Raw genomic sequence first — 126282 nt, forward strand, 5'->3', positions numbered from 1 at the left:
ACAGTCTGAGTCTGTCCAGTGCTCTAAAAGGATCACTTGTTTGTTGCCTTTGAGCATGACTCCTGTTAATACCAGCCACTTAAGCACTCGCCACTTCTTTGCAAAGTCGCCTAAAATTCCAATATTAAAAACACAGCCCATTCACAGTTCAAGAACGCTCTTGGAGTCAAGTTTCCACTGAATACAAGAATTGCCTTCCTCAATATACAAAAACAGCAGCTATGTTGTTAAAAGCCAAATACACACCTTTTTTCATGCTGTCCGGATTAATGCTGTTTGTTAATTTTGTTAAAATGCAGTCAATAGAACCATTGTTTTGCTCACATGGCAAAAATACTTTCCGAGATTCAGAACTGGGACCCAACAGTGATCCTAAAGTATTTACTTCTTACTGACTGTTTTTCTTATCTCTTATCTCTTATCTGGTTTCTGTTTTCTTATCCAGCTTCTTTGTTGTCTAAGTTCCAATGCATCATCTTTACTCATGTTTTATGGACTAATGATGATGATGCTGTTTGCATTAATGTACTGTTTTACATTAAAGTACTGAAGTTTACTGATTCACTTACTCATTCTTGGCTCATTCAATGTTACACTGGTTGAAGATCATTTGACTTGATTTGATAAAATTTGAAGAATTTTTATTAAGCACATTATGGTAAGATTATTTTCAGTATTATAATTCAAAATCCAGGTTTGGAAAGCAAATCCTGGAAACTTACCCAAAACATTCTCCAGCATAATGTGATAAAACTGCAGGTTATTAGGAAAGAAGAATCACAGTGGTGTTTGGACAGGAGGCCCATTGCTCTTTAAAGAGATTTTAGACTAACTCACTAACTCACTGCAAGTAAGAAATACTAAAAAATAACCAATTGGTGTCTGAAGGTCAAGCCAAATTATCAATGTTGTCAAATTTCCTTTTTTATTTTGTTAATTCATTATTCCACAATTGATCAAATATTAATAATACACCCATAGAAAAGTATCACCCTTAAAGGTTCTTCTGATGTCAACCTGAAGGAACCCTTAAAGGTTTTCTGTAGAACCCTACAACATTTTTTCTCTTTCAGACAGAGTTCAAAAGAGAATGGGTGCATAGTGTATTAATGACATACATGTATATTATTTTGATTATTGTGATGTAACGCTATCTTATCCTGGTTATATTCCTGCTCCCGGGATAGATCCACTGTGATCCTGACCAGGATAAATCAGTTACTGAAGATGAATCAACGAATTACTGCCAATTAAATCCCTATCTTTTATACAACTTGAACAACAATCCAAGCAACCAAATTCTTATTCTCTAATTTTTGGTGAGGGACAGATAAGAATTTATAGTCCCACCTGTATTCAAAAGTTCAGCTGAATTCTTTTAAGATCCTATTAAAAGACTGTTTGATAGCAATGTCCTTGTGGCAACCAGTTCTGCAGAAGGCAATTCTTATTCACTCAATCTTACAAGTACATATTCCTCTGGAGATGCCTTGTTATCTAGAACCAGTCTAAAGTCAGACTAAATGCACCTATCTGAACAGTAGCATTGACCATTACTGCTTCTGCTAATATTTGGATAACAGCTTCTTGAAAAACTTGCACACATAATAGTATGCTCTAAAAAGCTTCCAAATATTCAGATAAGGCCAGAGTACTCTGTACTAAATGGAAGCAGTGGCACATGTCATTTTTGTGAACACCTCTTCAGTTTAGTTGTTACACAGCTTGCCAAGAGTAAATCATCCTCATGTCTGCACTTGGGAATGGTGCCAGCAAGGAACTTTGTGTCACTGTTCTACTTCACATTAATTAATTCACATTATTTTAGGAATAACTGTAATCACCACTTTCCAATTTGGAAAAAAACCAAAAAACACTGACAATCTCAGATTGTGAATTTCAAATCAGAATATTGGATGCTTTTTGACACCTCCAATACTTCCAAGGAAAGAAGATCTTCCAAAGAAGTCTTAACCAGAAACTTTAGTTTATATTTTAATCTAGTATGAATTACAACAGATAAATTATAACACCTATTTAACATTCACACAGTTGTGTCTTAATGCTTTAGACTAAAAGCCATTTTTATGAATGCAGCATTAGAGTAGGAACGTGCTGTACTTTGGTCCCATTAGGGTTCCTTGTCTTTTTTACTTGCAGAACTCACAGTCCCCATATATTAATATTTTTCTCATATAACCCTGGTATATTCCAGCCATGTAGAATGATGTAGTATGATTAGGTTTGAGTGCTTATGCAGCAAGGTCAGTGCTTTGTGCGAGTGATTTTGCAGCCTGACCTGAGAGAGCAAGGCTCAAAATGTTCCCACCACACTGGGGTGGAAGTGTCACTGTCAAACATAAAAACACATCCTGACTGGCACATCTCCCTCTGTCCTCTGCAGAGCAAAGGACATGGTTCTCTGAAGTGGGAACATCCAATGAGGAGAGTTATGTAAAGGACTGAAATATTAATCTGTCCACATGAATTCATTACCATCACCTGAGAGAGCAACGGACTCTGGAATTTAGGTCAGCCTTGGCATCTTGACTACAGTCACAAGATTGCGGAAATCTTCCTTCTTTTGTAAAGAATGAAGTCTGACTGTTAGACACTATTGCATTATTCTATGAAACATAGTTGTAATTACTTTTGAAAGCATTTTAGAATTTTTTGAAAGCACAATGATGTAATCAGTGACATGAATGCATGAATCAGTGCCACAGTAGGATTATTTAGATCTGTGCTACAAGTATAGGATAAAGAGTAAAACACAGAAGTTCTGCTAAATACAAGCAGCACACAAGAGCCAATTACTGTGGGAGAGAATAAAGACTGTGACATCACCCCACGGTGCTAAAATTCAAAGAACAAATCCTGCCTCATTTATCAACTTTTTTCCCCAAGGCATGACTATGACCTGGGTGAGACATAAATCAGAATAAAGCTAAAGCCCAGAAACTATCACACATGTTAATTCCTACCACTTCTATGTGGACTTCATGACTTTAGTGATGGTGTAGGAAAATAGCAGTAGTTCGTAATCGTGGTCATTTGTGAATGACAATGAGGAAGTGAGATTTTGAGTTTTCAGAGCCATTGTTTTTGATGCTCGACAAATCCATACATCTTTATATATTTGGTTAAAATAAAATAAAAAATCTCCTGGAGTATTGTTTTTACTTATAATTCAGTGATAATGAAGATAAAAATAATAACACCAACTTTACAGATAAAACATATTAGGCAGGCGTTTTTTATTTATCACTGGTCAGAGATTGATTCAGACATCTCTAATAGATGTAAGGAATAAAACACAATGGGAATTGTTGTGGGATGTCCGCAAAACAAGTTAGTCTGTGTTATCACTAACATTCTAGCAGTTATAAGCAGTAACTTCATCACCAGCCTCTCTGTTATTTCCCTTTCTTGAAGTTGTTAAGAAATAAACTTTGCCAGCTTACTAAGAAATCAGAAAGTCCTCCTTCTGACTCACCTATGGTGAAAATCTGGTTGTTGCAAAGCACTGACATTGTAGACTACTTCCATAAATGTTAAATACAGAAAGCTTAACAACAATTTTTGTTATACAACACATTTAATTCATTTATTATTTAAACATTTTTTAAATTAAACTACTCAACCAGGCTATCCATCTGAGGATGGCAAACACTGGTATGAATCGATTTAATCCCTTAGAGCTTGTATAGTTCACAAAAGGTGCATGGCATAAATGTGGTGCCTTGATCGGTCAGGATCTCTTTTGGAATCCCAACTCGGGAGATCAGTTTGAAGAGTGCCTCTGCAACTCTGCAGGCTAAGAGGTTGTGAATAAGTATGGCTTCAGGGTATGACATTGTGTAATCCACAAGGACCAACACAAAGCGATGCCCTTATTCAGACCATTCCAATGGCCCGATGAGGTCCATTCCAATTCTTTCGAAGGGGACTTCGATTAATGGAAGGGGGTGCAATGGAGCTTTTTGGGTGGCTGGTGGATTTACCAACTGACATTTGTGACATGCTGCACACCACCTGAGAACATCATTGCAAATGCCCAGCCAATAGAAGTGGGCCATGAAACAGTTCAGTGTTTTGTTCTGACCTAATTGCCCCACCATCGGATTATGATGAGCCGCCTGGAATAACATTTCCTGATGGCTCTTTGGGACCAATAACTGGGTTGTTTGTTTGAGTGTCCTGCATCACTCAGTATCTTTAATTATCGCAAAATAGGTGGAAGGAGAGCACAACATTGACCTGAACCTGCTGACCATCAATTACTTTCACTTGGTTGAAGGTGTGCCTAAAGGTTTCATCTCATGTCTGCTCCAAACGGAAATCCTCAAGGGAAATTTCCCTGCAGGGCCTTCCCCACCCTCTATGTCTTCCTGAGAGGGAGCTGACCTCAATGAACCAGGCAATGCCAACGCAGGACACATCCCACACCATGCTACACTGCTACAGGACCCATCCACACACATTCCCCTCAACAATGTCTGAAATGCCGGCCTATTCAGATATTGAACCCATTCCGCCGTTCCCTTTGGTAGTCAGGAGACGAACTGCTCCAGCACCACTAGGTTGACTATGTCTCCAGCACCATGCTCCCCTGCCAGCAGCCATCTTGAGCAGGTGCCTCAGAGCTGCTGGGCAAATGCAAATGGGCACCCTAGCTCATTGAGTGTCAGCGATCGGAATCATTTACAGTGCTGTTCTGTTCTGGTAAACCAAATCAAGGGATTCCAAAAGCTCTATCCCATTCCCATTTTAGGAAAGCCCTTTGAATGAATAATCCTTGATTGTGTAGGACCATTACCAAAAACAAAATCTGGACATGAGTATCTGTTGACCTTGATGTGTGCTGCTAATCATTTCCCTGAAGCAGTGCAGTTGCATATAATTAGTTCAAAAGCCATAACACTGGTAAAGTTTGCTCATAGGCCTGCCAAACGTTATCCAAACTGATCAAGGCATTAACTTTACTTCTAAGGGCTTTTGCCAGGTGTTGCACAAGTTCTCAGTGAAGCATCAAGTGTCCAGTGCTTGTCATCCAGAGAGTGATTTGGAACAGTTTCAGCAAACATTAAAATTCATGCTGAGCAAGTACTGACTTGACACTGTTCATGAATGGGATGAATGCATTCCTTGCATTTTGTTTGGTATCTGTGAAATCTGTAGTACTTCAGCTTGAGTCTCTAGTTTTGGGTTTGGCAGCTGGTATACGGGGAGGTTGGGGAAACATCCTTGTTTATGTTGCAGCCTATAGTACCTAGACAGGCTGTAACAACTGTTCACTATTGAGCCTGCTATTTTAGCTGGATCTGTTAACATGGCAAGTGATACTGGAGTTGGTTTCTTCAGACTGTTCTCTGTTTTAACTCTAAACTTCCACATCCCCCACTTAAGACAGCTGTAGTAACCTGTAGTTACATACTGCTGCATGTTGGAGTGGTTTCCCCAACATAAGGTCTGCTGCTTTCAGTTTAACACACTTGCTTTTTTGCAGTCAGTTTCTGTCTCAGTGTCAGTGCCCTGGCTCATGTTTTAAACAACTGTTATCAGATTGTAAATTTTAATGTATAAATTTTAGTGTTGAAAAAGGCTCTGTTTTAGAGTCAATGCATTTTTCACCATAAACATGGTATTTGCTTCCACTGCTATGCTGATGTGCAGCTGTTTCAGCAAAGCCAGATGACAGATACCAGCTTAATTAAGATGAGAGAATGTGTAAAGGACATCATTCTACTTAATTCTGACACGTCTTCCACTAGAGCCATTGGCAGGTGGAAGTAAGCGTTCTGATTATGTAGTAACTCTTGATGGTCTTTCAGTTACATTATGTGCAGCATTGAAAGACCTTGGTGAGACTTGCACCATTTCTCATTTGATGCTCATGTAAATATTTATAAATATTTCATAATATATTAATTTGATAGCCTTTTTAGAAACATCGCTAATCTAAGAAATAGAATAAATGATGCAGAAAAATTTTCATGCTTTTCATGCTTCCAGTTTAGAGTATTGTAACACTGCTGTCTGGATGCTCCAGTAGGTCTATAAGCTCCAGTTAGCCAGTACGTGCTATGGGTGTAAATCACAAGTTTCATGATGGTATGATCTAATATTAATGCTTTTAGCCAACAATTCGATATTTACTGATACCTCAATGACTGCCATAATGTGATTTCAATTCAATTGATTCATGGGCCTGCGATTGATATTAAACAACGTGTCTATTTCACACAATCAGTAACATTTCTATTAATTCATAGATGCAACCAAAATATATTTAGAAAAAAATATTGAGCTTTTTTCACTATGAAATGCTACATATTTCACTGCAAATAAGGACCAGTGATGAACATTTGCTTTGACATTTTCATACTCAACAAAACAAAGTTTTAAAAAATCTTTCGTACAGCATGCTTAAAGTATTTTTCTGTAGAATTTCACTTAAATGTTTAGTGCTTCAGTAACAACATACTTTTTAATATTAACAAATAATGAACTTATATTATAACTTAGTATTAACCAAGGTTACCACTGTAAAAGTGCAAATCATCCAGTATAGTCCTCTTCTTGCATCAAGACTGTCTACTGTGATATCCACAACAGAATAAGACACTTCAGATATTTAAAATAAGCAAAAGGGAAACAATTCTACATATTCACATGGAATACCACACAAGTAAAACACTCATCATCAATAGTTTGATGAATGGCTTGTGGAATGAGGTAAAAAGTGACAATTTCTTATCTCAACAACAGTCTTTCTCTGGTCTTCTTTGAGAGGTTTTTCTTCAGACATGTTCAGGAGACTTTTAAAAACTACAATATACACACCTTCTTCAGTGGTAGCAATAGTAAATACATTATTCATAGATAGTGTTTGAATGCATTTACAAAGCTACAAAAATTAACTTACCTTCTGGTCCATCAGGTCTGCAGCCTACTGTATGAGACTATGGAAAGTTGCATTTCTCTCCTCCTCACTTATAAAAGGCAGCTTTTTGAATCTTGGATCCAAGGCAGACACCTTATGCAGGACTTGCTGCACATCCCCATAACGCTTGTCAAGCTCCCTTATCATAGTCAGCTTCATCTCTTTAATCAAATCAGAATCTTCCTCTCCAGCATAAAAATGCTTCAAATATTTAGCCTGAAGTGGTGCAATAACTCACTGAAGTAGGCTGCTCTCCCTCACACATGATAGTGGTGGCAGTTTTCATGGGTCTGAGTAGTTTAACCATTTCTTCAGCTGTAATGATATCGTTTTCATTGAGTGTGTTCACGTCACCCTTTCTTATCTTTTTGTCCAGGAGTGAAGCACACACTGCAGCAATTGTAATGTATCTGTGGATGTGCAGCTCACCGAGTTTGGATGCTTGGCCCCTGAAAATGCTGCTTGCAGATTCAATTATTATTATTATTATTATTATTATTATTATTATTATTATTTCAACGGCTGTGAAGCCGGGGAAAAAATGGCTGTAGCCACTGGGTTGTGCGAGATCAGATTAACCCTATAAAATCTTGCAAATGTGCAGATTGATGCCCATGACGCAGCTGCACAAATATCTGAAAGAGGGACCCCTCGTAGGGCTGCCCATGAAGTAGACACACTCCTGGTTGAGTGACCTCGAACCTGAGGAGGGATCTGGAGGCCCCTGCCCTTATAGGCCTCCAGATAGCAATAGCCTCTACAATCCAACAGCCTCTACAATCCATTTTGACAGTTGCTGCTTGGACAAAGCGTGACCTCGCCTATGCCCCATATGGCAGACAAACAGTGAATCTGAGTGCCAGAATTCCGCAGTCATTTGGATATAACACTTTAGTGCTCACACTGGGCACAACAGACTCACACTCAACCCCTGCTCATTCTCCTGATTTGGGGGCTCAAAAGCTGACAGACTGAGGGGCTGGTTCGTATAAGACGAAGAAAAGGTCTTTGGGAGAAATGAAGGGTTCGGCCATAAGGTTACCCCTGTGTTCCCAGAACTCTAGTGTAGGCACTCTCGGCTTACTGATAAGGCATGCAACTCACCTACTCATCTGGCTGATGCCATGGCTAAGAGGAAAGCTGTTTTCATAGACAGCCACTTCAATAAAGACCTCTCTAGAGGTTCAAATGGAGGCTAACACAGTGCCTCTAATATGAGACACAAGTCCCAAGAGGATACTGGGTTTCACCGAGGAGGTCTCAGATGTTGAGCACCTTTAAGGAAGCGGGTCACAAGGGTGTGGGACCCAATCATCACGCTATCTACTCTATTATGCATGGCTGAGATGGCAGCTATGTATACCTTGATGGTCGAGGCTGCAAGGCCCCCATCAAGACGGGACTGGAGAAAGCTGAGGATAACTGGTATGGGACAGCATGTTGGTTCCTGATTTTGTGCCTGGCACCACTCAGAAAAGAGCTTCCATCTGTTAGCGTACAATGCATTGGTGGAAGGTGCACGGGAGTTGTGGATGGTCTGAACAACTGCTGGATCGCACAGCCTTAGTAATGGTTCTGGCCCTTCAAGGCCAGATCCCAAGGCCAGACCCAAAGTTGCAGCCGGGATGGGTTCGAGTGCCAGATTCGACCCTCCAGCTGTGATAGGAGACCACCTTGTGATTGCCCCTGAGGATCCCGTCTAGGGAGGGAAGCATCAAAAGTAGTGGAGGGAAAGCATACAGCAGTCAATTTGTCCATGCCTGGGGCAGCACATCTTGGCCTAAGGGGCTTGTTGGTTCCCCCCGTGAAAACCAAAGGGGACAGTGTGTCATTGGCAGTGAGGTGAAAAGGTCCACCTCTGCTCTGCCATATCTGCAAATCGCTTGCACTAATTTGGGGTGCAGCTTCCCTTTGCCAGGGTGGGGGCTGGCCAGCCTAAGGGAACCCCCTCAGTGAAATATGCTCTCCTCCTCCATGGGCGTAGGCACCTTAGGCAACTGGCAGTGACTCTGACAAGCTTGTGCCGGTGTTGAATGAGATGAAAGTCGAGGCTGTTCAGCCAGATCTGGAGAGGCCGTAATGATAAAAGGCTCAAAGGGTCCACCGATGAGGCTGCTGTGAGAATACAGAGCAGTCTCAGAAATGCTTTGAGGACCAGAGCCCTGCCTGAAGTGACTGATGAGCTGGAGGATGTTGTTTGCTCGCCGTTGAGAGGGGGTAGCCATCATCAACCGTGAGTCCGACTGGATACCAATGGAGGCCCTCTTCTTCAGGAGAGCCCAGACCTCCTGGCATAGGGCCAGAGCCTTGTTTGGGTCCTTGACTAAGGTCATTTTGACTCCCTGGAACCTCTGCGGTCAGCGTCTGAATTGAATGTTGTAGCCCTGCGACAGGGTAGATACAACTAGGGGTCTGACGTAAGCGTTTCCCAGCATCTGAGCCACTGGCAGGTGAAGCACCCGACCGCAGGAGTGGTACAGTCATTGTCTACTCCTTCGCCCCTTATTATATCTGGAGGGGTGACGGCCTGAAGTCTGGCCTCGCTGTGCCAAGCGAGGGGGCTGGGTGGGGGTTGGCTGACGAAACCTTTCTGAGCATTGTGCTTTCGGCTGGGTATGCAGCTGTGGTATGTACTGAGCCGTATTTGTTGCCCTAGAGGGTTTCTGTCTAGCGGGGTGTTCGCGACGCCGACTAGCAAACTGTAGTCTGGCCTGTGTAACCTGTATGCTATGCTCCAGGGCTTGCTGTGCAGCCGGACCGAACACTTCCCCAGGAATAACCGGGACAGAGCGGAAGGCTCTCCTGCAGGGCTCCAAAAGTGGAGATTGGGCCAGCCATATTTGGCGTCGGGTGAGGGTTAACAAAGACATTAGCCTCCCCAACTCCCTGGTCATATAGGCGAATGCCTGCAAAGAGGCGTCACTCAGGCTCTGGGCAGAAGGGTCAACCTCTGAAGCCTGCAATGTCTGGGGCAGGGCCAGCATAAGGTGTGACATGGAATTCCCAATACATCCCATATGTGCTGCTGTGTCATAGCTTCTCACAATGAATTCATCTTTCAACCGGCACTGTGGCCGGGGGCAGCGTGCATTGGGCGGAAGTGCTTCATCAGGTGATAGCACAAGGGCGGCAGTAGCCGGCTCTATATTGGGCATGCAGTCAAGGCCATGGTCGGATGCATCCTGCATATTAGCTAGTGCTCTACAGTCTGTCGTTAGATGAGAGAAGCGTCTGGGGTCTGCCCAGCACCTCTGCAGCTCCTCGATATATGGAGCTGAGGGTGGGATACAGAGAGCTGCGGACTGAGAGGTCTTCCTGAAAAAGGCACTCTGAGGAATAACCTGGACAGGTGTTGCATCTAACCCTAGACGTCCAAGGCCTTTTTTTTTACCACAACCCTGACTGATACCCTTCAGTGTACTGTGGCTCGTTCCCTGTGAATTGGGATGAGATGAATGGAAGTCCTCACCTGCTCCCTCCTTGTCATAACCTCCCCCAATAACTAGGCTCTCTGAAGCCCTAGTGGAGAGTGCATCCTCCTCCTGGGTCTCAAAGGCTGGTGACATTATTGGAGGCAGCACCCTGGGGGAAGACTGCGTTGCAGCTGCAGCAGGACCAGTAGCAGGCTGTGCACTGGGTGGTTGTAGATTAAGGAGGAGAGACTTAAACTTTGCAAACTCAGAAGCCAAGCTGTCTACCTTTTGGGCTAGGGGATCTACCTTTCTGCGTTTCCCCTGACCAGGGCCCCCCTGCAAATCAGTCTTACGGCGCTTATGAGAGCTGGGAGACATGGTCTGTGTAGGATGTGGTTGAGTGCCCAACCTGCCCTCTAGCTGGGCCAGCCTGGATGCCTGTGCTGCTAAGCTCATGGAGCTGCAGTTCATGCATGCCATCTCCGTCAATCCTCCTCTTAAGTGGTCAGCCCCCAGGCAGGAGGGACATCTCTCATGGCCATCGTCTAGCTCCAGAGAGGCCAGGCAATCAATACATGTCATAAACATGGGTACCAGCAGTAATTACTATCCACGTGGCTTTCTGCGTGTGACCACTTTGCCAGGTGGTAATTAAGTACGAAGAGAGAAATATCTACACTTTTCTGTATCTCTGCAAATAATTAAAGAAGTCCACAAACCAAATCACGGGGACGAAAAACAATCACCCGTTTTGATCACTGCCCTTGAGGGTGTAGCCTCTCCTACCACAGTGAGTAAATTATGAGAATTAAACAATAGCAATATTGTGAAATGATCCCTCTATGATAATTATGCACTGCGATGCGATATGGTGAAGTTAAGAGCGGACACGCTCACACTGTGGCCAATAATTAAATTCAGGAATTAAATAACTGGGACGAAAGCAGTCACCCATTTCAATCAACCCCAATCAGGGGCGTTGTGTAGCATGTCCTATGGACAATGGGCCAATTATAAGAATTAAACAAAATATTATTGGGGAATGATCCCTCTATGAGCCCTATGCACTGTGATGCAATATGGTGCAGTTAAGAGCGAACACGATCACACTATAGCAAATAATTAACTAAATTCAGGAACTAAATCACGGGGATGAAAACAATCACCAATTTCAATCAACCCCAATTAGGGGCGTTGTGTGAATCAATCATGAATAGATATGTCATAGATGTCTATACTTATATATGACAAAATATTAAACTAAAATGCATTATAAAATTTGAACGGACCCTAAACCATAAACACTGAAAGAGAGAGAGGCCAACAAACAGTCAAAAACATGCAGCGATTAAAGCTATGAGCCCTAAGATTTAGTGGTTGATTAAATGCTCTTAGACTTTGTGGTGCAGCAAGGGAACTCTGGATAGGAGACAGGCCAGGATTGATTCAAATTAACTGGCCTGCATTTTCTGATTGAAACAGAGAAGGGTAACAAGTAAAAGAAAAAAAGGGCACATACGTCACAATGATGTCACTTGCTGTCTGTACTGTGAGCTTTTAATCTCAGAGTAAAACTGGCAATGCAGTCTCTAACCCTGTTAAGGACCCACAGTCAGGTGATACCTGGCATGGTTTCATTAAGATATTACAGTGAATTAATTATTTAACAACTGTTGTGATCCCAAATACCAGAGATGTTAAATCTGATGAATATCTTGGAATCCAATAAAAAGTGAGATATGCATGAGCGACTTCTTTTGTGGCTCCTTTCTATACGATTGATTTGCAAACTATAGGAAAGGAAGCAAGACAGCCTAGAAGATTCCCTGAATCTTAACCCAGGATGATTTGCAAAGTTTAATTTCTTTAATGCTTCCCCTGCTTTACTACTTTTCAGCAAGCATCCTGCTGAAGATGCTGAACATCAATAAGTGAAACCTGCAGTTTAACAGGAAAACACCATGAAAGGAGTGATCTCATTCTACCAGTGACACACATTAGGAGTGAGCATTTGAGTTCATTATGCATCTGAAAACACAACCAATATTATGTAAGGTATAAAACATGACAAGACATTCTGTTTACGAAAATAATGATGGGGTAGTGGGATACAGCTCAATGGGAAGTGTAGAGCTACAGTTGCAATCAAAATTATTCAACCCCCATTGCAAATCAGGTTTATTGTCAAAATTGACAGACTTTCAGCTGTTTTCAATGAACAAATCAAACAAAAACAACTGAAATAGTTCAACACAATGAATGCTTAAAGTGGTTTCTCCAAATTCAACTGAAAATGCAACTTATAATGACCTCCACTTTCAAAAATATTTAATACCCCTTAATAGAATCCCTCACAACAGCACAAATATGCAAAACTGTTGTTGTCTCAAGCACGCTTCATGCAACTAATCAAGGGCTTCATTACTAGCACCAAGTGTGCTTGAGCTGGAACACAAAATACCTGAACTGGCTAGGGGTAGAAAACATATGAAATGCCTGGATGGGGCAGAAAAAGGAAGCTATAACAGCTGCAAGCAGATTTCTGAGAAGGCAGGTTGTGAAAAACCCTCAAGTGACTGAAAAAGACCTGCAGCAAGACTTGGTGGCAACAGGCACTGAGGTTTCAGTGACCACAGTATGGTGCGTACTAAAAGCAGAAAGTTTCCATGCCAGACCTCCAAGACGTACACCAGTACTGACCCAAAAGCACAAGAAAAGTTGGCTCAAAATCATATAAATAAGCCACAGAAGTTTTGGCATTTCTGTTCTGTGGAGTGATGGAACAAAACTGGAATGAATGAATGAATGAATGCCTTTTATTGTCACTATACACATGTACAATGAAATTAAGAGCCACTCCTTTTTGTTCTGTGCCAACTTGTACATAAAATAAACAAGATAGAATAAAATAAAATAAAATAAATAAATATAACAACACGAAATAAGTAAATAATAAATAAATAAACAGTACCGGGGGGTACTATAAAATGCACAGTTCTGAGACACTATATACCTATACTGTGAAATCAGTACATGTATGTGTTTAGAATGGTTATAGCTTTTGGGAAAAAACTATTCTTAAATCTATTAGTCCTTGTTTTGATGCACCTGTAACGTCTCCCTGAGGGCAACAGATTAAACAGATCAGAGCCAGGGTGAGAGCTGTCCTTAATGATGGTTTTTCCTCTGCTGAGGCAACGGGAGGTGTAAATATCCATCAGGGAGGGGAGAGGGCAGCCAATGATCTTCTGTGCTGCTCTTATTACTCTCTGAAGCCTCTCTCTGTCTGCCGTGGTGCAGCTGCCGTACCACACCGTGATACAGTATGTCAGCAGGCTCTCGACGGACGAGCGGTAGAAGGTCAGCAGCAGATTGGGGTCCAGATTGTACTTCCTGAGAACCCTCAGGAAGTGTAGCCGTTTTTGAGCCTTCTTAATAACCGCTGTGATGTTGTCTGTCCAGGAGATGTCAGCAGAGATAAGGACGCCAAGAAACCGGAAGGTGTGGACCCTCTCCACACACTCACCATTGATGAAAAGGGGGGCTAGCTCAGTGTTGTGCTTCCTGAAGTCTACAATGATCTCCTTGGTTTTCTTAGTTTTTAGACCCAGATTGTTCTCTGAACACCAGGCTGCCAAGTTCAGGACCTCCTCTCTGTAGGCTACCTCATCTCCCTTTGAGATGAGTCCGACCACTGTGGTGTCGTCAGCAAACTTGACGATAAGATTATTATTGTGGACCGGACTACAGTCGTACGTGTAGAGACAGTACAGGAGGGGGCTCAGCACACAGCCCTGTGGAGAACCGGTGCTCAACGTGCGAGTGGAGGAGAGGTGGGGTCCGAGTCTCACTGTCCGAGACTGGTTAGTGAGAAAGTCCTTTATCCAGGCACATGTGAGGGGGGGAGGCCAAGAGTGACCAATTTGGTGATGAGAATATCCGGAATGATTGTATTAAAAGCCGAACTGTAATCCACAAAAAGCATCCGGACGTAGCTCTGTTGCTGCTCTAGATGTCTCAACACGGAGTGGAGAGCTATGGCGATAGCATCCTCTGTGAATCTGTTTGCACAATATGCAAACTGGTGAGGATCGAAGTCTGGGGGGAGGTAGTTCTTGATGTGCTGAAGAACCAATCTCTCAAAGCACTTCATGATAACTGGAGTGAGGGCCACAGGACGATAATCATTTAGGCTAGTGGTGGGAGACTTCTTTGGCACTGGAATGATTGTGGCTGATTTTAGGCAGGGCGGGATGACTGCCTGGGCCAGGGAGAGATTGAAGATTCTGGTAAAGATGTGGGCAAGCTGGTGGGCACACAATCTGTACTCTGTCTGGGCCAGCAGCCTTCCTGGGGTTCACTGCCAGAAACATCCGTCTAACATCGTGTTCCCTCACAGTAAGTAGAGTGGTGCAGGAACCAGGAGGGGATGGAAGCAGGGCTGGACTGGTGCGGAGGGACAGATGAGGGTGGAGGCAAGGCTGGAGCAGATGAGTGCTGTTGTTGTGATGTTTCAAAGTGAGCAAAGAAGCAATTTAGCTCTTCTGCCAGCATCGCACTCAGGTCTCCTGTTGTCACATCGCGGCCTCTGTAGTTTGTGATGTCTTGTATGCCCTGCCATTTATTTTTACTGGACAGGTGGGACTCTATTCTCCTCTTATGGTCCGCCTTAGCTTCCTTAATTCCACCTTTCAGGTTGGCACGAGCGGCTCTATACAGAGCTCTATTACCAGACCTGAAGGCAGCGTCACAGGCTCTGAGGAGTGTGCAGACCTGGTTGGTCATCCAAGGTTTCTGGTTTGGGAAAACCTGAATGTTTTTGTCCACAGTCACATTTCCGATACAGAACTTGATATAGTCCAGTACCGTAGCTCCTGATGTTCAAATAAATCCCAGTTTGTCTGTTCGAAGCAGTCCTGTAGTTTGGTGAATGCATCGTCAGGCCAGGTGGTAACAGTCTTTATAATGGTCGTGACACTGCGTCTGAGGGGGTTGTAGGCAGGGGAGAGCAGGAGGGAGAGATGGTCTGATTGGCCGAGGTGGTGGAGAGGTATGGCTCTATACGCATGCTTAATGTTGGAGTAAACATGATCCAGAGTGTTCGCCCTGCTAGTAAAACACTTAACTTGTTGATAAAATTTCAGGAGAACAGTATTCAAGTTCGCCTTATTAAAATCTCCTGCGATTATGTGAACACCGTCGGGGTAAGCCCGCTGCTGTTCGTTTATGGTGTTCAAAAGGAGAGAGAGCGCCGTGTTCACATTGGCGTCGGGTGGAATATACACGGCCGTGATAATCACTACTGTTAGCTCTCTCGGTAGAAAAAAGGGCTGACATCTTACAGACATGTACTTGAGGTCAGGGGAACAATGTTTATCTATCATTGTTCTGTTATTACACCAGTTCTCATGCACATACATACAGAGCCCCCCCCCGACCCGACAACAATCCACGGAGAGCCCGGCAATCTCGCTATGTCGTCTGGGATGTTGTGCGTGTGATGAAAGACTCTCGAAATAGGTATCTGGTGTTGGTCCCCAATATCCATAAGGTTCTGGCTTGTATAGCGAATGTTTGCAGAACCGATAATACACAAACAAGTAATAAAGAAATAATACAAAAACAACAAAAAAGAGCACTGAAAAGGAGAGCCGTGAGCCGCTGCGACTGTGCACGCCGCCATTTTTGAACTGTTTGAACTGTTCAGCATGATGAATCAGTGGTATGTCTGTAGAAAGAAGAATGAAGAAAGAACACTCAGTCTACTGTCAAACATGGTGGTGGCTGCTGTGCATCCTCTGGCACTGGAAACCTGCAGTATGTGGAAGGCAAGATGGATTCATTGAAGTATCAGGAAATCCTTGGAGAAAACGTTTGGGTTACGCATGTAACCCTGTTCCCTAAGAAGGGAACGAGACATTACGTTAGCTGAATGCTGTGGGAAGTGCCCTCGCGCGTGACCGGTAACTGAAGATTGTGTAACATCACACAATCCTATGCCTATTTATAGGCCTGCCGTGATCAGGTGACATGGCAATCAAGCACGTCGTGTGATATAAAAACAACACCTCTGAACCGCGCCATCAGCCTCTATTATCTGAAGCGAAGACGCAATTCACAGGCATGCCCCAGTAGGACAAAGCTACACAATGTCTCGTTCCCAACTTCACGTTGCGTTAGCTAAACACTGTGGGAATGAGAATACCCACTCCATCATACTGAGGGTACGGCCTGTTCAAAAAGACCTGAGCCCGAGGGTCACTGCAACATACTCGAGCCTGGGCCAGAATGTATATCCAGGCTGTAAAATTGAATGAATGTGTGCAGCATAGACCACCCCGCCACAGCACACACATCCTGTAAGGATACCCCTTTGGACAAAGCCTTCGAGGAGGCGACCCCCTTAGTGTAAGGAGCCCTTATGCCCAGAGGCTTAGCGAGACTGTGCTCCTCATAAGCGATAGAAATAGCTTCCACTACCCAATTAGAGATGTGTTGTTTGAACACAGCATCACCTCTGCTGTCGCCACCAAAGCTGACCAGCAGCTGCTCTGACTTAAGCCACTGGCTGGAGCGGTGGACGTAAGTATAGAGAGCCCTTATTGGACACAGTTGGTGCAATTTCTCTTGTTCTGGTATGAGGAACAGAGGAGGGCAGAAAGCCTGCAACACTACTGGCTGGGCAACAGATGTAGGCACTTTAGGAATATAATCCGGCCTAGTATACAGGAAGGCCATGGCTAATCCAGGGGTAAAGGCAAGGCAGGAAGGGGCAACAAAGAGCTTGTAGATCTCCTACTTGCATGAGAGATGTCAGGGCCAGCAGAAGAGCTACCTTAGAGTCAGAAGCTTCTCAGAGGCTGACACTAAGGGCTCAAATGCGGAACCTGACAGACCTTCCAGGACCACAGAAAGGTCCCAGGAAGGTATGCATGGTCTGCAGATGTGCATCAGCTGCCTGACACCACGCATATCCCTCGAAGTTAGAGGATGTTGCCCCACAGAGTCTCCATCAACAGGGGAATGGCTGGCCAAAATACCGGCCATGTAGACCCTGATTGTAGGAGGAGCCAACCCCGCTGAGAAACGTCCTTGTATGAACTCCAGGACTGTAGATATTGCACAGTTCACTGGGTCTAGCTGACATTTCTCATACGACAAGACAAAAAGTTGCCACTTGAGCGCATACAATTTCATCGTGGATGGTGTTCTAGCATTCTACATGGTCTCTACAACCTCAGTTGTGAGACCAGAATCTATGAGCTGGTGCCCCTCAGGGGCCAGACCCACAATTTCCAAAGTTCTGACGGAGGGTGATAAATCAGCCCTCCGGCTTAAGACAGTAGTTCCCTGCGGATGGGAATCTCCGGAGGAGTGCCTGGGATATTGTCTCTGAGAACCATATTCGAGCTGGCTAATAAGGTGCTACTAGCAGCAGACGTAGACCGTCTTGGCAAACTCTCGCTAGAACTTGTGGGAGCAGAGTGATTGGGGGAAAAGCATATAGATGTGACCTCAGCCACATGTGCACCTTGGCGTCCAGCCCTAATGGTGCGGGAGGAGTGAGGGCGAACCACAGTGGGCAGTTTGTTGTCTCCTCAGAGGCAAACACATCCACTCCCGCTTGGCCAAACCTCAGTCCATATGGACTCCATCACTTGTGGATAGAGCCACCAATCCCTGGGCCTCAGCCCTTGCCTTAACAGGATGTCTGCTCCCACATTCCAGTTGTGCAGAATGTACATTGCACTCACTGACAAAACTTTCCCTCTGCCCAGAGAAGAATTAGTTTTGCCTGCCTGAACAGGGGGCACGAACATAATCCTCCCTGGTGGTCGATATATGAGACTCCCAGTTGAGGAAGAAAGAATTACAGAGCTAGAAATATGGCCCACATTTCTAGGCAATTTATATGCCACTCCAGATTAGGGCCGCTCCAGAAACCGTGAGCTGGACAGCCTTCTAAGAGCTGTCCCCAGCCCGTGAGGTGGAGTCTGTCATTACCATCTTGCTAAGGAGATACCCCTAGAGTGTGACCCAAGGCTAGAAACCGGGAACACTTCCCTATTCTCAGAGCACGTAGGCTTCGGTTCATGACACTGATTACTCTCAGAGGTTTTGTTCTCGGACGAAACCCCCAACTTCTCAGCCACCATTGAAATGGTCTCCTGTGCAATAGGCCCAGTGGTATGACGTTGGCTGCCCATAAGCTCCAATAGTCTCCCATAGAGACTGGAGGGGATGCCAAGATCCAGCTTTATCTTGCTCAATGTTGATAGGATTGACCCTATGCATGTTGGGGATAGAAACACCCTCATCATAGTAGAAGCCTTATAAACCCTATAAAAGTTGTCCACTCCACTGGAGAAAGCATAATTTTCTGAGGTTCAACCTGAGCCCCAAGCTGTTCATGTGGGCAAGAACAACATCTCAATGTTGAACCGCCAGTTACCTGGATAGTGCTAGAATTAACCAGTCATCCAGGTAGTTTAGTACACGGATGCCCTGGAGTCACAATGGAGCCAGAATGACATCCATGCACCTTGTGATGGTGCGAGGGGATAAAGCTAGCCCAAAGGAAAGTACCCGATCTTGGTATGTGTTGCCTCCAACAAAAACCCCAGGAACCTCCTGTGACTTTTTGTGATATTTCTATGTGGAAATATGCACCTTTTAGATCTATCGTCACAAACCAGTCCTCAAACTGAATCTGTGGAATGATAAGTTTGGGCATCAGCATCTTGAACCTGTATGTCCAAAGAGTACTGTTCATATGACACAGATCTAAAATTGGCTACATACTCCTCTATTTTTTGCGGACCAGGACATAATGGCTGTAAAAACCTCCCTCCCTCAGGGAACGGGGTACATGTTCTATGGCCCCTTTGTCCAAGAGGGATCTTACTTCCTATGCTAACATTGGGCTCTGGTCTGTGCTGACTATTGTGGTAAGCACACCTCTGAACTGGGGGGTTCAAGCTCTGAACTGGACCCGGTAACCCTTTTCTATGGTAGACAGAACCCATGGAGACACATTTGGCAGTAGTTTCCAAGCTGCCAGATGGTCTTTTAGCGACAACTTTTCCACATTCTATTGGAAGGAAAGCAGCAGATTTTCGTTGCCCTGTGACAGCTCGCTGACCAGAGAATACTGAAAACTTGGGACAACCTTGGCTAGGGGAGGCCCTACAGGAGCCCTGGGGGATTTTGTCTGCTTGGCCTTAATGACCATTCTTAGATCAGGCCTAGTAGCAGGCCGCGACCATGGCCGCTTGGTTCCCCTGGCTGTCTGTGGGGGTTGGCGGGCTGCTGTACTCGCCTTCTGCACCTCCCTCGCACTAGCGCTGGCCCGGGCTCCACTCATGGATGCCCAGGTGAACTCGACACAACAGGGAAGGAACTGGCTGAATGCCGATGTATGTCGAGCTCAATCAGCAGGTCTGCTTGGTAGGCCTGCAACACTGCCATTGTCTGCAGTGACCCACAAGCAAGACCCACTACTACATAGTCCTTGCCCACCAATGCCATGGTGGCCTTACATGGCTTGGATGGCAAAGCCAGCCCCCCTAAATTACCTGCCGTCAACGGAGAGAGGTAGCTTGCAAGCATCTCCTCCACCTTCAGCATAGCTAAATAGCCATGCCGTTCGTTCCCCACGATGGCCAAATAATCTGACATCGCGGGGTTATAAATATGGCTTATGCATGGTTTTCCCCAGAAGCCTGAAATTTTGTCATACACTTATGGAAAAAAGGTGCAGTTTTCTGCAGTGTGTGGGATTTATTTGACTGGGGAGAAAAAAAGCTCAGCCAGCCTTAGTAATCACTTCAAGGAGCTCTTTATATGCTGATATCAGTTTTTAGCAGACCCTTCTGGCTCCTCTGAGTCAGATAGGAATTATTATTTTTTTATTTTTGTGTGTGTGTGGATTTTTTTGGGCTTTCCATAGCAGAAGAAGGAGTCGCAATGCGAGCCCCAAAATCTAGCAGAGAGCCGGACCCGGAAGACAGAGCAAGAGACAGAACAGCACACATCTCCAGCTCCTCTTCGAGATCCATACAAGATCCCCCAGACCTGAGACAGCTAGCTGCCTCAGCAGTGGCTGGCCCAGATCCGAGAAGCTCTGAAACCCAACTCGCTTCGGCTTCCGAAAAGAGAGTGAGTCACAAGCAGAGCTGCCTAATGTAAAGCATTCACAATGCGCACAGTCAGACCTCTCGAGGGCTGCCGCGTCATGCTTTACTCCTAGACACTTCACACAGAAAGTGTGCCATCCTCCCCATGATAAAATGGGAGCAAGCCGTAATACATTTCCTGAATTCTCTCACTCATACTTTTCTCTCTCGCTCATTCTTTTTTTTTCTTCTCTTTTTTTTTAAAGGGATAGAAAAGTCCAGAGATTTTGAGAAAAGATAGACAGGAAATGAAGAGCCATTTGTTTTCATTACACAAATGACTGACATGCAGTCTTGCTGAAGATAATAAGGCTGACGGCGTGGTTCACAGGTGCCGTTTATATATCACGTCACCTGATAATTTCCACATCACCTGATCACGGCAGGCCTATAACTAGGCATGACGTTACACAAGCTTCAGATACCAGTCACGTGTGAGGGCACTTTCCACAGTGTTCAGCTAATGCAACGTGAAGTTCCCTTTGAAAGGGAACATTATGCCATCTGTGAGGAAGCTGAAGCTTGGGTGTCATTGGACCTTCCAACAGGACAATGATCCCAAGCATACCTCAAATTCCACCAAGGCTTGGTTGCAGAAGTCCTGGAAGATTCTCCAGAGCCATCACAGTCACCTGACTTGAACCCCAAAGAAAATCTCTGGTGGGATTTGAAGAACATAGTTGCAGCATGCAAACCAAAGAATATTACTGAACTGGAGACCATTGCTCATGAGGTATGGGCTAAGATTCCTCAGGAAAGCTGCCAGAACCTGGTGTCTGGCTGTGCAACTTGTTTGCAGCAGGTCATAATAGTAAAATTGTGCTCTGCTAAGTACTAAAGATGCTTGCGATGAAGGGGTTGAATAATTTTGAAACTGGAGAAGTCATTAAAAGTTGCGTTTTCAGTTGAATTTGGGGAAACCACTTGAAGTATTTCAGTTGGTTTTGTTTGATTTGTTCATTGCAAACAGCTGAAAGTCTGTACATTCTGACAAGAAACCTGATTTGCAGTGGGGGTTGAATAATTTTGACTGCAACTGTATGTGGTAGAAATATGTACTGAGGACTGAGCAAAAGAAGTAAAACATATCTACCTTTTCCTATGCCTGAAAATTCTGGGCTAGTTTCAAGAATTTTTGTTCTGTTTTTGAGTTGCAGCTGGGTATGGGAATTTTGCTGACACCTGGCAACCCCGCCCACAAGCTTTGGTAAGCTGTCCTTCAAAGCTCCACATAAAAGTAAAAATCTTGCAACTTTTTTTTGTAATAAATTTATATATCTCTAAGTATTTGTGTTTGTATTCATTTATGATGCATTATCTTGTCAATCTGGTTAAAGATGCCTTTCATCACTAATTCTGTTTACTCTGAATATTTGGTGATGCCAAATAGCTTGAGAAACATCCCACTGATCTTTCAGTCCTTCATTTACAATGACTTGAAATATATGTAGGACAATTTTTCATCACTGTGAAATTCGGGTTCGAGGAAAATGAGGAATCAGGAGGCAGGCTTGGCACAACTCAAACAGCCCTTAATTCTCCTTTTAATACTTTTCTTAGTGCTTCTCAGCTCTTCCTACCATTGAGTGATCCACAAATTGTCATCCTTCATGCTTCACTCAAGTGGGGAATGATCCAAACAGAGAATGAAGGCCTGTCCCAAGTATCAGAGGGTGAGGACTTCTCACTCAGCCAAGCACTCTTTCCCATTTCTGTTGTACCTGCTGTTCCACACCAAAAGCTTGAGGCTGATGTACAGCACTAGGTATCCCCCCATTTTAGTTCAGACAGATCATAAGAATTTTCAGTATTTAAAGAATGTTAAATGTCTTACCCCTCATCAAACCAGTTGCTTTGATGGGGTTTAAAAAAAACTATTTTAACTTTTACCAATTTTATTTTACTTTATTTAGGTTAAAAAAAACAAACAAACAAAAGAAAACTATTGTAGCTATTTTAATTTCTTCATCACATATACAGTTGAGACTAAAAGTTTAGATATGCCTAGGCTATACATATTCTGGTCACACATATCATATTACCATATTGGCAAGTCAATTAGGGCATATACATCTGAGGTCATTTTAAACAAATCAATTAGAGATTTATTTTTGCTTTAATTCACTACATCAGAATTCCAGTGGGTCAGAAGTTTACATACACCAATTTGACAGTCTCTTTAAAATGAATGAAATCTGTTTGAAAGATTCCAGAAATTGATGCAATGACTTTTAGAAGTTTATGATATGTAAATTGTCATTATTAGTAGTTAATTGAGAGTGCACCTGTGACTTTATTCAAGCACCTACCCTTAGGGCCAGTACCGTTTGCCCTTGATACCATGGGAAAATCCAAGCAACTCAGCCAATACGTCACTAAAAGTCTGGATCCTCCTTTGGAACAATTTCTGAACAATTGAAGGTATCATGAGCATCTGAACAAAGTAAAAAAATCTTGGGACCAAACAGACACTGCATCATTTAGGAAGAGGCACAAATTAACCCCCAGGGATCAACAAACTTTGGTCTGAAAGCATGGGGTGGCAGTATCATGTTTTATGTGGGTGTGTTGTGCTGGAAAAGGGACTCTTGCACTTCAGAAAACAGATGGTATCTACAATCTAGATTATCTACAAACTAGATTATCTACAACACCTCAAGATATCACCATTAATGCAGAAATTTAAATCTTGGTCACAAATGGGCCTTCTAACAGTAATTAACGTAATGGAGGTTAGAACGGATGCAAGTACAAATAAGAGCTTTTAATAAAGAGCGGCAGGCAGACACATCCAAATCATGAGATAATAGCATGGTCAAAAACAGGCAATAGGTCAGGTGATCTGCAAACAGGCATAAACTAGGCAAGGCAAGAAACGAGAATCAGAAACAAGATCAATGAACATGAAACAAAATGAGGAACATTGTACAAACGTTTGGTATGGTGATAACACTCAATACTTCACAAAGTCATTGTGTTCAAACAGTCTCTTTATATTGTGATTGTGAGTGCTGTGAATTTGATGCAGGTGTGCAGGATTAGAATGAATGTGAGTGTTCTGGGAATTGCTGTCCATGGTGGCCATGTTTGTAGGCCGCAGTGGAGGATGGGAAATGGAGTCACTGGTTCGCTGTGATATGACGAGGACAAAGATCCTAAGCATACAACCAAAGTTGGATTAAAAAACAAAATGGATTAAGGACAACAAAGTGAATGTACTGGAGTGGCCAGACAATGTTTGTTTGTAAAACACCCAGCTGAACATTGTACTTTCATATTTAGATGAAATCTATTCACACATTGTACACCTATACCAACATAATAGATCAGGCTGGTTCTTCAAATCTGGCCCACGGGGTCCACAGTCCTGCAGGGTTTACCTCCAATCTGAAACTCACAATTTTTACAGCAGAATGTTACTATAGAGGACTTGTGTCTGGCAAAATTTCAGGTTCATATCTTGTCCCCCACCAGAGATATTCAACCCAAAAGTGAGGGACATCTCAAAAAAAAAAAATTTAAATTCCATTTTCTTGCCCCCATAAAAAAGAGAAGTCTCAAACTGAAATGTTCTGCACGCACACTATACTTACCTAGGTAACCCCTAAAAAATAAGACTGAGACTCGAACCCTTCCTATTGTAAACTGACCCTGAAAGTGGAACTGTGAGCAATCTTGAACATTACATTTGGACATGAGTTCTAAGTCTAAGGAACATGGATGTACAAAATGCAAAATGTTTATATAAGTATATGTACCTTGTAATGTGCTCTAGAGATCTGTTTTGTTCCAAGGAGCTAGGACCTGAGCCGAGATATTGAGGTTTGTGTAAATAGCTGTATAACCAAAATTTGTTGTGTGCCATGATACAAAGATGGCCATTGTAGTTAAACCAAGTAATATATATATTTTTTTAAACGGTTGGTTTTGCAATGACAATACATAGACTTAGTCATTAAAAAAAAAAGGAAAATTAAAAAGCACAGAGCAACCTGCATTAGACCGCTTGACCGCTTGACTCTCATAACACCACTGTTGTGCACAATCAGAACTTGTTGGTTAACAGTGAGATGTTTTTTCTTTATATGGGTGACCTGAGCTTGATGAAGAATGTGTCTCATGGACTCCAGTATGATTTTATCTGAAGCAAATTCTGGAGGGGTGAGTTCCTCTTGTTGAGCTCTGGTGATCTCTGATTTCCCATAAGATGGGGACCATGATGCAACTGGGCAGAAAAATGTCTTGTTCTGTGTCAGATTTAAGGTTTAACTTAAGTAAATTTGAGTAAATCGTGTGGGGAAAAAAAGGGGTTGTTAAGCTTGTCCTAAAAATCAGGAATGGGTGTTCAACTCTCTCTAAATAGTGTCTCCATTCCTCCAGGTTGGCTTTTATAGCTAACAGCTCTCTATTCGAGAAATTTGTATTTTACTTCTGAGTAGTTTCGTTTACATGAGTAGAATGATACATTTTTGGTGGATTTCCATGATGAGAGACAATCGCTCCAATTCCACTCTCTGAAGTGCCTACCTCCACAATGAATGGGAATTTCAGAATTTTGGAGGATCATTCTTTAAGCATTTAAAAGGCCTGATATGCTGCATCTTCCTAAAATAGATTTTTTGGCTTTTGAGCAGTGATGTGAGAGGCCCCGTATGAATTTTCAAAAGAAATAGGAGAAGGCCAATTTTTTTTTACAAATCTTTCACAGTTCTTTGGGGCCATAACTGATTCCACCTTTTTTATTCATTTTACTGGCTTGAGTGTTGAGGACGTAATCTAGAAAGGCTATCACGGGTTGATGGAATTCACAGTTAAAAAGTTATGTACAGGTGATTTTCCAAGAGACAACCATCCTGAAAGTACCATTGTGACTAGTTGTATGTGTTTTTGTTTATTGGCTGAGAAAATGAAGAAGTGACACTGTAAACTATAAGAAAATTTTTCAGGAAATCTGAATCAGAGGGAGTAAGTATCCATGTGTAGAGGCACTTTAACACAAACTCCAAACATACAAAAAGCACAATCCAGATCAAAGTTTGCAACTAGGCAGTGGTCAAAACACATGAAATCACAATGCATTCAGAGAGGAGGATAATCCAAAGAACAAGGCAACAAAATGGGCCAGGTGTGAAACACAACATAAATGATTAGGAGAATAAGTTACTCAGAACTCAAAAGATCAGAACTTGCACAACCATAATGTTTGGCAAGACATCACACTCAGTAGACGTTTTTGCATGTTTATGATTAGAGAGTCAGAGAATGAACCAGAAGTGGAATGGCAAAAGCTAGCAGGGAGGGGAAGTGTCATTGATTGGCATTACCAGGGAACACTGGTCTAACTTTTGGATTCAGAGATGGAGAGGACAGCTATAAAACAGTGCAGATTGGGAGGCTGCTAATGGCATCCTCAACCCTGGACTCATCAGAGATCATTTTCCTACTAGCCTATTTCCTGTCCTAATGTTCAAACTCTTGGACTATTCAGGGCAGGGGCTGTTACTGTCACAACCATTTCACCCTCCAGGAACTGCAACTCCCAGAATCCCCAGTCAACATCCACTCCCCCATATCGACTTTCGTACAATTACAACCACTGTAGCTTGCCAGCAGTCTTACCTGTTGTTCATTTAATTTGTCCAGCATATATAATATATACACGTCTATTTCTTCAGTTGCCTGTTAAGACTTTTATTGCCATCATTATAAGGTTATTTGTTATTTGTATCCCTGTGAATGATCCTCGCTGTCATTAATTGAATCTTGATTCCTTGTTTTGCTCTTTTTTTTTGCCTAGCTACATTGCTCATTGTATAGTTTTTTACCCAGTTGCCTGTTTTTTGGATATTGCTTACTAATTTTGGATTGTTTGTCTAGTGGATTTTTTTTTTTTAGGTAAATATAGTATTTAATTTGTGTTCATGAAAGCTTATGTTTGATTCCAGATTTTTCACTGCCACCAAGAAATATTATTGGAAAGCGCCAGGAAAATCAACTTCAGGCAGGTATCACACCACTTTGTCATTTATTATTTTCCAATAATCGCATACTGATGTGCTTTATGTGCTTTATTCCATACTACATAAATTCTATACCACATACATTTGTATCTGTTTATAGTGTTTAATGTTGTGGACTGTATACATTTCTCATTACCACATTTGTTATATTATTATTGTTATGTAACAGTTATTTACTCACCAGCCTCTCTTCTTTTTCTCTCTCTTGAAATTTAATTAATAAGACAAAAAAAAAAATATCCAGCTTGTATTTTTTACTGACAAACCCAAAACGTGCAAAGTCCTCGGCCCTGAAAACTTCCCCAATGTAGAAAACTTGATGAAAAGCTTTACCTCAAAGGGCTGTTGTGGACGTTCTTACAGAAAGCTTCACTACAGCAATGGTTATGTGGGATTCTTTTTGTTCAATAATAACACTTCTTAAAAAATATTATTTGTTGGATGTAATTTATGTAAATGTCTGACATATAAGCACCCTGGAGTTAATTATTATCATAGAACAATAACATATCAGAACAAGCACATTCGTATCTGCCTGTGATTTGCCATTCAGCTGGCAATACTGTCAGAGATGTGCTGTTATACAGAAATAATCAACACCTTTTGGCCAGATTTGAGAATTTTCTTTAATATGAATTTGAAATAATGTGAGCATTAAGTATTGGAATTTTCCATTGCTTTGGACTTTTTTCTTTGCCGTTGTTTAGATTAGGTTTTTTTAATTTATTTTTATTTTTTAATTTATCACAGATTTCTAAGTAATATATTTATTTTATTACTTTGTATGAGGGCAAAAGAACTACAGGAGGACAAGGAAACGCGTAAATAATAGAATGATAAGACTCAAGCTATTAAGCTGTGTGAAAACAACTCCTGTAGAAATGAAGGCTCTTGTGTGTGTTGTAAGGTACTTCTTTTGGTCATATGTACAGTGTCTTTTAGTAATGTATATATAGTTGAATGTACTGTATTTACATGCATAACTCTGATCTGCACTTTAATTATACACTTGTTTTACTCATCCAAACCAAAGAAGATAAAATGAAACGTGAGTGAAAGCAAAATAGGGAGATTAAGAATTGAAAGAACTAAATTGGCTCCCTACAGTTTTTCCCGCTTTACCCCCTTGCAATTGTTTCCTATTGATATTCAATGGAAGTGATGTCGGATGTTTGCAAGGAGACCCTCTGAATCTGTGAAGCCAAAACAGCTGAAAAGAAGAATAAATGGAGGAAGTGCAAGCAGTACAAACTCTTGCTGATATTCAGTGTAAAATGCAAATAATTTTACAGAGCTTTAAATATTAAACTGAAAAGCCCCGAAATGTATGTATATTGTTCAGTGCGGCATTCATTCCTTTAACCGTTGGGTTTTTTTTCTTGTAAAGCACTCGATTGTGAATTGTAAGTGTTCATATATTAGATTATTATACTAATGGATTTTCACTAGCCAAAGTTAAATAGAACGAATGATTGTATAAAACCGTGAACGTGGATTAGCCTTACCGTATGTACTGGTCGATTGTGTTATAGCCTACACAATATTTCTAATGCAGCTCTAAGTGGTGAATCAAACGAGTCAAACCTTATTTGATTCACTTAAACGGGTAATTGGAAAGAATCAAATAGGTAGCGTGAGCTGCACAGCCATTTATTAAAACTACTAATTTATAGTTCTGTTAAGGTTAGGTTCAACGAGCGACACTCCACAGTGGACCACGGCTTTTTGTACGACTTCATTTGTATAACAAAATCGTTCAAATTCTGCTGGTTGGTTTTGTTTGTTATGTGTGTAATCACCAGGGGGCGCTCGGCGCGCTTTTTGTCCCCCGCAGAAACGCACAGAGGTGGAAATCAGCGGAGCGGTCATAGGCCACCCGTGACTCCCGCTTTAACTTCAAGCGCCGTTAACTTAAAGATCTCTTCATTATTTCCTGTCCTCTGAGCAGCCAGCTCATGTGAGAGGCTCGAACATTAGTAGCCTACACCTTGGGCCCAAGCCAAATCCTTGACCCTCACTGAAATCAACCTTAATTACGATTAGCATGATGTTTTTCTTTCAAGTTCTACATCCTCCTCTTAAGGCTGTTTTACTATAGCTGGCGCCGAGCTTTGCTTTCCGTGATTTCATGGGCTACGTATTACACGCTGAAGAAATGGGCACATTTCCTGTAAAATGTATAGGGTTCTGAAAAGAAGCCATGAAAGGGAAATGATTTTGATACCTCCTCTACATTGATTGATTATTAGTCATGCCCGCACTTTAATGGGCTCCATTCAATTGGGAAGGTGGAGCACTTGGATGAATTAACATACCCCCCCTCCAATCTGTGCTGAAGTGTCTTTGAAAGGGGCAAGGAAAAGGGGGGTCGTGGCTTAACATTATAAAGGAAAAAAAATAAGACAGCATCGCTTTCTCGCTGTTTGAATCCGCTGTCTTGACAAGCTTTTGTTAGACTAAAAAATACATAACGCAGAAGGAGAAGAGGATCTAGACGAGCTGTTTCTGAATAGCATTTGGGGTTTTTTTGTTTGTTGGTTTTTGTTTTTGTTTTTTTTACCAATTCTTTTAAATAAAAAACAAACAAACAAAAAAATAGGTATATATAAATACCTATATAGGCTACAGTTTATTCGTTCCACGTGAAAATGAAACTTTTGCCTTTTTGTACTTGGTTGCCGTGCCTCTTGGTGTTCAGCTTGTGTCTGGGCTGCGAGTGCGGCGCTCTGAGGCGGACGGGCTGGTCTAAGAGAGACTTGGTGCGCGCGAGGGAGGCTGGCGGAGTCTCGCCCGGAGCGTGCGGCACGCGGCTGCCGCGGGGCAAGCGCTCTGTATCCGGACCGGAGCGACGGGCGGGCCGCCTGCACGCGCGTTTCAGTCAGCCGGGAGACAGTGCGAGCACAGCGCTCGGCCGCAACAGTGTTTACTTCAGCGGCAGAGATCAACTGCGGCTTAAACCAAGCGTTGAGGTTCCGCGCGGTAATTTCACCCTGGAGATGTGGATAAAACCTGAGGGTGGTCAACGCTCTCCAAGTGTGATCGCAGGTTTGCTTGGGTTTACTGCTCCTTCCACATTCCGATGTAATCCTGATATATACTGACTGCATTGTGCACTTGCAACTTGCAAGCTGTTGTTTGTTGGTAGTAACATGTAGCTAAATAAATATAAATGTAATTGTAGGCTACAAGCAATTACCGCCCATTATTATTATTTATCTTTACTAGTTATCAAGCAACATGGGCACGTAGCTTTGAAATACTGCCTTATGTACATTTGCATATTTATATATTTGCGTATTTTACGGAGCATATGAATTTAGCCTATGTGCATTTTTCTGTTACATTATTTGCACCACGTGAAGAAAACAAAACAGAACAAAAACAAACAACTCGTGGCGTTTGACAGGTTATCACTTACGGATTCTGTGGCTCTTTTATTAATTCTAAGCTGTGATTTGTTTTCTTTCTCATCTAAATGTCTGCCTATTTCTATTTTTACGGTTTGCGCAAGTTCAAGCTGTTATTCCCCAGTGCGGTAACCCGCAAATGCCCCGAAACAACATCACCACCACATTCACGACGATAACTTTCTCCTCAATTCATCTTCTTAATTAAATGAATCAGACCTTTAGTTAAGACTTCATGTGAAGATCAAAATGCCCGATTAGTAGTGAGATATATATAGGGAATGGCGTTTTATTTGCGCTAGTTAGTGAAATGTTCATGAATACTTCAGGCTTTAAATGGGACAGCCTAATTTTTAAGTACCTTTATATTTATAGACGACAGCTGAAGACGTAGACACAGTGCGTCGAAGTGTCCCTTGCCAAAATTCCGCTAAAATCGCAGCTCGTCTTTTTTGAATCTGTATGGAAGACGTCATCGCTTTAAAGCGTAATATGGCCCCGCCCCTTATATAATGAGCTGTAGGCTGGCCTCCAGTTCTGATCGGCATAAAAACAAACAGCATTTTTAGTTTACATCAACTCTTCGTTCAGATATTAATTATCTTAATCAAGTTACTTTCGCTAAACTCATTAAATACTCCACACATTCAACAAATGGAGGCGCTTATTTATTTTTTGGACTAGTATTAAAATAAATGATTGGCATGGCGATATTAAAAATGAAGGCTTTTTACAAATTCTACCACATAGCCTTCATGAAGTAATACGATGTTTTAGTCCGGGTGCCGCATTAATTATAATTAATTAATTAATTAATTAATTAATTTTTAATGTAAACGTGACTAGTCTATTTATTTTCTATTTGTCAAGAATTCATTTGATTATTATCTTCATTTTTTTCTTGTTATCTAATAGCAAGAGTGAGGTTAACTGGTTGTGCGTGCAGGTTTTGCCTAATTTTCCCTATTATGAGAGAATTTATATTAGACTTCATTACTGCTTAATCCAAAATTTTGTAGTGAGCAATTACTTATTTAAACATATTATTACACCGATTCTAATTAGAACAGAAATGAAAAACAGCTAAAATACAAAACTCACTGATTCAGATTTGGCATCTCTTAAACAGCTTAATCAGCATTGCATGATTTGTCATTCAAAATATTTCGTACATAAAAAGGATAAAATGTATTTATTAAATATTTGCACACCAGACCAATGTTTTAAATGTACAGTGAATCATTGTAGACAGTCCTAGCAAACCTAACATAAAAGAACAGTTTAAGAAGCATGAAAGGAGTAGAGGGTTAATATTTATTATTATTATTATTATTATTATTATTATTATTATTATTATTATTATTATTTAACCAATTTAAACAAAGTATATCATTCTTTTTATTTTGTTTTAAACAATAACATTGTTGTGATGCATCAGGTGGAGATGGGGAGACATTTAAAATTGTGAATGAATATTTGCTTTTTCATTTTAGCAGATGTCAAGAAAAAAAACAAATATATGCCCCAACAGAACCAAATCCAAACAAACTGTCTTAATACTGTAAATAATTTATTATTCAGTTATTTATCTTTAAACCTATTATGCAGCACATACTCTGAAATTAATCAGAAATATATGTAGTTAGGAGATTGAGGAATGTATGTCTGGGGATTTAAGGGGTTAATTTGTTTAACCTCATCTCATTATAGATGCAGCCATAAATTTCACATTACACATTCTCATATTTTCCCTTCCTGTGCTGTGAAGTAAGCCAGTAATTTACAGCTTGACAGAGACACATTGTTTGCAAATTACAGTCTTTTATGAAGGCATGGTTTTAAAGTGGCACTCTTTATGGCTTAAGCTGTAAAATTAGTGCCTTGTCCATCCTTTTGTCAAGTGTTTTTTATTGCTTTAGATTAAGATCTTCATGACAAAAGCCATCAAATGAAGCCAGTGAATCAGATCCCATATACTAGAAGTACACATAGAGATGAAAGCAGCAAATTGTGCCCTATCTTTAAAAATGTAGCATAAATAGTACACTAGAACCTCTTGCCTATTCAACTAATCATTTCAGGGGTCACATAAGATCACAGAGGCAGCCATATCATAAAACATTTTGATGTAATTGTCATAATTTGGTTATTCTAAAGTATACAAAGCAGCACAGAGAGCTCTGATATCTTCAGATATCACATGGTTCTAAAGTGTATATAACAACATACCAACACAACAATATAACAATACTGAATAAGTTCTGGACACTTTCAGAATCTTTATGCTTTAATACATAATACTGAAAGCAGAGAGAATTAATCTTTTTTTTTTTTTTTTTTTAAATAATGAGTTTAAGGGGGCATTGTGGCTTAGTCATTAGCATGTTTGCCTTGCACCTCCGGGTTTGGGAGTTCAGATCCCACTTCCACTCTGTGTGCACAAAGTTTGCATGTTCTCCCCATGCTTTGGGCGTTTCTGCCCCCAGCCAAAAGACATACATTGTAGGTGGATTGGTATATCCAAATTGTCCATAGTGTGTGTGCAGTTGTGCCTTGCAATGGGTTGTCACCCAATTCATGGTGTCCCCTGCTTTGTGCCCTGAGTTCCCTGGGATAGACTCCAGGCTCCCCTGCGACCCTGTGTAGGATAAGCTGTATGGAAAATGGATGGATGGTTAATGTGTTTAAAGATTTTCACTAAGCATATGATTTAATATTATAATAAGTTATGAGTCTTAAAAAACACACACATCCAGCATGGAAGCCCAGGTGTAAGACTTATTCTATGTCAGAAATGCTTGTGCCTGTCGTTTGGCAATACAAACTGTGTTGTGCTCTGTCCATGGTGCTGACATGCAATACACTTCAAATAAACACATTAGTGAATCTAAGATGGATCATATTTTAGCTTCATACTGTGTCATTTAAGTGAAATGTTGACCTTAATCTCTGTGAACATCACATTGCATACCATCATTATCAAAAGAAAAGAAAATGTATTTCTCTCTGCATTGTTTTTGTCCATCTGCGCTCCATTCTTTTTGCCTCCACTGACACCCTTACACGGGTTGGCGTAATTTTTACCTGTTTGTTATTTGCCACTTAGTGGTCTCATTCCAGGATTTTGCAGATTGTAATTTCCTCACTTTTATGGCACAATTTATTTTTATAGTAGCTGGCAGTGCTTTTGCGGGCACAGAGGAGCATTAAGGAGGCTGCAGGCTCTTGTGTGCCCATTTCTGCCCCAAATCTGGGGCTTCTCTCTTAATGTGTATAATCTTTTTGTAATGCTAGTTGTCAGAATGAAAAAAAAAGGAAATCTCATTAAAGTGAGCAATGCGTCAACTAGTTCAAGCTGTTTGAGGAAAACTTGGCATGTTGAGGGGATGCACATACATTTCCTCATCTTATTCTAATAGTGGCAAAAGCTAGTTTTGCTCTGTGTAAGCATGTGTGCATGCACACACTCAACAATGCACACTAACACTAGCATGCAAAAGCTGACATTTTTCCCTCCTACCCTGGTAACACTTTACAGCTTATTTGGCCTACAGGTTTTTTTTACCAATTACTTCTAGCAAACATACTTCTCACAGCTATGTGAGAAGAGGAAACATTCCTCACACAGTGAGAAGCAGCAGGCTGTGTACACAGCACTAGACTGTGGGTCATAAAGCCACCCATCCCTCTTTTTGACTCCAGTGAATCTCCCTGAACTGCAACTGTGTCACACACCAGCACCCCGAATCTTAGAGGGCTGTATTATTAATCTGTTTCAGAGTACCAGTGGGAAGTAGTAGTAGAAATTAGTTTGATCGTAACATTGCCATAGAGAGCACATTTCTTAAACATGCTCTAAATAACAGTTATTATCTTATCCTCATTAATTATCAATTATATTATTTATTATATGCACCTTGGCCCATAATTTAAATTTACATTCACTTTTATTATTTTTTAACAGATGTTATTAAACATTTTTTTTTAAACCAAAAGGTTTACGTTTGCATGTGCAGAACTGATATGTCATTTGACTTTTAAATGACTTTTTTTTTGCAATTGCAATTTGTTTAGTCCAATCTAATTGTTTATATTTTTTCATGTGGAAATCCCCAAACAGTTGCAGATTTTAACATTTAACATGTAGTTAAGTTAATTCTTACTGATATTCTTTTAGTTTTACTGCTGCTTTATTTACTTTCACTTTTTTCCGTGAAAGAAACATTCTCACTAGATGTAAGAATATGTTGCCTTCTTGAGACTAACACACATTTTCCAAATGAAACAGGAAAAGAGGGTTTCTCTTATCATAATAAGGTCTTTACTGAAAAAGGACCATTTTTTATTTCAAACCAGTCCAACTGCTGAGGCATATTTCAAGAAAATAGACTGAAAGTTCATGTAACCTTTGGTCTGTTGATACAAGACCACAGTGTTGGAGTCTGATTGCTAGCAGATGCCTCGCTGTAGGCTTACAGTACTTGGACTACACTGTTTTAAAAAGTTCAATCATGGGAACTGCATGGTGTTCCTCACTTTGCTGCACTGGCACACATGCAGTCTCACATTGTTCTTCACAGGACATAGTAAACCAGAAATAGTAAGAGTGGAAATAACAGTTCATGTTTTTAAGATCATTTGTCTGTTTAATATGGTAAGTAAAAATCCCATTTGTTGGGCAAGGAAATTGATAGTTTATGTATGTTTATTGCACATACTGCATGTTTATACCATACATTCTTAGAAAAAAAGGTTAAATATAGAGCCCTTGCAGTTCTTTAGTTTGTTCCTTTGTGGGAAGACTTAAAGGTTCTATATCCATCTCCAAAATGAATTCCAAGTAGGACCTTAGTGGCAAACTTCTAACAATTTAAACAGCCCCTTTTCTAAGGGCATTTAAATCAAAATGTGCTATTAAATCTGTATAGCCATGACCTATGGGTGACTAGGACTGAGTATAGCTAACTTATTATAGTATAGTATAACTTATTCTTCTTCCATTTAGGACTCTATGACAAATGCTTCTATGCATCCTGTGATCGAGGCTGGTTACTAGGCATCAGACCAGTGAGTGATCAAGGGAACAGGGACCCTCGTTTCTTCTTCTCCCTCAAAACAGACCGAGCGCACAAGGTTACCACAATCACTTCCAATGCTCCCTACTCCCCCAACCACTGGCACCATCTGGCTGTCACCTATAATGGCCTCCATATGAAACTCTACCTGAATGGGGCTCAAGTGGCTGTAAGCCGAGAGCAATCCGGTGAGGTCTTTAGCCCCCTTACCAAAAAGTGCAAGGTGCTAATGATAGGTGGCAATGCTCTCAACCACAACTACAGAGGGACACTGGAGCACCTGAGCCTATGGAAAGAAGCTCTGGCCCAGCACAAGATTATCCAGTACATACAGAGCCCTCAACATGAGTACCATGATGACCTTTCCCAACTGGTCATTTACGAGAACTTTGAAAATGCATCTTGGAAGTGGATGACAGTGAAAGACGGGAGCTTTCCCCAGATGGGGATTTCTGACCGCACATTGACGGCTGATCTTGGTGGCTCTGTGGAAACGGCACTGGTTCCTCCACCATGTGGACAGACAATCTGTGACAATGTGGAGGTAGTGACAAACTACAACCACTTATGGACATTCCGCAAGCCTAAGACGGTACGCTACCGATTGGTGAATGTGTATGATGATGATGGTCACTGGCCAACAGTTACAGAGCACCAGATCAACCTCCAGCACCAGCATCTAAACAAAGCTTTCCGCATCTACAACATCACCTGGGAGCGCACCGTCCACAATGTCTACAACTCCTCCTTACGCAACCGCCTGGTCCTGGCTAACTGTGACATCAGCAAAGTGGGCGACGAGGAGTGTGACCCAGAATGCAACCACACACTAACTGGTTTTGATGCTGGCTACTGCAGAAGGCAAACCATAAGCTGTCCTGAGCACAAAATAGGGAACAAAGTTTGTGATCCTGAGTGTAACTGGGATAATTTCAACTATGACCAGGGTGACTGCTGTGACCCCAACATCACTGATGTCACGAAAACCTGCTTTAATCCTGCATCACTCTACAGGTAAGCTTGAGGTTTTTTTGATATTTCTACAGTTAATTATAATTCTGCAAATTGGCATGATGTATGTATTTGGGAACACAAAGTATGAGTACAATTTTAAATATCCAAAACATTTCTGTTTTGGAGTTAAGCAGAGAGTAAAACATTGGATGTGTATAGTGTCGGTCCCTGCCATGTATTTTGGTGTTAACTACCAGTATATTGAATACCAGAATATTTCACTGGTCCTCTGTGACCCTCTGTGTCATTCAAAGCTAAGCAGCCAGCCCCTTTTTGCTTTGCTGTTAAAAGAAAGTAGTTCTGCTGATTGGTTGGGAAGAAAGGAGATGTTCTGCCTTTTATTGGAGCTTTGTAAAAGTGGACTTATAGGGAGTAAGTGCAAATGGAAACTTTGTCTCTCACTAGGAGCCAGTTACAATTCAGAGTAGGAACTTGTACAGTATTACTTACATTAGTTGAAGCTCTTCTGAGAATACCATTCAAGAACATTTCAAAGAAATGCTGAGATTTGATTCTAATGGAGTAAAATTAAGCTAAGGGGAAATATTTATGGAGAATGAAGGCTTCTTCAGTTTACAAAAGGTGGATTGAAAAAACCCACATATTTACACGAATGTTATTTGTGGTTTTGTTGATATTTTCTTAATAATCATGGTTATATGCATGTTTGCTTGTGACTGTTGGTGATTTATTTGTATTTTTTCCCCAAATATTTCAGTATGCTACTGGTTGTAAATTACATAACTCTGTTTGCTCTGTTGTGTCATCTTCATGCACAAGGTTATTACATGGCTCTGAGTGTGTGTATGTGTGTGTGTGTGTGTGTGTGTGTGTGTGTGTGTGTGTGTGTGTGTGCGCGCGTGCGTGCATGCATGTGTGTGAGTGAGTGTGTTTGTGTGAGGCGATTAAAGCATGTGAGTCAACCAAAAAGAAAAGAGCTCTCCAACTTGTTGCTTGTTTTGATTTGATTATGGTATGTCTGGAGTACATTGCTGAGGGCTGCATAACAAAATGATTTGACATTCCTTTCTGATTGTTGAAGAATGCATGAACAGAAGGTTGTGCAAGAATAGAATAATGGACTTGAATTCTGTTGTATATCTGTTTACCTTACACCAGTGTTTTGTCTGTGTGACATGTCTGTGTGTGTGTGTGTGTGTGTGTGTGTGCGCGTGCCTATATGTGTGTCTATACATATATACTGAATTTGTTTTTATAGTTTTACATTTGAGATTCACTGATTAGGAAATGATACGACCAGATTTTAGAATTTAGTCTTATAATGGATATATATATAGCATCTTACTGAAGCATTTATGAAGTCACTTATACCATGTGAGAAAGACACTACTTCCCAGAGTGTTGTGTATTTGTCTTTGCACCTCAGAATTCAGCTGGAGGTCCCTGAGACTTGTGCTTTCCATCATTAACTTGATGTCAGTGGACCCCAAACTTTACAAGTTGTGTCTGAAGTGGAACCACATTCCTTGTAAACCAGGGTCTCTACATGGTTTTGGCTTGATTGAGGATTTTGAGAGAGACAAACTCACTTTAAAGAGTCTGATGGGCTCATAAAAGCACCTGTTGCCAGAAGTGAGATGAATTGGAGAGGATCTGCTTACACTTTCTCCCCACAAATAAATACAAACACTCACAGTCACAAGCATGCAGGTGTATGAATGTGCATGTAGCCTGCATTGTTTAGAAGTGTGGTGAGGATAGCTGATCCCTGGGGACAGCAGGATTTCCTCTTGTTAAATAGCAATAATTAAATAGGCCTTTAGCATGCCGAGTGAGCCGAGTTGATTTATTTGTCTGAGATGTTTGAGGAGCTCCTTTCATGCAGAACTAAAGAGGGAGAGTAGGGGAGGGGAACTCTTTCATGCCGTGGCCACACTATACACACAATACTGAACATTCATCACTCCTGTATGAATTCACAGTATTATTATGCACTTCTGTAGCTAGCTTGCTTACATTATGTTGAAATGAATATTTATAATAATTTTAAACTTTCACATCCAGGATTTTCCCACTCACATGCTGTTTGATGTTGACTTTATAGTTGACCATAAATCTGTGTGAATTACAGTATGAGTGCTCTCCTGTTGCCTATTCCTTTATTACATTTATGGTCTGCTGTCATGTAATAATGTTATTTCTGTAGAGGTCACCTACAAATTCTCTCTGCACTCCCAAAATCTTGTGTACATGATTGACAGCATCTCAGATGTGTATGGGACTGATAAAAGGAACAATGAAGGTGCTATGAAAATGACCTCAGCCCAGTGTGAAACAATGTCAACCCACCTCAGGCAGCTGCACACAAAGCCCTATGTGCTACTTTTGTTCATACAGGCGTTTTTATAGACTTTATTGAATAATACATGGGTGTCAATGGACGGAGCTGTAATCATGCATTTAATACACATTAAATATAAATGCTTCAAGATAGCAGGCTGAGAACATGGAATGAATGCAGCTTGACAGAACGTTTTAGCCCAGTGACTCTTTTCTAATGGCAATGGAACAAGCGTTAAATTAAAGGAATAATTCAGCTCTTTTTCAACCTTTCAATCATTATTGACCACATCAGTAGTGTAGAATTATGACAGATAATTTTGATACATTTATCCTGTACTGGAATCTGTATTGGAAGTTTAAGGGTCATTGTTAAATTTTATCAGTACATTTTTCAAATATGCAACAATATAACAATTACTATCTAGAGGTTTTAGTATGACATTATTCTTAAGTATGAAGTTATTCTTATGTAATTCTAGCCAACTTTGGTCTGTTGGAGCAAAACAGTAAAAAGTCATTCACCATGATTATACTTCTCCTGCATGATCAAACCAAAACTAAGCCACTTCTGTGTTTACAGTGTGATAATTCTACCCACTGAGAAAATAGTTGAAACTCTTAAAGAATACATTGTATAGATTTAGAGGTTAATACGAGGTTAATTACCTTTGATTGAAGAATTTGTGAAAGTCATGTGCAAAAATGCATGTTTCACATTTGTTCATCTTCCTGCTAAACTTGCTGACCCATTTTGCACCATTCTGTACAGGTAGCTAAATATTTTTGTAGGAAATAATGACATTCCTGAAATTATTAGGAGGAATCATTATATCATCTTTTCTCCACAGACATGTCCCTCATGGAGACTATTCAGTTTTCACAGGTTGCTTTCTAATAGCTTTTGTTAAAGACCCCCTGTGAATCTTTGTCTTACTTGGCTATTTGTTCAAATATGGCCTCAATGGCTGTTTAAACTGGCCTGAAAAATATCTAAGCTGGAAAAATTTTTCTTTTTCTTTCTGCTATCATCTCACGTTCAGGTAATGGCAAGAGCTGCAGAAGAGACACTGCCAATTTGCGTGTGAGACAGACAATAAGCAGAGTCTAATTCTCCACAACTGTACGACTGAAGTTACACAACAATCATATGGACAAATTCAGGAAAAGGGTATTAACGTCAGCTTAGATGGAAACAAGCCCAGTAAATGGTCCAAAATTTTGTAACAGTTAAAGCATGATTGTGTCTGGCACTGAAACATAGTGAGATTGAAACCTGTTATCCTTGAACGTACGGACAAAGAGGGGTTTTTTCAGTGTTGTATTCCAATATCCCTTCTGCTTTTACTTGTTTAGTGCCAAACTAAGTACAGATCTCCCTGTGGGCTCGCATATTGCATATTCTCATTCATTCTTCTTTTTCTTTAGCAAAGGTATGTACACAGCAAAAAATTCCAACTCTTGATTTAACACAGTGTTTATAAGAGTGCTATATGGCAATGACTGAATACTGTAAGAGTTTATTCAACACTTAAGGTGTTAATTCAACACTGGGGATTTTGCTGTGATATGCGACCAGAAGTTCCTTCACTTTTGTCCAGCTTGTCAATGCATGTGCTGGCTTGTGACACCGTCTCAACAACTAAGCAGCAATTTTCTCTTCTACACTGGGCACACACAGTGGCTGGCATGTTTCTTCAAGAACACTATGTATAGCATCAAATTACATTTGCTTATTAAAATGGTAGTAAAATGTTAATATGCATTAGAGCTGTATATGAATGGGATCCAAATGAAGTATAAACATTATGCACATATTTCAGCAATAATTCACATTGTTTGAAATGTCAAAGGCACGCATGATGGAGAATGATGTCTTCTTAGGACAAAGGATTTGAGCTTGGGAAAGGGGAAAAATCTTTCTCCTTTAAAAAAAAAAAGAAAAAAGAATGCATCCTTTAAAGAGTATTTCATCAAAGACCACTAGAAACACTGCATATATCATCATAATACTTCAGCCTACCTAGGATTTCCTTCTTTTTTTTTTTTGCAGTGCTTATGAAACAGTGCTTGGTTGGTCTTTGTAGTGAACTGGACAACAGATGTTCTTAAAGGGAGGAATGAGGTACTGGCTGTTTTTTTGAATGGCAGTTTGGGCGGTGGGGGTGGGGGGGTGGTAGTTCTACCATAAGAGGGATGGTTGGAAGTGGGGGTTGAGCATGGCTTCTCTTTATTTTGCTTGAGCATCCCTTAAAAGGGGAAATGTTTTAAGAAGAACTGAGTGGGGGCCTCCTGTAAGAAACTCACAGTGACATGAGATGAGGTGAGATGAGAGCTGATACGAAACACTATATAGCTTTGCAAATATGAACTAATTCAGTGATGGGTTCTCATGCTGCTAAATCCATGGAACAAATAGAGGCATATTTCTCCAGCAAAGCAGAATTTATTATCACAAGGCCACAGCTATGATTAGGTAAAACAGTGATAAAACAATAACATGTATAATCATGTGCTAAATTAAATGTTAAACAGATACAGATAGTGGCATTGTATTACACCTCTATTATATACACTATGCATAGTTACGGAAGATGTATGGAAGAACAAATGACGAACGAATGACTGAGGCTAGACAGTTGAAGAGGTCAGAGGGCAGGAGAACTTGAACGGTTGTAATTGGTGGAAACTGGTGAAGTGTTGTGCTTACAATCTTTGCAGATATGAATTAATTTACTGATAAGATCTAATGCTGCTTAACCTATAGAATATATAGAGGCATTTTTTTTTGCAGCAAAGCAGAATTTATCATCAGAAGGCCACTTGTAGGACATCTATGACTATGAAAAGGAGTGATAAAAGAATAACATGTCTAACCATGTACTAAATTAAATGATAAACATCTTAAAGGGGCTGTGGTCGCATCCATCCAGAAGACACAATGCATTCCTAACTAGACAAGGGCAGTGACCTCTGACATCAGAGCTGGCCTTAGACAACTGCTCAAGTTTTATTCCAAATACAAACTCACTCCCAGTGTGGCCTCGTAAGTTTCACAAGGGCCATTAAATTACAGAACACTTAGTGATGCTCAGATTGTGTGTATATATTGAGGGTCCTATTCCTCCATCAGCCTATCTGCTAAATGTGATTCATTATATTGCTATAATTATGATTAGTTCAGTTTAAAACTCATACACATTTCAAGCATTACAAAACCTATAGTGTACATGTACAGGCTTTGGCAAACTTACTGGAAATTAAGCAGATTGAAAACTTTTTTTTAAAGAAAGCTTGCCAAAAAGGTTCACTTAGATCCTGCAGGATGCCACAAAAAGCCTTGGGAGCAAGTGGTCCGATATGGTGCTTACTGGACAAACAAAGACCATGTTGGTTAAGATGAATGATGTGATGTAGCTGAGGTTGAGGAACTGCCAGTGTATTCAGGGCCATAGGGGTGGGGTTATTATTTCATCAAAAAACTTTAAATAATGAAAAAAAATCCTCTTCAGGTTTAAGCCAAGCCCATTTCCATTTTAAATCCAAATACAGGTACAGATAATTGGAACACTAAAAATATACAGATACAGATGTTGGCATTGAGTTATACCTTAATTATACACTATATGGTCAAAATTCTGTGGACAGTTGACACACTTGTATGACCCATTCCCAATTTAGTCCCCTTTGCTGTTAATAATAATGATATCCACTTTTCTGGGAAGGCTTTCCACTAGATTTTGGAATGTGATTGTGGGGATTTAAGAGCATTAGTGAGGTCAGGCACTGATGAAAAAGCCTGGCCCACAATTAGTGTTCCAATTCATCCCAAAAGTGTCCAGTGGGCAGGCCACTTAAGTTCTTCCACAACAACCTTGGCAAACCATGTCTTTATGAATCTCGCTTTACACATTCTAGACAATTGTGTGCTTTCACCTTCATAGCAACACCTTTGGGGTAAACATATGATGTCGTGAATCACCCACATGTGAAGACCCATACAGTGAAGAATTTTCTATATTTCTGCATAACTATGACCTAAAACATCATCTGATTTTCACACAATTCCTAACAATAGATAAAGAAAACCCAATTAAGCAAATGAGACTTAAATATTATACTTGGTCATGTATTTATTGAGGAAAATGATCCAATATTACATATCTGTGGCAAAAGTATGTGAACCTTTGCTTTCAGTATCTGGTGTGACCCCCCTTGTGCAGCAATAACTGCAACTAAATGTTTCCAGTAACTGTTGATCAGTCCTGCACTCGGCTTGGAGGAATTTTAGTTCGTTCCCCTGTACAGAACAGCTTCAAGTCCTCACATGAACTACTTGCTTCAGGTCCTTCCACAGCATTTCTATTGGATTAAGGTCAGGACATTGAATTGGCCAATCCAAAACATAAACTTTATTCTTCTTTAACCATTCTTTGGTAGAACAACTTGTGTGCTTAGGGTCTTTGTCTTGCTGCATAACCCACTTTCTCTTGAGATTCAGTTCACAAACAGCGAAATATAATTAGCTGGTATAATTCAAAATTCATTGTTCCATCAATAATGACAAATCGTCCTGGCCCAGATGTAGCAAAACAGGCCGAAACCATGATACTACCACCATCATATTTCACAGATGGTGCAAAAAGCTTTCCACCTTGTCCATATAATCTTTAGAAAACTGCAGACATGCAGAAATGTTGTTTTTGGAGAGCAGTGGCTTTCTTATTGCAACCCTGCCTTACCCACCATTGTTGTTCAGTGCTCTCCTGGTGGTGGACTCATGAGCATTAACATTAGCCAATGTGAGAGAGGCCTTTAGATGCTTAGAAGTTACCCTGGGTTCCTTTGTGTCCTCGTCGACTATTACACGTCTGGCTCTTGGACTGATCTTTGTTAGTCAACCACTCCTGGGGAGGGTAGCAGTAGTCTTGAATTTCCTTACGCCTACAGTCATCTGACTTCTAAACCATGTACATCTGTTACTAATCATTACCGGCACTATATATTAGACTTTTAAACACACTATCACCGTGAAGTCAATACTCAGTTTGTGTACTCATCTCAACTTTACCAAGCCTTGAATTACTGTGTTCACTGTTTTTTTTCAGTGTTTCACTCTGGGGTTTTTTATTTTTTACTTTTGCTAGTCTTTTGACCTTTGTGTTTTGCTTAAGCCCTGGTCATCCTGTTTATGCCTCACCTACCCTAGTTTCTATTTTTGACCCTGATCTTGCCTTATGTATTGGATTTGTTTGCCTGGCATTTCATTAAAAATCAGCCTCAACTGCAACTGCATCTATCTCAGCCTCCTACCTTATGATAGATCCCTGTTCTTTAAATAAAACAGGGCATTGACTCACACCTGATTGTCATCCCGATAATTGAAAACACCTGACTCTAATTTCACCTTCAAATTAACTGCTAATCCTAGAGGTTCACATACTTTTGCCACTCACAGATATGTAATATTACATAATTTTCCTCAATTAATAAATTAGCAAGTATAATATTTTTATCTCATTTGTTTAACTAGGTTCTCTTTGCGTATATTTAGGACTTGTGTGAATACCTGATGACGTTTTAGGTCATATTTATGCAGATATATAGAACTTTCTGTACTAGTGTAGTTTTGGCCATATAGTGTACGTGTTGTAGTTTCTGAAGAGGAATGAATGAATTAATGAATTAAGCTAATAGAAGAGGTCACAGGATAGGAGAGCTTGAATGTGTGTAATCGGTGGAAACTGGGGAAGTGATTGTGACTACAGACTGAGGATACTGGAAAGAGAAGTTACACATTTTAACAAAACAAAAATGATATGTTTGGATTATTTTAAAAGTAAATGGAACTTAAAATTAAAACAGGCTGAGTCACCAAGGAATTGATCGTTTGAACCACGAGGAAAGCAAAAGAAAGAAAAACAGCATCAACACTGTTCGTTATGTTGTTGTACCAGACTTTATTATTGCTAAAGTAAAATGATGCTTAAGGAATGACACACATTAACAGAAATGAGAGTCTGCAACACAGGCAGGGGACCAAACTGGATCAATTCCAGACAGCCAGAAAGAGCTGCGAACTGTTGATTTAGGAACTGTAGCAATACAAGAATAGACAGCCGAGGGTGCATAACAGGCGTGGAGTTGTTTGGAGACAATTTCTTACAGGTCTACCTACAGAATTTATGCACCGCAGTCCTGATGAGTATTGCATTGCTTTTATGAGTCACAGTGAAATAGCACTGGTCTTCATGAAATATTTCATTTTACAAAGATTTGATTCTGATTCTTCAGTTTTAAAATCACCATAAGTTTGCATGCTTGCTTTGCTGAAAATAGTACAACAGAGGAACATTAAGCTACACTGATGTTTTACTTGTATATAACGCAAAGTTATTTGTTATTTATTTTTGTTATTTATATTACATTATGCTACAATCAGTACCTCTGATTGAACATTAATACCAAAGGCTCTAAAACTACTTTCAAATGATAATGTGAAGAGTAGAGTCTACTTAAACATTTCTTGTAACAATTGCATGAAGATCAAATGGTCACAAAAAATTCCTGGGCTGAGTTTCCCAAAAGTATTGCAGCCCAAACATCATTGTTAAAGTGTCACAGTGAACATGAGTTGAACTTAACCTATTATGCTTTAGGGAAATTGTTCTGTTTTGTCGCTATCTTAGGGCCTACTTGGATGTGAAGGAGTTGAAAGAGATTTTGCACCTGGATGGTTCTACACACCTTAACATCTTTTTTGCCAATGCCACTGATGAAGACCTAGCAGGTGAAGCCACATGGCCTTGGGATAAAGACGCCTTAACACATTTAGGTAAACAGTAGCAACTGGCCATAATAGTTCCAGGTCATTCCTTTATGCGATGTGGATGCAATTCAAATAAGCTATGCATGTGGTGGTTGCATTATCCTTTTTTCTGTCTCTTTTTGAGGTGGGATCGTGCTGAATCCCTTGTTCTATGGCACATTTGGCCACACACATACCATGATCCACGAGATTGGCCACAGCCTTGGACTGTACCATGTCTTCAGGGGGATTTCAGAAATAGAGTCATGCAATGATGCCTGTCTGGAGACAGAACCCTCATTTGAGACTGGGGACCTGTGTGCCGATACAAACCCCACACCAAAGTACAAATATTGTAGAGACCCGGAGCGTGGAAATGACACGTGTGGCCAGCGACTCTTCAAGCACACTCCATTTCGAAATTATATGAGTTATGCTGGTGAGAATGAAACATAAATGCTCTTCACTGGCCACAAATAAAACTATTTACATACAGTACATATACATACATATGCTCATATTCTTCAATGACTAAACCCCACCAGCTCCTGCACTGACTGCTCATGTAGTGAGAATGATTCAGCGACATTATTTTCTTGATCTGCCATCGTCAAGGCTCTGAGATTTTTAAGCATGCTTGATTTTCTCAGAACCCCTTTGTGACTAGTAGCAAGAGCACCTCTAAGAAATGGCCAATGAGAGCCCGAAAGGAAATCAAATTCACCTGCTCTCATGCTCTGTAGATCCCTGAATTCAGTTTATAATCCATCGACTTGTGGGGAAGGGCAAGATCAAAATGTAAGCACAATAATAATGTTTCTCTAAGACATGACAGAAAGATAATAAAGATAATAAAGGAACCTCAGAGAACAGCTGCCTTCCTAAAGCCTTTATCATGGGAGCTGCTCAGAATGATGTCTGCCTTAGTAGTTGCTTTAATTTGTGATGCCAAGTGTCACATGCAGAACAAATGGTATATACATTTTCTTATGTCTAATTTTCATCAGTTTCTAAATTTCTTTTTTGTCTTCTGAAGATGACGTCTGCACAAATTCCTTTACAATGAACCAGGTGGCTCGGATGCATTGCTATTTAGATCTGATCTACCAGTCCTGGAGGACTGAGAGTAAGCCAGCCCCAGTTCCTCTAGCTCCTCGACTGATGGAGCAAGGGCAAGACTCTCTCACCCTGGAATGGTTCCCCGCACTTACTGGTCATTACTTTGACAGGTGAAAATGAAAGCAACAAGAGTGTTGTCTCTGAATCAGCTTTGTTTTGTAGCAAATTATACACAAAGTGTTCCTTTAAATGCATGTATCTGTTGTCTGTATGTATACAAGCTTCCTTATACATATACCTTAAAGCTGCCAATTTATTAACATAAAATCACTTTGGGGTGCTAGTAATGGATCTTTTGCTGTGTCTAAGTTGCCACCTCGGCTGTTTGTTGGTTTCCTAGAGAAGTGGGATCCTTATGTGACAGATGCACTGAAGGCCGAGTGTTCCTGCAGTATGCCTCAAACTCATCCTCCCCAAAACCCTGCGCGCCATCAGGACACTGGAGCCCACGTGAGGCAGAGGGTAAGAAGTAGGCATGCAGTCTGATAGCACAGTTGACTTTCACAAAGGATTTTTAAAAAAAACAACAACTGTTATATATGTCCAGGGTTGGGAGGGTTCCTTTAAAATTATATTCCGTTACAGTTACAGATTACTTCATTAAAAATGTAATCAGTAACGTAACCCAAGTATCACAATATGAAAGTAATGAAAGTAATCTGATTACTTTTGGATTACTTCAAGGTCACATATGTAAATAAAGTCAAGAGAAAAGCAGTATGAATCTAAAATACTTTTACTGAGTTTATTTTAGAGCTTAAAAACATGTTCAATGTTTGGATTTGTTTTAAGAAAATAAAAAAATAAATGAATAAATAAAAGATCATTGTCCCCTGATGTGGGTAACATTACATTACAAAAGTTAGGGTGACCATATTCTGGTTTCCCAAAAAAAAAAAAAATAAAAAAATTTCGTGTCTTAATAGTGTTCAGCACAGTGTTACTATGAATGCAGATTTTAACACACTGAAAAGGACACACTATTAGCACTATTATCACATAAATATATTTAAATTCCTACATTCTTTTGAATGTCCATGGAATAAAATAAAATATTAGATGCCACATGTGTACCTTCTGCCCCTTCTGCTATCATTTACACATTTGAATGGCCATGTAATACAAAGCAATGTGATAACATGAAATTAAAAATGACCTTATATGGCCATGGGCATTGTTTTGACTCAGGACAGCTGTCATTTGTCAGCACTTCACCTTCACACGTTCGCTGAGAATAGGCTAACGGTTGAGAGGCAGAAATTTGGCCAATAGTTGCTGCAAGCCTTTTAGAATCGACCAATTGGTGCGTGAGAAGGTGGAAATTACAAGAGGGGTTAAAGCAATGCAAATATGCACACATGTTGTAGTATTAGAACATAAGCACATCCTTAGAAAACTGTAATGGATTACAGTTACAGGTTTCTTGTATTTTGATTACGTAATGCCATTACATGTATTCTGTTACTCCCCAAGCCTGTTTAGGTCTGTGAAATTGTGTACTTAGATCCTCCGAATTTAAGTTGACATTATTAAATAATAAATTGCTTGATGCGGCAGCTCTAAAAAAAAAAATGTCATCATACAACAGAATAAGGGACAGAAACATGCCTACACTTTAAACATTCAAAGAATATGCAATCTGGAAATACAGGTCCCCTACACACACCCATGCTGTTTCACAGGTAGACAAGTACAAAAAATAAACAAATATTTGCATATAATCCTATATCTTTGAATCTCACGTTGATGGGTGACGAAGATTCAACAACAGCTACTGGCATAGGTGTCAGAACATTAAGCTTAGCCATTAACTTATATTGTTCATATATTATCTATGAGTATTATTCAGCACTGTATGTACTGAGTAGATACATACATTACTAAGTAGCTAGTTAGCAAGGTCACAAGCCTTTAATGACAATTTTGTGACAGATAAAATCTTTTTCCACCAGCTCTATTTTAAACCATGAAGGTCTTCATACTTCGTACTTCAATACTTCATCAAGATCAGTACTAGTGCTAACATTATTAAGAGTTAACACCATTGAAATAGCTTTATCTTAGGCTATATCATGTTGAGTTTTAGTCCATGCTTGCTTTGGCAAGATACTTGTTTCTACTGATAAGTGTCATTCAAAACATTCTGTCATGTTTTATTGACTGGAATATACAGGTATGTATACAATATTGTACCTTGCATAGTTAGGCAAGAGAGGTCAATATCACGTAAAACTATAAGGGAAACTGACAAATATGTGTGGAAAATATTAGCCACATGGCTTGTCACAAAATTTTATTTTCTCATGGGTTTATTTTAAGAGATGAAAATATGGACATAAATATATAAAAGAATTAGTCCACAGAGCATTCTGATATGAATGAAAACGTTCATCACTGAGAGTGACTCATGTTTTCCTTGACTACATTAATTATTTTGAGCTTGAAATTTCACCTTTGACCTGACATTGCACAAAACATGCTCTGTGCCAAAGATGTTGTCCTTAATTCCCTTTCCCTTGTTGGAGGTTATCCAGACTGGTTTGCAATTTACCACTATATTTTACAGAATTAAGGGTCTTTCTAGATCTTGATAAATATAGAAAGTTAGAAAGTTAACGATGATGACACTTGCCTGCCCTATAATGTTTCCACAAAATGTAAAAACCTCTTGAAAAAAATGGAATTGAAGTTGATATTGAAAACAAACCAAGTGGTCTACATTCCCTGGGGCTGCCTATTTTTCTGTTTAATTACTTAATCACTCAATTTGGGTTGCTTTTAAAAATGGGTGAGTCAGGTTTGTGGTGGGGGAAGGCCATAAGTGCAAACTTGTATCCATCTAAGCCAAGTTGGCACTACAGCGGCTACACTCAGTCAGCTGGGAAAGGCATGCCCAGGCTTGCCACTGCCACAACATTTAAACTAACTTCTCTCTGAGCTTGGAACACTTCCCTGGTGTACTCCATAGCCTGGGTGATCTTTCCACTGTTTACAACTGGATACAAACCTTCCTTTGACAACCTGCAGCTGCCTACAATCATTGCCCCTTCCACAAAATCTTAGAAAATCACCTGCCTAGAGCACTTACACTCTCTAATGCATGTTCTCTGTCTTCCACTATATAAGCTAAACAACCAAGTTAGACACTTCCACAAGCACTGAGTGTCCTCACTTGCCTCCTGAGTGAAAATGATGGAACAAGCAGTATTAGAGCAGTACCATTATCGAATTGCAGAAATTCAAGAAAAGAACAACGAGGGCACAAAAATGTACGGGATGAGAAACTGTGCCACAGGCAAGATTTCGAGATATTTGCTATGCAAATTGCCCAGTGGTCAGTGGGGTTAATGAGAAGGATGCTACAGCAGATTAGGTGATTGTGAGAAACACAAAACTGTGTGTGTACTGAATGTGAGGAATCAATGGTGTCTCTGCCTCTTACCTCACACAACAGTCTGTGAACCTCCCGCACTGCCCAGAAAAACCACTTTGTCTGATCCTTTACACCATTTCAACTGAATAACCCAGGCTACATCTACTGGCAAAGCTGGCAAGTGTTATGCTCTACTCTAACCAGTTACTATTCTGGCCACTTTCTCACATGCGATACTCATTAAGCATACATAAATGTTGTATAGATAAAACTTTTCAGATCTGAGTAATACTGCATAAAATCAAACAAATGACAATGTAATATGTGTAATGATTATTCATGCTATGCTATGTTTAGGGATTTTTTCCCTTTATCCTTCAAATACCATTGGTTCAAAAGAACTGGTTGATTCCTAGACATAATTTAAATTGGATTATGAGGGAAACCGGTACAGAGATATTCTTGAAGCCTAATAATGCTCTTGCATGTTTGCCAGCAAAAGCCACCTATAGGATGCATCAGAATTCTAAATTTTTAATATTTGAAGATGATGTGAATTGCTATTTTTTTTAACAGATCAAAAAATGTGGTCATTTTACAGCCATAGCTGTTTACTTTTGTAACCATATATAGCAGTAAACATCATCAATCTTGGCAAGCTAAAACTAATTTTGTAGAATGTCACTCCATCTATAAACAAGTTACCATGGCTTTTACCCTATCCTCTAATAATGAAGTGATTGTGAGCATTAGATGTTTCACTGCTATAGGTCCCATTGATCTTCTTTTCCTCCCATTCCTCAGTGGGGCCTCTCTGCTAAACTTTCCCTCTCTTTGCACCCTTCCCCTTTAGCCGCCTCATAATGGCCTCTTGACAGCTCCTGAAAGAATAACTGGGCTGAGGGCCAAAATTGCCCAAAAGACCTCCTGCTGTCTCACTAAAGGACATCATTTGCTTCCTCTCAGTTAGTTTGTTTTTCAGATTTCCTTCCTTGAGGTTTTATTCACCATACACTATTCCAATCTAGTCTTACTGTATGGTGAATAGGAAGATGTAGGAAAATCGATTATCCTGAATAGGGTCACAAAGGAAATTCTGACTAGAATTAGACCAAATTAAGATTTTGTTTTAGGATGTGGTAACAACAGATTCACACACTGTAAGAAAAGCAAAATATGCTGGAGTAGGGAATTACTACACCTGCATGTAAACTACACTTACATGCAGCTAATCAGAGCAATCTCTTTGTGCTTTGTGCTCTGTGATTCTGTGTTCAATAACAATACAGTAATTAGATGACTAGATATCAGTAATGATTACCCATTTAGTAGGTAAAAAAGAAATAGGTCAGGTTAAAATGACTACAGTCTTAAAGTACAGATCAGTTTTCCTTCATTGCTGGATTGTGACAAATTAGGCCTTTAAGGAATCTAAAGTAAAGCTTTCAGTAAATTAGACATTGTGTGTGTTGTATGTGTGTGTTCTACAGGTTCACCAGATGTGGGGCAAGTGTGTGAACCCAGTGTGCGTACCTGGAGTCCCCACGCTGGCCTTGACTCAAGCAGTGTGGGCTCTGCTTCATGCCCTCAACAAGGCTGCATGCTCCACCTGAACTTCACCTACCCACTTGTGCCAGATTCGCTCACCGTCTGGGTCACATTCTTCTCAGCAGAAGAGAGTGACCTGTTTGCCATCCACAACATCCTACTACTGACAATGAGTGGCAACAATGTGTCTCTGGGTCCACAGAGCATCTTCTGTGACATGCCACTGACACTGAAGCTGGTTATGGATGAGGAAGTGTATGGCGTTCAGTTCTTCACTATGGATCAGCACCTGGAGATCGACGCCACGCTGATGGCCTCCAAACCAGGGCATGTGCTCTGTCAGGCATGCCAGCCCCTGCATTATAGGCTGACACGGAGACCGCCTTTCAGTGATGCACCTCATGGGGTGGTGTTCATGGAGCCCATGAGGAGATTTATAGACAGGTATGGATCAGAGATTTGATAATTTGGAGATTTCCATTTTACTATTAATGTAATAAGATATACAAGGATATTACAAGATGATTTTTCCATGCAGCCTCAGTGGTGTCCATGCTATTCATGCCACACATTCTCACTACACGTGGTATGTTGTCCTAGGTCCTCTCTGTACTGTATGTGTGGGGTCTCCCTACTTGCCCTTTTGCACCTAGGATTGGGAGGGGGTTTAAGCCAGCTTAAAGAATTTCACAGCTACTCGAGTGTAACAACTATAGTCTATACAGAATGAGGAGGCAAGTTCAAAGCTTTTTTTTCCTTCTCCTCCCCTTTTTTGAGCCATAAAAAATTACAGCCCAATAGAGCACCCATTCTTTCTTTCTGGCAGATGTGTCTCATATTAACAATACAGAAATGAAGAGTTTAGTCATTCAGGAGGCAGGCATTGTCTTCGTTGTCTTTTTGTGTGCGGTTGTGGGTCGAGTGTGTGTTGTTCTGTTTTTTTCTTCTGACACAGTGAATAATGGGCCTTTCCTGGGGCCCTGGGCTACACCTCTGTTGGCAAGCTGCCAAAGCTGTACATTAACTTCACTAAAAATCTCCTTTATTTCTGTAAACAGCAGTTGATGTGAACCTGGTGAACCTCTCTGTCCTTGTGTAAGCCAGACTATGTAAGGTCACTTATTTAGCTCATTGCCATTTGACAGGTATGAGCCTTGTTGTTTGCAAACTTAGGGTATGTTTACAGTACAACGATGTATTAAAAACGGAAAAGTTTTTCCTTTGCGTTTTTGAAAAGTTTCACGTACAGATGACAACATTGTCAAAACGATCCTCGTTCACACGGATCCGCAAAAACGACTAAAAACGCTGTATTATGCATGCCAGGCCAGTAGCTGGTAATGTCACTTTGTAAAGAAATACTACACGACTGCGCACATAAGCATTCACTTCAACATGTCTGCTATATTGATCCGGGCAAGACTGCCCTATAAACAAATACAAGTAAATAGTGGTAGTTTTTCTGGATAAGAAGCACAATAACTTTTACATTTCTCAAATGATTTCACTGGTTTATGATCTATGTGGAGTACAAAAAAAATCTGTCTTCAGTTACATAGAATCGCGATAGTTACACTTGGAAAATTATTCACTGTCATAAGGAATTGTGAAAACTCACGCTTGTGCATAAAGGTTTTTTTCATTGTGGAAATAGATTTTTCTATCTTCAACCCCATCATTTAGCTTTTCGTGTGCTCCTGACCAGAATTCTGTTAACAAAGCTGGTTCATTTTTAAACACTGAAAAAAAATCAAAATAGTGCAAATAGTGAGATACTGGCAGTCAGTCTGTTTTCTATGTTTTATTAGCAATAAAAGGATACAGATATACTCCAAAACAGACAATTACAAAGATAATTTTAAGATTTGAATACCCTTTGTCAGCGTAGATGTGGGTTAATAATTTGGCATATGTAACTAATTCGTCTCTGCTGGTCTTGCTGGAGAAGAATCAATAAACTCAAAATCTTGAGCAGCACAAACACAATGTTGTAGTTTTGAACATCTTGTACATTCTTTTGAAGTACTCGCGAGCATGCCTGTAGACTGATGTAATACAGGGGCGCATGACATCATTTTCACAGATTCTCATTTTTGTATGTTTACACTGAGATGATAACAGCATCATTTTCAAAAACTTGCACTTTGAAATCCATTTCCAAAAGTTTGCATTTTCAGGCCCCAAAATGCCATTGTCATGTAAACGAACAGCCAAACTGCATAAGTAGTTTTCCGTTTTTAGTTGAAAATGTTGTCGTGTAAACGGGCCCTTATTTAAAACATAAGGAATTTCAGTAGTGAATTAATATATCTTTATAGTAATGGTTTTAGTGTGGATAGAGAAAGAATCCTCCCATATTAGAATAAATATATTTAGTTTAAAATAAACATCCGCATATGTGATGTGGATTAAAATTAACAACATGGGTTAAAATTGTCTTGTTCAATGACCTTTATAAGTACTCAGAAGTAAATTTTGTTTTCAGTAAACCTTGTTTCTAGAACAAAATCTATGAGAAAGTGTGGTACCGGTTCTCATCTTTGTTTGCAAGTTGGATTGCTTGCATTGCCGGCTTTAATAGAGACAAAAATTTGCAAGCATGTTTAAGCCCCCCTGCAGCTAGTTTATTCAGAACATCTGTGTTACGCATGTAGCCCTGTTCCCTGAGAAGGGAACGAGACATTGCATGAGCTTCACGCTGTGAGAAAGCACCCTCGTGCGTGGCTGGTATCCGAAGTCTGGTAAAATCATGCCTATTTATAGGCCTGCCATGGTCAGGTGACGTGGCATAATGCACATCATGTAACTATAAAATGGTGCCTGTAAACCACATCCACAGCTTCTCTTTGTCTGAAGCACAGATGCAATTTACAGGCATAGCTATGCAACGTCTCGTTCCTTTCTCAGGGAACAGGGTTACATGCATAATACAGACGTTCCCTTTCAAAGGGAACTCAATGTTGCGTGAGCATCACGCTGTGGGAATGAGTATATCCACTCCATCATACTGAGGGTATGACTTCAGAGTGTCTCTGAAGCTGACTCTAAGGGCTCAAATGGGGCACCTGAAAGAACTTCTCAGACCACAGAAGGTCCCAGGAAGACCTTCGTGCGTGGTCTGCAGCTGCTGCCCAGCCGTCTGACACCACGCAAAAACCTCGAAGTTAGAGGAAGGTCACCCACAGAGGCTCCATCAATAGGGGCGTGGATGGCCGAAATGGCAGCCACATAGACCCTAATTGTAAAAGGAGCCAACCTAGCCAAGAAAGTTCCTGTAAGAACTCCAGGGCTGTAGCCAATGCGCAGTTTACTGGGTCTCACTGACGTTCCTTTACTGGGTCTCACTAAGGTGCCCCTCAGGAGCCAGACCCACAGTATCCATACTTCCAGCAGAGGGTGATAAATCAACCCTCTGGCTTGAGACAATAGACCCCTGCGAATGGAAATCTCCCCATCTCAGAGAAACATATACTAGCTGGCCAATAAGGCCAAACTGTAATACCGAATTAATGTGTGTGGTGCAAGCCACCCCTCCGCAGCATACACATCCTGTAGGGGTACCCCTTAGATAACACCTTGGAGGACGCGACCCCCCTAGTGAAATGAGCCCCTATCCATATGTGTAGCAAGACTGTGCGCCTCATAAGCAATAGAGATTGCTTCCACTATACAAATAGAGATGCGCTGCTTTGACACAGCATCTCCTCTACTGTCACTGCCAAGCAGACCAGCAACTGCTCCAAGTTACGCCACTGGCCGGCGCGATGGAGGTAAGTACACGGAGCCCTCACTGGACACAGTAGGTGCAATCCTATCCATTCAGCTGTAAGGAATGGAGTAGGAGGGGAGAAAGCCTGCAACACTACTGGCTGGACAGCAGACATAGGCCCTGGCCCTGACATCTCGGTTGTCCCTTCCTGCCTTGACTTTGCCCCTGGATTAGCCAATGCCTCCCTATATCCTAGGCTGGATAATTCCCAGGATATAGGGAGGCCTTGGCTAAGCCAGAGTTTCTCTGAAGCTGACTCTAAGGGCTCAAATGGGGCACCTGAAAGAACTTCCCAGACCACAGAAGGTCCCAGGAAGACATGCGTGGTCTGCAGATGGGCCCCAGCCATCTGAAACCATGCATAAACCTCGAAGTTAGAGGAAGGTCACCCACAGAGACTCCATCAATAGGGGCATGGATGGCTGAAATGGTAACCACGTAGACCCTAATTGTAGAAGTAGCCAACCCTGCTGAGAAAGATTCCTGTAAGAACTCCAGGGCTGTAGCTATTGTGCAGTTACTGGCTCTCACTGGTGTTCCTCATACCATGATAAAAAAAGTTGCCACTTGAATGCATTCAATTTCTCATGGATGGTGCTCTAGTGTTTAACATGGTCTCTACAAACTTGGTTGAGAGACCAGAATCTATGAGCTGGTGCCCATCAGGGGCCAGACTCACAGTTGCCATAGTTCTGGCCGAGGGTGATAAATCCACCTTCTGGCTTGAGACAATAGATCCCTGTGAACGGGAATCTCCCAGGAAGTGGCATCCAGCAGAGATATTATCTCCAAGAACCAAATTTGAGCAGGCCAATTCAGTGCTACTAGCAGCAGACATACATTTGCAATCAAAATTATTCAACCCCCATTGCAAATAAGGTTTATTGTCAAAATTGACTGACTTTCAGTTGTTTGCAATGAACAAATCAAACAAAAGCAATTGAAATAGTTCAGCACAACAAATGCTTTCACAACGAAAGTGGTTACTTTATGACTACTCCAGTTTCAAAATTATTCAACCCCTTCATGGCAAGCATCTTTAGTACTTAGTAGGGCACCCATTTGCAGTTATGACCTGCTGTAAACGAGATGCATAGCCAGACACCAGCTTCCTGATGATTCCATATGAGCAATGGCCTCCAGTTCAGTAACATTCTTGGGTTTGCATGTTGCAACTGCCTTCTTCAAATCCCACCAGAGATTTTCTGTAGGGTTCAAGTCAGGTGACTGTGATGGCCCTGCAGAATCTTCCAGGACTCATACCTCAAATTCCTGGTGGAATTTGAGGTATGCTTGAGATCATTGTCCTGTTGGAAGGTCCAACGACGCCAAAGCTTCAGCTTCCTCACAGATGGCATGATGTTTTCTCATAGGATTTCCTGATACTTCAATGAATTCATCTTGGCTTCCACATGCTGCAGGTTTCCAGTGCCAGATGATGCAAAGCAGCCCCAGACCATCACTAAGCCACCACCATGCTTGACTGTGGACCGTGTGTTCTTTCTTCATTCTTTTTTCTCCAGACATACCACTGATCCATCGTGCCAAAATGTTTTGTTCCATCACTCCACAGAGCAGAAACCCAAAACTTCTATGGCTAATTTATATGATTTTGAGCTGACTTTTCTTGTCCTTTTGGGTAAGTATTGTGTTGAACTACTTCAATTGCTTTTGTTTGATTTGTTCATTGCAAACAGCTGAAAGTCTGTAAATCTCGACAATAAACCTGATTTCCAATGGGGATTGAATTATTTCGATTGCAACTATAGCACGATCTTGGTGAACTCTCGCTAGAGTCTGTGGGAGTAGAATGATCGGGGATAAAAGGTGTACAGACGTGACTTCGGCCACGTGTGTACCATGGCATCCAGCCCTGACCCATTTTTTGGTGTGGGAGGAGTGAGGGCGAACCACAGTGGGCAGCATGTTGTCTCCTCAGAGGTAAACACTTCTTGTGGATGGAGCCTCCAATCTCTAGGCCTCAGCCCCTGCCTCAACAGGACATCTTCCCCCACACATTGCACTCATTGACAAAACTTCCCCCAGCTAAAGAAGAATTAGTTGAAGCTGTCTCAACAGGGGTCACGAACATAAACCTCCCTGGCGGTTAATATATGAGATCACCGGTGTATTCTCTAACACATGGTGACCTCTCAACTGAGGAGAAGAATTTCAGTGCTAGGAGTATGGCTCACAACTCTAAGCAATGTTGATAGGAATGCCCTACGCATGTTGGGGATAGACATGATTTCACCGTATTCGAATCTTATATAACCCCTAGAAAAGTCATTCTTGATTGGAGAAGCAACTTTCCCTGAGTTTCAACCTGAGCCCCAAGTTCCTCACATGGGCGAGAACAATATATAGATGTTGAATCTCCAACTTCATGGACCACGCTAGAATTAACCAATCGACCAGGTAGTTTAACACACAGATGCCCTGGAGGCGCAAAGGAGCCAGCATTGCATCCATGCACTTCATGAAGGTGTGAAGGGATAAAGCTAGATAATGGGAAATCCGATATTGATATGCGCTGCTAAACGTGAACCTCAGGAACTTCCTGTCACTGGACAATGGAATATGCATCTTTTTTTAGATCTATTATCACAAACTAATCTTCAAACTGAGTTTGTGGAACGATAAGTTTGAGCATCAACATCCTGAACCTGTATGGCGAAGAGTATGGTTCAGATGATGCAGATCTAAAATTTGCTGCATACCCTGTCTTTTCTGTGAACTAGGAAATAATGGCTTTCCATAACTTTTATTACATTTCCACATTTTGTTGGAGGGAAAGCATCAGATTTTTGTTTCTCTATGACAATTCGCTGAAAACTGAAAACTTGGGATGACATTGACCAGGGGAGCCCTACAGTAATAATGGGGGCTAACTGCCCTAACAAGCACTCATCCCCTGATACCTCCCTTCGCAGCTCCTCAGGACCGCTTTTTTTGCTTTTTTGGCACTGATTATTATTTTTAAATCAGGCATAGTAGCAGGCTGTGACTGTGGCCACCCAGTCCCCATGGCCTTCTGCGAGGGGAGGTGGGCCACCACACTCACCTTCTGTGCTTCCTTCACAATTCAGCAGGTCTGCAACACTGCTATTGTTTGCACAATAAAGACCCGCTGCTGCATAGGCTTCGCCAACCAATGCAGAGATGGTCATAAATGGCCTGGATGGCAAATCCCCCCCCCCCAAAAAAAATTTTTTGCTGTGGTCTATGGAGAGAGGTGGCTCGCAAACATCTCCTCTACCTTAGGTATAGCTAAATAGCCGTACTGTCTATCCCCCACGATGTCCGAATAATCTGACATCGCGGTGTTATAAACATGGCTCTCCCCAGAAGCATGACACTTCATGGTACACTTCCGGGGAAAAAGGGGAATTTTCTGCAGTCTGAGGGATCGCTCTCCTTCTCACTGCCAAGAGCAGAGCTGCTTCATTGTGCCTATATATATATATATATATATATATATATATATATATATATATATATATATATATATATAGTGTATATAGTGTATATATATATATATATAGGCAATCAAAAGAGAGTGCGAAAACACATCGATTTCGTGCTGTGTGTAAAGATGATGTCTCTTGTGTGGAATGACGACAAATGTGCAGTTTGTAATCTCTGTAAGCTCTGCACCACTAAAATTTCACACCGGAATTGAGCAGCAGTGAAGCCAGAGTTTTGCTGTCGAGTCTATTTTTTTCCCCGCCCTACTCGCACGCTGCTCGCGGTGAATTAAAGCGCCAGTACAGCGTTGAAAGATTTAAATGAATTTGGGTTGGCAAAAAAGTATGTATTGCACAGAAAAATATATTTGTTGAGTAGTATGTTTCATATCCAGTTAATGTTAATATGAGTTATTATTATCAAAAAAAAGTTTATATTAGGCCTATATATTACCAGTTTGATGTTCAATGATGAAGTAGAAATGCTTTTGTGAATGTGAGCCTAACAGGAGGTTTTTTTTTAGAATTCAGTCAATGTTAATATGAATTAATAATATTCAATAAGTTAAGAAATCTTACTTTAATTTTCAGAAGTTGAGTAATGTGTTTTCTGTTTATGAGTCCAGTTACTGTGAAACAACTTGTTGAAATGGAGAGAATAAAGTTTTTATTTGCATTTTTTTCAGAATTGTGGAATTAATTATTATTAATTTAAAAGAAGGCATAAAAGGCAGAACTATCGGTATCTGTTATCAGTATTGGCCGAGATCGCTCTGAATAATCAGTATTGGCTGAGAAATTTAGTATCGGTGCATCTCTAATATATATATATATATATATGGAGGAGCCTGGGGGAGCCAGTGCAACATTTTTATGGGAGTGGAGCATGCTAATTTAAAAATAAATAAATACATAAATAAATAAATTTTATATATATATATATATATATATATATATATATATATATATATATATATATATATATATATATATATAAAATTTATTTATTTTTAAATTAGCATGCTCCACTCCCATAAAAATGTTGCACTGGCCCCCCCCTCTGGCTGCACGGAGTCGCTTCGCAAGCGAGCTCCAAACCGCAAAAGTGAATGGCCAAATCTGGAGGAAAAAGCAAGAGATAGAGGAGCGCTTGTCTTCGATTCCCCCTCCAGATCCATACGGGACCCTCAGGATCTGAGCCGGCTGGCTGCCTCGACAGCGGCCGACCCAGAGTCCTGAGGTTCCGAAACCCATCTCGCTTCAGCTGAGAAGTGAGAAAGCTGGAAGTAAATTTGCACTGCGGTGCACTTTTTTTTCTCACTCCAATACTCTTCACACAAAAATTGTCTCTCCCCCCGTAATAACACGACAGTAGGGAGTAACCCTCTTTCTGAACTCTCTAAAGTTAATTCTGTTTGCACAGGATAGCAACAGAAGAGAAAAGAAATATCCGTACACACACACACACACACACACTATATATATATATATATATATATATATATATATATATGGGCATGATTTTACCAGACTTCAGATACCGGCCACGCCCGAGGGTGCTTCCCACAGCGTGAAACTCATGCAAAGTTGAACGGTTGAAAGGGAACGGTGTTCATTAAGATTGGATGATAATACCAGTATTTAGATTAAGAAGCCTGTACAAACACATTAAGCAAACAATTATAGGAGTCAGTACCTGTGTTCAGAGCTTTTAAGATCAGCTGTCTATTGTTTGCTCCGGAGACCTGCAGATCCGGAGAGACAAAAACTGACTCTAGAAAAGGCATCTTTAACACTGAGCCAAGCTCCTGTTTGGGAAAAAGTTTCCCAGATCCCAACTTGTGGGAATCCTTTAGGTAATACCCAGCTTCTTTCTATGTATAAGAAATTTCATGTTAATACGGTTAAATAAATATCTAGTAGATCAAATAAATCACTCTTTGGTGCTTCACAGTTCTTTTTCACAATTCATTCACAATTCTCAATCTGTGAATGAATCAGTTAGCAGCTCACTGTGGAGAGTGAAGGCAGCTCCAATCAAAGCGGTAACTGGCTAAAAAGCCCTGCTGAGAGTGACTGTATTTAGTGGTTTGGTGGTGGTGGAACAATACATCAGTACAGATACTGTAACTCGAGATATAAACAAACACCTCAGATACACTATATAAGGAACACTATATATGTCATTGTCCAATGTACCCAGGGCCAGTTCTAGACATATGGAGGCCCTAGGCAAAATTTATGTTGGAGGCCCCCCACTCCCCTCCTCCCTCCACCTTTCAGAATAAATAAAAGCACTTGAAACAAATATGATTCCTATCAATTTTATTTATACAATATCTGTATTAATATGTGTATATATTTACTCATATTTACATTTTAATTAAACTTTAACTAAGTTAAACTGATCGACAGAACAAGGCCCAGTTTATTTTTAGAATACAATAGACTCACTCCAAAATAGATGATGATAACTCACATACCTGCATCACGAGATGCACTTTCTATGCATGCCTGTTTAGCCTTTCGCTTAGTAGTCCCTGAAGGATGTGTTGGTTTTGGTCATAAGTCACTGACTTAAAGTCAGTCAGCTGCAGAAAAGTTGCATTTGTGCATTTTGTTCATCGTACCCTCTCTTCATACATTCAGAGCATGGGACCCACTTTGAAACGATAATATTAATTGGTTTCACTACAGGTGAGTGACAATTCATCTTTATCCAATGCACAAAGAGCCTAGTGCTTTGCTGCCAGTCTCAATCGCCCCCAAGCCCTAGTAGGTCCTAAGCAATTGCCTACTCTGCCTATAGGTAGCACCGGCCCTGAATGTACCATCTTGTCCAGTGTATCACCATGTCATGTAAGGAACATTTTAATAGAATATGAGCATTGTAGCATGGCAGGTTTACAGATGCAGTGCTAATTAGTAATGTAGAAAAATTATTGCTGGAAATAATAATGCACAGTCAAACAAGTCTTGCCAATTTCCAGGCTGCTTGATTTGTTGACTTTTTAAACCCCTTTAATGACTTTATTTCACAAAAAGCCTAGTGAATCTAGTAACTCAGCCGATGATAGCAACATTTATTTACTAGGTATGGCTCTCCAGCTCACATCAAACCTGGTAGTTATATGAGTTAAAAGAGTAAGTTTGATTGATTCACCACCAGTGTGTACAGCCTGACTGAGCTGTGTTTGCATAAGCTTACAGTATGTTCCCAACAACCAATCACTGAACACCATTATGCACTACTTTGTTCTACCTTCTTCTTGGCAAAATTTACAAGTTAGAAAAGCAATTTGGTCCATCTATAACAATTTCCTTCATGTCTATTTTCCAACTACTCACTAACACAGCTTCAATTTGTTTGCAGTCTTCATACAAATGATAGTATTCTGTAAATATGTAAATAGTTTGCTGTGCCATAACCAAATATTTCTTTCAATAAGAAATAACAAATAAGTCAAAAACTACTTCTTTCAATAAGTAATAAGTAATAAAACTCTTCTAGAGACATTACTTACTAATGCATGCCACCCCAAATAAATTATATTTCATCATTCTTCAATATTAGTAAGAACTCCACTGTCACACAGCTTCATTGATAGTAATGAATTAGCTGGTTAAAGTTAGGTAGTTTGCTAAAGGACAGGCTAGAGAATACAATAAACAGACAAGATAACAAAATACACAGAGAAAATAATAGCAGCGAGGTATGTGTGTGTTGTTCCAACTACTCACTAACACAGCTTCAATTTGTTTGCAGTCTTCATACAAATGATAGTATTCTGTAAATATGTAAATAGTTTGCTGTGCCATAACCAAATATTTCTTTCAATAAGAAATAACAAATAAGTCAAAAACTACTTCTTTCAATAAGTAATAAGTAATAAAACTCTTCTAGAGACATTACTTACTAATGCATGCCACCCCAAATAAATTATATTTCATCATTCTTCAATATTAGTAAGAACTCCACTGTCACACAGCTTCATTGATAGTAATGAATTAGCTGGTTAAAGTTAGGTAGTTTGCTAAAGGACAGGCTAGAGAATACAATAAACAGACAAGATAACAAAATACACAGAGAAAATAATAGCAGCGAGGTATGTGTGTGTTGTTCTCTAGCTAACTGCCTAATTTACTGCTTTTTGCAGTACTGAGCACAGCATAGAGTAAGTAACGTTATACTGCAGCAATGACATTGCACAAACAGTGTAAGGGATCACAATAGAGCTCTTACAAACATTAGAGCATACTATTTGGTAAATGTTTGTTTGCTAACTAAAAGATAGGCTCTTGTTAAAGCTGGGATAGTTTGCTTATTCAAGTCATAACACTTCTGTATTGCTGATGAGACAATATTAATGGCATCTGATAGTCATTAAATACTATATGAACATTCTATTCAGTGTATGGTATGAGGTTTTGGACACAACCTTATTCTTCCACAAGTAGCCTGCAATAATATAGTTCTTCCAGAGACAGCTTTTAACATTCAAGTTCCCAAACCTTACATGCAGTAGCTTTAAATGTTGAGGAAAATCAAAGCTCAGTCTGTACAAATGTGACAGAATGTGTGGTGGCAAAGATGATATCTTGCTTTCTCTGCATGTTTAATACCATACTCAGAGCTCACCCATGCATAATTAGGTATGATATAGTGATAAAATCATATGCATTTAAAATTCACTGTAAAAACCTCACGGGAGTGATGTAGGTAGGCAAAAAAGTCAGTATGCCACTTTTTACATTTGTTTGCTAAAAAGCAGATTTTTTTTTGTTAAAAGACATGCTTCTCTGAAAATGGCAGTTGCATTATGATCTCATTCTTTGGGATCATTCGTTGGAAAGAACAATTTAAAGTACAGATAGATTTACATTTACATTTATGTTGTTTAGCAGATGCCCTTATCCAGAGCGACTTACAGAAGTGCTTTGTAGTCTCTATTAAAAACACATCCTCATGCTAATTCAATTGGTCAGGGAGTAAGAGTACCATCGGTCTAAAAATCTTGTTGGGGAAGTTAGTACAGTATGAAAAGAACCCACAAGACAAGGATTTTTTTTCATAATAGATGAACAAAGTGCTACTTCAAGTGTTTTGCAATGAAGTAGATATTAGTCTTCATTTGAAGACAACCAGTGACTCAGCTGTTTAGACAGGCAGAGTAAGGTCATTCTACCACTGCTAGGACAGAGGTTGGCGCGGGTCCATTTTTGTCTGGGCAAGCATCAGTGTTTTACATCTGATGCGGGCAGCTACAGAAAGTGAGTGGAGGGAGTGTAGCATTGGGGTGATGTTGGAAAACTTGTGGGAGGCTGGAAACAAGTCATGCAGCTGCATTCTAGATTGGTTGCAGGACTTAAATTGTGTGCAGGAGCAGACCTGCCAGGACTGAGTTGCAGTAGTCCAGTCTTGAAGTGACAAGGGACTGAAGTCCTGAGTGGCCTCTGTGTCTGTACACATGGCTGGATCCTCCTGGAGTTGTAAAAGTGAAACCTGAATGACCAAGTCAGTTTATCAGTGTGAGGCGAGAAGGACAGTTGGTTGTGCAGGACTACCCCAAGTTTGCATGCAGTAACAGATGGCGAGCTCTGAGAGTTCTCCAGGGAGATCACACGATCTTGACATGGATATGCATTTCCAGGGATGCATAGCAGTTCAGTCTTGCAGGAATTTACTGTAGTTTCAGCTGGTGAGCTGCCATTGATGATGAGATGTCTGCCAGACATGCTGAGATCAGTACAGATAAATGAATGTCTGAGGAAGGAAAGGCAAGTATGAGTTGAGTATCATCAGTCTAGCAGTGGTATGAAAACTCATATTAGAATATGAGCACACTGAGAGAGCAGATATAGAGGGAGAACATAGGAGGACCCAGAACTGAACCTTGTGGGACACCAGTGGAGAGTCTGCATGGAGAGGTGTGGATCCCGTCCATGTTACCTGATATGACCATCCCTCCAGGTAAGAAGCAAACTGTTGCCATGTTGTGCTGTGAATTCCAGGAGAGTTTTGTTATTAACTGCCAAAGGCTGCTGAAAGGTCAAGGAGTATGAGCACTGATCTAGTAACATGAAGCTTCTCAATAAAGGCCATAGAGGCCATTTCTGTGGAGTGTGATGCTTTGTGGCCAGATTGGTTAGGATATTGGAGGTTATTCTGGGTAAGATAGAGAAACAGTTAATGTGCATAGCACATTCAAGATTTTTTGAAAACAAAGAGAAATGATACAAGTCAGAAGTTGCTGATGGTATCTAGAATGGGTTGCTTCAGGATAGGATAGATGGTAATGGAAATCTCAAAATGCAAACACAGCATGTGTGACTGACACATTCTATGGAAATGTGGCACCACAGAAAGATGGGAACCTGTTTTTATTTGCATGACATTCTTTGGGCATGAGATTAGATGGTGCTGATGGATGAATCAGACATGTAGCACATGTGCACAGAAATATTGCACAGTCTACCATAGAATAATAGAAGTATGACATATAACTTCTAACAGGGATATTATCCCAAATTTAAAAGCAGGCAAAAGTTTGTCCTTTAGCTTATCATCTCCCAGAACTCCCAGTGATTAAGAAAGCTTGGCATTGGACCACTGTATGGGTAACTCTCTGTAGGATTAAGTCCATAGGAATTCTGGTATATGAACAGAAGTGCTTTTTCACCACCATATTGTGTGAAGTACAACAGTTTCTTCAGGAGAAACAAAAAGTAAAGAGGGTAAGCATCTGTTTACCAAAATTCAATTGCCAACATCGTAAGGATGAAGCTCTTATCTGGTTTCTGCTCTCACTCAATTGTTTTCCATCTGCTTTTCTCTCTGTTTGTGTATCTTCCAATTATCTGTCTCTCACTTTTTGCCTCTCCCCACTATACTTAAATTTAAGCAGTGATGTAGATGGCAATGTGCAAAACACCTTTACCGAACTACTCTGCTCCACTCAGCAAGATCAAGATAATGCCAGCAGGGATTCTTATCTGTGTCCAACTAAATAGCTTTTTATTCATTTTAACTAAGTGTGGATTAGGCTGTATTGATCATGAGAGATTTCACTGCTTGCACTGCTGTCATCTGTTTTTGGGCCCTGGAGGAGGCCAGACAGAGGCTGCCAACATGCTAGGGAGATACAGATGTGCATGAACAGACAGAGATTTGTCAGATTGACACCTAGATTCTACATCTTTCTAACACAGCAGTGCCAGTTGGGTTTATTGTTTGATATTTGTTTTTTTCTTATGTCTTATGGTGTTTAAGTATAGTACTGGTGGTGGTGGTGGTGGTGGTGGAACACTATGAGCATCCCAACCTTATTACATGTAGGACAAAGTTGCATTTGCAGATTTATTTGGCAGATACCCTTATCCAGATCGACTTACATTCACTTTATACATTTGAACAATTGGCAGTCGTAGCTTGACAGTGCTGGGATTTTAACTCACAACCTTTCATTCAGAAGTCCAACAGCTTAACCACTGAGCTATCACCGCTATTACTGCTATGTAATGCTAAGGTATTACAATCCACCATTCGAAGAAGAATTCAAGTGCAGAATATAGAAGCCATACCAATCATCAGCAGTAAGAATCAGAAGGCCAATTTGGAATTCGCACAGAAATACAGAGATGAGCCACAAAAGTTCTGGAACCATGACTAACCTCTACCAAAGTGATGGAAAGGTCAAAATGTGGAGAAAGAATGGATCTGCTCATGATCCAAAACATAGAAGCTCATCAGTCAAGCATGGTGGTGGTAGTTTCATGGCTTGGGCTTGCATGGATGCTTCTGGAACAGGCTCACTAATATTTATTGATGATGTAACTCTTGACGGTAGATGGTCAGAAGTCCCATTTACAGAGAAATGTTATTCAGTCTAATTGGGAAGAACTTCATCATGCAGCAAGATGACCCAAATGACCCAAAAACCCTGCCAACACAACAAAGGACTTCATCGGGGGGGGGGGGGGGGGGGGTGTGAAAGATATTAGTCTGGAACATGCATTTCACCTCCTGAAGAGGAGACTGCAGCCAAATATTAAATGTTATTTACTTTAATTTACTTTAAGATTATCTGTTCTATTAATTTTGCTTGTTTAAAAATTAAGTGGTCTCCCACAAAGGGTGCCATATTCTAAGTTGATTAACACATCTAGATGTAAATATCAAGAAATGAAAGCTGAAATTCTGATCTATCATCTCATTTTCATCTTTTGATATCAAAACCAAATGTATTCAGTGTATACCAAAAAAAAAAATCTTTGCCATTAGACTACTTGAAGGTGACTGTAAATCTGAAGACTAGTGTGTCCTTTACACAATAATGAATTCGTGTTCCTGCAGCCATCTATGGCCAAGCTTTGACCTCTTGGCAGAGACAGTCAGGCTCTGGACTAAAATATCCTGGTACTTGTTTCTTATCTTCCCTATACCCCTTTGTAAAACAGCTCCAAAGCATCAATGAGCCACTAGCATATTTTACACTGTGTGTAAATTTACCTTCAAAATAGACTATGATAGAACTTGCATTCAATTGGTGCAAGAAGGGTGCAGGACTACAACCACCAGTTTCTTGCGATTAAAATGAAGAACACAGGATGAGTTTGTTCTCCCTCACACTACTTCTGGTATGTGGCCTGACAGATTCTGATACTTGGGCTTGAAAAATAGTGTTACCATCTTAAAACCAAAACACAGGAATCATCTCTGACAGATCACCATGTGCAGGGTGTACTTTCTTGTCATGCAAACATGGTGGTGTGCTCTGCCTCTTATTATACACTGTTCAGTCATAACATTAAAACCACCTGCCTAATAATGTGTAGGTCCCCACTGTGCTGCCAAAACAGATCTGACCCATCAAGGCATGGACTCAACAAGACCGCTGAAGGTGTGCTGTTGTATCTGTCACCAAGACGTTAGTAGCAAATCTGTTAAGTCCAGTAAGTTGCACGTTGGGCCTCCATGGATTTGTCCAGTACATCCCACAGATGCTCGATTGGCTTGAGATCTTGGGAATTTGAGGCCAAGTCAAAATCTTGAACTCTTTGTCATGTTCCTCAAACCTGAACAATTTTTGCACTGTGGCAGGGATCATTATCCTGCTGAAAGAATCCAATGCCATTAGGGAATACTTTTGGCATGAAGGGGTGCACTTGGTCTGCAGCAATGTTTAGGAAGGTGGTAAATGTCAAAGTAACATCCACATGAATGCCAGGACCCAAGGTTTCCCAGCCGAACATTGCGCAGAGCATCACACTGCCTCTGCTGGCTTGCCTTCTTCCCCTAGTGCATCCTGGTGACATTGTTTTCCCAGGTAATGCACCCGGCCACCCGCATGATGTAAAAGAGAACACGATTCATCAGACCAGGCCTCCTTCTTCCATTACTCCATAGTTCAGTTCTGATGCTCATTGTAGGTGCTTTTGGTGGTGGACAGGGGTCAGCATGGGCACTCTGACCGTTCTGTGGCTACACAGCCCCATGCGCAGCAAGCTTCAATGCACTGTGTGTTCTGATACCTTTATATCATAGCCAGCAATAACTTTTTCAGCAATTTGTGCTTCAGTAGCTCTTCTGTGGGATCGGATCAGACAGGCTAGACTTTGCTCAACATGTGCATCAATGAGCCTTGGGTGCCCATGACCCTGTTGCCGGTTCACCGTTTGTCCTTCCTTGGACCACTTTTGTTAGATGCTAACCACTGCATACCAGGAACACCCCACAAGACCTTGCATTTTGGAGATGCTCTGACCCAGACATAATTACAATTTGGTCTTGTCAAAGTCACTCAGATCCTTATGCTTGCCCAAATGTTTCCCTGCTTCCAAAAACATCCAAGAGAACTGACTGTTCACTTGCTGTCTAATATATCCCACCCACTGACAGGTGCCACTGTAATGAGATAATCAATGTTATTCACTTCATCTGTCAGTGGTTTTAATGTTATGGTTGCTTGGTATTGTTATGTAGGGAATGTTCATGTAAGACAATATTTAAAATGTATACGTTTTAACAAAATTGTTTTTTTTTTTTTAAACTTGTGTTTAAATTTTTTTTAAACATACTGCCCCTGAGATAAGATGTTATTTGCTATATGGTAAAAAATATAATTTTCCTTTCTTGAATTGCAGAAGTGCTAAAGTGAAGGCTCATAGCTGCTGAGTATAGTTTGCAATGTAGGATGCATTTGTAACCCACAAACAGTGTAACCGCAATTGCGTAACCTAGCCACATGACATTGATGGCTAAATTGATGCTTACTCGATTCAATGAACAAATGCTATTTCCTCTTGTCATAAGTCAAGCCAGCATTCTACCTCAGGAGTCATTGCAGCTGTTAAGGATAGCAACAGAATGCTTTTAGCTTTGCTTCTGCCTGACCACAACAAACATGTCTTAGAAAAACATAACCACATGATCTTCTAACTCCTGCTTCTGGCATTGGCCAAGATTCCTGCATATGCACTTCTAACAGACCGTCCTCTGGTAATGTCACTGGCACACTCTCTGACCTTTGAATGTTTGGGAAGTCTGCTCCTGAAGCAGTCCAGTGGGGTTAATGATTCATGTTGTAACTTCTAGCAGTGAACCTACCTGCAAAAGTGGCCTCTGATTTCTACACAGTTTATGAGCTGGACCAAATTTTGTGTTCTTTGACCTACACACCAGCTTCTGTGCTGTTTGCTATACTTTGCTACACTAAAGTGAGATTGGTCGAGTGGCATGGGCTTCTGCTGATCTCAGTGTAGTCTTGCTGATTGTGACGGGGACTTTACCTTGCAGAAATACAGCTGAGTCTGGTTCTTTGTGGATTTGAGGGTTTGTATTACAGAACAATGTTGGTTTTCACCACTCTAATTATATGTTATACTATGTGCTCATGTGATCATATGTTAGATGCTTATCTTTTGGATATTTTGTGTTGCTGTTTCCTTGAGTTTTTTGCATTTGGATCAAGGGTGTCAAACTCAAATTTTTCCCCGGCCTCATCAGCATTGTTAATAGCTCTTGGAGGGCAATAATTTAAGGCTATTCACTTTTTATGATCTATTAATAGTAAGAATTTTTAACTATCTATTCTCCAAAAGCAGGATATTTCTCAGAAAGAATATAGGCCAAAAAAATATTTAACTGTATGCACTCTTAGGTCTAACATTTATTAAGACATGTGGGATTATCTCTGCTAAGATAATACATCTCTCTTGTCTTTATACTCCATCAACTTTTCTTTTTTCATCTTATTTCTAAGTCTCTATGCTGGATGATAAATTTTGGGATTTGGAGTCAATCACTGAATCTCACTAATTACCTGACATGTTTCTGAACCTTTCTTGCAGCAGATAAGTGTTGGTTTTAACCAGTGTCTCAGTACTGATGATAATGTGAGCCCATGTGCACTGTACAATGACATATGCAGAACACAGAACAGTTCTACACAATGGGTCTGGTTTGAATTCTAGATATAGTGAAAATGTTGAGAAGTAGTGAGACACTACAGGTCACTTCAGTATTATTTTTTGCAAGATCATCCAGGCTAAATGAAACGACAGGGGCTGTGTTTTGCCTGTGGGACTGAGTTTGATACCTGTGATGTAGATGTTTTTTGCATGTAGCCTATTGTTCATTAATAAGCAAAAACAAACTGTTGATATGTCAAAGATGTCAACAGTGATGTTTGTACAAGAAGTGAATACATGAAAAGGGATCAGAAATCTGAATCTCCTGTAACACTCTGAATATAACTCTGCAGGGATATAGTGTCTGGTGAGACGTACACCTACCATGTGCTGACTGTTTCCAAAACAGCAGAAAGTGAGCCATCTCCCGCTCTCATACATCAGCTGGGCTCACCGTACTGTGGAGACGGACTCATCCAACAGTAAGTCATATTAAGCTCACAACCACTCCAAGAAACCCAAGGACAGCACTAATATCATTATATTAACCCATTCAACTACTAGGATCATTCATAGGTCCAGAATCATTCCTCACTCTTGTAATTACATTCCATTCCTACTACTTTTCCTGTAGTTATTGAAAATGAATTAAAACTTGTTTATTGTTGTCTAGCAGGTGTAGGCAGGTGATATTTGTTCTAATTTTTGCATCAGACTAATTGCAGGCATTTAAAAAAAAAAAAAAAGTGGTCATACTGCTGCAGCAGTTACATCAATATGGTAAAACTATGGTAATGTACAATGCTGATATCTTAGACAGTAACAAAACATTGAAAATCTTTTTGCTGTCCAAGCAAAAATTAGCATGATCATAATGTCAATGGTCAGATAAACAAAAGCTATTGTCCAGTTTCAGTCTTAAACACTACTATGTAATGACTTCTTTTCAAAGTACTTACAGGCACATTTGCCATGCCTAACAAAGAAATAAACTAGGTATTATATTAAATGCTTCAGCTTGGAAATACTACAGCACTCAAAAACTAAAGTAAGTTTATACCAATAAGTGGTGTTTATTGGCAAACATTATGAAGAATGTAGAAATGACTGTTGAGATCATGCAACATATATAGTGATTTGTTTTCTAAGCAGTTGAAATGGAGGCATATTTTATTTTCAAGAGTGCTTTTTTGTCTGGAAATTATGGTAATTGAATTTGTGTGTTTGTGTGTGTGTTTCAGTTATCTGGGGGAGCAGTGTGATGACATGAACTTTGCCAATGGAGATGGCTGTTCCAACCAGTGCAAAAAGGAACCTTTGTTTAACTGTATTGGTATGTATTGCTAAAAGTTTATACAAGACACTTTTTAATTAATTTTGTAGATGGTGCATCAGCAAATGGCTGACTTTGGTGCAGATTTCATCCAAACAAGGGCTGCATCCAATGTGATCTAATTTGAAGACCAGAAATGGGAGCTGATGTGATCCTGCTTGGTTAGTTTTATGTTTCTGAGGATTAAAAATTAAATTAGTTAAAAGATTAATGTTTTGTAGTTTTGCTTGAATTTTTTTTTATTATTTTTTTTATCAATGACTTTGCCATCCTTTTCATAGTTTCCACACCATATGAATTTATCTTCAGGTTTGTTCCACGAATGCACCAACAAGTCACATTGCTCTTTCTAATGCATGGTTAATCAGACTGGGCTACCTGACTGTCATGCAAATCCTGCAGCTTTATTGGTGAATGTTAGTAATTAGGCCCGCTAACTGACATGAGGTGAACTCTTAAAGAACCACAAAGACTTCTCAAACCAAAGGAAAACTGTTGCCATACAAAGACCTCATATAATTCCACAGCACTGTGCATTATGCAATGGAATTAACAGAAATACTAGGACAGACTTTTGTGTTTCTTATCCTGCTAGAAGTGTTTAATTCATCATGACAAAAATTGTGAATGAGAGTGAGTCATGGAAGTGGAGTGTAAAAAAAAGTGCAGAGAAGTGGAAAGTGACCAAAGAATCCCACAAGCCTTTGAAGTGTCCCTCTGAATGTATATTCAGCTAAAGGAATGACCTGTGACATTTGCAGAAGTGTGCCCTTGGAGTTGCTCCAATGTTCAGAACAGCTTAATTAGCAACCCTGCTCAGAGAAGAGACCATCAAGTCTCTTGTTTGGAAGGGGTTCAATGAGTCCATGCTTCACAGATCTTTTTTTCCCTAGAAAATCCTGTGTCAGCATTTTGTTGGTATTCTTCATTCCTATACTAGTTAACAATGAGTGGGACTATTTATTTATTTATTTATTTATTTATTTATTTATTTATTTTATTTTGCATTCTTGCATAACATTTCTGAAGGACTCGAGAAGATGGAGCTACTATTTTATCTGGTTAGTCACACTGGAGATCAGACTAAATTTGATGCCATACCTTTCCTATGCTTCTGACAGTCCTATAGCATGGTTTGACTAATAACTTTCTTAGAGGAACAGTTAGCAGAAGGTCCCTGTCATTTCAACAGTATCTTGCCCTATTGTGTCCCTCATTTTCCACAATATCCTGCTACCCCATCAGCTTTCTTTTGAAGGGCTATATCATTTCAAGTTATTCCTCCACAGATGGAGGTGTACTATTATTTACAGATTCCACTATAAGGAAAAAGCTGTACAAAACATGATTTTATATTTCCACTCTTCATCTACTGCGTTCCAAGTTGTAAAATATGCCTTGGCTTTGTCTCTTCGTGATGTTTTTATTTGACTCACAATTGAATTGGCAGCAACAAAAACCTCACAGGGAGCGCAAATATTTCAGAGCACAATCTCTTCTATTTTTCAACGTGTAAGCCGATAAGTATGCAGAGATATACTATTAATAAGACAAGCAGCTTTATAGCACTGACAGGAAGGTAGAGAGGTACTTTTTAGATCCCCTTGTCCTGAACACTTTGTGACTTCCTCTGTGTGTTAACACCAGTCTCTGTCAGTGGCCCATCCTACATAGTATACTAGGGATGGGTTACTCCTATTGGTGGATATCCGCTAGAAATGTTTCCTGGCTGGCTGCATGGTTCAGCGGCACCCCATGGCTCTTGACCAGCACACAGGAAAGAGCAGGTTATAGAACTTCACTGGGTCTCTTACTCCAGCTGACCTGCTATCATTTGCACATGTCTGTAGACACCTCATAGTCTTAAAACACACTGGCATGTATGGGCCACTTGACATTCCAAAATGCAAGGAATGGGCTTATTGCAAGACCAAATTATGACCTGCTTGTATATGGGTTAGATGGCTGTCACCAGCCAAAGGTGGCAGGTGCTCCAACCAAAACAAGATAGAGGTTCTATGTAAATGGGAATGTATACTTAAGCAATATTGTACAAGCAAGAGTTCAGTTATACTGAATATCAGCATGGCCATAGGTAATTGCTTGTACAGTTGTTTTTACACAACAGTGCTATAAACAAGAAATTAATATAGAGTAAGTGGCATTTCAGACACAACGTGGCCAAATATTATGTTTAATTTTGTTCCACAAGTGGAAATAGATACCAAAGAAGCCACACTCACTTTATAGTATTTTGGATGTCTTGGTAGCTAGCTAACATTGATTTGTACAATCCCATTAAAGGTGCTTCCAGAAAAGTATTGTTTGTCATTTCACTAACACAACTGTAGTAACTGTTTCAAATTAGGAAGTGGAATTTTACATTTCCATTTATTCATTTAGCAGACGCTTTTATCCAAAAATGACTTACAAATGAAGCACAAGCACATTTTACATGGTGAACACATATGAGCGGAGTGATAACTTCCCAGTGCAGTTAAAGGAAACATAGGCACTCTTGGACTGCCACTCAATCAATCAAATTAATGGACCAGAACTAACTGTTGTATAACTTCCTATATAGATGCAAGTCTTATCTTCAGATGTATAACAGTCGGAAGAAGGCAGAATGTATCTTTCTTTATTTCAGAATTTCCTAACATTATTGTAACAAGAACAAATCCATCTTCTAAATCCAGACATGGTGGAGGACTTAAAAACAAGAAACAGACAAAACACAACTAGGTAACCAGCAAAAACGAACAACTGCAACCTCAGAAGACCACAGATTACAATTACAAAAACATATGCAAGACACTGAAGAAACACAAGGGAAACAAGTCACTCAAATAAAGAGATGGAAACAGGGAACAGGTGATGCTAATTACAAAGGCTTGTTATCTACTGTTCTTGAGTAGATAACAAGAAACAGAAACAATGGCCTGCTATGTATTATAGAAAGCCATAAGAGTAATACTGGGGTGTACGAAATGTGGGAAGCCAATGCTTTATAGCTACAATGGATGTGATAAGCCTTAGAACAGGGGTGACCAATATTATCCGGAAAGTCCGGTATGGGTGCAGGTTTTCATTGTAACTAAGCAGAAGTCAGACCTGAGTCTACTGAAAGCCAAAATTAATTATAATCAGAATAATTACCCAGATTGTATATACTCTACAAGTTGATGATAGGCATACATGTTGACTTTGCAAGCCTTTGCAAAGCAAAGCAGCTGCATTTCATTTAATGAATTAGTGTGATTGAGTGTTTATCAATAAATTCTCACATTTTTGTTGTAAAACTGTAAAAGATAAAGATCTGTGAAAGGGTGATCAGTAATTCCAGAGACATTTTTTTTATCTGTTGTTGCCTGCTCAGAAAATCAATAACTTTGGCTTATGCAGAAGCCTATGCAGGTATGCCTCAAATAGGGAGTAGCATTGGGAGTGGCACTGGTATGCATTTGTAGGGTCATTCCAAAATGGAGTGATAAATTCCTTTACTTCAGCAGGCACTTCCAAATAATCAGTTTAAAAGGGAAAAACCAATGGATACTTTGTTCCCGAGACTCTTTGCACTGTTTTTATGCTGAACAAGAATGACTGTACAGAAATACTTGTGGAACTACTTCTGTATGTTAGTACAGCAACTGTATTCACTGCTAAAAAAAAAAAAGTCTGCATAAAAATGCACTAGTTAGAAACCTGTGACGCAATCCTTAACTACTTTTAACTTTTGTAAAGGAGTCAGTAAGTTTTAACACATCCAAAAACCACAGAATCTGTTTAGAATTTGTCAAGGTATGATATTTTTTGTCAGTCTTTCTGCCAATGTACATTAGCTGTACATTTGCTCTATCTCTGTTTTTTCTCTCATGTAGATGAGCCCAGTCTTTGCTACTTCTATGATGGTGACGGTCTTTGTGAGGACTTTGAGCGGGAGACGAGTGTGAGGGACTGTGGGCTCTACACACCCAGTGGTTTCCTGGACCAGTGGGCCACAGGGGTGGAGGTTTCCAATGAGCACAGAGTACATTGTCCTGCAGAGGTGGCTGCTGGGTATCCTGCTGTGACAAAGGTGACAAGATCACACACACACACACACACACACACACACACACATGCGCGCACACACACACATAGCAATTAAAGTTGGTTTTGGACCAAAGTGGCTTATATAGTTTTGATAGTGATTGAAGCTGCTTCAACGGGTTTCAAGTAAGTCAAAATGTGTGAGGTCTCACTCTGGTCCCTGACAGTGAATCCAGTCATGCCTTTTAATAATAATCTTACTCTGCAGATGCTGAGAAATCTGGATAATTTTACCTGCAAAATGTAGACTTGTACATCCTTTCACCATATTTAGTACTGTTTGACATAAAGTTGTGAAGAGTATACACTTGTGAAAAGTAATAATTTATAATCCCATTATTCGGTGTGATGTCATGGTATGTTGTCTCAGGGAGATTTTCCTTGACACTGTTGCTTCTGGCTTTCCCACTTGGAATCTAAATCTACATCCAGATGCTTGTAAAGCTGCTTTGTGACAATGTCTACTGTTAAAAGTGCTATACAAATAAAAATAAATTTGATTGAATATGTCATTTTAAACTCACTGTTTAACATTGGCAAAAGATGGACTGCAAAACACTGGCAACAGATGGCTGAAAACTGAGCTGTATTAATCCCTGGATATTTCAATATGCTTTGTTGACATTTCTTGGCCATTATACATACTCTTCTTCTCTATTTTATGTTGTTTTCAAAGCAAAAAATGGCCCCTACACTAAAAAACAAAAAACAAAATAAAATTACTTTCCTGAATTAATCATGAAGGATAACTATTCTCACCATGCTGTGCAGGATTTATAGTTTTATAGCCAATGGTGTTAGGGATGAGTTGATGATCTACAGGTAATCTAATAAACATTGAGTACCATAACCTGAGCCATGAAAAGAGTAATAAAATTGTTGATATTCAATGCAATGTGTAACATTAACAACCATAAACTGTTGACTTATTGTTTAGAATTAGTTGATAGTGTCATCTGGCACTATGCTAATCGTCTATATATGGCTTGTTGAGTGTCTACAGTGGTCTAATAAAGTGATATTTAAGGTTCCTATAGAAGCAGGGGTAATCAAATGACAGACAGCCATCTGCTTGGGGACCCAACAAACCGATCCAACTGCAGCTTATTCAATCACATGCATCTATGCAAATGGTTTACCTGAAGGCAGCTCATCAAGAAAGAAAAGAGGTTTCATAGACTTTCACAGATTTTGACATGGTTTATTAAAAAAAGCTGATGAAAAAGGAATGTTTAAAGATGAATGAACAAAGGAGTACGTGTTTATTCTCTACTTTAAGTTCAAAACAGATGCCTCATCTGTTCAGAATCCACGTCGCTAGTCAAAAGTGTTAATGTGAAGCATCAGTGCAAAAAAACCAAAAACATGCCCATGTAATATTCTTATTTATAGCTAAGCATTAAAAGGTAGTTGTTGTAATAATTTGTTTATGTTATGTGCTTGTCTAAACCTTTGCAAACATGGAATTTTATGTAACTGGACCTTCACAAATTTTAGTTGAGTACTCCTTGCTCTAGCGGGATGGACACAGTGTGTACTATGTTATAGTATGAGGTTATTAATTTTACTGTAGTTTGCTGCTTGTGATTCAGATTTCAACTTTTTTGTAAGTTTGATATTGTATTGATGTGTACTGCATTAAATAATTTACAAGTTTATGAGTGCAGGATCCATACACATTGCTGGTACTTATAGACTGTGTGTGTGTGTGTGTGCGTGCGTGTGTGTGTGCGTGCGTGTGTGTGTGTGTGTGTGTGTGTGTGCGTGGGTGTGTTGGTGGGTGGAAGGAAAAAATGGGCACAGTGTAAAGGCCAGATAGTCGCTGTACTGCTGATGGGGCAGAAACACTCCACCATAAACTACTCCAAAAATACTGGGGACATCCATTGTGCAGAGACAGCAGACAGCCCGACCGTTCCCACTGCTCCTGTTACACACACACACACACACACACACACACACACACACACACACACTATGCATAATTAGTGTCATTTACAATCACGAGAACCATGTGGCTCTCCAGTGTCACCTAGCGTCTCACTGCCGTCACCCCACACTTGGGTTCAGTGGGTTCAAATTTTCAGGTTTTCTGTAAGCTTCTGGTGTAATTGACATGCTGCTTGCAAATGTCAGATGAATTGAATAAGTCAGATTGAGTTATTCTTTTTAAGGAATCATCTTAATCTTTATTGAGTCCAACGTGAATGCTTTATGCTACTTGGAAATATTTGGCTTTAAAACAGACCACAAGTTTTTTAGGGACTTTAAGTTACATTATCCCTGCAATGTAGGGTCACATTTGAGCAATTTCTTTTCAAGAACAAATTCCTGTAACTGGATGTCTAGAACTTTGTGCTTAATCCAAGACATCTGAAACATACAACCTCTGAAGTGCACACAGTGAGAGAATGAGGGGGTTTGCCTCATCACCCCCTGCCCCATTTTGCTGGCTTTTTGTTGAGCAGGGGCAGTGGTGAAACTTGCTGGGTTTCTGCTTAATTATAACTCCCAGATGGTCTAAAATATCAATTCCCTGATAAGGGAAACACAGCCTGGCAGTTCCCATATTTACTGGAGTGTCCCTCTTTAGGTAATGAATTTATTTTGAACCTGTGCTGTAATGTTGAAATATAGCAACGGCCTCAATCAGCATGTCATTACATTGCTTCACTTGATTTCTTGCTGATTGAGGCTGTTGCTACATTTAATACATCAAGGAGTGAACATTGATGTGAAAATGCAGAGTGTTAATAGTGTGTGTGTTCTTTCAGAGCTGTCTGTCGAAGGTGTTTGACCTGTCTGATGGTGGGGTGTCTCAGTATGCCTGGTTTCCATGTGAGGAATCACAGCGGCACAGCTGGAATACTCAGTACAGGTTAAAGGTAAGATATAGAGTGGAGTGACTAAATATGTGTACAATAAAATCTGATAACCACAAGAACATTTAGGTTTTCTGCAATGATTTATCTCATCAATTTCAAGCAATGCTTTATTAAGTAATGAGTAAATATTGGCAAAACTCAGAGACTATAGAAGACAGTCAATAATCAGTTTTTGATCTAGATATATCTTGACTTGTTTTTCAACTCACCAATTATTTAAAAGAAGAAGAAGGGCACGACAATATTCCAATTTGGTGAGCAACTATTTTTTACATGAAGTCAGTAATATTTTATTTGAAGAATACACAAGACACACTTTTAACATATGTATAAAGCAGTGCTGGAGAATTTATGAAAGGCATATGATATATTGGACCTATGCTTATGTGAACTGACATTAGAGGTTTTATGTACTATGATCTTGTCTTTACATGAAAGAATGAAAGAGAGAAGAATCATCAATTATGATTATGGATTGACTGCACGGTGGCTTAGTGGTTAGTATGTTTGCCTCACACCTCCAGGATTGGAGGATTCAAATCCTGCCTCCTGTCTGTGTTTGTTATTTTGCATGTTCTCCCTGTGCTTTGGGGGTTTCCTCTGCATTTCCTCCCTCAGTCCAAAGACATGCATTGTAGGCTGATTGGCCTTTGCAAATTGTCTGTAGTGTGTGAATGGGTGTGCAATGTTTTTTTTTTGTTTTGTTTTTTTAGTTATTTGCTTGTCTTTACTAACAGCACAATAGATGCTTTGAAACATCTTCTATTAATTGTTCACACCATTCCTATTCATTCAGCTGTAAAACCTGATAAGTTAGTTCAACTCAAACTGTTTGAGGAATCTGATTGCCTTAAATCATTTAAGTTTATTACCTCAAACAATTAAAGCATATATAACTTTTTTTAATTGAGTAAAAGTAACAAATATTTACAAGTTAAGTAATTTGAGTAAATAAAGTTAAGATTATCAACTCAGTTAAGTTATTTGATTTATATGACTTGAGTAACATTAACTTAAATGCATCTACTTTGCACAAATGCTACTATTTAAATTTTACTTACTCAGTTTTCTTATATTATTATTTATCACTACATTCTAGTTGTGACAACTTTAAACTTAGTTGTGGCAACTCAGTTCACTTGAGGAAACTGATTGCCTTAAACCCTTTAAGTTGCGTTAACACAATACAAACAACCATCTCTGAAATAACTTAAAAGGGTCATCATTTTTCATGGTTTTTTTTTTTTTTTTATCTATTTGGGAGTGTAATGTATCTGTCTGTGTATGTATAAGGTCTGCAAAGTCCCAAAAATCATATTTTCCCCCAAAGGGATTTATTCTATCTAACAGAGAACACTGCTCCAGACCTGCCCGAAATGCTTTGTTCGAAGTCTAGATATTACTTCCGTAAATTCTCTACGTCACACCGTGCAACATCAGCATAATACTGCCCAAAGGTAGCCACGGAAAAAGAACGCGAGGCTTCAGTGAATTCAGGCGCCATGTCGCGGAGACACTGTGTGTTCCCTTTCAAAGGGAACTCCATGTTGCGTTTAGCATAACACTATGGGAGCACCCTTGTGCGCGCGACTGGCATCTGAAGCTTGTGTAAAATCATGCCTATGTATAGGCCTGCCGTGATCAGGTGACGTGGCAATTAAGCGCGTCCCATGATATATATATATGGCACCTGTGCACCGCTCCGTCAGCCTTATTATCTTCAGCGAGACTGCATGTCGGTTGTTGTGTAAAGAAACAAAAAGACGCTTAATTTCCTCTCTATCTTTTCTCAAAATCTCTGGACTTTTCTATCCCTTTAAAAAAAGATAAGAAAAAAAAGGAATGAGCGAGAGGGAAAAATATGAGTGAGAGAATTCAGGAAGTGTGTTACGCCTTGCTCCCGTTTCATCATGAGGAGTAGTGCACACTTTCTGTGTGAAGTGTCTAGGGTTGGAGCATGCGATGGCAGCCCTCGAGAGGCTGCGCATTGTAATGCCTACATTAGGCAGCTCCGCTCGCGACTCGCTCTCTTCTCAGAAGCCAAAGCGAGTTGGGTTTCAGGGCCTCGTGGATCTGGGCCGGCCGCTGCCGAGGCAGCTGGCCGTCTCAGGTCTAGGGGATCTCTTATGGATCCGGAAGAGGAGCCAGAGACGAGCGCTGCTCTATCTCCTGCTCTGTCTTCCGGGTCTGGCTCTCCACTGGATTTTTGAGCTCGCTTCGTGACTCCTCTTTCCACTATGGAAAGCCAAAAAAAAAAAAAAAATAATAATAGTAATAATTCCTTTCTGACTCCAAGGAGCCAGAAGGATGTGCTAAAATCTGAGAGCAGCATATAAAGAGCTGCATGAAGTGATTACTAAAGCTGGATGAGCTTTTTTCTCCCCAGTGAAAGTAAATCCCTCACACTGCAGAAAACTCTCCTTTCTTCCAGAAGTGCATGACAAAATTTCAGGCTTCTGGGGGGAAAACCATGCATAAGCCGTATTTATAACCCCACGATGTTTTTTATTATTCGGCCAGCATGGGGAATGAATAATTTAGGTGGGCCGACTTTGCCATCCAAGCCACCGTGTAAGGCCACCGCGGCATTGGTGGGCAAGGCCTATGCAATAGTAGTCTTGCTTATGGGTCACTGAAGACAATGACAGTGTTGCAGGCCTACCAAGCAGACCTGCTTAGTGAGCTTGACATATGGCAGCATTCAGCCAGTTCCTTCCCTGTTGTGTCGTGTTCACCCGGGCATCCACCCGGGCTAGTTTGAGGGAGACACAGAAGGTGAATATGGCAGCCTGCCAACCCCCGCAGACAGCCAGGGGAACCGGGCGGCCACAGTCGCGGCCTGCTACTAGGCCTGATCTGAGAATGGTCATAAAGGCCAAAGAGGAGTGGTCCTGAGGGGCTGTGGAGGACATATCAGGGGACATGAGGTTGTTAGGGCAGTTAGCCCCCAGTGCTACTGTAGGGCCTCCCATAGCCAAGGCTGTCTCAAGTTTTCAGTGTTCTCTGGTCAGCGAGCTGTCACAGGCAACGAAAATCTGATGCTTTCCCTCTAATAGAATGTGGAATAGTTAACATCACTAAAAGACCGTCTGGCAGCGTGGAAACTATTGCCAAATGTGTCTCCATGGGTTCTCTCTACCATAGAAAAGGGTTACCGTTTAGAGCTCGACCCCCCCGGTTCAGAGGTGTGCTCACCACAGTAGTCAGCACAGACCAGAGTCCGATGTTAGCACAGGAAGTAAGATCCCTCTTGGACAAAGGGGCCATAGAACATGTACCCTGTTCCCTGAGGGAGGGAGGTTTTTACAGCCGTTATTTCCTGGTCCGCAAAAAATATCGGAGTATGCGGCCAATTTTAGATCTGCGTCATCTAAACTGTACTCTTTGGACATACAGGTTCAAGATGCTGATGCCCAAACTTATCGTTCCACAGATTCAGTTTGAGAACTGGTTTGTGATGATAGATCTAAAAGGTGCATATTTCCACATAGAAATATTGCTAGCTTTATCCCCTCGCACCTTCACAAAGTGCATGGATGTCATTCTGGCTCCACTGTGACTCCAGGGCATCCATGTACTAAACTACCTGGATGACTGGTTAATTCTAGCACGATCCAGTGAACCAGCAGTTCAACATCGGGATGTTGTTCTCACCCACATGAAGAGCTTGGGGCTCAGGTTGAACCTCAGAAAAGTATGCTTTCTCCACTGCAGTGGACAACTTTTCTAGGGGTTATAAGGATTCTACTACGATGAGGGCATTTCTATCCCCAGCATGCGTAGGGTCAATCCTATCAACATTGAGCACGATAAAGCTGGATTTTGGCATCCCCTCCAGTCTCTATGGAAGACGACTGGAGCTTATGGCAGCAGCAGCTAACGTCATACCATTGGGCCTATTGCACAGGAGACCGTTTCAGTGGTGGCTGAGAAGTTGGTAGTTTCGTCCAAGGACAAAACCTCTGAGTTTTGCCTACGTGCTCTGAGAATTTGAGTGTCCCCAGTTTCTAGCCTTGGGTCACACTCTAGGGGTTTCTCCTTAGCACAAGACGGTAATGACAGACACCTCCCTCACGGGCTGGAGCACAGTCTTAGACAGCTGTCCAGCTCACAATCTATGGAGCGGCCCTCATCTGGGGTGGCATATAAATTGCCTAGAAATCTGGGCCATATTTCTAGCACTGAAATTCCTTTTTGTTCAATTGAGAGATCACCATGTGCTTACAGACAACACAGCGGTGGTCTAATATATTGACCACCAGGGAGGATTATGTCTGTGCTCCCTGTTCAGGCAGGCGCAACTAATTCTTCTCTGGGCAGAGGGAAAGTTTTGTCAGTGTGTGCAATGTACATTCTGGGCAACTGGAATGTAGGGGAAGACATCCTGTTAAGGCAGGGGCTGAGGCCCAGGGATTGGTGGCTCCATCCACAAGTGGTGGAGTCCATATGACGGAGGTTTGGCCAAGCGGGACTGCATGTGTTTGCCTCCGAGGAGACAACACACTGCCCGCTGTGGTTCACCCTCACTCCTCCCACACAATTAGGGCTGGACACCATGGTGCACATGTGGCCGAGGTCACATCTATATGCTTTTCCCCCGATCGCTCTGCTCCCACAAGTTCTAGTGAGAGTTTGCCAAGACGGTCTACGTCTGCTACTAGTAGCACCTTATTGGCCAGCTCGAATATGGTTCTCAGAGATAATATCCCTGCTAGATGGCACTCCTTGGTAGATTCCCTTATGCAGGGATCCACTGTAGACACAGTGAACTACGCAATAGCTACAGTCCTGGAGTTCTTATGAAGACATTTCTCAGCGGCTTGGGCTCCTTCTACAATCAGGGTTTACATGGCTGCCATTTCGGACAGCCACACCCGTGTTGATGGAGCCTCTGTGCGGCAACATCCTCTAACTTTGAGGTTTATGCGTGGTGTCATGTGGCTGAGGCCCATCTACAGGCCACGCATACCTTCCTGGGACCTTTCTGTGGTCCTGGAAGTTCTGTCAGGTGCCCCATTTGAGCCCTTAGAGTCAGCCTCTGAGAAGCTTCTGACTCTAAAGGTAGCTCTTCTGCTGGCCCTGACATCTCTCAAGCGAGTAGGAGATCTACAAGCTCTCTCAATTGCCCCTTCCTGCCTTGACTTTATCCCTGGATTACCCAAGGCCTTCCTGTATCCTAGGCCAGATTATATTCCTAAGGTGCCTACAATTGCCGCCCAGCCTGTGGTGTTGCAGGCTTTCTGCCCTCCTCCGTTCCTCACACCGGAACAAGAGAGAATGCACCTGCTGTGTCCAGTGAGGGCTCTCTGTACTTACATCCACCGCTACGGCCAGTGGCATAAGTCGGAGCAGCTGCTGGTCTGCTTGGCGGCATCAGTAGAGGTGATGCTGTGTCAAAGCATCTCTAATTGGATAGTGGAAGCAATCTCTATCGCTTATGAGGCGCACAGTCTCACTACGCCTCTGGGCATAAGGGCTCATTCCACTAGGGTGGTTGCCTCCTCGAAGGCTTTGTCCAATGGGGTATCCTTACAGGATGTGTGTGCTGCTGCAGGGTGGTCTACGCCACACACATTCATTCAATATTACAGCCTGAATATTCATTCTGTCCCGGGCTCAAGTGTCTTGCAGTGACCCTTGGGCTTGGGTCTTTTTGAACAGGCTGTACCCTTGGTATGACGGAGTGGGTATTCTCGTTCCCATAATGTTATGCTTAATGCAACGTGGAGTTCCCTTTGAAAGGGAACGTCTGGGTTACGCATGTAACCCTGTTCCCTGAGAAGGGAATGAGATGTTGCGTAGCTTTGTCATAATGGGGTAGGCCTGTGAATTGCGTCTTCGCTTCAGATAATAGAGGCTGACGGCACAGTTCACAGGTGCCATATATATATATATATATATATATATATATATATATCACGCAACACGCTTAATTGCCACATCACCTGATCACGGCAGGCCTATAAATAGGCATGATTTTACACAAGCTTCAGATGCCGGTCGCGCGCACGAGGGTGCTCCCATAGTGTTATGCTAAACATAAAGTCTCATTCCCTTCTCAGGGAACAGGGTTGCATGCATAACCCAGACGTTTCACTGCGAATGTAAAACCTCTTTCTTTATCCTTACGAAAATGGATGAAATCAGTAGTTACTGTTTATTTATGATGCTGTTCCTGAGCAGTACAACCCAAATGTTTGCTTGTGCACAGCGCATTTTATGGAGGAGAGCTTCCTGAACCTAGGCTAGTACAACGCAGGCTACATACAAAGGCTACTCTTGAAAAGTGAGGCAATTCCCACTTTTCTCTGACAATCTTGTGCTTTTGAATCAGAACCTGTAAGTGTGTTTGATTATTTTATGAAGTATCTGCTATTGACTGTTCAAATGCAAAGTTTTGTGTTGTGGCTCAGTTGTAGACCTCTGCTAATGTGCTAGCTAAAGTTTGCTAAGTTGCCTAAGTTTCATTAAGTGTTTGTTGTATATTGATGGTCTGACAGATGTGGATTGTAGCTGATGTTGTAATTGAATCTTGAAATGGTTTATATCAATCGAATCACATGAATAAATCCTAGCTTTCCAAAGTTATATTGCATAAGTAACTATGTATACACAGAGGTTGTGTAAAGCATAGTTAGTCCCACCAGCGGGGCATCAGAATTTACATTGTATCTGAAAGGTAAGGGAGTTACAAAATAAAAACTTACCACTGTGAAACGTTCTGCTCAAGCCGTGTTTGCAAACTTGCTTCCGCTTGAACATCCGCATTTTCTGAATTGGGTTCGAACTGATACGGTAAAACCAAGGACATGTTTAATTCAGTGGGAGCAGCTCGAGCAGAGCAGCAAAATAATTTTTTTAATAGACTCGATGCCGAAACTCCCGCTTCACTGCCGCTCATGTCTGGTGTGAAAGCACTCGTTGTTAACATAGAGGCAGCTTTAAAGGCACAGGGATCACAAAAAAGTGCCAAATAGATTTATTTCCAATGTAGTGTAATATTTTCTTACACTAAACAATAAAACACACAGTACAGAAATGCATAACGAAAAACTCAACCCCACAATAAAATAATGCACAGAGTACCTAGTTCAACACAAAAATCTGCACTAAAAGTGACTATGGGACCACAGTATTCTGACCTGTTTAACAGTTTTTAGCATGCATCCAAAAGGCAATTTTCAGGCAATGACGCTTTCAGAATCTGACCTTCAACAACAAAACCTTACTACAGCTCATTTCTCAAGGCCTGTAATTTAGGTTTGTGCTGCTTTCTCCCATCAAGATTCAAGAGGACAAGTTGAATCTGAACTCAAAGAAGCCACTTCATTTCTCAGGATAGTTCAAATGGAGAGCATAGATGAGTCCAAACAAAATCACCAGTGCATCTGGCCAAGACGTTATAATCTGATCCTCAAGGATAATTGACACATGGTGGGAAGGGAATTCCTGCAGGCCTACATTGAAGACCACCACTAGAATCACTGTTGTCTCCTGGGTTTTCTTGTCCTGGAAAGCAAATACATGGTCAATATATTGTAATTGTCCAAATCATTAAGCTAACAGAACAGGCTAACAATTAAAAAAAGGAAAACCACCTCTTACACCGTTGCTTACAAATTTTGACACCCAAGTATGTGCAATATCAAAAAGACAAACTGTACGGTAACAGTACAAGATTATTCTGGCTTTTTATTGCACTCAATTTGTCTTCATTTGTTATTGATACAGTACTTAGCACAGAATGTAAGATAAGGTGAGCTGTTTAGAAGTCAACTCCAAGTTCAATGGATGTGGGGAAAGGACAGTGGAAAGTACAGTGGAAGGCCAGCCAGGGCTGCTGATCTATCTGCACTGATGTTGTTCTTGTCCTGATGTACAAAGACAAGGTATACATAGGGGGATGTTAGGCTTGAATGTTCACATTAAATCAATAATGTTCATTCAATTCTATTCATACTTGGTTATATGCCATCAAAAGAATCTTCACCATCCTCACCAAAACTTACAGTCTTCCTCTATTTGTAGAGCTTTAGCAGCTGTGGTGTATATTTGTCAAGTGCAGCAAAGAAGGAAAAGGGAAGATTTTGATTGTAATCCTACATAATTCACAGTAGAGCTGCATGGAAAACAAAAATGCAGGTTACAATGATTAATTAAACATCCACGTTCACAACTATAAACGAGGAAAGTTTGTAAGAGGAAAGAATAATTTTTGGACATTTTCCAAAAACAGACATATCATGCTAAACTACTAAATTCTAAGCTTCTATCCAGATCAAGTAGTGCTACAGTGATGACTCTGGCAATATATGTGTACCTTTTTATGTTCCCCTTTTAAGTTTTTTTTCTCAACTGGGCTTCACAAAAGAGCGTGGGCCATCTGTCTTTTATTTCAGCAATGGGAGGAGCTCAATCTCTTCACACCTGAGTGCAAAGGTGTGCTGCATATGTTGATGAATCTTGTCTCTCTCTGTCGATGTCTTCTTGAACTGCTCCAAAATATCAAGCCTCTGTGTCTCCAGTGTGTCCTTAGTCTCTCCATGTGGATAATTGGGAAGAAAGTTGACTTCCCCTCTTCTGGGTCTTTTGATATTGGACCTAGATGCGGTGCCCTCTGGATTGCTCCTGCTGTGCTTTCCAATTCCATCTTTTATGCCTGCCCTGCTCAGTTTGGTTCTGTAGTTGCCCAACTTGAAGAGCAAGCTGTTCTTCCAACCTTCATACCCTGTTTTGGAACCACTTTCTTTGAGACACGGGTGTTTGCACACAAGAGCCTGTCCAGCTTTGCTACTAGGATATGCTTTAATTTAATATATTTCAAAAGCCATTGCAACCAGTATGTTGTGTTTTTGGTCCCTGGTCAACCTGACAATTTCCCCCTCTTTCACATTATTGCCCTCTCTTAGAGCATATTCCACCTTGTATGAAAATGTTGGCACAATGAAGACCTCTGGCCAATGGCAAATATTCTCTGGTGAATCTGTGTTATCAGAGAGTAACACTCTGTGTTCTGTACTGGTTGAACTCAAATCTGACTCATGTAATCTAACTACTTTTATGGTTGCCTGGGATGGTAGATCCTCTATGGTCTATTGTTGAGAATGCTAATTGTTTCCATTTTCACTGTATTGTGGAAACCTGTAATACAAAAAAAAACCAAAGCTATTCCTGGAGCTCTAATTATCATTAGCTACTGTACTTCACAGAGACAACCACACTGTAACATTGCATCCCTCTACCTCTGTTCTGACATCCTGTAATGCATGGTCATAGTTGAAAATGACAATACATTTGTGTCCACTATATTCAAGAATTAGCCTCCATCATGTCAGCAAAAGCATGATGAGTATGGCTGCATGATAAGGTGTTGTTCTGTTACTCAGACACTGGAATGAAAGGTTTAGTTGTGAGAATTAGTTTGCCTGAAATTTTGTAGGCAAACAATGGCATTTGACAAACAGACTTGAATGTATGGACCTTGTTTACCTGCTAGCTCATATGTTCGCAAATGCTCAATACACCAGGTCTCATAGTTTTTCAGTAAAAAGATCTCATGTCCAATAAGCAGTATGTTCCTGATTTCTTTGAACTTCTTCATACACATTTTCATTGACATTCACTTTTTCAACTGAGCAAAGCAAGTCAAATCGCTGATTAATTGGGCAACACTACTTACATTAGCTAACTGAAGTCCATCAGTTTCACCTTTTCTTTCTAGTCTGAAAGCCGTGACCACCAAGGTTACTCGACAAATGAGTTTGACTGTCACTCAGAGCACCGTTAATGAACCTTTTTTTTTTTTTTTTTTGAAGCGACGTGCTTGCAAGCTAATGCCCATACAACTGAGGTAGCATGTTTCAGTGCCAACACAATGTGGTTGAACTATTCCAGTAGCCTGGCTTTAAAACTGTGCAAAGAAGTTAGGGGAAAAACCAGAACAATGTTTCTTTGCCGTGTACCATGTGCAAGTGAACGAATTGACTTGACTTAAGTGCTCACATTTTGGGCACTGTGCTACAAACTGGGTTACCCAAACTATGTTTTCTCGATTAAATCTTTGTTTTACAAAACATTACAAAATAGTAAAAAAGAAAGAAAGAAAGAAAGAAAGAAATGTCCACCACAGTATAAAGCCCACGTGGCATCAAATGTTATGTGTCCGCCCCCCACCCCAATTACCCTACAAAACAACTGAAACCAAAAGATATTCAGTATAATGAAAAACAAGGAAAAGAATGAGGCTAGAATGGTTTTAATTAACTGTAATTAAACTATTGACAAAATATGATTATGATTTTGTGTGGATTGCATGATTAATTGATTATAGACATGACTGCAGCTCTTTCAGATTATTCAAAAAGGTAGTCTAACTAATAATATTAAAGGAAGAAAAAATATTGGACAGATTTACTGTTTTATTGGAGCACAAAATGTCAGCAGCATAGCGAGATTGAAGTCAACTCAGAGAAAATGAGTTAATCAAAACAAAGTGGAATTATATCACCAATACTTAAAATGGCCAAAAAATAGGTTACTACTTCAAAAATTAATTTTTGAGTAAAGTTAAATTTGTGCAAATGATTGAATCCATTTCTTTTTCTTTTCTTTTCTTTTCTTTCTTTCTTTTTTTTTGAGGATTAAGTTATATTAACTTACTTCATTTATTAAGATGTGCTGTCAGGTTTTACAGTGATATGAGCTTCTTAAATAAGTGAAGTTTCAGAAGGTATACATAGTATTCAATAAGTATTATATATGTATATGTCAATAATTATTATGTGAATAATTATTTTTAATGAAAACAGATTACCACTTTTATATACAAGAAATATAATTCTCAAAATGTGGTGTGTGAATACATCATAGAAGATGGATATGTAATAGATGGTTAATGTACTATTAGTAAGAGCAAAGTAATATCTTGAAAAATAAGGATAAAAATGTGAAAAAATGACAATTATACTATTCTTGAATGGTGAGCCAACACAAAAATATTTGTATAAATACAATGATAATGAGTTAATCTCTATTTAATGTAAAGACATTGTATTATACCTTTCATGCATAAATTATTGAATATCATATGTATTTTAAATTCTTTGTAAAATTAAAACGTAAATTATCCATGTGCATGAAATATCACATCAATATTTTTTTTTCTTAATTTGAGAATATGTGTAGAATATTTGTAAAGCTGTACAACAGACATGCTGCACTGAGATTGACAAATAGTCTAGAGAGCAACAGAAATCAGGAAAATTATTTGTCAAATTACAATAATGGCCTCAAGGCACTTGGAGGTGATTTTACATTTTGTGTTTTCTTAAAAACTGCCCTAAATTAAATATCCATGAGTGTGGACACTTATGCATGAAAGGGCTAGTTAAAAAAACAACAAACATTATTGTGAATTAGGCTTGCTGCAATAGTCGGTGTTCCCGGTGTTACACGGTATTCTGCTGCACACCGATTATATCACTTGCTCACCGCCACCACACCCACTGTCGTTTTGCTTTTTTATAGGCCTAGTAATATAAATAAAAATCATTTAGTTCAGTTAGAGAATGGATGTTACAATTAAAAACTGAACGCGTCTTCTCAATTCAGCATGAGCCACATGAGTCAGTGTGGCAGCACAGATCAGATTTCATTTATCACGTAACGAGAGTGAGGCGAGCTGACTGACAAGACAATAGCGGAAGATTTGGTTTCAAAAGTTCTATGTTTAATATAAGCGAGTTTGTCATTGTAATGTTTTGTTGTTGTGTTTTTCATTAAGAACAATAATGAAACCACCATTCAAGCAATTGCTGCTAATTCGAAAGCGAATATAAAATGTGCAGGACCGTACTGACATTCATAAGCGATAGGGAAAAGAGGGAAATGATTAACTGGTGGGAAAATTTCCTCACCATCACATCCCTATTGTGAATTCATGAGTTCTGACAAAGGCCTCAACAAAATCCTCCAGCACTGCTTAAGAGAGTTGGTGTACTCAGTCCCGGACTCGGACTTGAGTCCCGACTCGAGTCCAATTATGAATGAAGTCGGACTTGTCACACACTCGAATAAATTTGTACTCGACCTTGACACGGACTCTGACATTTTATACATTTTGGAGATTTTTTCAGAGTACAGTTGAGTCTGCGTCATGTGTAACATGCAAAGAAAGATAAAAAAAAAATAAATAGCATGAAATTAAGATTACAAGAAATTAATGAATGTCTCCCTGCCTGACCAGGGGGCTTTCTGTGTGTACAGACTTGAAGCGCATATAGAAAGCCACCTCATTGTGCGAGTACCGAATTGTGTTCTCTTTAACGGCTTATTACGCTTGGACAGTCCAATAAATACACGCACATCATGTCAAAATGCAGGCCTGGCTGAGTATTCATGCAAACACAGTCAGTTATGTCTTAAGTGAATGTAAACTGTTGGGAAATAAATCTGAGGTGTGTCAATACAGTATATTGGATCTGTGCATTAGGTCTTAAAGTGACAGCAGTCTAATAAACCTGCTGCTGTCTGTGTCATTAATGTTAATCAAACAACAAAAGACAAAGAGAAAATCCTTCACTCACTCAGTAACTTCAGTAAATTTAATAAGACTCACTGTATGTCATTGTCACGATTCCCCCTTTAAGCAGCGTGCTCTAAGTGCGAATGCGCGAGCACCTGCTTTTCCGTTGTTGACCGTAGTGACATCTGGACACGTGTGTTTTGTTTATGTTTCTGTCATGTCTCCTCCCTGTTCTGTCATTGGCTGGGATTTCACGTGGGTCTGTATTGCTCTCAGCTGCTAGCAGTTTAGACGCTGATTATGTCCGCATATATACCGCGCGCCTCCCAGCACACAGCGCAGAAGATTAATAATATGTTAGCGTTAGTTTAGTTCGTATCGTAGTCACAGTCACAGTCACAGTCATAGTCCATGTTTAAAGTTAGTTTGCGCTGGATTATCCACTTCTAGTCCCTCGTCATAGTTCGTTTCTTGTTTTGTTTATCGACCTAGATTCCTGCCTTGCCCCGTGTATGCCTGTTTGCCAATCGCCTGACCTCTTGCATGTTTGTGGATTACGTTTTGGATCACGTTTTGGATTTGTCTGCCTGCCTGTCTTTCTTTCCAATAAACAACCGTTCATACTGCACTTGCATCCGTCCTATCTCTGCTCCGTCACGATTCGTGACAGAATCTTCCGCCCAAAACATGGATGCAGCAGGAGAACGAAGGAGACGCAGGACCCGGAAGTCGACGCCAACCGTCCCCGCTATGGACTCCGTCCACTTCCTACAATGGACATTTATGGAGCTTCCGGATCCATTTGACGGATTTTTCGGTGCCCCTGAATATTTTCTGGTAGACTGTCAATACTATTTCGCCAGCCTGTTAGACCCTAAGCCAGAGGAGAAGCAATGGCTCCGATTCATGTGGTCCCGGTTCTTTGGACCGGCCCGTCAATGGGTGCAGCTCAAACTGGATAAGCACTGTAGGAACCTGGATGGTGTAGAACAGTTTGTGGGGGAATTCATGGTGCGATTCGGGAGTCCGGAGGCGAAGGACGAACTAGAACAACTTCTCAGGGGGGTAAGTCTGGCAGGCGAACCTGCCCTGCCGTTTACCTACTACTACAGGCAACTTCATGCAGAGCTCAACTCTGAAATCCAACTCAAGCCTCCAGTCCCTGAGATCCAGGTCAAGCCTCCAGTCCCTGAGATCCAGGTCAAGCCTCCAGTCCCTGAGGTCCAAGTCAAGCCCCCAGTCCCTGAGGTCCAAGTCAAGCCCCCAGGCTCTGAAGTCCAAGTCAAGCCCCCAGGCTCTGAAGTCCAAGTCAAGTCTCAAGTCCCTGAGGTCCAAGTCAAATCTCCAGTCCTTGAAATCCAAGTCAAGCCTCATGTCCCTGAGGTCCAAGTCAAGCCTCACGTCCCTGAGGTCCAAGTCAAGCCTCATGTCCCTGAGGTCCAAGTCAAGCCTCACGTCCCTGAGGTCCAAGCCAAGCCTCACGTCCCTGCGGTCCAAGCCAAGTCTCACGTCCCTGCGGTCCAAGCCAAGTCTCACGTCCCTGAGGTCCAAGCCAAGTCTCACGTACCTGAGGTCCAAGCCAAGTCTCATATCCCTGAGGTCCAAGCCAAGTCTCACGTCCCTGAGCTCACGTCCAAGCCTGCTAATCCAGTTGACCAAGCTCTGCTAATATCTCAGCCTAATGACCAAATGCTGCTCACGCCCAAGTCTACCGACCCGGTCGCCCAAGTTCAGCCCACGCCCAAGACTACTGACATGCACAGCCAAGTTCTGCTCGCGCCCCAGTCTGCTGACATGCACAGCCAAGTTCCGCTCGTGCCCCAGACTGCTGACACGGCCAGCCAAGTTCTGCTCGCACCCCAGTCTGCTGACACGGCCAGCCAAGCTCCGCCCGCGCCCGAGTCTGCTGACACGGCCAGCCAAGCTCCGCCCGCGCCCGAGTCTGCTGACACGGCCAGCCAAGCTCCGCCCGCACCCAAGGTTCACCTGGTGACCTCAAAGCCTCAGCCTCCCTGTTCAGCTGTGGACGTCGCTCAGCCTCCTTGTTCAGCTGTGGACGTCGCTCAGCCTCCCTGTTCAGCTGAGGACGTCGCTCAGCCCGCCTGTTCTGCTGAGGTCGTCGCTCAGCCCGCCTGTTCTGCTGAGGTCGTCGCTCAGCCCGCCTGTTCTGCTGAGGTCGTCGCTCAGCCCGCCTGTTCAGCTGAAGAAGTCGCTCAGCCCACCTGTTCAGCTGAGGTCGTCGCTCAGCCCGCCTGTTCAGCTGAGGTCGTCGCTCAGCCCGCCTGTTCAGCTGTGGTCGTCGCTCAGCCCCCCTGTTCAGCTGAGGTCATTGCTCAGCCTTCCGGCTCCATGGCAAACGTTGTTCCCCCCTACTGCTTCGAGGAGACCCACGCTCCTCTCCCTGGCCGCACAGAGACCCACGCTCCTCTCCCTGGCCTTACAGGGGACTTCGCTCTGCCTTCCTGCCCGGCTGTGGACGTCGCTCTGCCTTCATGCTCCGCCGAGGACGTCGCTCTGCCTTCATGCTCCGCCGAGGACTTCGCTCAGCCCACCTACCCTGCTGTGGTTGTCGCTCTGCCTTCATGCTCCGCCGAGGACTTTGCTCAGCCTGCCTGCCCGGCTGTGGATGTCGCTCTGCTTCCCTGCTACGCCGAGGACGTCGCTCCGCTTCCCTGCGCCGCCAAGAACACCGTGCAGTTTCCTGGCTCTGCCTGGGACATTCAGTCCAGGGGGCCGGGTCCGCCAATTAAATGGGATGACTCATGGCACTCCGGGAGCAGTGCCTTTGGGGGGGGGGGGTTCTGTCACGATTCCCCCTTTAAGCAGCGTGCTCTAAGCGCGAATGCGTGAGCACCTGCTTTTCCGTTGTTGACCGTAGTGACATCTGGACACGTGTGTTTTGTTTATGTTTCTGTCATGTCTCCTCCCTGTTCTGTCATTGGCTGGGATTTCACGTGGGTCTGTATTGCTCTCAGCTGCTAGCAGTTTAGACGCTGATTATGTCCGCATATATACCGCGCGCCTCCCAGCACACAGCGTGGAAGATTAATAATATGTTAGCGTTAGTTTAGTTCGTATCGTAGTCATAGTCACAGTCACAGTTCATGTTTAAAGTTAGTTCGCGCTGGATTATCCGCTTCCAGTCCCTCGTCATAGTTCGTTTCTTGTTTTGTTTATCGACCTAGATTCCTGCCTTGCCCCGTGTATGCCTGTTTGCCAATCGCCTGACCTCTTGCATGTTTGTGGATTACGTTTTGGATCACGTTTTGGATTTGTCTGCCTGCCTGTCTTTCTTTCCAATAAACAACTGTTCATACTGCACTTGCATCCGTCCTATCTCTGCTCCGTCACGATTCGTGACAGTCATACAGTGAAGTCTATTTTATTTTACATTTAATTGCAGTTTGTTGTCATTCATAAACAGAATAAAAGCAGTAATAAAGTATGAACGTTGTTGTTATGACCTGCTGCTGAATGTAACTCTACTCTGTACTCTCTCTCTCTCAGTCTATATAACTGTGGGGGAGAGCCATCAAATCATTGAAATGTCAACTCGAACTGGAGACACAATATAGTGTGATACAATAACCAAATAGGATAATTTGTATTTTCCTACACTTGTAATATAATTAAAGATCTACATATGCCTCTATATCCCTTTTTTTTTTTTCTTTTAAATGATTTTTTGATAGGAAACTAGCTGAGGTGCTGATGACATTAAATAAAAATATTAAATGGCAATGGTAAGATGTAAAAGTGGTATTTTTTGTTACCTTTATGTTGCCATTGGTTTGTGAAGGTTAAAATATTAATTTTACAGCTAGTGTTGAGATTACAATTGCAATTTCAAATCTTTTTTCAATTTAATTACTTTCTGGACTCACTTAGTTAAGGACTTGGTCTCGACTCGAAATCGACAAAGGTGGACTGTTTACATTACTGCTTAATGAAAGATTTATGAAATGATTATGAATGTGTTAGAATGGGTTAGTGTTTGTATGCTTCAAGTAAAGTGTTACAAAATCACAAATATTTATTTAATAGTTTTTATGGTTGCAAATTGCTGTTCTTTGGTGCTTATTGCATCTGGAATGGCCATCCTCTGGTCAGTTATGTTTGTGCACATTCACAGATTAATGATATACAATCCCTCTAAAACCTGATTACTGGCCTAAAATCCAAGTGCACCTTTGTGGGATTTCTTGAAATCTGCTAACAGCTTTAACCCAATATATTGCAGCATGCAGTTTACATAACCATTTGACATCCTCTTAGATGAATGACAAGGTGTCACGTATCGAGGTTGAGGAAGAAGCAAGTGCAGATAATGACATTATTTAAACAAACGTGCTATGAAACAAAGACACTAAGACAACTTGGTATAACACTGTGACATGAAACAAAACACCGAGACATAAACGACAAGAGTCTAGGACAACGAAAGACAAGCAAACAGTGCAGACAATGACTATATATACACACGAGTGCTCATTAACAAAACGTGAATCAGGTGCAGGTGGTCATGTGACAGCTAGTGCAGTGCAGTGGCTGATGGGAACTGGAGTCCAGAGTTTCTTGATACGTGACAGAACCCTCCCCCAAGGGCGCTACTCCCGGAGCAGCGCTACTCATCGGTGCAGGGAAGCGGAGCGATGTCCTCGGCGGAGCGACGTCCTCGGCGGAGCAGAGAGGCAGAGCGACGACCTCAGCCGAGCAGGGAGGCAGAGCGACGACCTCAGCTGAGCAGGGAGGCAGAGCGGCGACCTCAACTGAACAGGGAGGCTGAGCGACGTCCACAGCTGACCACGGAGGCTGAGCGACGTCCTCAGCCGAGCAGGGAGGCAGAGCGACGACCTCAGCCGAGCAGGGAGGCAGAGCGACGACCTCAGCCGAGCAGGGAGGCAGAGCGACGACCTCAGCCGAGCAGGGAGGCAGAGCGGCGACCTCAACTGAACAGGAAGGCTGAGCGACGTCCACAGCTGACCACGGAGGCTGAGCGACGTCCTCAGCCGAGCAGGGAGGCAGAGCGACGACCTCAGCCGAGCAGGGAGGCTGAGCGACGTCCACAGCTGAACAGGAAGGCTGAGCGACATCCACAGCTGAACAGGGAGGCTGAGCAACTTTGAGGTAGCTGAACAGTGGGGAATCCTTGAGTCCGGTAGGAGATGGAGCGACGTCTCTCACGGAACGTGGAGGCAGAGCGATGTACTCCACTGAACATGAAGGCTGAGTGAGAGCCATAATAGGGGAGAGAGGGTGGGAGTTGGTCTCCGCCCCGACCACAGACTCCCCCTCCTGTCGGCGTGGCATGGCGTAGTCCTTTGTGAACGCCGGTGGTGACCTGGTGCATGGTCTGTCCCGCCGCGGCAGCCCAAGCATGCGGTCATTCTGAGTGAGTAGTTCATCTGTCCTTCTTCCCTGCTCCAATAGTCCTCTATAACACTCCTCATATGCTGCAAACCAGGCATCCATCTTGGTGATCTGCTGCTTCTGATAATGGGTCTTTCGTTCTGTCACATATCGAGGTTGAGGCAGAAGCAAGTGCAGATAATGACATTATTTAAACAAACGTGCTATGAAACAAAGACACTAAGACAACTTGATATAACACTGTGGCATGAAACAAAACACCGAGAAGTAAACGACAAGAGTCTAGGACAACGAAAGACGAGCAAACAGTGCAGACAATGACTACATATACACACGAGTGCTCATTAACAAAACGTGAATCAGGTGCAGGTGGTCATGTGACAGCTAGTGCAGTGCAGTGGCTGATGGGAACTGGAGTCCAGAGTTTCTTGATACGTGACACAAGGACAAGGACTAAATTTAACTTATCATGCTGTTCACAGCAAGCTAAATAGTTTTTTTTATCTCAGTCCAAATAACTCATATAAATATATATTTTACATTATCCCAACCCAAATGTTATTCATAACAAGCTAAATTTTGGCACAATTACAACAAGGGAAAATATTTATAACAGAAATAATAAACTTTATTTATAAAGCGCCTTTCATACATTTAAAATGCTTTTTAAAAATAAAATAGTAAGACAGGAAAATAATAATTATGAAATAAATAAAAGTTACAGAAAGAAGAAAATAACAATATAAAATATTATATAACTATATTTTTTTTTGGGGGGGGGGGGGGTATAAATGACTAGCATGCTTATCTAACATTCTCCTCAGGCGTACTATTCCCACCCCATGGTAGCTGCTGCTGTCATTATTCATCTGGCCGCAGATGGGACCATCTACAGTGATCAGACTCAGAGCAATATCACCATCCAGCTGGTGGACACCAAGGAGCAGCTCCATGATCTTGGTTTGTCTGGCTTCATTTGTCATGTATTTACATTATACATCTTATACGTTATATACCATATACATCTTAAACGTATTATTTACATCACACCTTTAGTTCAGTAATCTCAATTTGCTACTTCATTGCACCATTCAGTGCTAACATGCAGATGAGCCAGTATTTACAGTGTTTCAAATCATTTGCAGGAGAATGGCGGTTGAGTTGCAGGAACAATCCTTTAGTGATCCCTGTGATTCATGACCTGAGCATGGCTTTCTACAGGACCAAGGCTATTGTGGTGAGCTTCCGATCAGCTCTGGTGGCCATTTCTGGAGTTGGTCTACGTTCCTTCCAATATTTCGACCCAATCACAATTAGTGGCTGTCAAAGCAATGAGATCTATAATCCCATGGGCCAAAGGTGAGCATTTCAATGAAACTACAAATGAAATCTCATTTAGAATCAGATTTCACTGCAATGCTGATTTATCTCACACACACACACACACACACACACACACACAGGTATATGGTTACACCAGTGAAGCTTTACCAATTGTATCTGATGATGTTCAATGCTGAATATTGGTAAACTAGTTATCAACTCAGTAATAAGAATAAGAGTAATCTCAACTCAGTAATAAAAATAAGAGTAATAGGCATAATGCTATGCGTTTCACCTACAGTTGTGTGCATTACTCATGTGATGCCATTGACTGCCAGAAGCCTACGGTGCATAACGCAGAGATGAAGTGCAGCAGTCCGGGTTACTTCAATGGTGTCCGCTGTACAGTCACCTGCAACCGTGGATACACCCTCAAGACCCATAGAGATGACGAAATTATCAAAACACAGGTATGCTCTTGTTTTATGTTTTGTGACCAGGAGACCCTACCTTTCAATTCAAAATTTTTGAAGCACATCATTTTGATAAACTTTTATACAGTAGCATGTTCACACACATGTGCACACAAACACACACACATGTGCACACATGTACAGGAACATGCAAGTTATTATACCTACACCACAATAATCTTGTCTCATGCACTAAGTGCTTATGGAGTGAGTAGCAATAGAGTTTTATGGATCTCGTGGGTTGGATGGAGCAAGCTATCAGAGAAGAGAACAACGCTGGCACTCAGGGCAGTGGGCTCTGAGCTGCTGCTGGCTTTTCCCCAGGTTTATGTCTTTCTTCCTAAACCACTTTGTTTGAGGAGTCTGAAACCATGGGAACGGTCCATGTGGCTCAAATAAAAGCAAGGTTCTCCATTCACTGAGCAAGGAAGAGAGGGAGGAAAAACACACTGGGCAAGCCAAAACTTGGTGAGAGGCATTGTTAAGTTTGCACAGCATTTCACAGCATCTACCCTTCCTCCCTGACATGCTTCCTCTTATGCTTTTTTTTTTTTTTAATTATTTCTTTAGTTTACAATTTAACGAGCATTTAACATTAATATGCCCTGTCTGTTCAATGCAAAGATACAGCCTTTTCTATAGAACATCTGAAGACTGGAAAAAGATGGTGTTTGTATGTCATTCACAAATTCAACAATCTATATGTATATGGGCCAAAATTGTGATATCTGGCAATCGATGTACTGTATGTAGAAGGACCTGTTGAGAAATTTTTGCTTGGTTATAGAGTCTCATAATCGCATGAACCATGCATCAGGGCAACAGCAAAAGTTAAGCTCTGCCACACATTTAGAGACAAAATAATAAGCACTGGTCTGTTAAATTTCCTGCCAATAAGCTCCACACAACTCTGGGGTATGCATGCTGGAATGTGAGTGCATTTGCATTGCCAAGTTTGCTAACGTACATGCATTTTCAGGTTTAATGCAGGTCCAAGGAGAAAACATTGTCAGGGATAAGTCCTGACTTCTTCATGTGTTTAAGATCAAGCAGAGTGTCCGACCTTCAGCAGGGCTGACCACCCAATACAGTCTATAATTCCTTTCTGTTACTGAGTTGCTAGCATAATGCTAAATCAAGAAAGCCATACCAAGTCATCCTTGCATGACCAATAACATGCAGTCATGTAATCTAATATAGGGCTGTGGTTTTTTCTGTATGTGCAATATGTTGGTTAAAAAGCTAATATAAGAAATACACACAGCAATAAAAAAAAATGCAACACAATAGTGTAGAAAACTAGTAACAGCGTAAAAACACACACAGAATGTTTTGCAAATGCAAGGGCAGTACTGTATGTAGGTGTTTGGGCTGATTGCTGCCAGAGACCACTGTCCGCTGAGAGGCTTGGCTTCTTTACAGCAGCTATTACGCATTAGGAAAGAGGAGAGAGGCAACAGACAGATTTTCTCGGCTTTTTGGGAGGCCTTGGTTTATATAACAGCACTATGATTTGGGGCCCAGAACCAGGGGGTTGCAGGGGCCCTTACAGGGGAGATGTCTGGACTGGTATGTAAGTATGTAAGGTGAGAGTTCTCTTTAAGCCTACTGCCTCTGTTAAAATAACGGCACAATCTCTGGTTCTAACACCACATTTGTTACTCTACTGCATCACACCCAGTTATGTCACTTCAGCACAGAATCACAAAGAAAATAGGTGACTATGGAAAACACATTTGCACAATATTCCCAGTGGCTGTTTATGAGAAAACATGGTCAGAACATGAGAACATGAAAACATGTTTGTTTGCCAAACATATAGCTAGTGTGCGGCAGGTTATAATCAGTTGCCCTGTTTTTGAACTCACCTGAAGAAACTCTGTAACCCTGCCAGGAATCAGAGTGAGAGAGAGAGAGAGAGCCTGATGGATGACGGTATGAGGGTGCCCGTGGGCTTGCACTGAAAGGGAAAGTGCTGATCCCAGCACAGTAATTACTGCTTATCTGCTGTCTCCAGAGAGCACTAAAGACTGCTTCTAAAAGGCCCAGTCAGTGAGAAATTAGTAATTTCACCATTAACGCTATAATGGAACTTAGAATGTTCCAAAATAAAAAATAAAAGCCATACATAGAAACAGCAGCACCAAACATTGTTAGCTCCACATAGTGTTGTCTGCGTGATGAAAAAGTAGCTTTGGAGCTGAATGATTTTTGTTCTGGTTGCTCTGGTGGTGGCGGGGTGCCACATCACAGCGAGGGCAGTGTCATTTGTGGCCTCTGTATCCTGACTGCACACCACTTGTTTTTGCCAGGGTGTTATTGAAAGCAGAACATGTCCTGAAAATCATCATTAGACAAACAACAACATTTCAGCAGTCCAGCAAGGCAAATGGAGAGTTCAAGGATTACTTTCCTTCTCTTGTTTTTCTTTTTTTTCCCCCAACTCTGTGTGTGTTTTGTGTGACATGTTTTTGTATATAGGTGGGGACCAAACGTCATCATAAGGATAGGAAAATCTGACATTTTTAACCTTGTGGGGACAGTTGGCTGGTTGCTTATGTTAAAGGTTAGGTGCTTTAATTAACCGTATTAATAATTGTCAGTGGAAGGTCCTCACATGGATAGTAAGACAAACGTGTGTGTGTGTGTGTGTGTGTGTGTGTCCAAAGAGAGAAAAAGTCTTGGGGTGGGGTGCAAAAGAAAGTCCAACAGGCAACAGGGGCATCTGTGTTGAATTAGGCACAGTAGTCAGTGGTAGTTAAATTCTCAGTGGAGGAGGAATCAGAAGCTGTAAATTTTTAAAAGAAGGAAACTCCTTGCACGCAGACACCCCTGCTCCACTCCACGCCGCTTCCCAACCCGGACATGTTGCCAGTTGCAATTCCTCGCTTTGTGAGGGAAGGAGGAGGAGGAGGAAGAGGCAGTCAGTGACAGCCTGTTGAGCAACGATTTCTAAATCTAGAACATTATGTTTGTGTACTTGTGTGTCATTCGGTGTGTCATTGTGTGCATTGTGCTTGTATGCTTTGCAAAATTATGTTTGGTATTTAAACAGCCCCCTCATTGTGTGTGTGTGTGTGTGTGTGTGTTTGTTTTCAGCGATGACTGTTTTTGTGTTGTCCCTCTCCTCAGGACACCCCCTGCAGCTCGGCTTGTTTGTTTAATGGCTGTTGATACAGTGTGGGGCTTGGCTTTGAAACAAGATAGAAAGTTGTAACTGGAGTTTGAAGGGGTCTACGGAGGGGATCGTCTGATGCCTGTTTTATGTACTTCTTCTCCTTGGGTTGGTTTTATTAGCAGGACAGTGATGCTTCCTCAATATATAACTAAATCAGTCTGAATATATAACAAACATAAGGACAACATAAGGACAGATTTGCTTGCTGCTTGAAATATTCAAGGATATATTCACGTGAAATATGGAAAAGCTTGCACGGTCTCGCCACTGAGCTGTTTTCAATAAGAGCCCTTGGTTGAAAAGAGGAAAAAGCAGAAAAGAGGGCAAGTTTTGGAGCTGGATCTGGATTGCATTTCAACTGTTTCCTGCTGTTTTGTTTAGTTTTAGGTACTGGTATATTTCCTGAGAGGGTACAGAACATTAGATAAGCATTGGATTCCATAGCTGTGCTGCATTCCAGACTGCCTTAAATCTGCCATTTGAGAGGGAAAAGGGAGAGAGAGAAAAGAGAGAGACTGGGGTCAAAACACAACAAAAAATACAGTTCCTTTCTGTGTTTAGTTTTGTGGATGTGAGTAAAAGAACATTTGCCACAATAATCTATGCCTTGCCAGCAAAAACTGTTTGGCTTCACAGAATCTGGTTCAACAAACATCTCTGACATCTCTTTTTTATGGCCAGTCTTTTGGCCCTTGTCATAAAGAAATTAAGAGATCTGTGTAAGAGAAGTGTGTTTTATTCTGTATTTCAGTGAAAGAGATAGACCTTGTGTGTACACACACCCAGCAAACAACAGGACAACCTATAGACCACATTTTAATATGCCGGAAGCTCACAGTAGTTTTGTTGGCTTAATGGTTTAAATTTGCTATCGGCTATCTATTTGCTATTTGCTGGTAATTTAAATTTACCAGCAGCTTTATGCACCTCCTTGAATGAACATGTTAAAAATTAATTGATTTACACAGTCCGATCCATAAGTATATGGACAGTGAAACAATTCTCATACTTTTGCCTCTGTACACCACAACAATAGATTTGAATCATTGGACTGGAGGAAGAGGAAAAAAAAAATAATAATAAAAAACAGACCTACCAAACAGTTAGCAGAAACTTAATCATTATAATTAAGAATTATAATTAAGAATAAATAATTTGGTACATTCTCAAAAAGAAGGAATGCACTTGTGAGCTCAAACACCAAAAGTCCTGGAAGACCACAGAAGACAACTAAAGTGGATGATCACAGAATTTATTCTTTGGTGAAGAAAAAAACTTCACAACATCTAGCCAAGTCAAGAACACTCTGAAGGAGGTAGGCATATCATTGTCAAAGTCTACAATCAAGAGATGCCTTCACGAATGTAAATACAGACAGTTTACCTCAAGATGCAAACCACTGGTAACATTCAAGTACAGAAAGGCCAGCTCAGACTTTGCTATAAAACATTTTAAAAAGGAATTGTTATGGCATGGGCATGTATGCCAATGGAACAGGGTTACCAGCATTTGTTAATGATGTGACTCCTAATAGAAGTAACAGGATGAATTCTGAAGTGTATAGAGCTATACTTTCTGCTCAGAGTCAGCCAAATGCTGCAAAACTGATTGGATGGCACTTCACAGTACAGATGGATAATAACCCAAAACATACCACAAAAGCAACCCAAGAGCTTCTTAAGGCAAAGAAATGGAATTTTCTTAAATGGCCAAGTCAGTCACTTGACCATAGCCCAATTGAGTATGCTCTTACTGAAGACAAAACTGAAGGCAGAAAGACTCACAAACAAGCAGCAATTGAAGCAGCTGCAGTAAAGGCCTGGCAAAGCATCTCAAGGGAGGAAACTCAGCATTTGGTGAAGTCTATAGGATCCAGACTTGAGACAGCCATTGACGGCAAAGGATTTGCCTCCAAGTATTAAAAATAATCCTTATATTTATAATAATATTAGATTGTCCAATTACATTTGGGTTTGTGAAAATGGAAGGACAATGGCTGTAATTGCGAAATTGTCACGTTCTGTCAAAACAGAGGCTGAGATGGATGCAAATGCAGTTTAAGCAATTTTAATATATAAAGTACAGCAAACAAATCCAATACGTAAGGCAAATATAAAGTCAAGGCAGGCAAAGTGTCAGGCAATCAGCAAACTGGATATCATACAGTAACCAAAGTCAAAAAACCAGAATAGCAATACAGGTAACAAGGCTTGGTAATGACAGAACACAAAGGAAACCATGCAGTTACTTTGCAATGTGGCTGAAACAGAATGAGGCTTATATAGGGGAATAGTGATGGATGTGATTTTGAGAACAGGTGCAGAGAGTCATGTAACATGGTCAGGTGAGGTGCAGTGGCTGATGGGAAATGTAGTCTCTAGTCCCTTTTCCTGTATTTCTATGACATAAATAATTTACATTTACATTTACATTTATTCACTTAGCAGACGCTTTTATCCAAAGCGACTTACAAATGAGAAAGATACAAGCAAAACGATATCAAGCAGAGAACAATACAAGAAGTGCTGCCATACAAGATCTATTAATTGAATTCCAGAAGAAGCAAAGTGCAGAGTAGAGGTGTAAGTGCATTTTTTTTTTTTTATTTTTTTTTTTTAATTATGAGTTGGTTAGGTGTTCATAGAAGAGGTGGGTCTTTAGCTGTTTTTTGAAGATGGTGAGAGATTCTGCGGTCCGGATTGAGATTGGAAGTGCATTCCACCACTGAGGAACAGTTAGTGTGAAGGTTCTGGAAAGGGACCTTGCGCCACGCTGAGTTGGAACTGCTAAACGTCGGTCGCTAATCGATCGCAGATTGCGAGAGGGAACGTAGGCCTTCAGGAGAGAGTTGAGGTAGGAGGGTGCTGTTCCTGACAAGGTCTTGTAGGTGAGCATCAAGGCCTTGAACTTGATGCGGGCAGCTACAGGAAGCCAGTGGAGGGAGATGAAGAGGGGAGTGACATGGGTTCTCTTGGACTGGTTGAAGACGAGGCGCGCTGCAGCATTCTGAATCATCTCAAGGGGTTTGATGGAGCTGGCTGGGAGGCCTGAAAGCAGTGAGTTGCAATAGTCCAGTTTAGAGATAACAAGAGCCTGGACTAGAATCTGTGTAGCCTGTTTGGTGATGTAGGGTCGGATTTTCTTGATGTTGTAAAGGATGAACCTACAGGACCTTGCAGTTGCTGAGATATGGTCTGCAAAGTTCAAGCCATCATCAAGAATCACCCCAAGGTTCCTGGCTGTCCTGGTTGGCATGAGTGTGAGTGAGCCGAGCTGTACAGTGAGGTTGTGGTTGATTGAGGGACAGGCTGGGATGACGAGAAGCTCAGATTTTGCCAGGTTAAGTTTAAGATGGTTTTCCTTCATCCAGACCGAGATGTCCGAAAGGCAAGCAGAGATGCGTGCAGAGACGGATGGATCGTCAGGCTGGAAGGACAAATGGAGCTGGGTGTCATCAGCATAGCAATGATATGAGAAGCCATGAGACTCAATCACCTGCCCTAGAGATGTAGTGTAGATAGAAAAGAGGAGTGGACCCAGAACTGACCCCTGTAGAATGCCAGTTGTGAGTTGCTGAGTTTCAGAAATACCTCCCCTCCATGATACCTTGAAGGATCTGTCAGAGAGATAGGATTCCACCCAGCGCAGAACCGTTCCAGTGATGCCCAGGCTGGAGAGAGTTGACAGGAGGATCTGATGGTTCACAGTGTCGAAAGCAGCAGAGAGGTCAAGTAGGATAAGGACAGATGATCTAGAGGTTGCTCTTGCTAGTCGTAAGGCTTCAGTGACGGAAAGCAGAGCAGTCCCTGTGGAGTGGTTGCTCTTGAAGCCAGACTGCTTGGTGTCCAGGAGGTTGTTCTGTGTGAGAAAATTTGAGAGTTGATTAAAAACGGCTCTTTCAAGAGTTTTCGAAAGAAAAGGGAGTAGGGAAACAGGTCTGTAATTGTCAACTATAGCAGGGTTGAGTGATGGTTTTTTAAGCAGTGGGGTAATCCGGGCCTGCTTAAATGAGGTAGGGTATGTGCCAGTAGAGAGGGATGTGTTAAAGATTTGTATGAGTGCAGGTAATAGTGTGGGAGAGATGGACTGAAGAAGGTGAGAAGGGATAGGGTCAAGAGGACAGGTTGTGGAATGGCTAGAGAGGAGGAGTTTAGAGACATCAGTCTCTGAGAGGGGAAAGAAGGAAGTCAGTTGGGAGTTACACGGAGGAGGAGTCAGTCTATGCATGTCTGGGGCTGAGAACAGGTTTCTGATTTATGTAACCTTATTGGTAAAGAAAGTCGCAAAGTCATCTGCAGTGAGAGAAGTAGGGGAAGGGGGAGGAGGGGGACAGAGTAGAGAGGAAAAGGTTTTGAAAAGAATGCGGGTGTTGGGAGAACTAAGAATCTTCTCTTGGTAGAATGTGGCTTTAGCAATGGAGATGCTATTGGAAAAAGAAGAGAGAAGTGTCTGGTAATTGTTTAGGTCAGTTGGGTTGTTTGATTTGCGCCATTTCCTTTCAGATGCTCTTAGTTTGGCCCGGTTGCTACGCAGAGATTCTGAGAGCCAAGGACTAAAGGGTGATGTGCGAGCAGGTCTGGAGGTTAGGGGGCATATGCTGTCAAGAGAAGATGTTAGAGTGGAACATAGCATGTCGGTTGCGGTGTTTAAGTCAAGTGAGGAAAGGTGGCTTTCGGAGGGAAGTAAGGTTGTGACAACGGAGGAGAAATGTGAGGGGGAAAGGGAGCGAAGATTGTGACGAAAAGAGATAGAGGGAGGAGACATTGATGGTGGTGAGGGGAGAGAAATAGAGAACTGGATAAAGAAATGGTCAGAGGTGTGGAGAGGAGTAATGAGAAGATTATGTGTGGTGCAATTACGTGTGAGGATGAGGTCAAGCTGTTTACCGGCTTTGTGGGTTGCTGGTGTGGTGAACTGCTTGAGGTCGAATGTGGGAAGGAGAGCAAGAAAGTCAGCTGCATGTGGCTTGTCTAGATGAATGTTGAAATCACCAAGGACCAGAAGAAGAGTTCCATCATCTGGGATGGTGAACAGTAGCGTGTCAAATTCATCGATGAACTTCCCCAGTTGACCTGGAGGACGGTAAACAACAAGAAAGTGCATTTTCCTGTATTTCTATGACATAAATAATTAATGTGTGTGCCCTGCGATGGATTGGCACCCTGTCCAGGGTGTACCCCGCCTTGTGCCCGATGCTTCATGGGATAGGCTCCAAGTTTCCCCGTGAACCTGAAGAAGGATAAGCGGTATAGAAGATGGATGGATGGATGGATGGATAAATAATTAATGCAATATTCTTGTTAAACCCCTTGAATTAAAGCTGAAAGTCTGCACTTCAATCACATCTTCATTGCTTCATTTCAAAACCATTGTGGTGGTGTAAAGAGGCAAAGTTACAAAAAAAAATGTCCAAATACTTATGGACCTGACTGTATAATTATATAAATGGCTTGCCCTGTGGTTTCTCAGATTTGTCCAATGTGCAAAAACTTTTTTTTTCTTATTTTTACTTAATAAAAATTTGTAAAGATCTGTAAACTTAAATGTTAATTTATAATGATCCAATAAAACACTGCATTTTGCAACACATGAGGGTCACCATGATGCCTCAGTGCAAGAAAGCTTTAGAGGTCGAATGTTTTCCCGTCAAAGCAGACCGCTTCTTGCTGTTGGCCTGTGTTTGGCAGAAATTTTGCTGTTCCATTTCACAACCAGTGAACTGACATTTGTTGGACGGGCTCTGTTGCATGCTTGCCACTGTGGTTCCATTGGGGGGAGAGAAGACAATGGTGGTGTTTGGACAGAAAAAAAAGAAAGGGAATCTGGCTGGCCCAGATCTTCCAACAGCTCTGATGGGGCTCTGCTAATGTCTTTACAGGCATTCCACACTCCTGAAATGACTTATTAAATCAGGCGAAATGACCCTTGACTCCTGCCGCTTTTTGCTCCTGACAGCTTTAAACACTGCACACACGCCATTTATTATTGGTGGCCGCCTTTGCAATGACCGCTGGCCCTGCACACTCTCATTAAGAGATCCATCACAGACACAGTAACTTTTTTTATTGAGGATGGGGAGGGTTTTTTCTAGTTTTGGATATTATTGTCATACTTTTCTGAGTGAACTTAAAGCTCCTGGAACCGATGTTATCACACTTGTATAGGAGGGAAAGCTGATATTTTTAGCTCTTGTTCCTTAGTCGGACTCTATGGCCACCCTCACTTGTGCTGATGGGAAATGGAACAAACAGGTGTCCTGTGAGCCAGTGGACTGCGGACGCCCAGACAAGTACCACGTGCACCCGGCTAACTTCAGCTTCACTGAGGGCACCACTTATGGCAAGAAGTGCACTTTCCAATGTATGCACCCAGCACAGCTGATAGGTGGGTACAGCACAGTAGATCCATCGAGAAAGCCACCGGGTTTACTAGGTCAACTGTGTAAATGTCTGTACTGATTCAACCACAAAACAAAGTGAAAAACTGAAATTATTTAATGACTGAATGACATTTTTTAATATTGATCCTGCATGTATAGTGTTGTTTTGTATACCAGCATAGTTTATTGGAAACTCAATGACACATTGACTACCAGGTTAAACTGCAGGATGTGAGGTTTTTATGATATCAACTGATATACATGTGAAACACAGTCCTCCTATTGGGAAATCATAATAATCATGTGCAAGTTTGTTTCATTAAGTGGTAGCTAGACTGTAATTTCCATGTTTAGGGAAGAGGAATTTTGTTGGAATTCCACCACCCAGCTCACTGATTTTCAGATTATGAACCAGCTGAAAAGTATGATTTCTTTTAGGCAGCAATAATGTGCTGACATGTATGGAGGATGGCATGTGGTCCTTCCCAGAGGCTATGTGTGAGCTGCGCTGTCCCATGCCTCCTTCCATCCCCAATGCCATCCTGCAAACCAAACGCTGCAATGCCAGTGGTCTCAAAGTTGGCTCTTTCTGCAAGTACAAATGCAAGCCAGGCTACCATGTGCCTAGTGCTGACAACCCCAAAAGGTGACTCGCCTCTAACTTTGAAGACACCAACTGAATGTTATGATTACAATGTGATTATATTAATGTACAAATTGTAAATAGTGATTACATTCATAGATGGTTAATTAATACACAGTGACTGGTTATCGTTAAGGCAATATCACTATGCTATTATCAAGTATTTTTCTCTAATGAATATTACTTTTTGTATGTCACAGTTCCACAAAAATTTTATTAGATAAAATTAAAAGGTACCAAAGTAAATTTACCTTCATTCTAATTAAGAAATCCAGGGAAAAACAAAAACAAAAAAAAAAGACTTTATGTAAAATATAAACTCCCCCAATGCTACATGCTCCACTAACCATGGTTGCTGCATGGCCTACATTCACACATTGGAACATGATTGGCTCTTACAGTTTATTATGCAATTACACTTGCCTCTCACATGTTTAGAATTGTTAGATTCTAAATTGATTGAAATTGTAAATTCTAAATTGTTTCTTAGAGGTGTGAATTAGGAGCGTGGTCTTGGGTAACTGAACAAAAAAGATGTGGGAGTAGACAGTTTTTCTGCCAAGTGAGATTGAAAGTGGTCATATTGGATAGTGCTTGTGTGGCCCTGTTTGACCTGTTTGGTGTAAATTGGGCTTTATTCATTCATTTATTCATTCATCTTCAGACGGTCGTTCACAAGACAGTGTACGGAGAATGGTACCTGGCAACTGGGCATGTGTGTGCCAGTGGCGTGTGAGCCACCACCACCAGTCTTCCATGGCAGCTACGAATGTACTAATGGCTTCCAGTTCAATAGCGAGTGCTGGCTGAGCTGTCCTGAGGCCAATCACATGGTGAGAGAACACAGTCCCTGCAAACAGATCTGACACCTATCAAACTTGACTTTGTCTGAATTTTCTCATTTACAATTTGCTCAGCATTTGCTTGGTTTTCTTGAAGCCTCCTCTTGCTCTCATTAATTTTTTCATTTCATGTTGTGTTAATAAAGAGCATCCCAATCTGTCTTGGTCTACACAGTCTCTGAGCGTTGGTTATTCTATTTATATCCATATTGAAAATGGTAAAAACTCACCTCATTTTCAAGTCATAATTGGTTAGTAGTCGTCAAGTAGTTATCCAGAAAGAACCCATGAAAATGTAGAATAAGTTTATAATGTTTTAAGTTTAAAATGTTGCAAATGCTTTCCATCTTTGCTAATGCCCCGATATCCTCCTGCCATCTATAACTGCAATTTGCATTATCATATTCTCAGTGAAATATTTAACAATAGCCTTATACAAACACTTCTTTTACATGTACCACATCATTCTTTAATTTCTCCAATTGTCTAAGTATTCTATAATTTGAATGCTTGGTGTAGTATACAATTTGAGCCCATGTACTAAACCTCCTGATCAATTTTCTAATAGTAATACAGCCAGTTACACTCAGGTTTAAATGAAATTAATGCTGTGTTAAAAAACTTGAACCAAACATTTACACACCCATTCATACACTACAGACCCTTTATACATGCCAGTCAGCCTTCCATGCATGTCTTTGGACTGGGGGAGGAAACCAGAGTACCTGGAGGAAACCCCCACAGCACGGGGAGAACATGCAAACTTCATCAATCAAACCATGAGTTGGTTCAACATGGGTTGCATAAGGCTATGCTTTAATGGGTATGTGTTTGCCTTTTCCTCCAGACAACCTCCACCACTGTGATTCGCTGTAGAAAGGATGGGAACTGGACTGGCTCTTTCCAGCTCTGTCCCCAGCTAAAAGGCCAATGCTCCCTCCCTCAGAACCTGAGTCCGGACATCAGCCTCAGCTGCAGCAGGGGGCATGGCATCGGTCTGTAAAAATGCACACAGTCCACCTGTGGTCATAGCCAGGGCCAGTTTTAGTCGATTTAGTTAAAATAAGTCATGAATAAATGAGCAGCATTTAAAACAACTAGATCATGTTCGTGACTTTTAATTTTAACTGCAAAAGGTTGCATTGATACTGAACTGACATATAAACTTTTAAATGCTTGCAGAATTTCAGATGCTTTTAAAATGGGCTGATCTCAGACCTGTGTGTGTAATAGGAGAGCAATGTGAGCCGACATGCAGAGATGCTGGTAGCAGTGTGGTGCTCCTCCCAAGGAATATGACTGTGGATGCCTTAGTGAAAGACCACTGGAGAAACCCACCCAAAGTTCAGGTGCAGTCAAAGACCTTGTGGTATAATATTTTCCTGACCATCATTAATAATATCATGAAGTATATTGTCCAGTTTGTATTTCTAGAGAAATACAGAGAGTCTCAGAGAGTTTGTTAAATGTCATAATATAAGCAGAATACTTAAATAGGTCTACAACTTAGAAATTATATTTAAGTCTGTATATCAGTTGCTTAACAACCAGCCATGATGTAACTAATACTAAATCACTCATAATAATCTATAAAAGGGTTGAAATATGAACACCAAAGGTGGTCAAAATAAACATCTGTAAATCCTTAAAAACATGGCTGTCAATAATCCTGCTTTGAATTTTGACCATATTATGACAAAGAATGTAAGTAAATTAATTATAACCAGTAAGGTAGAAATGATAAATGCTTTCTTCTCTTAGTGCCAAAATTCCATGTCATGGTGTTTATCAGGCAGAAGGGAGAACAGTTTGGCTAGACCACACACATACACACACACACACACAACATTTTCCTTTTGCCCTTTTCACTGTGTTTGAAAAACGTAACAAAATGGTTAGAGAAGGATGGCAGGACTAAAGATAAAAACGCTTTTCTCTTCCTAACACACAACTGCTGGCTGGTTATTTTCCATAAACCCATTATACATTTGACTACTTTACCGGTGACATACAATGTAATATTTTTGCAGGTTAGAGTTAGAGTCTGACCTAGTCAGAAAACCTCTGTCATAAAAGATGGTTCAGACACAGCCATGAGCTTTCAGGCAGCAAGGATGCATATCTTTGTTCCTATTTTCTCTGACCTGGAATGGAGCACTTTTGTGTGGTAGATAACTGGGAAGACCTGTTATTATTTTCCTGAGAATTAATTTCACATTACAACTGTCTGACCACCACGCTGGACAAGACGCAGGCTTGATGTTAACCGTGACATCACTCTTAACTGCCCTTGAACCATAAGGGCTTTCAAATTATCAGTATTACAAATGAAAACCCTTTCAAAGCATTCACATTATGAATGTATCTTGGGTGAGGGTGCTTCTCCTTACTTTAGAATTATGATCATGTCTCTCCTATTTGCCTATACCACTCGTTCAGCTCCATCTGTGCGAACTTCTCATTGCTTGTTCTGCTGATGGGAGAAGACCACAGACACCAGTCTAGCCCTTAAAAAAATACTTTGGCCTTATTAAATGACTCATTGTTTAGATTCTTGAAATGGCAAACAAAATGAAGGCCTGCCCTGAACCTTCTGTGTTTTTGTGGTGAATGAAAGATTTCATGAAATTTCAATAGCACTGAATAAAAAGCTATTTGACACCATGAATAAACAGCTTGAGGCCGTGAAAAGGTTGGGGGCTTGAGAAAGAGATGAGGAATATCTATCTTCATGATTTATGACGGCATTGATATATTCCTGGTGGTGTGAATGGTGTTTTGGGTGATGTCATGCCTGCGAGTGGTTAAGAGGTTGTCTGACTTTTTCTTGTGTTTCTTTTGCCCCCCCACCTCCAAACAGTTGTAGAGGATGTTTTGAGAAGCCTGACTGTTTTTTGTTCACTTGGTGAATGGCCCACCATGTCGAACTCAATGCTGGCATCTGAAGCAGCAGAGCACGTACAAGTGTGTGAATGGTGCCGCTTTCTCACTCTGACCCAATATGGTCCTGCAAGAGCTGAATGTATTGATGGACCCTGCAAATTAATTGAGTCTTTCCACCATTTGTATCCTTTAGAAATCATACTTTCTAGTCAACAAGACTCCATTGGAAAATCTTAACAGATCAATGGAATGTCTTGGCAAAGGTGGGAAAAAGAAGAACAGCCCTCTGATAGGGAGAGTATAAAAGTCTATTTAAAAGGTAGCAGGTAGTGCTTGTCCAACCCAGACCTTAAGAGAAACTGTAAAAACAAGCACAGTTTCAGGAGCAGACGGTTTAAATTAGGCCTGAGTAAACATGCCGCCTGGGTCCTCTGTGTGACACTGAATGGTGTGTGTGTGTGTGTCTGTCTGTCTATGTGTGTGTGTGTGTGTGTGTGTGTGTGTGTCAGGATTGCTCAGGCCAAGCCTCACCACCATAAGCCACGCCGGAATAGTGGGCAAATGCCTGCTTTCTTGGAAATGTTAAGTATATGTTTGGCCTTTTCCACTCTTCATGGCTTCTGGAGTTCCCCCAGAGCGTCATTTTGCCTCTCTAAACATCCTCTCTACCTGTGCTAACTCAGGAGCTCCAGCCAGCTAGCGCTCCTTACGTTTAATGGCTCCCCTATATCATGCCAAACTCTTAACTCTGACATGCTACAAGAAAATTCTTTACTTTCTGTATTTTCCCCTCTAAGACCAGGGTTTTGGTGCAGGTTTTTTGTTTATGCCTTCACATGCTTGTTAGGAATCTGCTAAAATCTCAGCTTATAAAGTTATTCATCTTAAAGCATATTATTCAGTAAGTTGAATGACTGTATTTCCTGACACTAAACAGGAAGGGTACAGTGCATCCGGAAAGTATTCACAGCGCTTCACTTTTTCCACATTTTGTTATGTTACAGTCTTAGTCTAAAATGGATTAAATTCATTATTTTCCTCAAAATTCTACAAACAAAACCCCATAATTACAACGTGAAAGAAGTTTGTTTGAAATCTTTGCAAATTTATTAAAAATAAAAAACAAAAAAAGCACATGTACACAAGTATTCACAGCCTTTGCCATGACACTCAAAATTGAGCTCAGGTGCATCCTGTTTCCACTGATCATCCTTGAGATGTTTCTACAACTTGATTGGAGTCCACCTGTGGTAAATTCAGTTGATTGGACATGATTTGGAAAGGCACACACCTGTCTATATAAGGTCCCACAGTTAACAATGCATGTCAGAGCACAAACTAAGCCATGAAGTCCAAGGAATTGTCTGTAGACCTCCAAGACAGGATTGTATTGAGGCACAGATATGGGGAACAGTACAGAAACATCTCTGCAGCATTGAAGGTCCCAATGAGCACAGTGGCCTCCATCATCCATAAATGGAAGAAGTTTGGAACCACCAGGACTCTTCCGAGAGCTGGCCGCCTGGCCAAACTGAGCGATCGGGGGGGAAGAGCTTTAGTCAGGGAGTTGACCAAAATCCTGATGGTCACTCTGACAGAGCTCCAGCGTGTCTCTGTGCAGAGAGGAGAACCTTCCAGAAGAACAACCATCTCTGCAGCGCTCCACCAATCAGGCCTGTATGTAGAGTGGCCAGACGGAAGCCACTCCTCAATAAAAGGCACATGACAGCCCACCTGGATTTTGCCAAAAGGCACCTGAAGGACTCTCATACCATGAGAAACAAAAAGATTTAACTCTTTGGCCTGAATGGCAAGTGTCGTGTGTGGAGGAAACCAGACACCAGTCATCACCTGGCCAATACCATCCCTACAGTGAAGCATGGTGGAGGAAGCATCATGCTGTGGGGATGTTTTTCAGCGGCGGGAACTGGGAGACTAGTCAGGGTCGAGGGAAAGATGAATGCAGCAATGTACAGAGACATCCTTGATGAAAACCTGCTCCAGAGCGCTCTGGACCTCAGACTGGGTGAAGGTTCAACTTCCAACAGGACAATGACCCCAGGCACACAGCCAAGATAACAAAGGAGTTGCTACAGGACAACTCTGTGAATGTCCTTGAGTGGCCCAGCCAGAGCCCAGACTTGATCCCGATTGAACATCTCTGGAGAGATCTGAAAATGGCTGTGCACCGACACTCCCCATCCAACTTGATGGAGCTTGAGAGGTCCTGCAAAGAAGAATGGGAGAAACTGCCCAAAAATAGGTGTGCCAAGCTTGTAGCATCATACTCAAAAAGACTTGAGGCTGTAATTGGTGCCAAAGGTGCTTCAACAAAGTATTGAGCAAAGGCTGTGAATACTTATGTACATGTGCTTTTTTTGTCTTTTATTTTTAATAAATTTGCAAAGATTTCAAACAAACTTCTTTCACGTTGTCATTATGGGGTATTGTTTGTAGAATTTTGAGGAAAATAATGAATTTAATCCATTTTAGACTAAGACTGTAACATAACAAAATGTGGAAAAAGTGAAGCGCTGTGAATACTTTCCGGGTGCACTGTATGTAGTTATGTCATGGGAGTTTCAAAAAGGAAAATAAAATTAATGTTGTGTCTCTTTTGCAGAGTATTGTATGCACAATTGTACTGAAGTGGTATCCAAGCCCAGAGATTCTCCATTGCATAAAAGGTTGTGAGGTAAGATGTGTCTTATACAGTGCCCTCCACTAATACTGGCACCCTTGGTAAATATGAGCAGGCTGTGAAAAATTATCTTTAATGTTTAACATTTTGATCTTTTGTTAAAAAATTCACAAAAATACTCTGCTCTCATGGATATCAACAATTGGAAACACAACACAGGTTTATCAAAAAAATCTTTGTTAAATATAGGTGTGCAACAATTATTGGCACCCCTATGATTTCATATGAGAAAAATATATTTGAAGTATATTCCCATCGATATTTAAAAAATTTTATTACACCTTGGTGACTAGGAAGTGGAAATTGTTCAACCATGACCTCCTGTTTTACAGGGCTATAAATATGAGGTATAAATATGAGGCCAAATTCCCTTAGTCATTCATAACAATGAGTAAGACCAAGGAATATAGCTGTGATGTGTGGCAAAAGGTTGTTGAGCTTCACAAAATGTGAAGTGGCTATAAGAAAATAGCACAAGCATTGAAAATGCCCATTTCCACCATCAGGGCAATAATTAAGAATTTCCAGTCAACTGGAAATCTTATGAATCAACCTGGAATTGGACGTGTGTCTAAAATGTCTCTGTGAAGAGGATGGTTCGAGTGGCCAAAAAATCTCAGAGGATCACAGCTGGAAAAGTGCAGACGTTAGTTGCGTCTTGGGGTCAGTCTCCAAATTACAATCCAAAAGTACAATCCGAAGTCACCTACATCACCACAAGGTGTTTGGAAGGGTTTCAAGAAAAAATTAATCCAAAAACAAACGCAATCATCTTCAGTTTGCCAGACACTACTGGACCTTCAAATGGGATCGGGTTCTATGGTCAGATGAAACCAAAATAGAGCTTTTTGGCAATAAACACCAGAGGTGGTTTTGGCGCACACAGAGAGGTAGCCATATGGAAAAGTACCTCATGCCCACGGTTAAATACAAAAATATACACAAAAATATACCAAAATGGATTACTGACCTCAAAACTCAAAATCAAGGTCCTGCCATGGCCATCCCAGTACCCTGACTTGAAACTCATAGAACACCTTATGGGGTGAACTGAAAAGGAGAGTCCACCAGTGTGGACCTCGAAATTTGAAGGATCTGGAGAGATTCTGTATGGAGGAACAGTCTCAGATCCTTTGCCATGTATTCTCCAACCTCATCAAGCATTATAGACGAATACTCAGAGCTCTTATCTTGGCAAAGGGAGGGAGCACAAAGTATTGACTAAAAGGGTGCTAATAATTTTGGCACACGTTTTAACAAAGATATATTTTTTGATAAACCTTAACAAAAGATCAAAAGGTTAAACAATAAAAATAATTTTTCACAGCTTTCTTTGCTCATATTTACCAAGGGTGAAAATATTAGTGGAGGGCACTGTATGCTATTATTAGGATATTTTTCCCTGTTGCATTCCCATCCATTTAAATCACATAAAGTTCCTCTATGACAGTAGTACCATTATTTGCTTTTTTGTGATGAATACAGGGGAACTGAATTGGCAAATATGGCCTCCTCTGTTTTATTTAGAAAGGAGCTTTGTTTCTTTTAGATTTTAAAGGATCCTATAATCTTTTTCAAGCCTTTCTTTTAAAGTACTAAAGTGCTACTGGCAAATACTACTATTGGTTGTACTTTAAACACTTTCTTAAATTAAAAAATCCCATTTAAGAAACCTTCCAACAGATCATCCTTAATAAAGCAGCACAGTACTGCGGCAGTGATGGCAGATCACTCTTCACCATTTTTTATGTGTGTCCAAACGATAGTCTTTTGAACCAGCCACATTCTGACCCACTTTTATTCACAGGATAATTAGCAGTCCCCTGGAAAGAGTAATTTCATGTCGGGGAGATGATTTCAAACTTAAAAGGTCACAGGTGTGCCAAGCAACCTTTGGAGCCTGTCAGGATGGAAATATGTAGTAACTCTCAAGGGAGACACATATGAGTTTAATAGTGCTTTAGTTTCCCAATTAAGAGAGGTCCATCTACAGACTCAGGAATACCAACTCAGTTTTTCCTGGGTGACATACTTGCAACAGACTCTGTCTGTGTGCCTGTGTGTATTTTTGCATGGTGTGGATGTATGTGTGAATGCCTCTCTCTCACACTCCATCTCTCTGTAATTACAGAGGACAGATTTATACTGGCTGCATGCTGTAAGTGTGTAATCATTATGAAGACTTGTGTATGCATTGCATTTAATTAAAAATATATTCACTGTGCAAATATGTTTTTTCTCTGTTCTGTAGCCTTTCATGGGTGATAACTACTGCGATGCCATCAACAACCGAGCATTCTGTAACTATGATGGTGGAGACTGCTGTCATTCTACTGTCAAAACTAAAACGGTGAGCTTATGTAGTGTTTGTGTTATAAAATTAATTGCTTTTCACAATTTAAGATTTAAGGCTATTATTTGTTATTTCAGCAGTGGGTATATAGCTTTCATCTAATAAGTACAGTATTTGGACTGTGTTTCATTTTGTAGACCATTAAAGTTGCTTATTACAAAGAATCCTGGGCTTTCCCTGATGTACTTATCCATTTTTACTTGATCCTCCTCCTTTTAACAAGTGACCTCTTCATATCTTGACTAGCTCAATCAGTTCCTGACTAGAAACTTGTGAACTCTCATGCAGCTGGTATGGCTGCTGTTATGGCTTCAGTAGAAATAGACATGTTAATGAAATAACAATTTGCTACCTTTTTTTTTTTTTTTTTTTTTAGGGATTTCATCAAATCAATCATTCATTCCTCTAACTATTATATCAAAAAGGTGTCACAAAACTATATACTGGCATCCTGAATATTTAAAGCCTGAACATGATGCTGGTTCTACCACTTTGGTGGTTTACAATTTTAGTGGATCTCTTCCCTTTTAGTGTTTTAGTGAATTGATGTTGTTTTTTCAAAGGCATTGTTGAGCACAAGAACTTAGGAGGTCTACACTGGCATTCAGTTCAGATGTCTTAAAGAATCAGCTGCCAGCTGCATTGCTGTTTTGGACAGACTGCACATGTTTAAATACAGTCTCCCACAATGTCACAGCATATATCACATCACTCTTCTCTAAGCCTGATGTAAGCCAAGGTCTTTTCCTCCCAAATGCACTATCAATAGGGCGTAATTACTCTCACTGGACCCATGAGCTATTGGGAAAACCTGGTCTGAGTGGCTCACTGCAGACAGAAAAGCAGTAGTGACACAAAGCATCCTAATGGTTCTGTGGGACTTGAGGAGGGCCAGGTCATGATGAGTCTTTGCTGTCAAATAATGTGGACTGGCATTTTGGACATGAGATCACACTATCAATAGATACAGAATAGATATCAATACATACATGCATACATACATACATACATACATACATACATACATATATGTAGACTAATTATGTTGGCAAATATAACAACATTTCTGTTATTATTCTTTTGTCAGTGTTTGCCAAAACATATCTTCATCTCAACACTAATCTGAAATATTTATAGCAATTCAGGAATAATGTAAAATAAAATTAAAATTAATTAAGTAAATTTAAAAAGTAAAATTAATGGTAAAATAGAGTAAAACACTAATCTTATAGAAAGATTATATGATTCTGTGTGTTTTTGGATGTACCTTGGGGACTTGACTTCAATTAATCTCAATTATTTCTCTGGAGAATTGTTATTTATTCCTCCAATGTTATGGCTAAAAGACAAAAAACTGCCTGTTGGCTCACAATATTCCCAAGAAGACTATCAACAATAAGCATATCTCCCTGGCTCCTGATAGTCTAAGTGACGTCAATATGGATAAGGTTAGTTGTTGTCAGAACATCTAGAGGCTTTTAGATTTGGAAGAGTCAGTGAGGGTTTTTTTTTTTTTTTTTGACCCCTCTGGTTATTGCACGCCCATCTCACCTTGATTACATTGTTGTTTCTTGTGTACATGCTTGTCATCCTCTTTTGACATGCATGATATTTATATTACACAGATTTCAGGGTACCACCAGCCAGAAGGAAAGCTGCCTGCATTTATGTTACCTGATTTTAGTTTTCAAAGTAATTTCCTCCCAAAGTAACATTATGGCTCATCAAAAGCTTGAAACATGGAGTCTCCATTATACACGTTTAATGTACTTTTTGTTGTTTTTCTTTGTTTATTTATTTCATTCTTTGTCTCAAGGAATTACTTTTTTTTTTTTTTTTTTTTTTTTACCATAGGTGGACTTAAATTATTCACAGACTTGTCTCTAGTTAGTTATTTCAGCTATTGGCCAAGGTTATGATAATTACGTCTCCAAAACAAACGTGGAGCCCAGAGAGCGTGCATAATGGCTTTTGGTCTTCTGAGCTGTGCTTTTTAAAATACAATTGTTAAGATGCTTGAGGGCAATAAAAACATTTCCGCACATTTACACAAGCACACATACAGGCAGTGACTGTAGAACTGTAATAAGGAGTATGATGATGGCGGAAAGTTGTCAGCTAGAGCTTGTGGGCCAGAATGAATGGGCTAGATTTATACTTGGGAAAATCCCCCATAGTGTACAGTATGTGGACGCTGAGAGGGAAACCCTGGGTGTTTCTCGGGGCAATATGAGGCCATTCTTCCCTCCACTGCTCCCTGCACAAGAGAGCCCTTGTTCCTCTGCTCCCATACATGTTTTTTTTTTCTTTCGCCCTGAGACCCTGACTGTGTCCGAAATCATATATTGTGACAGTACATACTGCACTTGATGCAGTAACTACTGCACCACCGTTGAAACAGTATGTTCTAATCAGTATGTGTGTGTAGTATGAATACAACCCCGGACATACTACTCCTTTGGCATACTGCTTTTCGCCTACTGTGTAGTAACATGGTATACAATTTTAGAAGCAGCCCCTGTCCTGCTACTACCCTGCTATGTACACCTTGACAGGCATGCCCTTTACCTGAGTGCATACTGACATAATGCAAACAATGTACTACTGTGCTGTTTACAGACAAAGTGACATGACTTTGGGTTTAGGTGGTCAGTGTGAATGCTTCATGGATGATGTGCAGTTTTGCGGGCTTTAAATCGAAAAAGAGAGTTTTACAAAGGTAACATGGCTGACCTTAAACATGTTTTACTATACTATTGGATGCGGGATTCATACAGGTTTGTTTATAGCACAGAATGAGGCCTTTTCTGGTTGTATTGATGAAATGAGTGGCTCTTTTCCAGGTGATTCCATTCCCCATGTCATGTGACACCCGAGAAGACTGTGCATGTCGAGACCCCAATGCACAGGAGAACAATAAAGGAATTCGCCACCGTACACTGGGCTGAGGCCGGGCCACTGGAGGTCCTCTTGGTACCCAACAGGGGAAAAACAATAAAACAAAAAACCTTTCTCTCTCCATGCTGCTTACTAGAGGGCCATTCCACTCATGCTGTACCCTGACATGCCTGCCGATGAGCCCTTGCCCACTATGGTATGCTGCTCAACAAGCAAACGACACACTACAATATATAATGCTAAATAGGTTTCAATTATGGACGGAAAGTGCAGAATTTTAGGAACCAGCTCAATAAAAAATAAAACAACCAGAGACGTCATCAGCAGAAGCTGGACACAGGCCCCAACTTGACAGTTTATTGTTTTGTATTCCCTAGTCAATATTTGTAAGGCACAACTGCAGCTAAGTATTTAGAAAGCAACACAGAGAAAACATTTTCATGCTCTCATTGTTTTTGTTTTTGTTTTTTAGAGAGAAACCATTCATTATTAATATGACCAATGAAAAGCAAGAAAGGAAAGATGAGAAACACCATCATTCTTGGAAATTTCAAAGCTGGCACGTCAGAGAAATCACTTAAGCTATTCATAAAAATTCTCCCACCCATGTCCTTCAGTTTCCCACTGATGTGTTTAACAACAAATGATCTGCTACAGCATAGGAAAAGTAAAATTCTCTTTAAAGAAGACTAGCACTTCCGAGGCATTTTGACAAATGTTTTTCAAGAGCCAAAAGCAGCACTGAGCTGCGTGAAACATAGGAACCATGAGGTGTCTCTCCACGATGGATTGGAAGATGTTGAGGGAAGCAATAAATCAACAAAAGAAACCTGGAAATCACCAAGAAATATGCACATCTGAATCTGAAAAGTATCAACTCTTTTTATTTGCATTTTATTGAATGAATGCCTCTTTCAAAAGAGTGTGGAATTGAGAGCAAGGGATCAATAATAAGAGAAGGAGGGTTAAAATGGTGATAACAAACAGAAAGCACAGCTGTTGCTGCTAGATTTCCTGCTTGGGCCATGCAGGCAGATATCTCTGCAGAGTGTGCATACAGTTTGCTCTCCATCTTACCTCCTGCCATAATGCAGCTATATACAGTACATTTAAAGGTATTTTAGAAAGCTTACACAACTCTGACACAGGTTTAGATACTGCATTTATCAGACTGTAGGACTTACATATAAGATTTCTGGACTATATTTACATATTTGGCCTTCTAACAACTTATTCAACAAAACATTTGTTTTAACAACAATCATACTTAGAAAAATCCAGTACTGTCATAGTAATCATAATTTACAAAATTGTCACCAAAGTAAAACTTGCATGATCAACTTATCAGAGAGACATGCTGCTATGAGACCTGCTGACTGATAGTGTTGTGCTGAGACACGCTAACAGTACTAACTGTGTGAGTACTTTTGCATTTAGGTATATGCAATATGTCAATCCTTTTTCAACAATATAGTTGTACTTTACTTGACTGAGCCAGTTCAAATGCTGAACATTCAATTGTAATAATGACATCAGTAGTAATTATCACACCCTGACTAGCATAGCCTCGCTAATGTAATAGCTTTCTGAGGTACAGTGCCCTCCACTAATATTGGCATCCTTGGTAAATATGAGCAAAGAAGGCTGTGAAAAATTATCTTTATTTTTTAACCTGTTGATCTTTTGTTAAAAACATTTCACAAAAATACTCTGCTCTCATGGATATCAAACAATTGCAAACAAAACTATCTTTTAAAAAATATCTTTGTTAAATATAGGTGTACAACAATTATTGGCACCCTTTGTGCTACCCCCCTTTGTCAAGATGACAGTTCCGAGTCTTCTCCTATAATGCCTGATGAGGTTGGAGAACACATGGCAGGGGATCTGAGAACATTCCTCCATACAGAGTCTCTCCAGGTCCTTCACATTTTGTGGTCCACAATTCTGGACTTTACTCTTCAGTTCACCACACAGGTTTTCTATGGGTTTCAAGTCAGGGGACTGGGATGGCCATGGCAGGACCTTGATTTTGTGCTCAGTAAACCATTTTTGTGTTGATTTTGATGTATGTTTTGGATCATTGTCCACCTGGAAGATCCAACCAAGACCCGTTTTAAGCTTTCTGGCAGAGGCAGTCAGGTTTTCATTTAATATCTGTTGATATTAGATAGAGTCAATGATGCCATGTATCCTAACAAAATGTCCAGGTCCTCTGGCAGAAAAACAGCCCCAAAACATTAAAGAATCACTAGCATATTTAACCGTGGGCATGAGATACTTTTCCATATGGCCACCTCTCTGTGTGCACCAAAACCACCTCTGGTGTTTATTACCAAAAAGCTCTATTTTGGTTTTATTTGACAAGAGAACCCAATCCCATTTGAAGTTCCAGTAGTGTCTGGCAAAGTGAAGGCGCTTGAGTTTGTTTTTAGATGAGAGTAGAGGCTTTTTTCTTAAAACCCTTCCAAACAACTTGTGGTGATATAGGTGACTTCGGATTTTAGTTTTGGAGACTTTGGAGACGCAACTAACTTTTGCAATTCTCCAGCTGTGAACCTTGAAGATTTTTTGGCCACTCTAACCATCCTCTTCACTATTGAGACAATATAGACAAATGTCCAATTCCAGGTTGATTTATTTCCAGTTGATTGGAACTTCTTAATTGTTTTCCTGATGGTGGAAATGGGCATTTTCAATGCTTGTGCTATTTCTTAAAACCACTTTTGCCGCACATTACAGCTATATTTGACATATGCGTTACCTCACATTTGTACCCCTTTGAAACAAGAAGTCATGGTTGAACAAGTTCCTGTTCCCACTCATCCAGGTGTACAAAAAAATGTAAAATAAAAATTGTGTCACGATTTCCCCTCACGCTAAGTGCTGGAGCACGCAACACACTCCGAAGCACAAGCACACGCTTCTAGGTTTCAGTGACACAGACTTTGTATACTTATGATATGTGTGTTTTGCTGTGATTACTGTCCTGTCTCTGCCCCTGTATAGTCATTGGCTGCTTCCCATATGTGTCATTAGTCTCAGCTGTTTTGTGTTTCACCCCAATTATGTTTAGTACTTAAACCCCTAGTGTCTCTTTGTTCGTCACAAAGTATTGTGTGAGTGTACTCACCGTGCCAAGCCTTTGTTAATCATGTTCTGTTTCAAGTTTTTTGATCTCGCATTTAGTTTCTCGTTTTGTGGTTTGTCTTGCCTAGTTTATGCCCATTTGCCAGTCTCCTGACCTTTTGCCTGTTTTGGACCACGCTTTTGATTCACGATTTGGATTTGTCTGCCCGCAACAATGGAAATATACTTCAAATATATTTTTCTCATATGAATTCATAGTATTTTTCACAGCCTTCTTTGCTCATGTTTACCAAGAGTACCAATATTAGTGGAGGGCACTGTAAGCTTTTGACAGAAAAAACACAAAGTAAAACACAAAGAATGTCATGCAGATGCCCCATAAGTCTGAATCTTGAGTTAACTAGAATTATCATAATATGAAACCAGTGAAGGAATGTATATCACAGTTTGCTTGGCACAAAGGTATAGAGGCAGTTAGAATAAGCAAAAGCAAAAGTGAACTGCTGGGTTTCAGCATTAAACATTACTTTACCATGTCTACAGTAACTTTTTTGTAAGGATGTACATTTTATTAATGTTCATTCCTTCATTCATTCATTCATCTTCATTAACCTCTTTATCCTGGTCAGGGTTGCAGTGGATCTGGATCCTGTCCCAGCAACACTGGACATGTGACAGGACTACACCCTGAATGGGACACCAGTCTATTCCAGGGCACTATGCTCACACTCATTCACACACTCAATCACATGGGCAATTTAGCATAGCCGTCCCACCTATTGGCATGTTTTTGGAAGGTGGGAGGAGACCAGAGAACCCGGAGTAAACCCATGCAGACATGAGGAAAACATTAAAAACTCCACACGGACAGTAACCCAAGCTCAGGATCAAACCAGGGACCCTGGATTTGGGACTAATGGCTATAGCGACTAATACGGTAGAACAACAACAAAAATAAATAAATATATTTTCCTTCAAAATAGGCCGAATTTATGAGGTGTCTCATATTCCAGAGTAACTTATTGTCTGCAAAACACACTACCAATTTGTACAAGTTTCCTCCTAGACATTATTGGTGGTTCTCTGCAAATGTGCATCCTCCCCATTGACCTGTCAAAGTTCCATTGTTAGCATCAGACCTTTAAAACTAAATTCAGCTCTTTTATCATTTGAATAATTATCATTTGTAGACTGCAAACAAGGTCAAACAAGAATAAATTATATTGTTATTGATATGATCTTTCTTGCTGTATTGACATTAGTAAACTCACATACTTTGCAGTTCATGTCTACGCAGGAAAAAAACTAAAAAGCAGATGGATTGTAACAATAGTTATAAATATTTTTTAATCATAGTATTCTATCTACTGTGCATTATCAGTATAAGGGGTATACATAGAGACATTTTCATTTAGAGGCGAGTTGAGAATATGACTTCAGGTTTTAATAACATATTTTTCAAGAGATTGCATGTAATGTGTTATCCTTAGATTATTTCGTAGACTAGTCTATAGCTACATTCCAATCAGTAATATCTTGCAGTCCCATGTGCACTTTCCATCCATGCCTGTGCACAGTCACAATATGACCTCATCCAGCTGCAGAATGGCATAGAGACATTTATCTTGCATAGTGTCCGTGAACCCTGCCCCACACACTCACACTGTGGCTTCCTCTTGTGCATCTGTTACTGATAATGTGGGAACAGCAGTAGATGTTGATACATAGCTGCGTAAATGCAAGACTGCACATTCAGCAGAGACTGGCTGTGTCAGTTCAACACATGATCTCAGCAGAAGTTTTTTTTTATGGAATTATTTGGAAGCAACTGTGACAACAGGAATACATGGGATAGATGGTCTTGGGATAGATGTAGTATGTGGATTATTTTATGATGTTTTTGGATTTGGTGGTGCATTCTTAAACTATATCATTAAAAATCAGTATTTTTATCATTCACTTCAGTTACTGCACTTGTCTTTGTAAAGTTGTTTGTCAATTATAGAAGAAAATAATAAAAAATAAAAACTCAGATTAAAAAACAAGATATGTTTAACATACAAAAGCTGCTATGGTCAGACAGGTAATTTGTAATTAATAAATGAAATAATATTCTTAGTGTAGTCCATCATAATTTACTTAAACCTTTTTTTTTTTTTTTTTTTACTTTGTCCATTTCTTTGATAAATATTAACACCTAAATATAAAGGTAGGAAGAAATAACAAAACAAACTTCAGGAAGGAAATCCAAATAAACTCAGAATACAGCTTTCTTCCATGGCTATCCAACAGAACAACCCCAGCACCAACAGAAAACGCATGGCAATAAAGACCATGTAAGTAGCACAGTAGTGAGCTTAATTTTTATCATTCAAACTTAGTCTATTTTCAATTTATCAATGTACCATGTGATATTAAGTCTTTAAAATGTCTTTATCCTCAGTGTTAGATTGTATGCTATTGTATGTAATAATAAATACAAAAATATTGCTGCTTTATACATGTATATCACTTGGAAAGAGTGCCTAGGACAAATGCCAGTACATATGTAATTTCACAAAGCAGTATCAAAACCAATTTCACTGCAGAAGGGCCCACTTCTGTATTTTACAGTAAATGTCTGCTTTTATTTTCTACAAAAAAGAAATGTAAATCCTGTTTTTTTCCATTTTAAGCCATGAAAACCTACATTGAATCAAATTAAGCCTGATGTAAATGTCGGAAGATAAAACATATTCTACTGTAAAATCAACAGGATCCTTTTGCTGTACCTCATGCTTGGAATGTTTGCTGCTTACCTATTCAGTATTTTAGTAATTTAAGTCACTTAGCAATATACAATGTTGTAAATAATATAATTATTTATTAAGAATGTGGGTGTTTTTATTTATATTTACACAGTGTTCATCTAAGTTATTTTTGTATGTCTCTGATGTAAACATTACTTGGTGTCATTAAAAATTTGTGAGTTTTTTTCCCCCTCTCACACTCTCTGTCAGTTTATTATTTTTTGGTTAAAAGCCACAGGCTATACCTTACTGCAAACAAGAAATGACCCTTCTCTGAATGAATGTTTCTCTTCTTTAAGTGAAATGTTATAAAACTTTCAGATGGGAAAAGTTGCACAAAGCTCCCCTTTGCTTTATTGAGAGTCTCAACCTGTTTAAATTCAATGTGTGTATTAAATTCAGTGGAGATGCCTACGGGACTAAATTCTTGCGTGCATACAGTACAGACATCCACTTTGAAAAGATCATGGAGTAAAGGTGTTCATATGGTTAAATGTAAATTGTTGAACACGTAAGTAAAGCAGCAGAAGGCTTGAGGCGGTTTAGCGGCTGATATTTGACTGCATATGGACAAGCTCTTGTGCGGTTTCCCCTGTAAGTAAAGAGCAGCATGGTCCATTCATTTCTAGCATTGTGGACGGATTCATCCAACATCCAACAATCATCAGAATTAATTTTATGCT

General features: G+C 40.7%; 1 protein-coding gene across 1 annotated transcript; it reads left to right on the forward strand.

The window, feature by feature from the left end:
- The first annotated feature begins 29202 nt into the window (after positions 1–29202).
- Positions 29203–121443, forward strand: pappab (pregnancy-associated plasma protein A, pappalysin 1b). The gene is made up of 22 exons (XM_053654006.1): positions 29203–29599; positions 34967–36050; positions 45041–45186; positions 45305–45598; positions 46196–46388; positions 46619–46740; positions 51142–51643; positions 70198–70326; positions 71086–71177; positions 75059–75255; positions 78044–78154; positions 96872–97007; positions 97193–97406; positions 97672–97840; positions 107222–107405; positions 107839–108046; positions 108708–108876; positions 109733–109880; positions 110119–110234; positions 114392–114463; positions 116721–116819; positions 119666–121443. Exons 1-22 carry the CDS (start codon positions 29203–29205, stop codon positions 119768–119770), a joined length of 4887 nt encoding a protein of 1628 aa, XP_053509981.1. The 3' UTR covers positions 119771–121443.
- Positions 121444–126282: the final 4839 nt, after the last annotated feature.

This window comes from Ictalurus furcatus, chromosome 22 (assembly GCF_023375685.1).
Source record: "Ictalurus furcatus strain D&B chromosome 22, Billie_1.0, whole genome shotgun sequence".
NCBI classification, from domain to species: Eukaryota; Metazoa; Chordata; class Actinopteri; order Siluriformes; family Ictaluridae; genus Ictalurus; species Ictalurus furcatus.

What these genes read in the sequence shown, in the direction of transcription:
- pappab (XM_053654006.1), top strand. Translation starts at nt 29,203, where the DNA reads ATGAAACTTTTGCCTTTTTGTACTTGGTTGCCGTGCCTCTTGGTGTTC. An exon ending in GAGCCCACGTGAGGCAGAGG is followed by an intron (nt 46,741 to 51,141) that starts GTAAGAAGTAGG and finishes TGTGTTCTACAG; the next exon opens with GTTCACCAGATGTGGGGCAA. An exon ending in ATTGCATAAAAGGTTGTGAG is followed by an intron (nt 114,464 to 116,720) that starts GTAAGATGTGTC and finishes TCTGTTCTGTAG; the next exon opens with CCTTTCATGGGTGATAACTA.